Here is a 124,702-nt window from a genome sequence, read left to right as displayed (position 1 = left end):
TACCATTTTAAATCTTACGTTACAGTTTTGCACCAGTCCAAAATGGCACCAACTCAAAAACTGGGTATCTAACAACAGTTTAAAGTTTAAACAGGCACCTGTGCCTACTTGTGAAGTTAAACAACCAAAATATAAAATATGATTTAACTTCTGGACACCCTTTATAATACTAATGGTGGGGTAAAACTAACATTCAGGCGAAAGGGTTCTGATGTTTTTCAAGACTTAGAATAGAACTAAGGAGGCAGAAGAAACAAACGGAAACGCAGGGCCTCCAAAGTTGATACTTAACCAAGGTCACACATGAGCAGAAGCAAGCCTAGATCTCTAGTTCTCCTTATACCTTAGTTGGGGTTCTTTTCATTACCATGCTGTGTCAGGTGTGTGTGTGTGTGTGTGTGTGTGTGTGTGTGTGTGCTGAAGAAAAGGGAAAATGTGATCTAACTGAATCCACAAAATTCTAAAATTGGCCATATAATTTTGAGGTTATGGAAGAGTGGTTTGTGGTACAATATTAAAATGAACAATAACTACAAAGATCTGAGTTCTTATGCAAGGTTGCCAAATTTCTGTATAACCTTAGCCAGATATCTTTATCCATATAGATATATCTATATAAAATAACTGACCTATTTTCTTACACATCATTATGGAGAATGTGGATAGTGACACCGAAATAGTAAAAATGTTTGCTCCAGGCAAAACATTTTGACTAAGTGTCTTAGAAGTCAGGTATACTTGAATCAGATATCATTGATATTATTTCATTTCAATTATTCAATTTAAATTAGACCTATTTAAATTTAAAATTTAAAACTAACGGATGATGTAGCTAATTACTAAGTATTTTTAATAAACATGATAAAAAGGAAATGAAAAACTATCTAATCATATGATACCCTTTCCCTGAGAAATGCTTCTCATCTTGAACTATATTAACACTTCACATACAGTAATGTGATGTTCATTAAATGGTAAGCTGAAGCCAAAATGATTTTGTAAACAGAATGCTTTTAAATGTGGCCTTTATGTACATAATAGTAGCAAACAAGATTTCTTGGAGAGTTTACACTAGATTTCCAAAAGCCTCAAAATACTCCATGATTGTTTCCAGGAGCGACCAAAGCAGCCTTTATTACCGTTAAGAGGACTTTCCCAATCTATTAATCCAACTTTATAGTATTCAAAAACTGAATCTATGGATTAATAAAATCCTTTTAAGAGTACTTTTGATTCTATATTGCCTTTGGTTCAATCAAGTGCAAAGCCTCGCAGACTTGAAAGAGTGCACTATATTTGAATAATTTCCTTAGGTCTGACCGAGTGACAAGGATGTGAAAGACTAAAGACCCATTTCATAAGCTGATTCATTTGTTCCCCAGTAACTGCCTGCAAAGATTTAGTTGGAAATGCAAAGGAAGCATGTAATCTTTAAGAAAAAAAAAAGAAGAAAGACTATAAAGGCTTTAAAGTTAGGTCCTTGTGTTTTAAAACAGAGTATGTTCCCAACAAGATGCTTAACTCTTGGAAATTTCACAGCTGGTAAAAAGTTGTCTCTGCTTCCGAATCCAGATCTTTCTAAATCCCCGTGTCTTCACTAAACCTTCCTGAGCGACCAATCTTCACCTGATACCAAAATAACTAGCAAACCATTCTCCCGAATTTGGGTGAACGACTACATGACTTGGTGTTTCTATAATCCTAGAATGACGGTAGACACACGAGTGCTGAACTGTAACAATCTGTGTCAATCATTACAGACTCTGGTTCGCTTATTACACATAATCATGTTGGAGAGTAAATGAAGAGAAAAGAAACAATTTTAAGATTATTTTCAAAGTTAATGTTCCTTATTGTTATCTCTCTGGGAAAATTTTTTTTGTCTTTTTTTTAAATGGTGCCTAAAACATTGTCTCGTTGATGTGAACTTTGGTGACTAGCAATCAATGGTTATTATGTTGAATTAATCCTATTGAATGTGGATCTCATATACGTGGTTTTAATTTACACATTCCACGGAGAAACTTGTTTTGCTATCATCATCTCTTGCCATTTTTTTTTCTTAGAATGAAAACCAATGGGAGAAAGATATGGTTTACATTTTTTGAAGTATGTTATGAGTGTTACTTGATTTTAAATAATGAATAAAAAGAATGAGAACTATGGTTGTCACAAGGTTGTTACATTATCCGTCTTTGGGGAACCATCTTTCGTGGTGCTTTCAAAACAGAAACAACCACTTAACTCCAATGACATGCATCTGTGTGTGTGTGTGTGTGTGTGTGTGTTTACAAATGAAGTGCAAAGAAGAACCAAGGGATCTGAAATCCTATTTATATTACGTAATCCTGGTGAAGTGTGAGGCAGAACTCCATGATCAAACAAGTATATATGTGCAGCAAAATGTGTAAATATTTACACTAAAAGAATGTCTGTAGATAACCTGTCACCAATTAAGGTCAGATTGTTTGCTGCCAAGTGAGTTATCAAAAGAATTGTAGACTCCCAGATGGGGCGCCTGGGTGGCTGAGTTGGTTGGGCGTCCGACTTCAGCTCGGGTCATGATCAGTCTGAGGGTTCGAGCCCCGCGTTGGGCTCTGTGCTGACAGCTCGGAGCCTGGAGCCTGCTTCGAGTTCTGTTTCTCCCTCTCTCTCTGCCCCTCCCTCTCTCACACTCTGTTTCTCTCTCTCTGTCAGAAATAAAATAAAGCATTAAAAAAATTAAAAAAAAAAAAGAATTGTAGACTCTCAGTGCTTTTTGGGTTTCCAAATTACTTAAAAGGATGATAGTCTTTTTTTAAAAAAAAATTTTTTTTAACGTTTATTTATTTTTGAGACAGAGAGAGACAGAGCATGAACGGGGGAGGGGCAGAGAGAGAGGGAGACACAGAATCTGAAGCAGGCTCCAGGCTCTGAGCTGTCAGCACAGAGCCCGACGCGGGGCTCAAACTCACGGACCACGAGATCGTGACCTGAGCCGAAGTCGGCCGCCTAACCGACTGAGCCACCCAGGCGCCCCTGGATGGTAGTCTTTTATTATGCCTTGAGAGATAACTCAGAATTTGTGACTTTTTTCTAGTAAGATCATCTTTGTCATACTTCAGCCTTGCACACAGCAAGAGCTTATTAAATTTTAAATTGAGCTGTTCATCTCACAAAAAAATTTTAGAACTTCTGCATATATAACCAGTTATACATGTAAAATATTTAAAACAGTGCTTTGCACATAGTAAGCACTTGAGAAATGTCATCTTTCTGTTGTTGTTGTTGTTGTTTTAAAGAGAGAGAGCAAGAGCAGGGTAGAGGGGCAGAGAATCCTAAGCAGACTCCATGCTCAGCCCAGAGCCTGATGCGAGGCTTGATCCCACAACCCTGGGATCATGACCTGAGCTGAAGTCCAGAGTCAGAGGCTCAACCGACTGAGCCACCCAGGTGCCCCTTTAGTATTACTCTTATAACCACCGAAACGCCAAGAAGCCAGTTTTAATCCCCGGTGTGCCACAAACTAATTGTTGATAAAGGCAGTCTTACAGATCATCGTGAATGGTCGCTACTCTTTGAAATGATCTGATTCTTAGAGTCAGGGGAGAATGCTTTAGCAGGACAAAGAGAAGATGGTACAGTTCCTGGGGAAGACTGGCGACCACCGACAACACCGGAGCAAATGGACAGGTACTCAAATGGGTGTGGCCGTCACGTCTCAGCTGCTGCACTAGAAACAGTCATCACCAGAACAGTGAGTGTGTGTGTGCCGTGTGGTAAGGAACATGGGCCAAAGGATTGGGCCCCTTATTATATAGAAAATGATTATCAGTAGCATGGGTTTTTAAGAGATTGTTTGGAAATAACTTTATTGACATATAACTTACATTACAATGTACCTGTTTAAGATGTATTATTAGATGATTTTTCTTTTTCTTTTTTAAATTTGTTAATGTTTTATTTATTTTTGAGAGGCAGAGAGAGAGAGAGACAGAGCACGAGTTGGGCAGGGGCAGGGAGAGAGGGAGGCACAGAATCTGAAGCAGGCTCCAAGCTCTGAGCTGTCAGCACAGAGCCCGACTTGGGGCTCAAACTCACGATCCTGAGATCAAGAGTTTCACGCTCTACCAGGTAAGCCAGCCAGATGCCCCAGTACCATTATTTTTTAATGTTTATTTATTTTTGAGACAGAGACAGAGCATGAACAGGGGAGGGTCAGAGAGAGAGGGAGACACAGAATCTGAAACAGGCTCCAGGCTCTGAGCTGTCAGCACAGAGCCCGATGCGGGGCTCGAACTCACGGACCGCGAGATCATGACCTGAGCCGAAGTCGGACGCTCAACCGACTGAGCCACCCAGGCGTCCCCCCCAGTATCATTATTTTAATAAAGGAATCCCCACTGTGCAAATACTAGCTCACTGTACAAAATTTGGAAAATCTAGAACAATAGAAAGAAGAGGGAAAAATCACCATTAGACCCGTCCCCTGAAAATAACGATTTCAATATTTAAGGTATTTCCCCCCTTTGTAATAATACAGCCATGTTGCAAAAAGAAAAATGTCTAATAATAGAGATATAAAGTGGAAGGTGAAAACTTCTTTTTGCCCTCCCTGGGTCCATTCCCCTTTAAGAGAAAAATCATCGTTCGCAATTCTATGTTTATCCTTCACGTCTTTTTCCTATGTGTTTATACAGATGATACACACAAATATAATGGACACGGAGCACACAAATAAGATCAGTTATAACATTATTCTGTAACTTGCTTTTTGCACATAACAGAGTCTTGGCAATATCTTTCATTTTAATATACACTCATTTCGACAACTTCACAAAACGCAATATATACAGGGAAATATCATTTCTTTAGCCACTATCATTAATAGACGTTTAGATTGTTTCCAATTTTTTCTACTATAAATAACGTTACAGTGAACGTATTGGTGGATATAGGTGTTGGGAAAACGTGTAATTTTGTCTGACGTCCTAGATGCATGCGTGGTCAAATGTCATTGTGCAAATTTTAGTCGATATTGCATAATTCCCCCTCCCCCACCCCCCTTTTTTTTTTGAGAGAGAAGTGGGGCTCACCCAAAGCAGGACTTATTTTCACCTGATGTAGACGCTAACTCACAAACCGTGAGATCATGAGCTGAGCCAAAGTCAGATGCTTAACCCACTGAGCCACCCAGGCACCCTGCCAAATTTCCGTTAAAAAGAGTAGGCCAGGAGTGCTTGGGTGGCTCAGTGGGTTGAGCGCCTGACTTCAGCTCAGGTCATGATCTCTCAGTTCGTGAGTTTCAAGCCCTGCACTGGGCTCTGTGTTGACAGCTCGGAGCCTGGAGCCTGCTTCGGATTCTGTGTCTCCCTCTCACTCTTCCCCTCCCCCGCTCATGCTCATCCTCTGTCTCTCTCTCTCTCTCAAAAATAAATAAACATTAAAAAAAAGAAAGAGTAGGCCAGTGATATTTTCAAAAAGATTTTATAAGAGGGATGCCTGGGTGGCTTAGTCAGTCATCCGACTCTTGATTTCAGCTCAAGTCGTGATCTCATATTTCGTGAGTTCAAGCTCCGCTTCGGGCTATGCACTGACAGTGTGAAGCCTGCTTGGAATATTCTCTCTCTCCCTCTCTCTGCCCCTGACCTACTTGTTCACTCTCTCTCAGCACAGAGCCCAACACGGGGCTCAAACCCACAAACCATGACATCATGACCTGAGCCAAAGTCAGATCCTCAACCGACTGAGCCACCCAGGCACCCCAGGAACATTTTCTATAGTATGGACAGAGATGCTTTGTTTTGTGTTGAGATTTTTCTCTTACAGCCAGTTATAGCTTGTATGTTATCTTTTGTTGTAAAGTTTTCATTTTTCTTCATATCTTCTAGGATTTATGTCTTGATTAGGAATGTCTTCCCTAGCCAAAAATTATAAACACTGTCCTACGTTTTGTGTTTTATGTTTGCACTTTTGTGTGTCAGGATGTATTTGTACATGGTGTCATGTAGGTGTTTTTTTTCTGAATAGTCCACTGTTCCAATGTCACGTCTTCCTTTCTCTAAACATTTGAATTTTCCTCTTTATCCCAGAAGATTTAAACATCTATATTTTAGCTCTCTCTGTACCTATACAGAATCTGTTTCCAGACTTCCGTTCCACTGATTATTGTCTATTGTTGAACTAATACCACACTTTCACTTATTAAAGATTTTAAAAAATATTTTATTTTTAAGTAATCTCTATACCCAACACAGGGCTCGAACTCACAACCCCAAGATCAAAAGTCGCATGCTGCACCGACTGAACCAGCCAGGCGCTCCAAACCATTTACCGAAGTTTTAAAATACGGTGTCAGAACGACAAACTCAACTGCTATAAGCCCTTCCCATGTCCATCAGCACCCAGACTGTGGTCTCAAAATACTATTTCCCTTTTAAAATAAAAGGCACCATTTCTTTTGTGAAATGGCTGCTTCTTGGTCTGGGGCAAGAAGTGAACAAAATGAGCCTGGACATCTTGTCACACCGGAAGGTAAGGAAGAGATCCAAGAATACTATGGACATACCAAAAGAACATAGAAACAAACCTGAAAAGGCCAAAGCTGGGACAATACGAGCATCAGAATGAAAAATATGGGCATAAAATGGCATTAAATATTTTTAAATCTGTGAGCTCACATGATAGTAGGAAAAACTCCTATTTCTAGTCCATGATTCCCAGATCCTGTATTCAAACTATAATGGAAACTACGGTGTATAAGTGTCTCTGATTCAAAGCATATACTGCAGTGTGTAAGACACAACCGTGTCCTTTTGGGTTTCGTCTCCTAGATCTGGCTCTGAAGCAGAGTCTTCAGGAAGCCATTTTACCTTCCAGTTAGGCCAGCTGCTTCTGGGGATAAAGTATGTGGGAAGACCAATAATCCCACAAGTGTGGGACTGCTTCTGCATTTCCTTTGCTGTGAAATTAGTTTCTTGATCGTGCACAATGCTATGGGGGGGCCACCACCCGGATAAGGCATCCCATGAGTTCAAGGATGATAGTGCAACCAAAAGCATTTCAGACACTGGAGGCATAACCATATCCGGAATATGTATCTGTACCAGTAAGGACAAATCTCTGCCCCTTCCAAGATGGAAAAGGTTCAATGTAATCATCCCGTAGTGAGTGGCTGGTTGGTCTGGGTCTAGGGAATCCCCAAAACCACACCCAGTGGTGGATCCCGGATCTGCCATTTTTATCTTACAAGTGGGTGTTGTTGTGCTTGGCGGCTCTAAAGGAAACCGACTCGTGAAGGGGAGTCATGGCCACGGAGTCACTTGGTACTTCATGGTCAGACACTTCACCTCTACCAGTGCCCAGTTTCATGCCAGAATTGGTTTTTTAAAGGCATATAATTCCCTGCTTAGATGGAATGACTTTGATCGGGAACCCTAGGGACTGCTTGTGATTCTTCCATTGGGTCTCACCGTAAACGCTACAATGTCTTTCCCACCACTAACGATATAGGGTCTTCTGATTTCGTGTCCAAGCAGCAGGGCCACTTGGACCACAATTTGGATCTGCTATAGAGCTCTGTCCTTTTCTGGAAGCCTGGTATATGGGGCAGAGCAGTATTATCTGGTGTGGACTAGACTGTCTTCAGAAACTAAGGAGGCCTCCAAGGATTTGTTCTTTCTTCATGGCAAGATGCAATAATTTGTTCTTTAATTTAGGTGGAATGTCAGCACACAGCTGATCGCCTGACCCTTCAAAATTCTCGTCTTGCCGCAGGTTCCTGAATCCTCATAGGGTTTATTTCACACATCTAAAGTACATGCAACTTACATCAAATGATGTCTTTTATCGGTGTATCATGCGGGATGCTGAGACAGTCCAGACGTCTCTAGACTGTAGTATGACAAAGGACAGGAGAGTAAGCATCACCCTAGAGGAAAACTGTACATTTTTTCACTCTTGTCCATTCCACGTGAATGTGACCTGTTTCTGACCCTCTTTTCTGACGAAGATAGGAAAGAACGTATTGGCAAAATGTCACATCAGGTGCCATAGTTGGTTGAGTTTGGTAGTCTGCTGTCATTCTCCAAAATGAGTGGTGATACTGGTGGATCGCATGGAGGATTACCACCCCTGAATTCTAAAATCTTTAAGAAGGGCCTTATTTGCACCATTTCCCTCAGGATATAATATTTCTCCTCCTGGCCAGGGCAGAGCCTACTCTTTGGCCTTTTCCATCGTGTTAGCTTTTAGTCCCCAGTCCAGTTACCAAATATGTGTGCCAACTACCCGGTGTGGCTATTTTGGTTCTACACTGGAGGATGGAGGGAAAGGACCCCTGGGTGAATCTGTAGGTGGGGTGGACCCACCATGAGCTGGAACTAGTCACGTGTGTCATTTACTACCTGGTCCCCGTATGTCCCCCTTCTAGCAGTGGGGACACGATGACACTTCAGGTCTCTGAATGTCCATGTCAGCTGGCACTCTGTCAAATGGTCCTTGAAATACTTGGGCATTCCCCTTTCCCGCTCGCATCGTTACCAAAGAAAATGGCCGTAGGCCTTTTGGGGAAAGGGCAAGGGCACGAGTAAACATTACAATGTACACTTGCTGAGATGTTGTGGGGTTCTTCCTCCCGATGACCTAGTTTCTTCGAAAGTCAATGGATTCTGGTTCTGAAAACTGGGCAAGGGAATATAACTTTTTTTTTTTTTTTTTTTGAGTGACTGCCCTGAGCCTCCTGATCGTATGCCCTTGATTTTCTTTTGAGGGTATAGAATGAGTCTGCCTCTTTGGCCGCCCATCTGTTTTGCAGCACAGTCACCGTATTAGTTAAGACTCCCCAGAGGAATCATTCCAGAGGACCGATAGGAAATATATTGTAAAGATATTCATTATAAGGAATTAGCTCACAAGATTCTGGGGTCTGGTAAGTCCAGAATCTGCAGGGTGGGCTGACAGGTTAGAGACCCAGGAGGGCCAAAATTCCGGCTCGAGTCCAAAGGCCATCTGCTGTAGAATCAAGAAGAGTCAATGCTGCAGACGGAATCTGCAGTTAGTCGGCTGGAGGCTTCTCTTGCTCGGGAGAGGCCGGTCTTTTTGTTCAATTCAGGCCTTCAGCTGATTGGATGAGTCCCACTCATGTCGTGGAGTACAATCTGCTTTACTCAAAGTCTACTGATTTAAATAATAATCTCATCCAGCAAAATACCCTCACAGAAACACCCAGAAAAATGTTAGACCAAATAGCTGGGCAACTGGTGGCTCAGCCAAGCTGACACATAAACCATCAAGCACACCATGTCTTTTAACCGTCTTAATAACACTGAGGATCCAGCACCCCTGATCTGACCTTAACATACATTACGATAATTGTGTCCATATGATTTCTTTTTTTTTTCAATATATGAAATTTATTGTCAAATTTGTTTCCCTACAACACCCAGTGCTCATCCCAAAAGGTGCCCTCCTCAATACCTATCACCCACCCTCCCCTCCCTCCCACCCCCCTCTTTTTTTTTTTTAATGTTTATTTATTTTTGAGACAGAGACAGAGCGCAGGTGGGGGAGGGGCAGAGAGAGGGAGACACAGGATCCGAAGCAGGCTCCAGGCTCTGAACTGTCAGCACAGAGCCCGATGTGGGGCTTGAACTCACAAGCTGTGAGATCATGACCTGAGCTGAAGTCAGAAGCTTAACTACCCGAGCCACCCGGGCGCCCGTCCGTGTGATTTCTGATGGTTAAGGGTTGCCACCCCGTGTCTGCTGTTTTGGGGTCCTATCATCCCTGTTCCTCTCCGGAAGCCTAGTTCTGTATGACCTCTCCTACTGCCAGCCCTGGCCTACACAGGAAAGCCACTCTTAACTTCTTAGTGAGTGACACAGGTGAGCCTCTGACCAGGACATTCCTTCTTGCCTCGGTATATGATGTGTCCTCCAGGCCTTTCTGTGAGGCACTATCACCGGGAGAATTTTCCACTTTACAGAGTACATCCTCTTTAGCACCCTTGCTTCTCTGAGCCTTTTACTTCTACTGTCCACCACGGCCGTTCTAGAATTCCAACTTCGTTGAGCCCGACATTACTTTCCCCATGCTTCTGGAGGACTTCCCGGGAGAAAGTCGGCACCATTTCCCCGGGTTCTTGCCAAAGCATTAAATTCAATGTCCTGTGAAAATGCTCCCAAATCAATCAAATGTCCCTTATCCGACCCTCTATTCTGGCCTGCTGATCTCGCACCTTCAGAAGCCAATAGCGTGCACATTCCCCTGGCCCCCGCAGGCACGTACAGGCAGGCAGTCTTGCAGTTTCCTTTGTGATATAATCTCTGTTATCCCTTCTTGGGCCCAGCACACTCTTGACTAGGCAATACTGTGACTTAACCCGCGCTAAGGTCTGGAGGAGAAGCACGTGTTGCCTTGTGTCAGAAAAAAAAATGTCTGCGTCATCAAGTCAGAGGAGAATTGCTAGCTTTTTGGTTTTTTTGTTTGTTTTTTAAAGAGAGAACACAGAAGCAGGGGAGAGGGTCAGAGAGAGAGAGAGAGAGAATATTAATCAGGCTTCACGCTCTGTGCAGAGCCTGATGCAGGGCTCGATCCCACGACCCTGGGATCATGACCTGAGCCGAAAGCAAGAGTCAGATGTTCCACTGATTGAGCCACCCAGGTTCCCCAAGAAGTGCTAGTTTTTGATAGGGAGAGGTGAGCTCTAAGAGTCAGAGGTTTCAGAGAAATCCGATGATTCAAGATCCTGTAGGTCATCAAACTAGACGTCCTCAGTCCATGTGTCAGGTTCTCCTTCCTTCTCGGTCAGGGCCCTGACCTTGGCATAGAAGACGGGGCTTGTAGGGAGTTGAACTCTCTGTGGAGCTTGGCTACTCTGACGAGTAAGTCCGGGGCCCGGTCTTTGGCTTTCTCTCTCCTCCCACTGTCAGAGACGACAGCCTCTGTGTAAGCTATCACATGAATGTCACATGTAGTTTCCAACTGGAAATGAACTCTGTCAGGTTTTCATCATCTTTTGCTTGTACTTGGCAATGGCCACTAATACAGACACCTTACATGGTGTAGCAGCTAATGCATTTCCTTCCAGCATATATCAGATCATTCACCACTGGAGAAAGTTCTAACAACCTGTGATGGTGACCTTATCATCATAGTAAGAAGTGATTCCGTTCCAAAACCCAATTTTAGCTGCTTCTCTATTGAAAGCGTCCTGGTAACAACTGTCACAGCGTGGATTTTCCAGGAAGCTGACTCTGAGACAGGGTTGGTTTGAGATGGTCAGGACTTTTTTTCTTTTTGTTGACAAGTTGTTGGAGATGGGCCTCCCAGAAGAGGTGTGGCCTTGGGTGTTGTGGCTCTCTATAGTTGAGGCAATGCCTGAGGGAACTAACAACTGAATGTTGCCAGCAGACAACAGAGCCGGGACAACACATCTTTTTTTTTAAATTTATTTATTTATTTTAAAAGAGAGAGAGCACCAGCAGGGGAGGGGCAGAGAGATGCAGAGGGAGAGAAAATCCCAAAGCGGGCTCCGTGCTGTGGGCATAGAGCCTGACGTGGGGCTCTAACTTATAACCCTGAAATCATGACTTGAGCTGAGGTCAAGAGTTGTGGATGCTTAACCAGCTGAGCCACCCAGGTGCCCCAATATGTTTTTCATAGAAGGAAGATCAGGGTGGGGTATTTCAGAAGCTCCCAAGTTAAAACATCAACCATGTGGGTTGTGTTGATCATGATTCTGATTCAACTGTAAAAAAGGAGTAACCATCAGGGAAAATGGAAGATTCATTAACGATATCAAGACATCCTGTTGATGTTTTGGGTGCGATGTTAGTTTATATTGTGTTTTTAGAATAAACATACTAAAATGGAAGTGAGTTGGAATATGCATGGGGACAAGAGTGACTATGAATTGTCGGTACGGATGGAAGACAAAATCACGGACCACCTGCCAAAGATGCCCTGTCCTCATGGCCAGAATGAAAAAGATTTTTGCAGGTGCGATTAAGGATCTTGATTAGTGAGAAGATGACCTTGGATTCTCCAGGTGAGCCCCATATAATCAGAAGAGACTTTATAAAAGGGAGACAAGAGGGTCAAAGCCAAAAAAGAAGAAGACCATGTGACAGTGGAACCAGGGGAAACAGAGTCAAAGAGAGAAGATGCTATGCTTCTGGATGGCTACATAGAGGAAGGAGCCACCAGTCAAAGAATGCAGGGAGCCACTAGAGGGCAGAAAAGACAAGGAACAGATTCTTTCCTGAAACTGTCAGAAGAAACACGGCCCTGCCGACACCTCGATTTTGGACTTTCATTCTCCAGAACCGTAAGGGACTAAATTTGTATTGTTTTAAGCCACAAATGTATGATAATTTGTTACAGCAGGAATATGAATCTAATACAGTAAGCATATGGAGTTCCATTGTGATATTTTTCTACATTTGTGAAATTTTCTATTTATTTATTTATAAATAGGCTCCATGCCCATCATGAAGCCCCACACAGGACTTGAACTCACCACCCTGAGATCAAGACCCAAGCTGAGATCAAATTTGGCACCCCAGGCGCCCCCAATTTTTTTTTTTTTTAAAAAGTGTTCTGAAAAATAAAAGAGACCCAGCACTGAAAAAGAAAATGTAATATGGGTTGATATATAGTTTGGCAAGTCCTCCTTTGTTTTTTTTAAAAAATCTATATTTTGGGGGCACCTGGATGGCTCAGTCGGTGAAGCATCTGACTTCCGCTCAGGTCGTGATCGCATAGTTTGTGGGTTTGAGCCCCATGTTGGGTTCTGTGCAGACAGCTCAGAGCCCGGAGTCTACTTCAGATTCTGTGTCTCCCTCCCTCTCTCTCTGCTCTCCTCGCTTACGTTCTGTCTCTCTCAAAAATAAACAGGCGTTAAAAACATTTTTTTAATATATATTCTTGCTGATCTTTCACATGTTTCTCCCAAATACATTTTTTAAAGATTATTTATTTGATAGAGTAAGAGCATGAGCAGAGAAGGGGCAAAGAGAGAGAAAGAAAGAGAATCCCAAGGAGGGCTCCTTGCCATCAGTGCAGAGCCCCACATGGGACTCAAACCCACGCACTGTGAGATCATGACCTGAGCAGAAATCAAGAGTCAGACTTTCAACCAACTGAGCCACCCAGGTGCCCCCAATACATTTTCAATTAGCTTGTCAAGTTTCTGGTAAAAAAAAAAAATCAGGTAAGTATTTTATCAAAATTTAATACAAATTGATTTTGGGGAAATTATGTCAAAGGTAAGTGTCACAGGATGTCCCTGCTAGTCTGAGCTGAGTAAAGAGAATAAGTGGAGGTTGGTTGATGAAGTGGCAAAGTTAGGCTTTAATATTGATGTGACTTCATTGCCTAGTCTTGCGAAGCCTGGGGGTATTTTAATTTCTTAAGTCATAAGTAATTTGTTAAGCAAAAATACAGCAGACATACCCTTTGTGCTACAATGACTGGGTTGCTTTGGCACAGAAAAATACTCTGACAATTTACTTCGGGTTTAATTCAATTAGGAAATTGAGTTTCATGTAGAAAGTCTGTAAATTCTATTACTAAGATATTATTTTCATGATTCATCCTTATCTTATAAATTGTCTCAACAGAGATTTAAAAATAAATTGGCTAAGGCTTTTGAATGATAGTAGCCTGAGTAAAAATATTATTACAGAATTGAAAATAAAATTCTAAATAGATAAAGTCTCCAAGTGATAGCATGAATAAAAAAGTTATAATTGGCCAACAGCTGCTAATTTCCATTTCTTATACTTACCGCTAATTAGGCAAGATAAAATGGTTTGTTTTTTTTTTTTTCTGGTACTGGAAAAGTGAATAATTGTGTAATTATAGGTAATGAAACGAGTATTAGAGGTAGGTGTGTGTGTGTGTGTGTGTGTGTGTGTGCGCGCGCGCGCCCCGTCTTTGAAATCCCCCTTAAGCCAAAAGTCAACATCAACTCATATGGCAGCTCCCACCACTGTGGTTAACTGTTGTACCACTAGGGGAAGCTCGTGAGACGGAGTTTTGAACACTCCTTCGCAGCGGCTGCAAATCCAACGGTGGTCGCTGGAGGGTACCAGAAGGCGGAGTTGAGAAGCCGGGAGTTCAAACCTCTGACTGGTCTTTTTCCAAGGAGGAAAGTTTCAACCTGCTGGCGAACTATTTAGTGGGAGAGGAAGGGGCAAAGGGGGAGGATGACTGGGGCACTGGAACAAACGAGTCCAGCAGAAACGTCAGAAAACTTGGAACCATCTGTGGATTAAACCACTGCTTTCCTATGTGCAGAAGAGTTAGGGTATATGGTGAGAGTAAGGCAGGGGAGATCCACAGATGTGGCGTACTAGTGTCCTAGTCTTTGGTGAGGCAGCCTCAGGGGAGATCAGAATCAGGTCCAGAAGTGAAGGTTCAACCTCACAGTTCGACCAAAACATCCTTGAGCACGTTTCCTTTGATGTTTTCCTGTGAAACCATCCTTCGGCCAAGAGGAGCATTATTAAGTCACAAATCTGAATGGGCGCCTGGGTGGCTCAGCTGGCTGAGCATCCGACTTTGGCTCAGGTCATGATCTCAGTGTGTGGGTTTGAGCCTTGCGTCGGGTTCAGAGCCTGGAGCCTGCTTCGGATTCTGTGTCTCCTTCTCTCTCTGCCCCTCTCCCACTCGTGCTCTGGCTGTCTCTTTACATACATAAATGTAAAAATTTTTTTTAAAAATCACAAATCTGAAGACTTGGGTCTAGTCCCAGTGCTAGTGCCAACACAGCTGATAAGATGGGAGATAATTTGACTCCAAACAAGTTCATAGGAAACAAGTTGATCAACCCAGCAAGTTGGTTATGATATCTGTTCTAGAATTCAGATGCACCTAATTGCTGGTTTTTCAAAAAATGACATTTCTGTCAATTCTGCCTCATAATGTTGTTTTGCCATATTTTAAATCTTCAGACACTTTTTCTGTTTTTCAGAATTTGGGGGTTATTTTCCATTATACAAATAGAATATCGTTAAGTCCTGAATTATTTAATTCATCCTTGTCTAGAAAATATTGAAGCATAAGCTCCAGGCATTGGTTAACAACTGTTTTTTAAAGCTTATTTATTTTGAGAGAGAGTAAGAGAGTGTTCACGCTAGAGGAGGAGGGCCAGAGAGAGAGGGAGAGACAGAATCCCAAGCAGGCTCTATGCTATCAGCTCAGACCCCAACCCTGGGCTCAAACTCATGAGCTGTGAGAAATTGACCTGCGCCAAAATCAACAGTCAGTCTCACTTAACCAACTGGGCCACCCTGGTGCTCGTGGTTAACAATCGTTCATGAAGAACCTGGAAAGAATATGTGACTATTCACCAGTTGCTTTGAGAACACTGGCCTGAAACTAGTTTTTAAAACGTGTTCCCTAGAATTCTCAGTACCCCAGATTAGTCCACGTTTCTCCCTGGGTTCCCTGCTCCTTCTAATAAGGATCAAGAGAGTTCCTGAGGCCCCTGACTGGCTCAGTTGGTGAAGTGTGTGACTCTTGAGCTCAGGGTTGTGAGTTCCAAGCCCCACAATGGGTGTAGAGATTACTTAAAAATCTTACAAAGAGAGAGAGGGTGAGAATTCGAAAGAATCCTATGGGTTTGAATGGAGTAGGACTGCCCTTCCCCAACTTCCACACTTTCAACTGTAACAGAGAACAGAGGATGCTAGAACTCTGTGTGTTTCTGGCAAGATCCCCACCCATCCCTACTGCCTGACACACCCCCACTATCTGCTCTTATACTATTAAAACCAATCTCTGGTGCCTGGGTGGCTCAGTTGGTTAAGCGTCTGACTCTTGATCTCAGCTCAGGGCAGGATCTCAAGGTTTGTGGATGGAGCCCCGAGTCAGGCTCTCTGCTGTCAGCACAGAGCCCACTTGGGATCCTCTGTCTCCCTCGCTCTCTGACCCTCCCCCACTCTCACTTTCTCCCTCTTTATCTACCAAAAATAAATAAATATTCTCTTAAAAATCTCATTATGCCTTTAGCCGTGTTATATCCATATCCACGAGAAGACCCAATGCCTAGGTTTCCCCTCTGCACTTTACCCCTCCCGATTCCATCTCCGATTTCCTCAACCTCCAAGCCTCTGGACCCGTAGTAAAACCGAAAACCTCTGTTTCCTCTGCTCTTTAGTCTCTTCTAGGTGACGCTCAATTCACCCCTGAAATCACTGCGTCCCCTGCATCTTTCTCACAAGATGGCTGATGTACCACTGGGCTGTACCGCTGGGTGGACGCTGGCCTGAGGTACCCCTGGGCTGATGTTTGTGTGCTACTGGTCTTCTTTACTTCCTATTGCCACTTCCAAATCCTCCTCCTCCCCTTCTCCCTAGAAGCGCTCAGATTTGCGCCTGGGGTCAATGGACTGTCCATCCATCCATTAACCCTCCTTGTTGCAAATCATGTATCGACCCCTTAGGTCATACTCCCTCATCCCTTAATTGGTTTAGGTCCTGACTCACTATCATTCTCTCCAACATGACTCCTGTCATAATTCTTAGTGGTTTCAATAGTAATGTAGAAGATTATTAATACCCTGGTGTGGTAGTAAGGTGTCTCCTGAAACAAGAAAGTGAGACAACAGTGGTTTATTGGGGAGCTAACCCAGGAATCACGAACCAGGGAGCAAGGAGAGTAAAACAAGGAAGAAGGAAATGCCTCTGTAAAGGTGTGGCATCAAGTTCACTGCCATGAACAAAGGGGATCTCGGGTCTGCCGAGGCCTCTGGGAAGCATCCTGAGAGCCCCACAACGTTGTCTCCCAGAAGGCTGGAGGCTGGTGCCCTTACTCACTGGCTTCTGCCCATATTGGTGGAGGGTTGTTCCCTGAAGCATTATCTTCCCCATTCCTGCTGCATTTGCCTATGAGCCTAGCGGACTCCTGGGGGCTTGGAGAAGACTCTGAAGTGAAAGCAGAGAGGAAAGGTGCTTCCTCTCAGGTAGGAGGCTGTCAGGGGGAGTCTGAAATGTCCTCCATCACAGCTCCTGATAAAATCACAAGTAGGTTAAGGGATGTGACTACGACACCAAAAGCATCTGGAATGCCTGGCTTCTCAGTTCCCTAACTTCCTGTTTCCCAGGGATCCTGTCCTCCACCCTACCTCAACGCCTCTCTCCCTCGATCACAGTTTAGCCTTTGTCATTACCAGTCTCTGCAACCGCCCACAGCCTGAGCTCCCCTTCATCCTCCAAACACCTCGTCCTATCTTCCCTAGCAGCTCAGTCCCTTATTGTGTCTTGACTCCAACAATCCTTAGATTCAGTACTTGGATCCTTCTATCTTTTCACTGTCCTTCACCCTCCTGACTCAGCTTTAATCCCATGGCCAATCAGCACCCTCACTCCTTTACATGGATGCTCAACTTCCATCACCATCACCCTCCCTCAGCAAAACCCCAACCTTGGTTACATCTGGTTCCATACCTATTCAGTGCCTGAGTCTGCACAGCTGAACGTGGCTTTAGAACTAAGCAGGTCCAGGGGCTCCTGGGTGGCTCAGTCGGTTGAGCGTCTGACTTCAGCTCAGGTCATGATCACACAGTTCATGAGTTTGAGCCCCGCGTTGGGCTCTATGCTGAAAGCTCGGAGCCTGGAGCCTGCTTCAGGTTCTGTGTCTCCCTCTCTCTCTGCCCCTTCCCTTGGTCTACTCACTCTCTCTCTCTCTCAAAAATAAATGAACATTAAAAAAATAAAAAAAATAAAAAAAGAACAAGCAGGTCCTGCCACTCACAGGCTGTGGGACCTTGGGCACATCACTTAACCCCACCGAGTCCTAGTTTCCTTAGCTATGCCAGGCGGTCTCAACTACATTCAGGACCAGCAGTGTCCGATGCCTCTTTGAGGCTGCCTAAGGATCAACATGCATTTCCCCAGTGCCTTCAACCCCTCCATCCCTCATAAATAAGAATTTCCTTTCTTCTTTTCTCACAACGTCCTGTCAAGCTTCCAACTTGAGCAGCAGAGAAATTAGAAGAGGACTTTCACTTCCAACAGCCCATCGACCACATCATGTCCCTCCTGCTGCTATGTGCGACTGTCCAGTCTCCTGGCCAAGGCCAACCCTCTCCATTTGTGCACTAGGTCCATCCCCTGTCCTCATCAGGAAAATGGTTCTGGCAGTTTCCCCGCTTCTGTCTTCTTTTTTATTTTTATTTATTTATTTTGAGAGAGACACAGAGAGAGAGAGAGAGAGAGAGTGCAAGTGGGAGAGGAGCAGAGAGAGAGGGGGACAGAAGATCCAAAGCAGGCTCTGTGCTGAGAGCAGACAGCCTGATGCAGGGCTCAAACTCTCAAATTGTGAGATCATGACCCGAGCCGAACGCAGATGCTCAATCGACTGAGCCACCCAGGCGACACTGCTTCTTCTTTTTTTTTTTTAATTTTTTTAACGTTTTATTTATTTTTGAGACAGGGAGAGACAGAGCATGAACAGGGGAGGGTCAGAGAGAGGGAGACACAGAATCTGAAACAGGCTCCAGGCTCTGAGCTGTCAGCACAGGACTTGAACTCACGGACCGTGAGATCATGACCTGAGCCGAAGTCGGCCACCCAACTGACTGAGCCACCCAGGCGCCCCCTTCTTTTTTTTAAGTTTACCTATTTATTTTGGGAGAGAAAGAGAGAGCACACATGCACGGGCACACACACACACACACACACACACACACACACACACACACTTGAGTGGGGGTGGGGCAGAGAAAGAGGGAGAGAGAGAATCACAAGCAGGCTCCATGCTGTCAGCACAGTCCTACGTGGGGCTTGATCCCATGAACTGTGAGATCATGACCTGAGCCAAAATCCAGAGTCAGATGCTCAACCGACTGAGCCACCCAGGTGCCCCTCCCCCATCCTGCATCATCGTCTTTTCCCTTCTACTGGATCATGGATATCAGCCAGATGTGAAGTTTAATGATATTTAAGTTCTCCACAAGGAGGGATTGATTCCAGTATTAAAAGTATTAACCTAGGGGTGCCTGGGTGGCTCATCCGGTTAAGTGTCTGACTTCGGCTCAGGTCACGTTCTTATGGTTGGTGAGTTTGAGCCCCATGTCTGGCTCTGTGCCGACAGTTCAGAGCCTGGATCCTGCTTCAGATTCTGTGCCTCCCTCTCTCTGACCCTCCCCCATTCATGCTCTGTCTGTCTCTGTCTCAAAAATAAATAAACCTTAAATTTTTTTTTAAAAAGTACTCATCTATATAAAGTGCACAGAACAGTGCCCGACACACGGTGTTATATGTCTTAGCTCTTGTTGTTACAGGTACTGAGTGCTTGAATGTGTAATACATCATGCTACATTATGCTTTGCCTGCATTATCATCTTTAATCTTTGCAATGACTCTGATACAGATGCTATTTTTATCCTAATTTTTCAGATAAGTAAACCAAGACTCATCCAGGTTAAATAGCACACACAGGATGTCACTGTTCATAGATGGCAGGACCCAAGCACATGCTCTCAAGCACTATCCAGCTTCTCAATGATCTGTACGTGTAAAAGTCACCTAAGATGCGAGGTGCCTGGGTGGCTCAGTCGGTGGAGCGTCTGACTCTTGATTTCAGCTCAGGTCATGATGATCACAGTTCATGGGATCGAGCCCCATGTTGGGCTGTGCTGACGGCGTGGAACCTGCTTGGGATCCTCCACCTCCCTCTCTCTCTGTACCCACCCCCCTCAAAAATAAATAAGTAAACATTTAAAAAATCACACGGGATGCTTGGGGGGAAAGGCAGAATAGGGGCTCCTGTGTGGAATCAGAATCTCCACAGGGTGGAGCCTAGCCGTCTAGCTTTTTAATATGTGCTCCGAGGATACATGCACCACATTGGAGAAGCTCCTTTATACATCCTTTAACGTGTACACAGAAAACAAATGAGGAGACCAAAGCAAGCTGCTGATGGTCGATTTCTTAGGTGGTGGAAGAGGGGAGATTATAGAGAACTTTGACTTTCTAACATATGTTTTAATGTGGTGTTTAAACCTTCTTAAAATTTTTTTCTTTTAATGTTTTTATTTATTTTTGAGAGAGACAGAGCACCAGCGGGGGAGGGGCAGAGAGAGAGGGAGACACAGAATCTGAAGCGGGCTCCAGGCTCCGAGCTGTCAGCACAGAGCCCGACGCAGGGCTCAAACTCACAAACGCCAGGATCATGACCAGAGCCAAAGTCGGACGCTTAACTGACTGAGCCACCCAGGTGCCCCAAAATTTTCTTAAATGAGCAGGTGATTTAAAGAATATTTTAAGGGGTAAGTGGGTGGCTCAGTTGGTGAAGCATGTGATTTAGGCTCAGGTCACAATCTCGTGGTCTGTGTGGTCTGTGAGTTCAAGTCCTGTGTTGCACTCAGAGCCTGGAACGAACTTTGGATGCTGTGTCTCCCTCTCGATCTGTGCCCCTCTCCCTCTTGTGCTATGTCTTTCTCTCTCAAAAATAAATAAACATTAAAAAAATAAAGAATATGTTAAATGAATAAAAAGTAAAAATTATCCCATTTCCCATCATCCACAGGCAAGCATTGGTAACAGTTTTTTTGGATATTTTTTTTCCAGGTCTCCCCCTCTCTAATTCAGAATAGGAAATAGAATAGAACCCTGGGATCCGGACCTGAGCTGAAATTAAGAGTCTGGACCATCAACTAACTGAGCCATCCAGGCGCCCCTACCTACTATCTTTTTATATACAAAAACTTTTTGTTTTTTGCTTCTTACAAATCAAAAGCTTTGACTTTATAGCTATTGTGTTTAAAATGGACTGTAAGAGGGGCACCTGGCTGGCTCAGTGGGTGGAGCGTGCAACTCTTTATCTTGGGGCCCTCGGTCTTAACTCCACATTAGGTGTAGAGATTACTTAAAAACAAATCTAAATAAATAAATAAATAAATAAATAAATAAATAAATAAATAAGTAAAATGGGACTGTAAGGGCCTTTTTGTTTTTTTGTGTGTTTTTGGATTCTTTAAAAAAATTTTTTTATGTTTATTTTTGAGAGAGAGAGAGAGAGAGACAGTGTGAGCAGGGGAGGGACAGAGACGGGAGGAGACAGAGAATCCAAAGCAGGCTCCAGGCTCTGAGCTGTCAGCACGGAGCCCAAAGCAGGGCTCGAACCCATGAACTGTGAGATCATGCCCTGAGCTGAAGTCAGACGCTCAACTGACTGAGCCACCCAGGCGCCCCTGGATTTTTTTTTTTTTTTTTTTTTTGAGAGGGAGAGAGAGAGAGCCAGAGAGGGTGCACACATGGGGGAGGGGCAGAGGGAGAGAGAGAGAATCTTATGCAGGCTCCACACTCAGCATGGAGCCTGACATGGGGTTCGATCTCACGACCCTGGGATCATGAGCTGAGCAGAAATCAAGAGTTGAATGGACGCCCAACGGACTGAGCCACCCAGGTGCCCCGCAAAAGCTTATTTTTGAAGGAGCGATTCCAAACATCCTGTATGCAATGGATGCATTAGGGTCTGCCAATAATTATCTGAATTTCTATAAAGAAGTGTGAAAAAAAATAAGCACAGACATATTTTTCAGTAATTTATATCATACAGCTGAGGGGGAAAAAAAAGATGTAAAAGCGTATAAGTAGTAGGCCATCATTTGTGGGAGAGACGGAAGAATACACACGTGCCTGCTTACACAGGCACAGAGTGCCCTTTTTGAGAGAGAGACAGACAGAGCACGAGTAGGGGAGGGGCAGAGAGAGAGAGAGAGAGAGAGAGAGAGAGACAGACACAGAATCGGAAGCAGGCTCCAGGCTCCGAACCGTCAGCACAGAGTCCGATGTGGGGCTCAAACTCACGAACTGTGAGATCATGACCTGAGCTGAAGTTGGACCCTTCATCAACTGAGCCACTCAGGCGCCCAAAGCTTTTTCTTTTTCTTTCTAAGCAGGCTCCAGCCCAGGGTGGAGCCCAATGTGGTACTTGAACTCATGACCCTGAAATCAGGACCTGAACTGAGATCAAGAGTTGAATGCTTAACCAACTGAGCCACCCAGGTGCCCCAAGGGAGGCCTGTTAAAAAAAAAATTTTTTTCCCCCAACATTTAATTATGAAAAATTCCAAACATAGAGATAAGCTGAAATATTTTACATAGAGAACACCAGTATACCTCCCACCTAGATTCTGTCATTAACATTTCACTCCATTTGCTTGGTCTACCTTTCTGTGCAGCCATCAACCCTTTTTATTCTTGACACATTTCTTTTTTTAAATTAAATGTTTTTATTTATTGATTTATTTATTTATTGATTGATTGATTTTTTCACTATATGAAATTTATTGTCAAATTGGTTTCCATACAACACCCAGTGCTCATCCCAAAAGGTGCCCTCCTCAATACCCATCACCCACCCTTCCCTCCCTGCCACCCCCCATCAACCCTCAGTTTGTTCTCAGTTTTTAAGAGTCTCTTATGCTTTTGCTCTCTTCCACTCTAACCTTTTTTTTTTCCTTCCCCTCCCCCATGGGATTCTGTTAAGTTTCTCAGGATCCACATAAGAGTGAAAACATATGGTATCTGTCTTTCTCTGTATGGCTTATTTCGCTTAGCATCACACTCTCCAGTTCCATCCACGTTGCTACAAAGGGCCATATTTCGTTCTTTCCAATTGCCATGTAGTACTCCATTGTGTATATAAACCACAATTTCTTTATCCATTCATCAGTTGATGGACATTTAGGCTCTTTCCATAATTTGGCTATTGTTGAGAGTGCTGCTATAAACATTGGGGTACAAGTGCCCCTATGTATCAGGACTCCTGCATCCCTTGGGTAAATTCCTAGCAGTGCTATTGCTGGGTCATAGGGTAGGTCTATTTTTAATGTTGTGAGGAACCTCCACACTGTTTTCCAGAGTGGCTGCACCAATTTGCATTCCCACCAACAGTGCAAGAGGGTTCCCATTTCTCCACATCCTCTCCAGCATCTATAGTCTCCTGATTTGTTCATTTTGGTCACTCTGACTGGCGTGAGGTGATATCTGAGTGTGGTCTTTTTTTTTTTTTTAATTTATTTTTTTAATTTACATACAAGTTAGTTAGCATATAGTGCAACAATGATGTCAGGGGTAGATTCCTTAATGCCTCTTACCCATTTAGCCTATCCCCCCCCACACACACACAATCCCTCCAGCAACCCTCTGTTTGTTCTCCATATTTAAGAGTCTCTTATGTTTTGTTCCCCTTCCCTGTTTTTATATTGTTTTTGCTTCCCTTCCCTTGTGTTCATCTGTTCTGTGTCTTACAGTCTTCATATGAGTGAAGTCATGCAATATTTGTCTTTGTCTGACTAATTTCACTTAGCAAGCATAATACTCTCTAGTTCCATCCACGTGGTTGCAAATGACAAGATTTCATTCTTTTTTATTGTCGAGGAATACCTCATTGTATATATATATATACCACATCTTCTTTATCCATTCATCCTTCGATGGACATTTGGGCTCTTTCCATACTTTGGCTATTGTCGATAGTGCTGCTATAAACATGGGGGTGCATGTGTCCCTTCGAAACAACACACCTGTTTCCCATGGATAAATGCCTAGTAGTGCAATTGCTGGGTCGTAGGGTAGTTCTATTTTTAGTTTTTTGAGGAACCTCCATACTATTTTCCAGAGTGGCTGCACCAGCTTGCATTGCCACCAACAATGCAAAAGAGATCCTCTTTCTCCGCATCCTCGCCAACATCTGTTGTTGCCTGAGTTGTTCATGTTAGCCATTCTGATAGGTGTAAGGTGGTATCTCATTGTGGTTTTGATTTGTATTTCCCTGATGATGAGTGATGTGGAGCATGTTTTCATGTGTTGGTTGGCCATCTAGATGTCTTCTTTGGAGTAGAGTCTAATCATGTCTTTTGCCCATTTCTTCACTGAATTATTTGGTTTTGGGGTGTTGAGTTGGTAAGTTCTTTATAGATTTTGGATACTAACCCTTTATCTGGCATGTCATTTGCAAATATCTTCTCCCATTCCGTCAGTTGCCTTTTAGTTTTGCTGATTGTTTTCATCGCTGTGCAGAAGACTTTTATTTTGATGAGGTCCCAATAGTTCATTTTTGCTTTTGTTTCCCTTGCCTCTGGAGACGTGTTGAGTAAAAATTTGCTGCGGCTAAGACGAAAGAGGTTTTTGCCTGCTTTCTCCTCGAGGATTTTGATGGCTTCCCGTCTTACATTGAGGTCTTTCATCCATTTTGAGTTTATTTTTGTGTATGTTGTAAGAAAGTGGTCCAGGTTCATTCTTCTGCATGTCGCTGTGCAGTGTTCCCAGCACCACTTGCTGAAGAGACTGTCTTTATTCCATTGGATATTCTTTCCTGCTTTGTCAAAGATTAGTTGGTCATACGTGTACGGGTCCATTTGTGGGTTCTCTATTCTGTTCCATTGATCTGAGTGTCTGTTCTTGTGCCAGTACCATACTGTCTTGATGATTACAGCTTTGTAATACAGCTTGAAGTCCAGATTGTGATGCCTCCTGCTTTGGTTTTATTTTTCAAGATCGCTTTGGCTATTTGGGGTCTTTTCTGGTTCCACACAAATCTTAGGACAGTTTGTTCTAGCTCTGTGAAAAATGCTTCTGTTATTTTGACAGGTATTGCATTGAATAGGTAGAGTGGTTTGGGTAGGACCGACATTTTAACAATATTTGTTCTTCCCATCCAGGAGCATGGAATCTTTTTCCATTTTTCTGTGTCTTCTCAAATTTCTTTCATAAGCTTTCTATAGTTTTCAGTGTATAGATTTTTCACCACTTTGGTTAGATTTATTCCTAGGTATTGTATTTTTTTTGTGCAACTTTAAATGGGATTGATTCCTTGATTTCTCTTTCTATTGTTTCATTGTTGGTGTATAGGAATGCAACTGACTTCTGTGCATTGATTTTATATCCTGCCACTTTGCTGAATTCATGGATCAGTTCTAGCAGTTTTTTGGTGGAATCTTTTCGGTTTTCCATATAGAGTATCATGTCATCTGCGAAGAGTGAAAGTTTGTCCTCCTCCTGGCCGATCTGGATGCCTTTTATTTCTTTGTGTTGTCTGATTGCTGAGGCTATTCCTGATACATTTCAGAGTAAATTGTAAGCATAACTTCACTTGCTTCTAAAGTCTTCAGCATGAATATCATTAACTAGATTTCAAATTTTGTTTACCACTTTTTTAAGTTTGAAGGAGATGCAAAAACCTTAACAGCACTTGGCTGAATTTTGACAAATGCATACATCTGAATACCCCAAATCCCAGCCACAATATAGCACATTACCCCAGAAAGGGGAGGGAGGCTTGCGTTTAACTGCATTCTGCTTAGCACATTCTGAATTTTGTACCATGTGCTTGTGCTAATTTTAAAATAAATGAAATATTTAAGCTTTTAAAATATTTAAGCATTTTTGTAATGTTAGGCCATAGACTGAAATGGGAAGAGGAAGAAGGTAAAAACAGGAGGGGATGGTGGGTGACAAGGAATCGGTGGAGTCAGTGGAATAGAGTACTCATTGTAAACTGGGGACATCTTATAGAAGTTCTGTTGCCAGAACGAGTGAGTTAGGAGAAGGAAATATCCTGGCATGTTTGCAACTGGGTTTCAGAAAGTACTCTCAAGGTTTGTAGTGTGAAATGGGAATGATGGCAGTTAGGGTATTGGTCCCCCCTCCATACTATATGCTCTGTAGTGCACGTTGGATTTTTCCTTTGGAGTATTTATCACAACGCCAAATGAGTCATTTTTTCAAGATTTTGTGGTGGTGGTTGTTTTTAAGTAATCTCTGCACCCAATGTGGGGCTTGAACTCACAACCCTGAGATCAAGAGTCCCATGCTCCACCGACTGAGCCAGCCAGGCACCCCAGTTAAGTAATATGTTATTTGTGTAAGCTTCAAGATGGCATGGGTCTCCTCTGTCTCATTTAATCCTGTATTTCTGGTGCCAAGTACATACATAATAGGCAGTCAAACAAGTATTAAATACTTACTTGGATTATTAAAAAACTTTTTTTGTTTTATTTATTTTGAGAGAGAGAGAAAAAGAGCATGAACAGGGGAGGGGCAGAGAGAGTGAGCGAGAGAATTCTAAGCAGGCTCTGTGAGGTCAGCGCAGAGCCCTATGTGAGGCTCGAACTCACAACCCCTGAAATTATGACCTGGGCCTAAATCAAGAGTAGAAGTCTTTTTTTTTTTTTTTTAATTTTTTTTTTTTAATGTTTATTTATTTTTGAGACAGAGAGAGACAGAGCATGAACAGGGGAAGGTCAGAGAGAGAGGGAGACACAGAATCCGAAACAGGCTCCGGGCTCTGAGCTGTCAGCACAGAGCCCGATGCGGGGCTCGAACCCATGGGCTGCGAGATCATGACCTGGGCTGAAGTTGGACGCTCAACCGACTGAGCCACCCAGGTGCCCCAAGAGTAGAACTCTTAACTGACTAAGCCACTCTAGTGCCCCCTTAGTTGGATTCTTAAGTGTCATTCATTCATTCATTCATTCATTCATTCACTTGCTTTATCATTGTCATCTTATTTTAAGATACATAAAATTGATTATAATCAATTTACACTTTAAATCGAGCAGGAGAGTTGGCCTAGGGTTGAAGATAAAACCCAGTTTCCCTGGAAAAGAACCATAATTATATAAAGTTTATGCTGGACTAGGCTTTTTCTCTGACCTGAGTGACCTTGGCCAGATCACCACTCTGAGCCTCAGTTTTTCCCATCTGTCAAACAAAGATAACCCCTGAAGGGTCATCCCTGTGTTGACATTCTGCCTGGACATTACAGACCTGCTGGCTGAGTCCTTGCTCTACCTCTCGATCATCGGTTAATCATGCCTAGATTACTCTAAGAAACTATTTGAAAATTGGGACACCTGACTGTCCTGTCAATTTAAGGAGATATTAAGAAGCTCCTTAAATGACCCTTCTGTTTACTATTTACACAGTAGAGTGAGCATGTGAAAACAGAGATTTAAAAAAAATTTTTTTTAATCTTTATTTATTTTTGAAAGAGAGACAGCGTGTGAGCAGGGGAGGAGCAGAGAGAGAGGGAGACACAGAATCTGAAGCAGGCTCCGGGCCCTGAGCTGTCAGCAGAGTCCGATGTGGGGCTCAAACTCACAAACCATGAGATTATCACCGGAGCCAAAGTCGGATGCTCAACCTACTGAGCCACCCAAGCGCCCTCAAAACAGGGGTTTCATCATGCCACCCCTCTGCTCAAAAGCCCGCGTGATTGATGGCCCATGTCACTCAGGATACAAGCAAGTCTTTATTACAGCAGCCCACGAGGTCCTAAATGATCTCATGCTCTCCTCACTCTGGCAGCTCTGAACACACCACCTTCTCACGGCTCTTCCCACAGTCTGGGCAACCTGCCGCCGGGTTCCCCCTATCTGCAGTGTTCTTCCACACATGGCCTGGTCTTGTCCCTCACCTCCTTCAGGCCTTTGCTCCAAAGGCATCTTCTCAGCAAGACCTGCTTGGATCATTCTATGCAAAGTTGCAAACTTCAGGCCCGTTCCTGGCTGCATTTTACTCCATAGATCTAATTTTCCTCCCTCCTAATATATTATGCATGTAGGAATGAATACTGTTTATAAACATGCATCACATAATTCCAGGTACACTGTCGGTTTTCTGTGAGTTATATTCTCTTATCTGGGCCAGTGGTTTGTGGTCTGAAGGGCTAAAGCTTGGGGGGACGTTATGGTTAGTACCTTCTGGAATCATGTGCCCACGGGAAATCCAAGATGAATGTTCATTATTTCAGTGCCAGGCACTCTGGACTGGAAATATTAATAGTTCACGCTTTTGCGCACTTATTCAAGCAGTCATTGCACAAACATTTACTGGACGCCTTCGAGGCGCCAGTTCTTACCGAATGAGCTGCCCGGACCTAAGCCCAGCTGTCAGAAGCATTTCCTTGAGGATCGCGCCCCTCCAGGTACATACACCCCATCCCCGGCTTTGGGGGACGAGAGGAAATACCTGGTCCCGCCAGCAGAGGGCGTGCTGCCGCCCTCTCCACAGCCTCCCGACCCTCCGAGGCATCCCGGCTCCCACGCTCGCTCCCGAGCGCGCCCCCGGCCGCCGCGTCACGTGACGCGGCCGCGGAACCTGAGCTGCCCGGCCTAAGCCGTGCTAAATTCGTTGCCCGTGGCCGCTGCGGGTGCAACCACAGAGGCTAATCCGAAGGAGTGGGGAGGCTCGTGGAGTCGATGCTTCCTCTTCCAATTCAGGTCGGCTCCCGCTACCTCGTCACCATTCGCCGCTGCCGTCTCCCCGAGCGTTTGCATGAGCTCTTTCGCGTGGGGGAGCTCCGGTGACCATGTAGGGGGGACGAGTGAGGAAGCTCCAGGTGCCCGGGACGAGGTCAGCGCTGTCGGCAGGCCCCCGCAGTGCCGAGCACACCCCCGGTGCGGGCCGGCGGGCGGGTCGGCCCCGGTGGGCACCCCGGCCTCCGCCTGGGGCCTGGCCCGGAGCGCCACGAAATCTCGCGCCGTCTCGCGAGACGCTAAGTTGAAGGAACATGGCGACGTCTAATCTGTTAAAGGTAAGACCCTCAGCGCAGCCCGGCTCGGACCCCGCGTCCCCGTTGGGCTCGGCTCGCCGGGAGAGGCCCGGTTCGGGCTCAGCGGCGGAGAGGGGGGAGCGTTCGGGGGCCGTCCGCCGCCGCGGGCCGGAACGCGGGGGTCTGTGGCCTTGGGGTCGGGAGGCGCCGGCCGTCCGCCCCGCCGGTCGGCCGCGGTGTGCGAGGCCCGGCGCGGGGGACCAGCTCCGGCCCCGGGGCGGCGGGTGCGCGGTGCTGCCGCGCCCGGACCCGCCGGGCCGTGCGCGCTCTCGGGGTCTCGGCTCTCTCCGAGGCGGGCGCCCGGGACGCGTGAGAGGGCGATCCGAGAAAATGCTGCCCAGTAGGTTTCAATGACTCGACTGACCCCCTCCCCCTCCCCACTCCCACCTTCTGAATTTCTGCTCGCCGCGTCTAGTCTGCCAGAAATTCCCGGCCGCACGGCGAGCGGGGCCGGGCTCTCCTGTCGGCCCTCTGCGCCTTCCCTCCTGCTCTCCGGTTCTGGAGTTCGGGTTTTTCCTTGGGAGACTACCTCGCGACCCCGGTGCGGTGCAGCCGGAGGACCGAGCGAGGAAGTGCTCCCAGCCGTGTGGAGCTTGGGAAAGTTACGGGATCCGAGGAAACGGCTCGAGTGAGTTAGCGTGTGGGAAGGCCGGGAAGGGCTAGGCCCGCAGGAGCGTATTCTCTCCCCATCAGTTAAAAAGTTGGGAGGAGGAGAAGACACGGCACACGGATAATAGGAAGTACATGAAAATAGGCTGGCACCTCACTTAGGTCTCCTTTAGGCAACTGATGATAATTGTCCAACAGGTGAGACTGTCTTAGGAAATGTAGACCTAATTTTATTAGTGTAAGAGGCGGTATGGCTTCCGCTCAGCCTGCCACTCAGGAGCCGTGTGACTTTTGGCAAGTTTCTTAACTTCTCTGTGCCTAGGTTTCCTTACCCATCCCACGGCGTTATCAATAGCACCTATTTCATAGGAGCATCGTTAAGATTGAGTTAATGTATGCAAAAGGCTTAAAATAGTGACTGGCGGGGAATTAGTACACAATACACACGAATAACTTGAGTTACTACGACCTCTGTTTCTCTCAGAATACGAATTCATGGGCATCGAGTAACCCATTCTACCCTCCTTTTGTAACAGTATAGCAGAGTTCTGATAGAGTCAGAAAGAAAAGTTCTGAAGGCGCCTGTTGGTGCCTCTGCCTGTTTACATAAGCGGTAGTTAATGTTATTCATTGAAGTGTGCTTAAGTATTTGGGTTCGTGATTCTTTGTGATTTTTTATTTTTTGACTTGATGATTACTTGGATGTAAACCAAGGCCCTTTCCCCCCCAAGAATTATCTCTCAGAAAAGAGAAAGTCGCTTTATTCTATTCCGTACAAAACCTTGCCAAGCTAAGCGACTTCATAAATACTAGAAGAGTGCTTACCTTGTCGGGATTATGATTCTTCGTATCCAACGCCCACCTATAGAACGAAAAGACTGCTGGAAGGTATAGAAAATGGGCATTTAGGACTCAGGTTAAAAAGTTCACAGGGATTCAAGAAGTTCTGAAATATTGCGTATAATATTTCATACTGTATATACGTCATATTACATATAATACTTCATATTAACTCAGACAACATTTATAAATTAAAGGAAGGTGGTAATGCTTTGAAAAAAAACAGGTGAATGAATCATTCACTTCAGTGAACATGAAGACACATGCCAAAGTCACACTGGAAATTTTTCAGTGAAATTGTTTCGTGAAGCGTTGAAAAGGGGGAGAGGGAATTTCTGAATATTGTTTAACAAAGTCTGCGATTTAAAATACGTATAACTAACGTAGTGAACGTTGTAAATAGACATTTGATTCTTCTGTCTGTGTCACCAAAAGTTTCCATGTTCAAGTTGGCCAGAAAACTGTTGTATTGGTTTTTTGGTTGTTTTTTGTTGTATTGGTTTTTTGTTTGCTTTTTTGTTTGGTTTTTGCCTTTTTTCTTTCTTTTTGGGGGTGGGGAGAGAGGTTGTCTCATTTTTATACTTAACGGAAGTAACTAATTAGGAGTGCCTGGGTGGCCCCGTGGGTTGAGCATAGGACTCTTGATTTCGGCTCAGGTCGTGCTCTCAGGGTCCTGGGATAAGAGCCCCGTGTTGGGCTCTGCACTGAGTGTGGAGCCTGCTTCAGATTCTCTCTCTCTCTCTCTCTCTCTCTCTCTCTCTCTCTCCCTCTCCCTCTCCCTCTCTCTCTCTCTCTCTCTCTCTCTCTCTCTCTCCCTCTCCCTCTCCCTCCCTCTCCCTCCCTCTCTCTCCCTCTCTCTCCCTCTCTCTGTCTTCTCCTCTCCAGCATGTGCACATGTCTCTCTTTTTCTCTCTCTTAAAATCAAAAAGTAACTAATTAAAAAGTGAACAGTCTGTCTTCCTGGAGAAATGTAGTGAGACCCTGCCAGGGTAGACCCATAACATAATTCATAGGCTCATTTAAATTCAAGTCTGGGGGGCGCCTGGGTGGCTCAGTCGGTTAAGCGGCCGACTTCGGCTCAGGTCATGATTTCACGGTCCGTGAGTTCGAGCCCCACGTCGGGCTCTGTGCTGACAGCTCAGAGCCTGGACCCTGTTTCAGATTCTGTGACTCCCTCTCTCTGACCTTCCCCTGTTCATGCTGTGTCTTCCCCTGTCTCAAAAATAAATAAAATGTTAAAAAAAATTTTTTTTAAATAAATTCAAGTCTGGGAGTACCCTTGAATAGAGATAGAGCTGGTTGGGTGTGGCCACGTTAGCCTTATTTGCTTTTTTGATAGGGCGAATAGAGTGATTCACAAGAGAAATATGCCTTAGACGTTGTGCAGTTAGATTTCACCAGATCATATTTGCCGAAATTGTCATGTCCTGGGGTCACAATGGAGAAACGTGGGCTAGATGAGAATACAGTTAGAATTTGCTTCATTATCAGTTAAACAGCTGTACCTGAAGAAATGATAAGTGATAAATCATCAACCCTGAAGGGAGGCTTTCAGTGTTCTTCTGAAAAAATAAGTTCTTTTCCTGTTTGCCAGTAACTTGGGTGAAGTTAAGATTTTGGACTTTGTGGACGACAGTTTGGAGGGATAGCTAATATGTTTTGAGAGATAACAAGATCGAAACTTTGATGTGAAACTTGCAAGTCAGTAGGCAAAGCAATACAAACCACCTACTTTTTTAATATTGAAATTTGATATAATACTTTGTTTAAAGCAAGTGGACTATGGCTGGATTTTGGAAGTCTTTTGAATATACAGAGATTGGTGGTGTATGTTTTGTCATAAACAATTATCAGTTGTTTGGGGGGTTTATTTTGCCTAAAACCTTTCAATATTACTAGTCTTTTTTTAACATATAATTCTTGTTCCTTTGCTTTTGCAGTATCTAGGCCCTAAGTGCTCTTTGCTGTTTTCTTCATTTCTAGTTGAGAATCCTACCCCAAATAGCAGTTGTTTAAATCTTATTTTTCAAGTCTCCACCCCATTTAATTCTTAGCCTATTACTTTATTCAGTTATTTGGAGTGCCCTTAACCTTGATCAGTATCACCAATTTTTCCAGTTTCCCTTAGAGTCTCCTCTTTTTCAAGGCACCCACTGTATTGCTTCCTTCCATTTGTTCTTCAGCCTTCATTCCCCTCCCCCCCCCCCCCCCCCCCCAGGACTTGTCAGTACATTCCCTGTTATTTTGTTTCAGTCTCCTCACTTCTATAGGGATAAGAAAGTTCCCCTGTCTCCTGGTATAAACTTCACCTGTACTCTGCTTTGGCCACAAACTTTGGCCCTTTTTTCTCTTTCCATTCATTCTCACTGTTGTTTGAAAGGTGGCCCCCACTCACTGCCTTTATAATTCTACACCGTTTTCTTTAACTGTCACCCGACTCTCCCCTGACTTCCACCTGCTTACAGTGAAGCTGTCGGTCTCAAGAGCAATAGCAACTTCGTGATTGCGAAATGTTACGTCCATCCTCTCTTCTGATATTGTTGATGACTATCTCTGCTTCCCTTTTAATTTTTATGAGGTTCTCTTTTGGTGTCCCGTCTCTCAGATCACTTGTGTTTTTCTCTGACCTCCCTCCTATCCTCCCCAATGTAGTTATTTCTTGGGATTTAATCTTCAGCCCTTTTCTATCTTTGTACTTCTGTTTCTGGGGCAGTCTTAACTCCCATGATTTCACTATTTTTATCTCTTAACTCTGATCTGAGCTCTGGACCAAAACACAGTTCTGACCATATCACTTTCCTGCTCACATACCTTTGATGGTTCAAATTCTTTGATATCTTTCCAGTTGGGTCTTCTCCCTAATATCTGTCTCCCTCCCATGTCCTCTCCTTCTCTCTCCCCTCTCTCTCTCTCCCTCTCACCCTCTTTCTCTCACACACCCCTACCTCTACCTGGCTGGTTCCTTGTTGGTTCAGTAGTATACCACTATCCCTCAATATTTGCCTGTTAAATTCATTTTTAGTCATTAAGACCCAGCCCAGATTCCTCCTTTCTTCTTAGAGCTCTCTTTTCAAATTGTTGCCTGCCCTGCATAACCAGAGCACTACATCAGGTTTTTTCCAGCACTTATATGTTTGTGTATTTATATACTTGCATACTTATATATTATATACTTGTATACTTACATATTACATATTTGTGTACTTATATGTTATTTTCATAATAGTTACATACTTATACATATACACATGTGTATACGTGTATATAAGTATATACATATAAGTATACTTACAAGCATATACTTATACATAATGCATATATATTTATATATTATTTGGATAATCTATTTACATATCTAGCTCCCTTCCAAGATTGTAAGCCCCATTATTGCAGGACTTTATGTTATTAATCTTGATGCCTTAACCATCAACTGCAGTGATCGTTTATGGTAGGTGCTCCATAAACGAGTGATAATTGCTTAAAAAGAGGAGTCGAGTGAAGTATCAGCATTGTAGACGCTCTGTGAGTGAGTGTTGATTGGTTAAAAGAAGAAATTTCTGGTTCTGTTCCCTTCTAATTAGATCCACAGAGGTGGTGGGGGGGGGGGGCTTGGGTGTCTCAGTCACTTAAGCATCCAACTTCGGCTCAGGTCATAGTCTCACAGTTCATAGACTGGAGCCTATTTCCGATTCTCTGTCTCCTTCTCTCTCTCTGACACTCCACCACTCGAGCTCTGTCTCTCTCTCACCCTCTCTCAAAAATAAATAAACATTAAAAAGTTTTTTTTTTAATTTAATTTATATTTTTTATGGAGAGAGAGGCAAAAAGCATATAAACAAATACATTCTATAGGTCAGGTATATGCTATGAAGAAAAACAATTAGGGAAAAGATAGAGAGGAATCTGGTGGGTTTTTTTTTTTCTTTTCCATATTTTTACTTAAATTCTAGATAGTTGACATATAGTGTAATATTGGCTTCAGGAGTAGAATTTAGTGGTTTATCACTTACATACAATACCAAGTGGTCAAGACAACAAGTGCCCTCCTTAATGCCCATCACCTACCCACCTCCCTCCATCAACCCTTTTTGTTCTCTATAGTTAAGAATCTCTTATCTTTTGTTTGTTTGTTTTTAAGTTTGTTTTGAGCGGGAGGAAGGGAGACAGAAGGGGAAGGGCAGAGAGGCAAGGAGAGAGAGAATGACTGACAGCTCTGAGCTTGATGTGGGGCTTGAACTCACCAACCATGAGATCATGACCTGAGCTGAAATTAAGAGTCAGAAGCTTAACCGACTGAGCCACCCAGGTGCCCCCAAGAGTCTCTTATGATTTGCCTCCCCATCTCTTTCCCCCACCCTCTTCCCCTGTGTTCATTTGTTTTGTTTGTTAAATTCCACGTATCAGTGAATTAATGGTATTTGTCTTTCTCTGACCGACTCGTTTTGCTTAGTATAATACACTCTGGTTCCATCCACGTTGTTGGAAATGGCGAGATTTCATTCTTTTTGATGGCTAATATTCCATCAAAAAGAATGAAATCTTGCCATACATTTATAGCACATCTTCTTTATCCATTGATCAGTCGATGGACATTTGGGCTCTTTCCATAATCTGGTTATTGTTGACAATGCTGCTGTAAACATCGGGGTTCATGTGTCCCTTCGAATCAGTATTTTTGAACCTTTGGGTAAATATCTAGTAGTGCAATTGCTGTGCTAATGAGGGAAGGCCTCTGAGGAGAGGACATTGGACTGGAGACCTGAATGAAGCAAGGGAAGAAGCCTGTACATGTTTGGAGAAGAGTTTCATGTAGAGGGAATGGGAACAGCCCGTGTAAAAGCACCGAGTCAGGAACATGCTTGGCAAGGAATTATGGACGTGATTATCAAGATTTGAATGTTGTCAGTGAATGGTTAAGATACCCAAGTGCATGATTCCTTTTAATTTGTATTTGAACATAAATGAGAGCCTTATTTAAGAACCTAACTTGTCAGTTTTCATTGAGTTGTGGGAAATTGCCCTTCTGAATGGGTAAGAGGCACATGATCCTTAGGGGGCCTGCCCTCCCTCCAGTGTCCTGTCCTAGAGACATGCTTACATTTGACACAGCTTAGGGAAAAAGGGAATTCAGGGTTATGATTGTTGGCCCTGGGTAGAGGTGGAAGTAGGAATAGTAGACTGAATTAGTTACTATAAAACTGTGATGGGGCACCTGAGTGGCTTAGTCAGTTAAACATCCAACTTCAGCTCAGGTCATGGTCTCGTGGTTCATGGGTTTGAGCCAGGTGTGGGGTCCTGTGCTGACAGCTTAGAGCCTAGAGCCTGCTTTGGATCCTCTGTCTTCCTTTCTCTGTACCCCTCTACCACTCGTGCTCGTGCTCGCTCTCTCTCAAAAATAACTATTTAAAAAATTTAAAAAAGCAATGATAAATGTAAATGTGAGAATTGTTCATATTCTTTGAAGAGAAATGAGTGAACAAAATTACCATTATCTGGAGGTGATGTATATTAATTATTGCTACTAACAGAATGTGACAGTTTAGGATGAACTTTGAGAGATCAGTTGTTTATCAATGGATTAGAAGAGGGGAATTTTAGACTGCAGGAGGTTATCGGGAGGACGCTAGACATCCGTCTGGTGGACAGAGGAGAAGGCTGGAGAAGAGAGATAGACAAAGACAGGTGTTTCTTAATAGATGTTTTGCTAGGTGTCCTGGTGAACCCAGTTGTGTCACAGAAAGCCATCTGACTCTTGCTTTGGTATAGTAGGTAGAATAAATTGGCACCTGATGGACTGTGTAAACACCCAAACAAGTTACAGCTCAGGTTAAAACATTGGTCATAATAGATGTAGTACTTACAAGTAACTTCAGGGATATTTGATCTCTGTAACAGGATTTGTTCATTCTACAAATATGTAGGCGTGTATTCTGTGCTGGATACTATTCTGTGATACAGTAGGGAATATGACAGATAGGGTCCTTAGTCTTTGGAACTTCTATTCAAATGTGTAAATACTGACACCAAAGAAGTAACACAAGGGGTAGTTTTGTAGTAATGAGAGCTGAGATGAAAACAGTATAATCAAGAGTGTTTAGAAGACGGGGGCACTGTCTTACAACAAAATAAATTTGTTCCCCTAAATATTGCTTTCAACTATGTTCTGTTGAATTTTCCTTCTCTGCCACTTGATGACATTTCAGCCCCATCTCCTAACTTTCTGGTCTTTAAAAAAAGTTCTGTTACCCAGGGTGCCTGGGTAGCTCAGTTGGTTAAGCATCTGACTCTTAGTCTCAGTTCAGGTCTTGATCTCTCAGGGTCGTGAGTTCAAGCCCTCTGTTGAACTCTCCGCTGGGTGTGGAACCTACTTTAAAAAATGAAAATAGGGGCGCCGGGGTGGCGCAGTCGGTTAAGCGTCCGACTTCAGCCAGGTCATGATCTCGCGGTCCATGAGTTCGAGCCCCACGTCAGGCTCTGGGCTGATGGCTCGGAGCCTGGAGCCTGTTTCCGATTCTGTGTCTCCCTCTCTCTCTGCCCCTCCCCCGTTCATGCTCTGTCTCTCTCTGTCCCAAAAATAAATAAAAAAACGTTGAAAAAAAAATTAAAAAAAAAAATAAAATAAAAAATGAAAATAAAAAATTCTATTACTCTACATTAAAAATTTCAATCTCTGGGCATCTGGGTGGCTCAGTCAGTTTTGAGTGTCTGATTATAGCTTGGGTCGTGATCTCATGGTTCATGAGTTTAAGCCTCACATCAGGCTTGTTGCTGTCAGCACAGAGGCTGCTGTAGATCCTCTGTCCCCCTCTCTCTCTGCCCTCCCCCCCACTCACACTGTCTCTCTCTCAAAAGTGAATAAACATATATAAAAAAAAAAAACATAAAATTTTCAGTCTCAAAGCCAAATTAAATCTCTTGTATGCTTAAGATCTAGGTTCTGGATCTGCAGAGAGGAAAGGGGGAAAGGCAGTTTTCTTAGGACCTCTGTGGGGCAATACTGATGCTAGACTTGAATGGTCTGCATTCTGCCCAGGGCAAAGGTCCTGAGGTGCACTGGTGAGCTTGGCATATTTAAGGAGCACCTTTAAAAGGTTGGTGTGGCTGGAACATAGTGAGAATTGCCAGGATTCAAATATATACTGGAGTTTTGTGGTTCTTTTGGTTAATGGGGGTTGCAAATGTGGTTTTAAAATCACATAACTGGGAGTACCAGTGGCTCATAGACCATATAGGAACCCAACATTCAAATAGCTAGCCTCATTGTTTACAGGAAAGACCCAAGATAAATACACAAATTGGATTCCTTTTGTAAAGTAATTAGGGTGCCGTCATTGAATATAATTCATAATCAGTAGGATCAGAACTTCACAGAAGGAACAAATACAGATCTTAAATCAACTAAATTCCCTGTGTCGTCAAAATGTTCTGGGAGTGAAAGAGTGCCGATGAGTAAAAAATAACTCTAATTGTGTGCATGATATTATTTCTTGTCTTGACTCATCTTCTCCTTTAACTTTTCTTGTACCTTTGTTATCATGAAGAAGATGTATAGAAATGATAACTAATACAACTATTAAAAACCTTATTTTCTTCCAAATGCAACTTTTTAAAAAAATGTATTTAAATATTTTAGTAATTTCTACACCCATTATGGGGCTCTAACTCACAGCCCTGAGATCAGGAGTCACAGGTTCTCTCCATGCGGTGCTTGGGTGGCTCAGTTGGTTAAAGGTCCGACTTCAGCTCAAGTCATGATCTCTTGGCTTGTGAGTTCACGCCCTGCGTCCAGCTGTGTGCTGACAGCTCAGAGCCTGGAGCCTGCTTCTGATTCTGTGTCTCTCACTCTGCCCCTCCCCACTTGTGTCCTGTCTCTGTCTCTCTCTCAAGAATAAAAAATATTAAAAAAAAATTTTTTTAAAGATAGTTACAAAGGGCACAAGTGGCTCAGTCAGTTGAGCAACCAACTCTTGATGTGGGCTCAGGTCATAATCTCACCGTTTTTGAGATCCAGCCCCGTGTTGGGCTCCTCATTGAGCATGGAGACTGCCTGAGATTCTCTTCTCTCCCTCTACCCCTCTCCCCTGCTTGAGTACTTTCTTTCTCTGAAATGAAATGAAATGAAATGAAATGAAATAAAAAAATAAAATAGTTACAAATTAAATACAGTACTAAAAAATAATTTTTAAATGAACAATACTAGCATGCCCATTTTTAAAGTAAGCTTTGTTGAAATATGACCTGTATACAGAAATGCACACAAATCATAAACCTATGGTTGGATGCATTTTTATAAAGTAAACATACCTGTATAATCAACACCCAGATCTAGAAATAGAATATTTAACAGTATCCCTGAAAGCCCCCTCTCTCTTGTCTTGTGCTAGTCTCTAACTTGTAACCCCTTCCACAAGGTAATCACTATGCTGACTTCTAATAACTGTAGATGTGTTTTGTCTGTTCAGGAACCAGTGTGTACTCTTGTGTGTGACTTTTTTGCTCAACATGATTTCTTTTAGATTCCTCTTATTACATGTTAAATTTTTGTTGCTATATAGTGTTCCACTGTTATGAATATTTCACAATTTATCCATCCTCTTGCTGATGGACTTTTAGGGGGTTTATGGTTTTTTTTACTATTGTGAATTGAGATACGATGTCTTTTGGTTGACATATGTGTGCAGCTCATTGGGAAGCATACCTAGACATGAAATTGGGGGTTCACATAGTATGCATATGTTTAGCTTCCATAGATACTGCTAAAGAGTTTCCTAAAGTAGTTGTAGCAATTTACACTCTCACCAGCACATTGAGAGTTTTGGTTGCTCTGAATTTTGTCTAATACTTGGTATTGTCATTCTGTCCTATCCTATCCTTTTTGGTGGTTTATAGTGATTTTTTCTCATGACTTTAATATATGTTTCCCTGATGATTAATGATGGTGGGTGTTTTTTCATATGGTTATTGGCCATGTAGATACTGTCTTTATGCAGGGTCTCTACCAGTGTTTGCCAAGTTTTACATTGGATTGTTTTTCATTTCTTACTGATTTTTAGGCATCTTCACATGTTTTGCTTTGTTTGGAATCTTTACATTATATTGGATAAGAGCCTATCTTGGATATATGTATTAGAAATAATACTTCCACTATGTGGGTAACTTTTTCAGTTCCTGAATGGTGTCTTTTAAGACTAAAGTTTTTATTTTTTTATATTGTATGGTTTATCAGTTCCTTTCTTTGTGGTTAGTGCTTGGTTAAAAAGTCATACAAATGATCCAGACTCTACTTGTATTAATACCTTATTTTAAAAAAAAAAAACATAAAATTAATTTATTTTTATAGTTTTGAGCCTCAAAAGTATATCCTGGGACCCTTCTAGGAATCCATAAACCACAATTTAAGGAACACTATATTAGAGTGTGAGTTCCTGGAAGACCTTTCATTTATTTATTTAAAAAAATTTTTTTAATGTTTATTTATTTCTTAATAGAAACAGACAGCAGGGAATGGGGAGAGAGAGAAGGGTACAGAGGATCCAAAGCAGGCCCTGCACTGACAGCAGAGAGCCCAGTGCCGGGCTCGAACTCATGAACTATGAAATCATGACCTGAGCCAAAGGCAGACGCTTAACCGACTGAGCCACCCAGGTGCCCCAGAAGACCTTTCATTTATAAGTCCCAGTGACTAGCATAATTCTTCATGTGTAGTGGGCACTCAAGACATTTGTTGAATGAGTAAATGTAATAAATAAATGATGAAGAAACCCCTCAAATAAGTTCAAACTCTTCTGTCAGTACTGTTATTTTTTCTTTTTTTTTTTTCCATAAAATTAGTTGTTTTGGTTTCTAAAAATTCAAGGACTATCAAAATTTCTTTAAAAAGGATTTTTTCTTTATAAAGGAAACATAAAGGTTTTTTTCTTTCAAGATTTTATTTTATTTTAAAATGTTTATTTATTTATTTTGAGAGAGAGAGGGAGAGAGAAAGGATGGAGGAGGGTCAGAGAGAAAAGGAGAGGGAATCCAAGCAGGCTCCATGACATAGGGCTTGATCTTACCACCGTGAGATCATGACCTGAGCCAAAATCAAGAGTTGGATGCTTAACCAACTGAACCACCTAGGGTCCCCTTAAGACTTTATTTAGTAATCTCTCCACCCAATGTGAGTCTTGAACTTCAAATCCTGAGATCAAGAGTCACATGCTCTACCACCTGCCAGCCAGGTGCCCCTGCAAACTAAAGGTTTTAAAGGGAAGCATACTGTGAAATGTCTCATTTCAATGGAGAAAGGTTTTTAGCTTTTTGGAAAATAGTAGTATTTCCCTTCTGTACCACGTTTGAAGATAACTAAGTCTCTTTTTATAGTGATGGTTCTATCTTGTGGTTTTTAGATGGTCACTAAATTTTTATAATCATAGTTTTTTGGGGGTTTTTTCCTGCATTTTTTTTTTTTAAATGAAATCAAGTCAAGGGTTGGCTCTGACCCATACATTGCAAGTCCCTCTACTGCTCATTCAAGAAAGATCCAGGAAGTAGTTAAGAATGTGGCAGAACTAACAGAACTAAACTGCTTGGATTTGAATCCCTGCTCTACCACTCATTATCTATAACCTTAGGGAAATAACCTAACCTAATCTCAGGTACAGTGTACAATTTTTTCATCTATAAAGTGAGAATAATAATATACCAAACACCTAGGATATTTATAAAGATTAACTGAATTAATACTTGTAAATTTTATTTAAAGTTTACTTATTTATTTTGAGACAGAGAGAGAGAGAGAATGAATGAGCAGGGGAGAGGCAGAGAGAGAGGGAGACAGAGAATCACAAGCAGGCTTCACACTGCCAGTGCAGAGCCCAACATGGGGCCCAGACTCAAAAACCATAAAATCAGGCCCTGAGCTGAAATCAGAGTCAGACGCTTAGCTGTTTGAACCACCTATGCACCCCAGTGCTTGTCAGTATTTAAAATAGTACCTGACACATAATTAATAGATTTTATAAAGTAAAATGATCAAAGTGGTTGATCTACATTGAAGATCATAATGAAGTTAAATAATATGAGAAATAAATAACTCATATTTACAGTTACCGGATATTCAGACTACCCAAGGAAATGTGAAAGAAGCTTTGTGGAGATTAACAAAAGGAGATCCTCTTTTGTATCACAGATAGCACATATAAAAAATTTGTTGGGGGCGCCTGGGTGGCTCAGTTTGTTGAGTGTCTGACTCTTGATTTCAGCTCAGGTCATGATCTCATGGTTCGTGAGTTCATGCCACACATTGGGCTATGTGCTGACAACATGGAGCCTGCTTGGGATTCTCACTCTCTCCCTCTCTCTCTGCCCCTTCCCTGCTCGCTCACTCGCTCTCTCTCTCTCAAAATGGATAAACATTAACAAAATTTTTTAAAAAATTGTTGGCTATAACCCCAAATTAGCAAAATGCCATATATTTGCAATGAAAGAAAAGTGGAAAATATTATAAAGGAATGATTAAAGAAAAACATTAAGAATATAATGAAAACATTTTTTAAAATGTCATCCTTTGAGCACCTGAGTGGCTCAGTTGGTTAAGCTTCCGACGTCGGCTCAGGTTATGATCTCATGGTTTATGAGTTTGAGCCCCGCCTTGGGATCTCTCCTGTCAGTGTAGAGCCTGCTTTAGATCCTCTATCCCCACCTCTCTGTGCCCCTCCACCACTTGTGCTCTCTATCTTTCTCTCTCAAAAAAATAAATAAACTTTAAAATTTCACCCTTCTATAATGTCAGTGTCAAGTATCCTACTCTGTCAAGACTCCTCCTGTCTTTCTAACTCATTCAAGTATTATTCCAGTAATCTGGCTCCAAAAGGGCCTCCAGTTCATTGATTCTATCACCTTACTGTTTAAGTTTATAATTTTTAGTTTATAGTTTTTATCAAATTAGGAAACATTTTGGCTTTTAATTCTTTAAATACCCTCCCATCCCCCAAGACTCTGGTTATATGTAAGTCAGGTTGTATGATGCTGTTCCCTGATAATCATTTTTAAAAATCTTTCTGTGATGTTCATGCTTTCCTCTATTTTCTTGAACGTGCAAAGTATATTTATAATAGCTGGATAAATGTCATGCTCTGTTAAAACTATAATTCATGTCATTTCTGGGTCAGTTTCTGTTGATGGGTTTTTCTCTTGATGGTGGGTTATATTTTCCTTCTTCTTTGCCTGCTTGGTATTTTGGATTGGATGCTAGACATTGTTTTATATGTTGGGATCTGATGCTTTAAATATTTCAGGGTCTGGCTTTCACACAGTTAAATTACTTGGAATCAGGTTGATCTTTCTGAAGCTTGCTTTCGAGTTTTGTAATAGTGGGTTGGGAACAACAGGGTAGGACTACTTAGGCTCCACTACAGATGCAGTGCCTTTCTGAGGACTCTACCAAATGTCTTGCATGTTGAGGAGCATTTCTATTCTGGCTAGTAGCAACACAAACTTTTCGTAGCCCTTTATGATCCCTGCTGATTGTTGTGTCTACTTTCTCATGGGCCTTTCCCCAGTCTCTGACAGTGTTCTCACACACATGTGCAAGTCAGTATTCGGTCAGAGGCTCGATACACCTCTCTGTTTATCTCCGGAACTCCCTCTCTTGCACAGCTCCCTTTTTTTCTAGTACTCTGTGCCACAAATTTTTGTCACCTTGTCCTGTCTAAACTCTGAACTCTGGCTCCTAAGTGAAACTTCCAGGCTGTTTGCATTCCCCTGCTTGTGCTGAGGTCTGGAAACCAGGCATGTTTGGGCATTTGTAGGGCTGCCCTTTGATAGTTTTCTCAGGAAGTACTGTCCTATACTGCCCTTTGGTTCTCTGGCCATTGCGGCAGGAGGGGAGATCTGGCTGTTGTTATTCCATCATGGGTGGAAGAAGAAGGCTCTGTCTCTCTTCCTGATGTCCTTCGTCTCGCTCTTATCAGCATAAATTCTCTGTTCATTGTTACCAGTGCCTTGAACACACCTCGATTCCCCTGCTCCTGTCTCCTTTCACCTGGGAAAACTCTACCCCGGTTAGATATATCTCCATCTTCCAGTGCTGGCACCTGTGAATGTGCCAGGAAAGCCTCCTTAGTGCCCCCTTTAGAACATAAACTCTGACTGCTGCTTGCTACCTCCATTGCCACTCTACTGATCCAGTGCTTTTTTCACTTGAAATCCGTGACCACACTCTGTAAATGAGCCCCGTCACATTACCCTGGTCATTTATTCTACTTGCCTCAATATCTGTTTCACGTCTTTTCTCTCAAACTTCTAGAATGTCCTTACCTGTCTTCCAAGGCATTTTCCTTTTTTCTACATCACTGAAAAACTGAAGTAATCAAAAATGAACTTCAGAGAGTGGTACTTACTTCATCTACCCTTCTACTAACATCTGCATGTATGTACTTTGCCTTACCTTCTGAGGGTAGAGTTATTTCCCCCACCTGTGCGCACTGTGCCCCTTTCCTTCTTGCTTACCCTGGGCAAATTAAATTTCAATTCACATTCTCTAGCACTTTCCTCCCTTTTCTCTCACATCATCAGTGTTATACCCTGGGATATACCCATCAGTATAAAAATATACTGTGTCCATCCCATCTTAAAAGAAATTTTGTCTCCCTCTCTGCATCAGCTACCATGCCACTTCTGTGCTCTTTTACAGCAAGACTGCCAAGACTTGTCTGTACTTTTCCAGTTTTCTTTCTTTCTCTTTTCTCTCTCAGTTCCATTCCCCGGCTTTTGTCCTTACCGCTCTATGAGAACTGCTCTTACATTATTAACACGAAGGTCTCCATGACTTCCGTATTGGTTTTTCAGTAGTCCTCTTACATAATCTTCCAGGAGCATGTGCTGCGCTCGATCACTCCCCCTTCCTTGATACACTTTATTCCCGTGGTTTCCAGAATCCTATGCTCTTGATTTTCTTGCCACCTCTGCGATTGTTCCATCTCCTTTCTTATTTCTTATTCTTCTCACCCCTTCATGTTGGGTGCCTAAGGCTTCGAGCCTGGCCCTCTTCTCTCTCATATTCACTCTCTTGGTAGTGACAGTAACAAGTTGTAAAACCCATCTGTACTCCAGTGACTTGCATATTTTAATTTCCTGCCTAGACCTTTCTATAAATTCTAGAGTTTCTTATGAAACAGCTAATTCAGCATCTTCAAAGGGCTGTTTAATATATGTGTCAGGTGTAATGTGTCTGAAATCAAACTCCAGGGCTTTCCTTCTTAGCCTGTTCCATCTACAGTTTTTTCCATTTCAGTTGACGGCAGTGCCATACTTCTTGGACGTGTCAAACGACAAAACTAAAACAGTTTAGTAACAACTTTGATGCCCTTGATGCCAAGGAAGATGATCTATGGATTGAGGGAGTACAGTGCCTAACAACCCGTGGAACACTCTTCCTAAAGGGTTTGTGGCAAGGGAAAGCTTTATAGAATCTTAGAAGAGGCAGGACAAAAACAGGGCCTGATTGGTTAGGATGTTGGAGATTTCCTTATAAAGCAAGTAGGTCCTCTGCTGTAGGGTAGAATAAGCTAACTAAAGCTGAGTAGGAGGATTGTGATTGGTGTTAGGTTTCCTTGGCAGTAAGGTTTTTCCCCAACTGCAGGCTGACTTAGTTTAGATTTGGACATGGGCTGGGCCCCTGCAGTGGACCCCATTTTGTGGGTCTTAACATATCAGACAAAAGCCTTAGAGTCATGCTTTACTCTTTTCTCTCATCCCAGATGCATACTGTCAGGAAATCCTGCTTAGTGCCTCCTTTAAAATTTGTTTTTAATATTTATTTATTTTTGAGAGAGAGAGAGCACAAGTGGGGTAGAGGAAGAGAGAGACGGAGTCATAGACTCCGAAGCAGGATCCAGGCTCTGAGCTGTCACCACAGAGCCCCGTGCGGGGCTCAAACTCACGAGCTTCGAGATCATGACCTGAGCCAGAGTTGGCCACTTAACCGACTGAGCCGCCCAGGTGCCCCTACTCTGGTCTTTACAAGGGCTGCTTCCTCTGCCTGAAATACTCTTTCCTGAGGTATCCTTCAGGACCTGCCCCTCCCTGGCTTCCCCATAACCTTTCTGTGTGTTTGAGAAGAATACCTGTGAGGGAGGGATTTAGGCTGAAAGGAAGAAAGGATAGAGGGCAGGGATGTGGCAGATGCTGAAATCTTCTTGGTGAAAGAGCCAGGGGGTGAGATTTTCCCAGATAGTGGCAGTTGGTGAGTTCAGCCTACTTGCTGTTCTGAGTAATAGTGGAAGAAAGCAGAAGAGACTTTGCAGCAAATTAATAGAGATAAGGCAGCCTTCAGTTAGCCAATGGAAGCATTCATAAATCAGGGTTCATAATTGGAAAGTCCCTTCACATATTAATAAAGCATTCTCTTTTGTAGATAGATTTGGTGTCCTGCTGCTTAGTTATGATTTAATGAAGTGCTCTTCAGTTTAACAGAGAATAGACCAAAGAATTGCTTGAGCACCATTTTTTGGATCAAAGAATAATAGAAAACATTCAGTTATTGCATTCTGTTTTTAATTTAGTATTGGGGAAAATGTTTCAACAAACAGAAGACCCAAAATGTATTTCCTGTTATTTTGCCATAGCTAATAGATTTCAGAGTCTAACAAGTATTTATCTCAAAGACCTGTTTACGCCAGTTCTCTGTACCTTTTTGATTTTTAATTATAAGATTTATACCATGTTTAATTTTACGAATTGCCACAATTGCTTATGGAAATGGACTTAGTTGACATTATAATATATCCTCTAATTAAGGGCATATATAATGATTCTGCATGTCTTAGTCAAGAAAACTTTCAGTGGTTCTTTCAAACTTGTTTGTTTGCATGCTCCTCCCTCAGAGGGAACAGTAGAAAAAGTGAAGCCGGCCGTAAGGTTAGTACACAGAATTTATGCCGTAGAATTACAAATCTAACTCTGAATTTCTCCATAGTCAACACTGAGAGGAAAGTTACCTACATGATTCACTGAAGTCCATAAGGTAAAAACAAACTAGTTGTTCAGGGGAGAAGCACAACTAATCCTCGCACAAAATTTTGAGTGAATACATTCGTGGGTGCTTATAATAAGAATACTGTGATTAAAATAGATAGGTACCTGGGGCAAGACAGTTCAGTAACTTTTAGGATCATCATTGTTCATGGATAATAGGATGCGAGCATGATCTGGCTGTGACCTCTGTCATCTCATCGATTACCAGGGTTGATTTGGTTGATCTGGCTGGTGAGGTGGGTGTGCCCTTCCTCCCTCACCACTCCCACGTGCGTCCCTCTTCATGTGCACGCTTGGTTGAAGGGGATGACCTTCGCCAAAAGAGGAGCACCATTCTTTGGTCAAGGGCTTATGAGCCGTACTCCTCTGCTAGAGCCTCCAAACAAGCTCTCAGGGTCCATTTGTAGTGTAGGGTGGTCAGGCTTCCAGGACTCCAGACATGTCGAATGCAGCACTGCATGTGACAGTCTACCTTTGTCAAAAAGATTAAAAGGAAAAAAGAAACATTGTCTATGGATGCAAGAAGCATCATTTGCTTTCACAAGAGTTTAGTGTTAGTCAGTAGTTCTTAGCCTGTGTTTGGTCATAAACCCTCCAACATTTTTATGTAGTTTTATCATGGATTTGCTAAATATGCTGATTCTGAGCTTAAGAGATTCTGATCCAGTAGGTCTGAGGTAAGTTTTAGAAATGTATATGTGAAACTACGACAGCAGGTGATTCTGGTGTAGGTTCTGGTTAGACCACATGCTTAGAAACCTCTCCTGGGTTATAGTTTCAGGGAATTTTCGGGTCCCATGCCATCAGTCTGGAACCTTATCTGCTATAAGTGAGTGTCATCTTCAGCAACGTTATATATAGTGAAAACAATCATGAGTTTCATAGGTGTGTTTGTAAATGTTTCACAGGCATGTTCGAAAATTGGTGACTTTTGTGGAAATTTATTGGTGAAAGCAAGTCCCGTGGCCCCAGTTACCTTGAAAAGGAATAGTAGTAATTGACTAAACACATACAGTCTCTCTGTCTTGTTAGTAATGTAATGAATTGATGACCGTTTTTAATATTCAGCTACTTCCACATTCGTGGGATAAACCACGCGTGATTATGAAGTGCCATTCTTTTGACATGCCACTTCCTTAACTTGCTAATGTTTAAGATTTTGGCATCTACGTTCTCATTACATCTGTATACAGTTTCTATTTCTTGTGCTCTTCTCAGCAGTTCGCAGTCAAGTATTTTGTTAGCATTAAAAAAGGAGTGGGGTATTTTTCTCTTCTTTTGTTGTTTTTTTTTTTTCTTTCAGTTTTCACGGTTTATGTAGATTTTCATTACACTTTTTGTGGGCAGTTTAGGGCAACTATGAAATCAGAAGGCTCAGTCTCCACACACAAGACCACCCTCACTTCTGATACCAGCCGCAAGTTTGGAGGGTTCCCAAAACCATCCTGAGGTTCAGTAATTAATTCGACTCATAGACCTGGTATGGTTTATTATGAGAAAGGATACAGATAAGATCTGCCAAAGAAAGAGACACATAGGGCAGAGTCTAGGAGAGTTCCAGACACGGAGCTTTCCTCCTCCTCTCCACTGTAGTCAGATCACCTCTCTATCTTGGCCTTGATGTGTGACAGTGTGTGTGGAGTCCTGCTAGCTGTGGTGGCCCTCTCGATCAGATGGGGGCCCCCAAGTGGGGGGTGACAATCAGGTGGAAGCCAGTGGTGTGGGCGATGAAAGGATTCACCCAAGGCAGCAGCAAGGAGATAGAAGTTCATTGAATGAATTGCGAGGGAGAGGCAGGCAGGACAGCCGAGGGGAGACTGTCTGCTACGAGGCAGGGGATGAAGGCTGTACGTAAAGAAGAAAGGTGAGGATGTATGGGGACACAACGAATTTCCCCTTTGTTGGTAACTGTGCCTGGTTGTAAGTAGCCCTTTGGTCAGTTAGGGTTTATGGATAGTTTGAGGTGGGTCACCTCGTGGGTCTGTCGGTATTCAGTCAGGGGATTGCTGTGGGTCCTTTACGTAAAAGAGGCCTCCACACTAGCCAGGGAAGCTCATCCAACCTTTAGTCTCCAGAGTTTTTTGTTTCGTTTTTTAATTTTTATTTTTAAGTACTCTCTTCACCAAACTTGGGGGTCAAACTCACAACCCTGAGGTCAAGAATCGCATGTTGCACCCACCGAGCTAGTCAGCACCCCTAGTGTCCACAGTTTTTATTGGGGCGTCGTTATGTAGGCACGACTGACTGATTACTTGTGAGTCATCTCCGTCTCCATTTTGGTTAACCAAAAACCACCTCCCATAGTTACGCTGGTGTTTCTGGATTGGTCAGCCCCCACCCTAAGGACTCCATAGGTGTGGCCAGCTCCCTCCCTGAATCACATTTGTTAGATTGTCCAGTTTGTACCAAGGTTACCAGGTGAACAAAAACTCTCTTATCAGATGTACATTCTAACAGCCCAGAGATTAACTACCAGAAGTCAAGGACAAAGGTCAGAAGTTGTCCTTGGGCAAGGTGAAATTCTTTCCACGTTTGTACGATTAGTTTTCTTTTTTGTGGTGTCTTCCTGCGATTCTCTGAAACCAGATTAAGTTTCTAGGGATTCCATTATAGAAAACGATTCTTTTACATGTCCAGCCTTGTGTTTCTCTAGCTAACTCTAAAAGACAAAAATAATGGACACTTCTGATTTAACTGCATTTAAATTAAACTACTGTTTATCTTTTTTTTTTTTTTTTTTTTTTAAAGAATAAAGGTTCACTTCAGTTTGAAGACAAATGGGATTTCATGCGTCCAATTGTTTTGAAGCTTTTACGCCAGGAATCTGTTACAAAACAGCAGTGGTTTGATCTGTTTTCGTAAGTAATCCATTCACTCTAACTTTTTGCTAAAGTAAAGGAAATTTTGGTGATGCATTTGTATATTCAAATGGAATGCTGACTCTAGACTGGACTGTTTGCTCGTTTACAATTATTACTCGTCCAAGCCCTCATCTCCATTCAGTGATTTGCCGGGAGGATTCAGTCATACTCACAGCTGTGGTTTATTACAGCAAAAGGATACAAAGCAAAATCAGTACAAAGAAAGGCACAGAGAGTAAAGCCTGGGGAACGATGGGCACAGGCTTCCAAGAGTACTTGTGAAATCACACAGGACACACTTCGCTTCTCCAGCGACAGGATTGACACCATGTGTGATATGTTGTTTAATTGAGACGCTCTTGGAGACCCCGTACTGAGAGTGTTCATTAGGGGCTGGTCACAAAGGTAGCCTCTGCTTGATATGTACCCAGATTCCAGATGCTCAGAGAGAGCGGGTGTTCAGTGTAAACCATAGAGTTTGTATGTATTTTGTACGTTTAAGGCACCGGGGTCCATTCCTATCATTAGGAGAGTTTTATATCAGTGTAGGAAATTGTTGACCATTTAAATTGATTCTTGGCTTTTGACCGAAAATGTCTTAACAGCAAAACTGTTATCAGTGGGATACCACAGGGCAGGGCAAGACCAGACTCTAGTACTGATTTCAGTTATGCGTTTTAGAGGTCCTAGATTTAATGAGTGACAATAAATCCCATCAACCATGAAGTTTATTTTAGGAAACTAGGTGGTTTTCTCCTTCAGTTTCAATAATCAACCTTTTTTTTTTTTTTTAATGTGGCCTGAGCCATCAATTCAGGCCCAGCACACCTCTGGCCTATACGTGGAAGCACACCTGAGAACTGTCCAGAGTCTTAGCAGCGTCATGATCGTTACAGTACATCCCCAAAGAAGTGCAGTCTCAGAGGACATGTGCGACAACCCAGATACAAGGAGTTTGCAATTGTTAGGGGACTCCAGGCAAGACATACATTAGTCAGGTCGGATGTGATCACCAGCCCCCAATTTCCCTCGTCCCGGAGGACCTTTGGCTGTAGAGTTCTCAATCCATTTCTGTTAATTCAGTTCAGGCCTTGTCTTCAGATGAGGTGCCTAAAGGACATTAGTTCCAGATAGTTTTGTTTATTCGTGACACCAATTGATTTGCCTCACTAGTGGATGATGTTTAGATGTGCTCTTTGTGGAGCGTGTAGGAGTTGGGCTGCTCTCTCCTGTCTCTGAGTGTGGTGAAGTTTGACCTCAGGGTACTCACAGCAGTGTGGAAGGCTAATGTCAGGAATTTTAGAATACTTAGGAAAATAAAAAATCAGTAATGTCTTCCTCCTCCCGTGAGCCTTCTCAGGTGCTGGGTTTGGTTTTTTCTCTCTTGTAAAATCACTGTGTCTCACTCAGTAATGAAAACTGCCCCTCCCCCCCCTTCCCCCCCATTAGGTGGATTTGCAAGAGGAGCAAAAGCATTTTTACAGAAAAACAATTTTTACACACCTTAACTAGAAAGATGTATCATGTTTAGGTGTTGTTCTGGATGAAATTCCAAATTTTCAGAAATTTTTAAAGTTATGTCACCTCCCATGCCTTTTGTCCCAATCATTTATCTAGTGAGCAGCCTAGAAAAGATCACTTCCTTTCTGGAGACAGCGGCCTTTAGCAACCAAGGTGCCTTACTAAGGTGAGGTGAGTGAAATAGAATCAGGTTATTATTCATCAGTTGTTGAAAACTGCAACAAATCCAGAAAACTGAACACAAGTCCCTCACAGTGAGATTGACTCTTGCAGCTCTTGGTGGTGACCACAAGTCAGGAGTGCAGTTAGTCTCGGTATCACATGTAGAGCGTCAGCCAGAAGCTTGACTTCAGACGGCTCCATCAGAGAATAAGCCCTTTTCTTTAGGCATCTGCAAGTGATTCAGGTGGTCCAGCCAGAATCCATGATGCTTTCAGTCTATGGTTCTGCGAAGGGGGTCTGATATCTGCAGCGGTCCTCATGGCAGACCCCTGCTCGCTGAGTGTACGTTGGCTCTTTAGTTCAGTACAGCTTATGCTGAGGTTGAAACAGTCAGAAACAGGCAGTATCCAGTTTCAGCTCGGAGGCCAGGCGGTTAAGATCTGTGAATTCAGGACTCTAAAAAAGAGAGCAAGTTTTCTTCTGCAGCAGGAAGCCAAGATGCTGCAGACACACAGTCATGTTCCAAGTCCAAGTGACAAGCAAGACTTTTCTAAGCCTTTTTTATCTTACCAGTCTTGGAGTCCAAATTGACCCACACAGAAATATGCACGTCAGGCTGGAAAATCATTAGCCTCTGAGGGTCAGACATCTGATTTTGCCAGAGCTCAGTGGCCACTAAAAACTGCTTTTTAAAACTGCAAAAGTATTTCTGTCTGAAGATTTCCTTTGTTTTCACGTTGTCTTCTCAACATACTAATAGGTAAAAATAATAGTAAATATCACCTGTTACAGAGACTTTTATTCTGTTGCCAATATTCAAACACTTTAATTTTTTTTTTCAACGTTTTTTATTTATTTTTGGGACAGAGAGAGACAGAGCATGAACGGGGGAGGGGCAGAGAGAGAGGGAGACACAGAATCGGAAACAGGCTCCAGGCTCTGAGCCATCAGCCCAGAGCCCGACGCGGGGCTCGAACCCACGGACCGCGAGATCGTGACCTGGCTGAAGTCGGCCGCTTAACCGACTGCGCCACCCAGACGCCCCAATATTCAAACACTTTAAACGCCAGTCACCTCCCCAACAACTGAAGGCAAGAAAATTGTGTCCGCTCATTTTTAGGGCCAAACTTTCCTGATAGATACAACCCCTCCAGCAGTTACAAAAGTACAAGCATATCGCATTTTACATCTTTTTTGGCCGTACATCCAGATATAATAGCTACAACATACAAAGCCATTTTTTAAGCCTCCCCTGACCTCCTGTCCAAACCCCTAGCAGTAACTTTAGCATTTACAGTTGCTGGGAGTTCCTGACTGGAGTGTAAAGGACCTGGAAGGATTGCTTCAGCAATAGCTGTTGGGCTGAAGAAGCAGCTGGAGTAGTTTCTTCTCCCTGCAAGCACCCCACCCCCAACGTTTTCTCCCATGGTTGATATAAAGCTTTTTCCAACCCTGGCATCTCATTTAACTCTTTCCTCATGGCTGCGGGGGAAACCAAAATCAACATTTGACATTTTTGTTCACCCAAAACTCTGGGCCTTTTCTCTTTCCAATTGGAGGCAGGAACAGAAATCACAGGTGTCACCCGGACTGTGCCGTTTCTCCTCCTACTTTATCAGCATGGCCAAAAGCAGCCAGGGGATTGAGCTAGCCACCTCTGCTGGGGTTAGACCTTTCATTTTCAAATTTCCGAGGTGACTCTTTTCTCTTCAAACAGATAGCAACTCAGCTGCTGTTTCATACCATGGATGATTTCATAGCCCCCCAAGCGACAGAACTTCATCATCCCATCGCTTCTTCCTTTTACCAGACAGTGCTGTCACCGTGTTTCAGTGAGTCACAGCGGTGCTAGTGAATTCCACTTTTGACACCAGTTGTATCCGTTTCAAGACCACCTCGAGGTTCATTGATTGCTTGGAGTACTCCTAGGACTCAGCATATAGTCATCTTCATGGCTCTGATTTATTACGGTAAAGGATACAAAGCAAAATGCAACAAAGGTGGGGTGGCAAGTCCAGGGGAAACCAGGTACAAGTTTCCAAGCATCCTCTCCCATTGCAGTTACACAGGAGACACTTCTCCAACAACTGATTGTGACAGCACATGTGAAATTATGTCTACTAGGAAAGCTCATTAAAGACTCAGTGCCCAGGGTTTTTACTGGTCACAATAGCCTCTGCCTGACATGACCTAAAATTCCGGACTCCTAGTTGAAAAGCAAGTGTTCATCATAAATCAGATTGTTCACTGAAACATTAAGGCACCGTGAGCCATTCTTATAGGGAAATGGTGAGAACCTTTGCAAAATTCAAGTTCCCAGATAGTAGCCAAGCACCAGCCTTGCAAGCATATCTTCCTAAGGATAACTGTCTCAGACTTGCTATAATCTTTTTGTGCATGGTCTAGTGAAATACTCTACTAGTGAGTTGTAGGTGTGTGACTGAGTAACCCAAACACATTAAGCTGTTGTGCTCTTTTTCTCTTTATCACATAAGAAAAATTTAATTTCCCTAAATAATGTAGGACTTGTTGCATAATATTAATTGACTTACATGCATGATTCTGCCTTTTGAAAAATTAGAGCTCAGTAAGAAATAGCTAAGCCCTTTAAAAAATTCGTAGCATTCATGTATATTATATATTTTTCTTAAATTATTTGATTAAACTGTTTTATGAATAATATGTTGAATGTGGTGGGGTTTTTTTGGTTTTGTTTTGTTTTTGCCAATTTGTGTTGATAATATCATTTATCATGTAGAATAATGCTTGTTTCCTGTGCACTCCTGACCAGGAGAGGGAGCGTAGTGTGATGGTGTCCCTGCTTCAAGTCTGTTTCTAAGCAGAAATCGTCAACACCTTTGTACGTGCCCTAGTTAGTGGTCTCATCACGTCATTTCTGTAAAATTCCTTGATCTCCTTGAGGTATCTAAGGCAGCTCGATATGTAGTCCTTTTAGGTTAAAGAATTCTTGTATATCTTACATGCCATCACCAAAATTGCAAAACCTACATTAATTAAAACCTTTCAGATTTTAGCCTGTTTGATCACATGAGTTAATAATTAGATTGCTTATATCTTTCTAAATTTGAGGCACTAAAATATTGTATTATTTTTAAAGTACATTGGCTATTTGTTCCATTTTTTTCTCATATATCCTTGTTTCTCAGAGCACTGTTGGCATTTTAAGTGGTTAAACAAGATTGTGCTGCATATTGCAGGATGTTTATCACCTGTGGCCTTCACCTTCATCACCTCTAGTAGTGGACACTCCCCGTGTACTCTCCTCCCTACTTCTCATTAATGAAACCAAAGAAAAGCTCTCAGATTTTTCCCCATGAGCCTCTGTTGGGACGGTACCTCCCTTGGTTAATAACTGCTGCTGTTCTATATACATACTTGGTTTGACTCTGGTTTGTGAAGTCGATGCCAGAATTAAATAATAAATTATTTTGAACTTGGGATGCTTCATTTTAAAGAAAATTTATCTTTAAGTTATTTTTAAATGTATTTTTATTGTTCCTAAGTTGGTTTCTGTTTTTGTTTTTAAAGTTTATTTTGATTTGAATCTGAGAGGGGGGCCACACACAAGCAGGGGAGGGGCAGAGAGAGAGGGAGGAGAATCCCAAGTAGTTTCCACACTGTCAGCGTAGAGCCTGACGTGGGGCTTGAACCCATGAACCATGAGATCATGAGCTGAGCCGAAACCAAGAGTCAGATGCTCACCTGGCTGAGCCACCCAGGCGCCCCCCCCCCCCCAAGTTGGTTTTTGACACCACTTTCTCCTCTCTTGTCTGCCTCATCTCTGTCATGTAAGCTGACTTTTTGTTGTGCACCTCTTAAATTTTGGTTTCCTCCAGAGTTTCATTTCTTTTTATTCCTTTAACTGAGTTCTCGTATCTGCAAAAGCAATCTAGATTATTCTCGTGACATGAACTTCCAGACTCAAATGGTCTGTTTTTTCCTCTATGTGTCTGGTCTCTTAAGTTCTGTAAATACTCCAAATTTAGAGTGATAAAAATGTGTTATTCATAGTTTCAAACCGAACATCTAGAAGCTACCATCAGCTTTCTGTTTTTTAATTCCCTCATATTCAGTTGATTACTAGGTTTCATAGATTTTTATTAAATATCTCTTGAATGAAACTTCTTTCCATCCCAGCTTCTAACCCCATCCTCATCTGAATGATTACAATAGTTCTCTGCCTCTCTTTGTTGTATCTCTGTTTATCATTTGTCTCTTGCTGCATAAAACTTCCTCTAAACTTTAGCATCTGGAAGTAAAAAACACTCTGTCACAGTTTCTGAGGGTCAGGAAGCTGGTAGCAGCTTAATTGGGTGGCGTAACTCAGAGTCTCTCTCGAGGTTGCAGTGGAGCTCAGCAGAAGATGTAGGCCTAGACTCAGCTAGGGCTGAGTGATCTTTCTGGTTACCTACACAGTTGTTGGCAGGTGTTCAGTTCCTCACCATGTGGGCCCCTCCGTAGGGCAGTTTACAGTGTGGCAGCGTAGTTTCCCCAGAGTGAAAGAGGGTCCTCCCAAGGTGGAATTCGTGGTGTTTATAACATAATTTGGGAAGTGACAAACCGTTACATATGTGCTGTTAATCATGCAAATGCTTGTACATTGTAGGAGGGAACTTACACGGCCATGAATACCAGGAGATGGGGATCATCAAGGGCCATCTAGAGGAAATAGATGATGCAAGGTTCGGAAAAGAACTCTTAAAAAAAACTCCAGTTTATATCAAAGAGGAAGAAAATGAAAGAGATGCCACTGAAAATGAAAGTCAAGATAAAGAAGAGACCTTTGAAAAAAAAAATAAAGAGCTAAAAAATAAAAGACCAAATCAGTGATTTGAAAAATAAAAGCAGAGTTCTCCCTGAATGTAGAGCAAAAACAAAGTATGGAAAATAAAATGGAAATTAAGAAATATGGGGCACCTGGGTGGCTCAGTCAGTTAAGTGTCTGACTTCAGTCATGATATTGCAGTCTGTGAGTTAGAGCCCCACCTCAGGCTCTGTGCTGACAGTGCAGAGCCTGCATGAGATTATTTCTCTTTCTCTCTCACTCTGTCCTTCCTGCATTTGCATTTGCGCCCTCTCTAAATAAATAAACATTAAAAAGAAAGAAAGGAAGAAGGTCGATCTAGAATTGGGTAAAGTCATGCCAGGAGAGAACAGAAATAGTAGAGGAGAGGGTATAGTCCAAAAATATAAGAAGAAAATTGACTGAATACTCTTGTCCCTTCCCACCCATCCCCACGAGTTTTTTTTTTTTAATAAAGATGTAACTTTTTTTTTTTTAATGTTTATTTTAGAGACAGAGCCTGAGCAGGGGAGGGGCAGAGAAAGGGAGACGCAGATTCTGAGACAGGCTCCAGGCTCTGAGCTGTCATCACAGAGCCCAACACGGGGCTCCAGCCCATGAGCTGAGAGATCGTGACCTGAGCTGAAGTCAGACGCTCAACTGACTGAGCCACCCAGGTGCCCCCTGCCCCCGCCACAAGTTTTAATATTGAAAGTGCTAAAAAAAACATGCCAAGACACATCCTTAAGGAATTTCAGAATTCCAAGGATGAACAAAATAGTCCTACTTTTCTTGGAGTGATGAAGTACAGTTAAGTCTCAAAGCAGGCTATCCCCAGTACCTTTCATTGGTCAAATTGGGTGTAGGAGTCTGATGAAACATTTTCTTTAAATATTTGAAGGGTATTATTCTAAACCTGGTATTCTCTACCTAGTCAAGTGTGTAATCAAGATTAAGGCAAGATAAAAATATTTCCAGACGGGTAAGTAATTAGAGGATTTAAGGATCCAGCAGATACGAAATACGTACCCTTTCTTCTGTTCCCAGCGTCGGCCATTAAGAAATTGAGCTTTCGTAAACTAAAGAGGAGGTGCTCCTAAACTAGGAATCCTGACCAAAAGATGAATATAAATAGAAAATGACAGATACCATCCATCCAAAACCACAAGAGAGTGGAAACCAAAACATTTTAGCTGATAAAAATTGTTCCACAGAAACTGACTGTGAAGCCGAAGAACACAAACAGCATTCCGAACTGAGTTGGGTATCCGCACACAACCATTTAGGGTCATTTAAAATATCTTGATTCAGAAACTTACAAGATAAGGAGAGAAATCAATAAAAGGAGGGAAATAAAATGACAGTTGAACTTAAAACCAAATAGAAAAAGTTAAAATCACATGAGAAGTTGATCATCTCCATAGATGAGGGCATAAAGAAAGAAATGTTCCCAAAAAAGGGGAAAAATAAATTAGTCAAGTATTCCAGCAGCAGGCATCATCCCAATAGTGATATGTTAGAAACATTCTACTTAAAATTGGGAATAAAGGGTGCCTGGATGGCTCAATCGGTTAAGCATTTGACTCGATACTGGCTCAGGTTGCAAGCTTGTGGTCGTGAGATTGAGCCGAGTCGGGCTCTGCACTGAGCGTGGGCCTGCTTGAGCTTCTCTCTTTCCCTCTGTCTCTTTCTCTGCCTCTCCTCATGCTCTGTCAAAATAAATAAACATTTTTTTTTTAATTGGGAATAAGACAAAGAGTCTATTCTCATATTTCATTTTTGTTTCCTCTAGGTTTTGAAATTTGAAATGGCATTAATAGCGTATTTATATTGTATGTGTGGATATACCATGTATTTCATCCCTAATCCTATGCATTTTTCTTTAATCTGGTCTTTTTTAAAAAATATTTTATTTATTTTTGAGAGAGAGGCAGAGTGCGAGCAGGGGAGAGGCAGGGATAGAGGGAGACAGAATCTGAAGCAGGCTCCAGGCTGTCAGTCCAGAGCCCAATGTGGGGCTCAAACCCATGAACCTTGAGATCATGACCTGAGCCAAAGTCCGATGCTTAACCAACTAAGCCACCCAGGTGCCCCACTTTTATCTGGTCTTGAGGAGTTGATCCATTTTGTCTTTTCACATAACCACATTTTAAAAATTGTTTTGATACGATGTATCATATCAAAACAACTTCTATGTTAAGGAGTTTATAGCCTTCATGCATGTGTTAGAAAAAAAAGAGGTTGGGAGTCAGTGATCTAAGTGCTCATTTCAAGAAATGAGGAAAAGTGGTGCTTGGGTGGCTCGGTTGAGCATCCAACTCTCTGTTTTGACTCAGGTCATAATCTCACAGTTTTGTGGGTTCAAGCCCCACATTGGTCTCTGTGCTGGCAGTGCAGAGCCTGCTTGGAATTCTCTCTCTGCCCCTCCCCGGATCACACTGTCTCTGTCTCTCTCAGAATAAATAAACTAAAAAAAAAATTTTTTTTTAATGAGGAAAAAACCCTAGCATGTTAAAACTAATGGAAGTATAAGGAAGGGAAGACAAAAGCCAAAATTAATGAAATACAAAATAATTGTGTGGTAGAGAAAAGGAAAAGGCAAAAATCAGTTCTTTGGGAAGAAGAATATTCAATTTATTCTCCTTATCACATCCATAATTTGTATCATGGTTAGTATCTTCTTTCTGGTTACTTTGAATTATTTTGGTTTTTTTTCTAGTTTCTTTTCAGATAAATTCTTAGTTCTTTTATCTTTTTATATTTAAAATGAAAGCATCCAGGGTTATACATTTTTTTAATGCTGCTTTTATTATTACCACAGGCTTTGCAGTATGAAATGTTTGCCTTTTTATTGCTCTCTTAGTAAGTTAGTAGATTCTTTAGTTAGTAAGGTTTTTTTGTTCTTTAATCCACATATTATATAAGGACTTACCTTCTGATAATGGAGTTTTTTGTTGTTTTTTTTTTATCATTTACTTATTTATATATTATGATCAGGGAAATAGCCTGTAAAAATATCTTTATGGGGCACCTGGGTGGCTCAGTTGGTTAGCCTCCAACTTCAGCTCGGGTCTTGATTTCACGCGGTTCTTGGGTTCAAGCCCCACGTCGGGCTCTGTGCTGACAGCTCAGAGCCAGGAGCCTGCTTCGGATTCTGTCTCTCCCTCTAGCCCTGCCCCTCCCCCACTCATGGTCTGTCTGTCTCTCTCTCAAAAATAAATAGTTAAAAAATTTTTTGAAATAAGTATAAATATATTTACAAATTTTATATGCATGTATACGCTCATAGAAAATAGTATTTTTTTAAGACCTTATTTTTAAGTAATCTGTATAGCCAGTGTAGGGCTTAAACTCACGACCGCAAATTAAGAGTCACCTGCTCCGCTGACTAAGCCAGCCAGGTGCCCCGAAGAAATTATCATTTTGATAGTTGTAATAAGAATCTCTAATAAGTCATATTTATTGATTGTATTTTTACATTCCTCTATGTCCTTAATTTTCTTTTGTCTAGATTTTCAGATGTTAAGAGATTTTGTGATAGACACTGCTGATTAGCTAAGGCACCCCCATTCTGTGCCATGTACTTTCCACTTGGCTGCATATTGTAATAGTCTTCAACTTCCCTTGCTGTTTGGGTCACCATGTGACACAGTTCCAGCAAATAGGTCTACAGGAGGGCTTCTGACAAAGTTTTTGCTTTTCAGATGAATTAAACTAACGTGCCTGGCACAGTCCTCCTTTTCACAGAAGTAAGAGGCTGCCATGCTAATGTGTCTGAGTGGAAAGAGAAGGAGCCTCTTCTCAGTCTCTGAGTGAACCCCAGTAGCTGCCCGTCTCTAGACTTCTAGTTATTTAAGAAAAATAACATAATAGTCTGAGCCACTCATAATTGAATTTAATGGTTCAGCTGAATGCCTCCTAACTGGTAGAAGTAAGGATGCTTTAACGTATTGCATTGTGTTTGTATCAAGTTCTTATATTTGTAACTATTTTTGTGTTTAAAGAAAAATTTTTTTTAGTGTCTATTCTTGAGAGACCGAGCCTTAGTGGGGCGGGGGGGGGGGGGGGGGGGGGGCGCAGAGACAGACGGAAACACAGAATCGGAAGCAGGCTCCAGGCTCCGAGCTGTCAGCACAGAGCCCGACGTGGGGCTCAAACCCATAAACTCTGAGATGATGACCTGAGCTGAAGTCGGACACCCAACCGACTGAGCCACCCAGGTGCCCCTCTATTTTTGTTTTATATTTAGGTAAATTTGTTTTGTTTTGTTTTTTGGTCCAAAGAATTGGGTAAATCTTGATAAATAATGCTTTTTATCATTATTATATAATGTGTCCTCTCTAGTTATTTTAACCTTAAATTCCTCTGTGGATGATACTAGTGTTGCCACCCTGCTTTATTTTATTTGTGTTCCCTAGTACCTTTTTTTTTTTTTTTTGGAAATTACATTACATAAACATTATATAAAACCGTACCACTTTAACCAGTTGAGTGGCATTGAGCACGTTCACTGTTGTACAAACATCAACATTATTATCCATTTTTAAAACTTCATGTTCTTTGTCTCTACGGAGCCCGTGTTTCTCCTAGTTTGCCTATGCTAGGTACCTCATATAAGTGGAACCACACAATATTTGTCTTTTTGAAGGGCCTACTGTCTTCCAGTGGGATAATTTATTGAGTTCATGTGTAATGTTATAGCTGATATTCTTGTTTATTGCTTCTCTAACTTTATCACTAATTATTAGATACTCTTACTGCTTCATTCTTTTTGTTCCTTCTTTTTGTTAATCTGAAAATTCATTTCCATTAGTGGTTATATTTCTGTTTCTGACTCTCAATCAGAAGCATAGGGTGTTACTATTAATTAAAAGCAAAATACAGGTGGGGGAGAGGGACAGAGAGAATCTCAACAGGTTCCATGGTCAGTGGGGAGCCCAACGCAGGACCCTACCCCACGACCCTGGGATTGTGATGTGAGCCAAAAGCTAGAGGCCGATGTTCAACCAGCACCCAAACATTTTTTTTTAATTTCATTTTTTTTTAATTTACATCCAAATTAGCCATCCAGTTTGAGCCACCCAGGCACCCAAACATTTTTTTTTTAATTTAATTTTTTTTCAGTCTACATCCAAATTAGTTAGCATATAGTGCAACAATGATTTCAGGAGTAGATTCCTTAATGCCCCTTACCCATTTAATCCATACCCCCGCCAGTAACCCTCTGTTTGTTCTCCATATTTATGAGTCTTATGTTTTGTCCCCCTCCCTGTTTTTATATTATTTTTGTTTCCCTTCCTTTATGTTCATCTGTTTTCTCTTAAAGTCCTCATATGAGTGAAGTCCTATGATATTTGTCTTTGACTAATTTTACTTAGCATAATACCCTCCAGTTCCATCCACGTAGTTGAAAATGGCAAGATTTCCTTCTTTTTGATTGCCAAGTACTACTCCATTGTGCATATATACCACATTTTCTTTATCTATTCATCCATCGATGGACATTTGGGCTCTTTCCATACTTTGGCTATTGTCGATAGTGCTGCTATAAACATGGGGGTGCATGTGTCCGTTCGAAACAGGACACCCGTATCCCTTGTATAAATGCCTAGTAGTGCAATTGCTGGGTCGTAGGGTAGTTCTATTTTTAGTTTTTTGAGGAACCTCCATACTGTTTTCCAGAGTGGCTATACCAGCTTGCATTCCCATCAACATTGCAAAAGAGATCCTCTTTCTCCACATCCTCGCCAACATCTGTTATTGCCTGAGTTGTTCATGTTAGCCATTCTGACAGGTGTAAGGTGGTATCTCATTGTGGTTTTGATTTGTATTTCCCTGATGATGAGTGATGTGGAGCATGTTTTCCTGTGTCGGTTGGCCATCTGTATGTCTTCCTTGGAGAAGTGTCTATTCACGTCTTTTGCCCATTTCTTCACTGGATTATTTGGTTTTTGGGTTTTGAGTTTGATAAGTTCTTCATAGATTTTGGATACTAACCCTTTATCTGGTACGTTGTTTGCAAATATCTTCTCCCATTCTGTTGGTTGCCTGTTAGTTTTGCTGATTGTTTCCTTCGCTGTGCAGAAGCTTTTTATTTTGATGAGGTCTCAGTAGTTCATTTTTGCTTTTGTTTCCCTTGCCTCCGGAAATGTGTTGAGTAACAAGGTGCTGCAGCCAAGATAAGAGAGGTTTTTTCCTTCTTTCTCCTTGAGGATTTTGATGGCATCCTGTCTTACATTGAGGTCTTTCATCCATTTTGAGTTTATTTTTGTGTATGTTGTAAGAAAGTGGTCCAGGTTCATTCTTCTGCATGTCACTGTCCAGTGTTCCCAGCACCACTTGCTGAAGAGACTGTCTTTATTCCATTGGATATTCTTTCCTGCTTTGTCAGAGATTAGTTGGCCATACAGTTGTGGGTCCATTTGTGGGTTCTCTATTCTGTTCCATTGATCTGAGTGTTCTTGTGCCAGTACCATACTGTCTTGATGATTACAGCTTTGTAGTATAGCTTGAAGTCCGGGATTGTGATGCCTCCTGCTTTGGTTTTCTTTTTCAAGATTGCTTTGGCTGTTTGGGGTCTTTTCTGATTCCATACAAATTTTAAGATTGTTCTAGTTCTGTGAAGAATACTGGTGTTATTTTGATAGGGATTACATTGAATTTGTAGATTGCTTTGGGTAGTATCGACATTTTAACAATATTTGTTCTTCCCATCCAGGAGCATGGAATCTTTTTCCATTTTTTGGTGTCTTCTTCAATTTCTTTCATAAGCTTTCTATAGTTTTCAGTGTATAAATTTTTCACCTCTTTGGTTAGATTTATTCCTAGGTATTTTGTGGTTTTTGAGCTCCCAAACATTTTTAAGAGCACTTTGGTTTTATATTCCAAGAGAATGTATTCTTAACCATTCGGATTTAATTTCATACATTTATTGCTGGCCATTACTCCTTCCCTTATACTGATGTGCCATTTGATACAACAGATAAACTGCACGAACTAAAACTGCATATTGTCTGTACGGGTAAATAGCAGAAGCAATGTTGAGTACAAAATGATTCCAAAAGATTATTGATACAATTTCCATGAAGGTCAGGAATACTCATAGTCTGTCATAAAACTTAAAAAATAGTAAATTCAGGCTTGGTTACTTCTGGGGAGGATAGAAGAGAGTAGGATCTGGGCGAGGAACATAGAGAGCTTTAAGGGTATTATCATAATCCATTCCTCAGGTACATTACATGTTTTTCAAACTGTGTGTTAAAATTGACCTGGAGAGTTGACAGGGTCTTCTGGGTGATGAAGAGTAGTGTTGTGTTTGAATAAGAATGAGCGTATTGTTGACATACTTGGGAGCACCCGGAGGTTGAGAAAAGAGGGCTGATGTGACAAAAGTTAGGAATACCTGGAGGTTGAGAAAAGGGAGCTGGGGAAGATGTGTTAAATCAGTCACAAGTTTAGCTCTTTCTTGGGTAAGATTACTTGGGAGTGACCCAACCCTGCATTCTTAACCACACCATTCCCTCTTGCCTTATGAGACTCACGCCACATTTTAGCTCTTCTAAAATGTACCTAGCACTACTTTGAGTACAGGGATACTAGGGTAGTCCTACATCAGGGTGGCACAGACTCCTCTGATGGGTGACTTCTGCCTCAGAACTCCCAAACTTTCTTAGAACTGCAAGACAGTCTAAGGCTCTTCCTACCCAACCTTCCTTTCCACCCTTCCTACAGGGATCAGACTGGCATTGTGGGCTTATCACTCGCCCAGCTTCCTGTAGCACACTTCGCATTTTCCCTTGCATATAGTTCCTTCCATAAATCTCTTGCATGTCTAATCCCCTCTGCTTCTGGGAAGACCTAAACTAACACGAGTCAGTATGTGTACAGTGCCTGGCACATGGTAAGCAGTCCATGCATGTGAGTTTTGTTACAGTGAATAAAGTAAGAGATGATGGTGGTTTTGACTTTGGTGGTGGTAATAGATGCACATGTCCAAATTGGAGAGACGTTTAGGTGATGGATACAGTAGGACCATGATTGAATGTAGTATGTAGCTGCAAAAGGCTTCATTTGCCCAATTTCTTGCTTACCACTCCCTGCTTGCCATGAGAACCACAGTGATTTGGTTAAATTCACTGCAAGCACCACAGTAATCCACAGTTTTGTACTCCTACTGGTACTTGTGTGTACCATGTCCTTCTTGCACCCCCTTGTACCTTTGCCTGGCAAACTCCTGCTTGTTCTTGGAGATTAAGCTCAGGAAACCAACTCTTCCTGGGAGCCTTCCCTTTCCCTTACTACCCCTCTGCCTCTCACTTCTACTCTCCCCCTCTCCTGGGTTCCTGAACTATCTTGGGTTTATATGCACAGTAGTTGCACGTATACTGAATTAGAATCAACCTTTTTTTTTTTTTTTTTAAGCTTATTTATTTATTTATTTAGAGAGCGTAGGTGTGCACATGCGAGCTCGGGGAGGGGCAGGGGGCAGAGAGGTAGGGAGAGAGAGAATCCCAAGCAGGCCCCAAGCTGTCAGAGCAGAGCCGTATATGGGGGTCTATATCACGATCTGTGAGATCTTGACCTGAGCTGAAACCAAGAGTGGACGCTTGACTGACTGAGCCACCCGGGTGCCCCAGAATCAACCTATTTTTGTATCAGTTGATTTTAGCCGGTTGATTTTAGTCATGAGGTGAGATTGTAGAGGGATCAGTTAATCATTTTATAGTTTATTCAAACAGTAGTAGGAAACCATTGGAAGATTTTAAGGGTACAGCTCATATGATGTGATTTGTTTTATGGAGATCACTTTGGCTGCTGTTGGCTGAATGTTTGGTTTGGAGAGGTGCAAGAGTGGATTTGGGGAATGGTTTAGTGTGTGTTTTGGAGCCCAGCTGCCTGTTTCCACTATATACTAGCTGTGTAATTTTGGGAATGTTATGTAACCTTTCTTTGCCACAGTTTCTCCACCTGTGAAATGGTGATAAAAAGAGTATTTCTTTCAGAGTTGCTGTGAAGATTTAAATGAGTAAAAACAGCCTAGAAAAGTAACTGGCACATAGTAAGCAATCAGATTTGCCTATTTTGTTGTTATTTAACAAAGATTTGTATGTTTGCTGCATCCTGGGCAGTGAGCTAGATACCACAATTAAGGTAAAAGCTAAATTTAACAGGTGACACAGTTCAAATGAATATGCAGACAGAACATTGTTATATTGATGTTCCTAAGATTCTGTATATAAAGCAAACTATTTGGTCATTGTTACAATATTACAATTCTGGAGATATCTTACTTTGATTTCTCTGACATTTTTTATAACAGGGGCTCCATTAAGTACTAAATGAATCACTGGGGAACATTTTTTGATAAAAGAATCCTCGATATAAGATTCTGTCCTTTTGTTATAAGTTTCCCTACTCTACAGCTTGGCAATTAAGAAATTAACTTATTGAACATATTGTGTTAACATTAAATATATTTCTATAATACCAGCTTTATAAATTCAGAGTTTTAGTATGCCAACTTATGAGAGCTTTCGTTTTGTTTTTTTAAATAACAGAGATACAGTGGTAATTAGTGTGTAAATATAGTGACTATGTGGGGGAAGCTAAGAGATTTGCTAGTATTTAAATGACTAATTTTTTTTTAAAGAATAGTTTGTATATATTCTGGTAAAGAATTAGAATTTACACTTGTCGTTACATGAGAAAGAAATTAATAGTAGTGAACCTTGGGATGTGGGATTGGAAGATGGGAGCTTGCTTTTGTAATTCAAGATATCCAGTGAGGGGATGCCTATGTGGCTCAGTCAGTTGAATGTCCTACTCTTGACCTCAGGTCAGGTCTTGTTCTCAGGGTCATGAGTTCAAGAGTTTAAGCCCTGTGCTCGGCGTGAAGCCTACTTAAAAAAAAAAAAAAATCCAATAAATAGAGATTAAGGAGGAAAACAGATAGAGAAAGTAAAATAAAAAAAGAAACAAGTGTATGTGTGACAACAGCTTACAAAAAATTCTTGGTTCTTATGGATGGATTCAGCCACCCTCATCTTGGTGTAGCTTGATCCATGGAAACTATTCATGCAGAACTCGACGTGAGTTTTGTCTTTGTTCTTGTTCTGGTATTCATGTTCGTTTACTTTTATTTTTACAGGGATGTGCATGCAGTCTGTCTCTGGGATGATAAAGGTCCAGCAAAAATTCATCAGGCTTTAAAAGAAGATATTCTTGAGTTTATCAAGCAAGCACAGGCAGTAAGTGCTGCATCTTTGTATTAAGTTTAAGACTTTTCTCAGAGAATTTCCTGTTTTCTGATTTTGAATGTAGGGCTTCCAGAAGTAATTTTAAAATATCACATTGACTTTGGACATCTGTTAATTATTTTTTTTAAGTTTATTTATTTAAGCAGTCTCTACCCCCAACGTGGGGCTCGAACTCATAACCCCAAGATCAAGAGCCGCATGTTCTACCAACTGAGCCAGCCAGGTGCCCCATTTTGATTAAAATTTTTAATGAGATGATTTGGATTTGGTTGTTTTTTCGCCCCTTAGCGTCTTTTCTGTTAAGAGAGTATATCATCCTCCATTGAAAGATGCTGTAAAGAGGCTCCTGGGTGGCTCAGTCAGTTAATCGTCCAACTCTTAGGTCGGGTTCTGTGCTGAGCATGGAGCCTGCTTAAAGTTCTCTCTCTCTCTCTTTCTCCCTCTGCCCCTCTCCCGCTTGCACATGCACATGCTCGCTCTCTGTCAAAAAAAAAAGATGTAAAGAGTTCAGTTTTTTATATGTTCTTTAGAAGTCCCCACCCCCACTGTTTTTTTGTCAAGTGTCAGTACACATGAATCAGTTTTTTTCTCACAGCCTGTATCTTCTCAAGCTGATAGTAGTTTTCTTCAATTCCAGATATTTCTTCAACTGTAAAAGCCTTGCATTGTCCTTTACATTGCTGCTGCTGAGCTGAAATTCACTCTTGTTTATAATATATAGAAATGTTTCATAATATTGAAATGAAAAAAAGGTCATTCAAAGCTCTTTAGGTTGGGGCGCCCGGGTGGCTCAGTTGGTTAAGCATCTGACTTTGGCCCAGGTCATGGTCTTAAAGTTCATTGTCTGAGCCCTGTGTCAGGCTCTGTGCTGACAGCTTGGAGCCTGGAGCCTGCTTCAGTTTTATTAAAAAATATTCTTTTTAATATTTGTTTTTGAGAAGGAGGGAGGGAGAGAGAGAGAGAGAGAGAGAGAGAGAGACAGTGTGATGAACGGGGGAGGAACAGAGAGAGGGGGAGACACAGAATCCAAAGTAGACTCCAGGTTCCCAGTTGTCAGCACAGAGCCCGACACAGGGCTTGAACTCACTAACTGTGAGATCATGACCTGAGCTGAAGTCGGATGCTTAATTGACTGAGCCACCCAGGTGCCCCATACTCTTAACACTTTGAAGAAGGAAGGGCCTGAAGACCTGAGATTATTTTCCTTTCTATAAAATGAAGTTTTGAAAACTACAGAGCTAGAATTTTTTTATTCTTTAGGTGAATTTTTATGTCAGTGTCTTATACAACATTAGCCAAAGTTGTCTGCTAGAAATTTTGTTAAATACTGATAGCAGCCTAACATTTTTATCCTAACCTAAAAAATGGTCTTTTTCTATATAAGATACTGAAGTTACATGTATGATTGTTATATATTTAATTCTACTAATAGCCACTACCATGATGAAAAAAGAATCCTGTCACATGGGGTGTTACTTACAAAATGAAATGTTTTATTGATAACATCATTAATTCTGTCATTTTGATAAATGATTTTTTAAAAACTATAGTTTTATAGGAAATTATCTTTTAATGAACATAAGTAATATTTTTATGCTTTGCTTAGAAAAATAAATGTTTTGGTATCAAAATTTAATGAAAAGTATACTTTTCTAGAACTCATTTAGAAATATAGTTTCTCCTTGCCTTGGAAGCATATCACCTTATCTGTTTATGACTTTTGGTGAATATAAATTATATTTATTTCAAACTTATAGACCTTTATCCTTCATTTTCTGGAAATGGGCTCATAAACAATCACCTTACGTATTGTTAATAAATGTTAAAAAAATACACTTTACACTGGAAAACAAAGTAAGTTAAGTGTTTCACTGTAATATGATCCAGTGAAATCTGGAATGTAGACCTCAGAAAAACCCTGAGGATGATGATTAGTGTCACTGATTCTGAGCATTTAAATTGTAGGAGTAGTAATGCTAGGCATAGATGTATGACTTCTAAACCTTTAAGAGAATTTAGCTTTTTGAGTTATTTTACTAGTCAGTAGTTAGACTGAACTTATCTTGTTAGGGAGGATCAGATCTCTTAAACAGGAGAGATTGTTTCCATCTGCATTAAAATGTTTATAGCATTATATAAAATGACAAAATGGAAAGTGAAAAATAAATGTACAAGGCTTGGGAAGTTATTTGGGTATTTAATTTTTTTGTTATTTTCTTATATTGATGTAAGTATTTTTTTCTCTTAATTGTATAATTTAGCAATTGGGGATAGGGTCACCTGATTTGGCCTAAGTTTAGCTACCCTCCCCCTGCTTCTTTTTTCTCTTAAAGTGGGCTTCATGCCCCATGTGGGGCTTGAACTCACAGACCTGAGGTCAAGAGTTGCATACTCTACCTACTGAGCCAGCCAGGGGCCCCAGGCCTTGGTGTCTTCATGTGCCAGCAGGTGGCTGTTGGCTCTGTAAGGACTGGATGATCCAGGAGAGCCTCTCTCTGGTGTTCGGTGCTAGCTTCCATCTGGGCCTTTCTCTCTCAGGTGGTTTCCCATTCTTGAGGAAACCAGCCTCAGAGGTGATACTGAAATCTGCAAGAGCTCCTCAGGTCAGTTTGGAAGTCTCACGGTGTCGCATCTGCATTCTCTTGGTCAAAGCCTGTCACAGGATCAACCCAGACCAGTAGTGGGGAAATAGACCCCACCCTTTTAAAAAAAATTGTGATGTAATTTACACCCCAGAAAATTCACCCTCTTAAAGCATATTTTATATATTCATAAAGTTGTGCAACCATCATCCACAAATTCTAGAACATTCTCGTCACCCTAAAAAAAAACTGTACCCCTGATCAGTTAACCCGCCCCCTCATTACCCACTCTCCACAAACTCTAGCAACCACTAATCTACTTTTTTTTTAAGTTGACTTATTTATTTTGAGAAAGAGAGAGAGATGTGAGCATGACCGGAACAGGGACAGAGATGGGGAAAGAGAATCCCAAGCAGGTAGCATTGAGCCTGTTGTGGGGCTCGATCTCACAACTGTGAGATCATGACCTGAGCCGAAACCAAGAATCGGATGCTTAACTGACTGAGCCACCCACGTGCCCCTAATCTACTTATTCCTTCTGTACTTTTGTTTGTTTTGTGCATTTCCTACAAATGGACTCATGCAATATGAAGCCTTTTATGACTGGCTTTGATTGACGATAATGTTTTCAAGATTAAACTACATTGTAATAATTATCTTTTTTGCATTTCTTTTTATGGCTGAATAATATTCCACTGTATGACTATACACCAGTTTTTTTCATCTGTTCGTCATTGGTGGACACTTGGGTTGTTACTACTTTTTGTCTGTTTTGAATAATGCTTCTGTGAACATTTCTGTGTAAGTTGGATTTTTTAAATTAAGGTATAATTGACATTAGCTTTAGGTGTACAGTGTAATGATTTGATGTTTGTATATTTTGCGAATTGATTACAGTAAGTTAGTTAACATCCATAACCACACATAGTTACAGAATTTTTTTTTCTTGTGATGAGAACTTTTAAGAGCTCCTCTTACCAACTTTCTAAGATCAAACACAGTATTGTTAACTGTTGTCGCCTTGAAGGTCTATGTTCTTGCCAATGGCAAGACTTCTTTTTGTTTTGTTTTGTTTTGTTTTTGATGGCTGGGAAATGGTCCAGTGTGTATATATACCACATTTTCTTTTTCTTGGTTTAAAATGTTTATTTATTTATTTTGAGAGAGCTCAAGCAGGGAAGAGGCAGAGAGGGAATCTCAAGGGGGCTCTGCCCTGTCAGTGTGGAGCCTAGTGTGAGGCTCATTCTCATGAGCCGTGAGATCATGACCTGAACTGAAATCAAGAGTTGGGTGCTTAACTGACTGAGCCACCCAGGTGCCCCTATATAACATTTTCTTTGTCTTTGATATACTTTGGTTGTTTCCATATCTTGGCTGTTGTAAATGATGCTGTAGTATTCATCAGAGTGCATATGTCTTCTCGAGTTTGTGTTTTCATTTTCTTTGGATGAACACCCAGAAGTGGAATTGCTGGATCATATGGTAGTTCTGTTCTTAATTTTTCGAGCAACCTCCGTAGCGTTTTCCATTGTGGCTGCACAGTTTACTTCCCACCCACAGTGCACACGGGCTCCCTTTTCACCACAGCCTCGCCAGCACTTGTTATTTCTTGTCTTCTTGATACTGGCCATTCTGACAGGTGTGAGGTGATAGCCCATTGTGGTTCCGATTTACATTTTCGTGACGATGAGCATCTTTTGCATGACCTGTTGGCCATCTTATGTCGTCATTGGACACATGGGAAGGTCTGCCCATTTTTCACTCTAATTGTTTACTATTTGCTGTTGCGTCGTAGGAGTTCTTTGTGCGTTTTGGATACTAGCTCCTCGTCAGATAGGTGATGTGCAATGACTTTCTCCCATTGGTAGGTTGTCTTTTCATTGTGTTCAGGGTTTCCTTTTGCCGTGCAACAGTTTTTTAGTTTGGCGTAGTCCTACGTGTTTATTTTTGCTTTTGTTGCTTTTGGTGTCCTATTCAAAATAGTCATCGCCAAGGGCCGTGTTAAGGAGCTTATCACCCGTGCTTTCTTCTAGGAGCTTTCTGGTTTGTGGTCTTACATTTGAGTCTTGAATCCATTTTGAGCTCATTTTTGTGTGTGGTGCAAGAGAGTGGTGCAGTTTCTTTCATTTGTGTGTGGCTGTCCAGTTTTCTCAGCACCATTTGTTGATACTTGGTTGTCCTTTCCTCATGTATACTTCTGTCCTTTCCCCATTGTATATTCTTGACTCCTTTGTTGTAAATTAATTGACCGCATAAGTGTGGGCCTATTTCTGGGCTCTCTTTTCTGTTCCGTTGATCTGCGTGTCTGTTTCTGTGCTAATACCGCACGATTTTGATTACTGTAGAGCTTTGTCATATAGTTTGAAGTCAGGGGGTGATGCCTCCAGCTTTGTTCTTCTTTCTCAAGGTTGCTTTGACTATTCTGGGTCTTTTGTGGTTCCCTACAAATTGTAAGATTGTTTGTTCTTTTTCTGTGAAAAATACCACTGGACTTTTGATTGGGATTGCATTGATTCTGTATATTGTTTTTGGTAGTATGAACATTTTAATGCTATTATTTTTCTATTTCATGAGGACTGGATGTCTTCCCATTTATTTGTGTCTTCAGTTTGTTTCATCAATGTCTTACAATTTGGGGTGTACAGTTCTTTCACCTCCTTGGTTAAATTTATTTTCAGGTATTCTTTTTGATGCAATTGTAAATGGTATTGTTCTTTTTTTTTTTAATTTCTTTTTCTGATAGTTTAAGTATATAGAAACGCAACATTTTTGTATATTGATTTTGTATCTTGTGTTACTAAAACTAAACTGGTTTTGACAGATTTTTAGTGGAGTCTTCATCATTTTTAATGTATTATATTACCTACAAATAGTGACAGTTTTACTTCTTTTTACTTGGATGCCTTTTATTTCTTTTTCTTGTCGTCTGGCTTGTATGGGTGTTCTAAGACTTCCAGTATATGTTACATCAAAGTGACAACAGTTAGCATTCTTGTCTCGTTCTTGATCTTAGAGGAAAAGCTTTTAGCTTTTCACTGCTGAGTATGATTTTAGTTATTTGTTTGTCATATATTGCCTTTATTATACCGAGGTAAATTCCCTCAATACCTGCTTTGTTAAGTTTTTATCATAAATGGATATTGGATTTTGTCAAATGCTTTTTCTGCATCTATTTGAGATGATCATATGATTTGTTAAAAATGTTTATTTATTGGGGAGGCTGGGTGGCTCAGTCAGTTAAACATCCAACTTCGGCTCAGGTCATGATCTCATGGTTTGTGGGCTCAAGCCCCACGTGGGGCCTGTGATGACAGTGTGGAGCCTGGAGTCAGTTTCGGAATCTGTGGCTCCCTCTCTCTCTCTGTCCCTCCCCCGTGTGCGCGCACGCGCGCTCTCGCTCTCTCTCTCTCTCTCTCTCTCTCTCTCTCTCATGTTTATTTTGAGAGACCAAGAGAGAATGCACACTTGTGAATGTGAGTGAGGACGAGGCAGAGAGGGAGAGAGCCTGGAGCGCAGAGCCCAGTGCAGGGCTTGATTCCACTAACTGAACTGTGAGATCATGATCTGAGCCAAAATCAAGAGTTGGACGCTTAACCAACCTCACAACCCAGGCACTCCAGTTATATGAGATTTATACTTCGTTTTGTTAATGTGGTGTTTCCCATTGATCGATTTGTGAGTGCTGAACTAACCAGCATTGTATCCGTGGAATAAATCCCGCTTGATCATGGTGTATGGTCCTTTCAATGTATTGTTGAATTTGGTTTTCTAATATTTTGCTGAGCAGTTTTGCACCCATGTTCTTAAGGGATATTGGCCTATAATTTTCTTCTTTTGGGCCATCCTTACCGGTTTTTGGTATCAGGGTAATACCAACCTCATTAACTGAGTTTGGAAGTGTTTATTCCTCTTCTGTTTTTTGGAAGAGTTTGAAAAGGATTGATATTCTCATTCAGTGTTTAGTAGAATTCACCATTGTTGCCATTTGGTCCCAGACTTTAGTTTGTTGGAGATTTTTCATTAATGATTCAGTCTACTTGCTAGTGATTGGGTCTGTTCAGATTTTCTATTTCTTTTGTCTTCATAGATTTTATGTCTTATGGAATTTATCCATTTCTTCTCTGTTGTTGAATATGTTGGCGTATAATTGTTCACAGTGTCTCTTATGGTCCTTTGTAATTTTTTTTTAAGTAGGCTATGGTGTGGGGCTTAAACTCACAACCCTGGGATCAAGAGTCACGTGCTCTACTGACTGAGCCAGCCAGGAGCCCCACTCCTTTGTACTTGTGTGTTATCAGTTGTAATGTCTCCTGTTTCATTTCTGATGTTGTTTATTTCAGTCCTCTCTTTCTTGGTGAGTGTACACAGGTTTTTTATGAACTTTTTGGGGATATGGATATTTATAGCAGCATTATTCATGATAGCCAATAGGTGGAGACAACCCTGATGTCCATCAATGGACCGATAGATAAAATGTGGTATATCTATAAAATGGGATAAAATTCAGCCATAAAAGGAATAAAGTAATGATAGGTCCTAGGACTCGGGTGAACCTCAGAACTGTTATATGAAAGAAGTCAGTCATAAATGTCTACATATTGTATGTTTCCATTCATGTGGAAGTCTGGAACAGGCAAATATATAGACACCAAAAGCAAATGAATGGTTGCTTAGGGCCAGGAAAGGGATGGATGGGAATGGTAGTGGGGAGGATAAAAAGGTGATAGCTTAAGGATAGAGGGTTTGGGATTTTTTTTTAAATGAAATATAGTTGACATATAACATTTGATCAGTTTCATGTATACATCATGATTTTATGTATATATCAAAATGATTGCCGTAGTAAGTCTTTGTGAACGTGTTTTTTTTCTTGGATATATACATGTTTTAATTTCTTGAGTATAATATAGTTTGTACAGTAAATAAAATACTCTATAGCATGGCTATGTTCTGTTATTCTTTCAAGCACCTACCTGTATTTCAAATTCATATAATTTTTTTTTTTTCCAGCGAGTACTGAGCCATCAAGATGATACAGCTTTGCTAAAAGCATACATTGTTGAATGGCGAAAATTCTTTACACAGTGTGATATTTTACCGAAGCCTTTTTGTCAACTGGAGATTACTTTAATGGGTAAACAGGGCAGCAATAAAAAATCAACCGTAGAAGACAGTATTGTTCGAAAAGTAAGTTTATTTTTGCTTTTTGTCCCCCTTACTAGTCTTCAGAAAGAGGGTTATTTTACAACTTTAGGAAGTAATTTAGACTTTAAGTGGGCTTTCCTACTTCACATATAAATTCCTTTTAAGTTCTTGCTGGGTTTTACTGAATAATACTGTCTTTCTTCCAACCGCGTTGAGCTACACTTCTGTTTCGTTATCCCACGTGGTGTTAAGTTGGGGATCTGTGCCTTCAGACATCACTGCCTTTTCCTAGTTTTATCTTCTGTATTCTGTTTCCTTCTTCTTTCTTTGTACTTTTACCTTCCTATAGATTACATTACTTTTTTCCTGTTTCAAAAATCTCTCATTAGATTACCTTCTCGTATCTTGGTGTTTCATTGTGACTAAGCTGCTATTATGTTTTTCTTTTTACTTGATTCTAGTTATTGTGAACTCATGTACTGTTTATTTTCATATTTTGCATAGTTTCTAGTTAAAAGTTCTGTGTCCAGAACTCCTTGTGATTTAATTGAAAGAACTCAGCTCTGAAAGGGGAATCTCAGGTGTTCTTTTCAACTCTTCAATCCTTAATGACTTAAGCTCCCTGTCCTCATTTCTCATATGTATTCTTGCTTCTGAGAATCAAATAGAAACATAGATTTGAAAAGTGAAAGAAAAGTACGAAATGCCTCTTGGACTTTAAACGACTTGCTACTTGCTCAATGCAAACTCAGGCCCTCAAATAGTTGCCTCGGCATTCCTGCCCCTTCCAAGCTCTAAAATTTGTGCTGATGTCGACAGGGATGCTGTAAATTTAGACACCCAGTGGTTCTCGGGTGGTAGAAATAACTGCAATGTGAGAAATTATCCCCCTCCCCCCCAAAAAAGAAAAATACTTCTACGTGCTTTTTAATTTTCAGTTCCATAATCTTGTCCTTTCTTGTTTTTCCGTTATTCTTTTAATTTTTGCCATCCCCTACTGATTACAGGAATCAGCATCACTTAATGATTAAGACCGTAGATTCTGAGACCATAGTTGTTGGATTCAAATCCCAGTGTTGCCATTAATGAGCTGTATGCATGTGGGGAGTTAGCTTTCCTCTCAGTGCCTCTGAGTCTGCATTTCTAAAAAGGAGATAATAACACCTATATATCGGTATTGAGGATTAAATGAGTTACGTGTGGAAAGTACTTAGAGCAGTGCTAGGTACGTAGTGAATGTTACATACCTGTTATTTTTGTCGTTATTGATGCTACTGTTGTTAATATATTTTCTGTATCTGACCCAGTTACTTGGAATGATAATACATATGGATATGTGTGTAATATTTCCATCATTTAAATGGAACATCTTTCAGGTGGATTTGTGTGTGTTTTTTAAGATCTGGTATCAGGCAGGTTTTCATTCAGCGCTTTTTGCATTTATTGCGTGTTCGTACAAACCTGCACATGAGCATTCCAAACACTGACCAGTATTTCTGAAATGTAACCTTGTAACTGTAGGGGAGGTAACCTTTTCCAGGTATTACTGTATTTAATTTTTACAACAACCACTTAAGATTTGTATTCTTACTTTTACTATTTTACAGATGGGAAAGCCAGTGAATAAGTAACAGAGCTGGAATTCAAATCCATTTACGTTAGATTTTGAAATGTGTTCTTTAACATTTACCATGTGTTTTTTACCAAATTTAAATATACTAGTTCCCTGAAGTATTCAAATGAATATAGGCCTAAGAATGTGGTTTCCTTTTTTTAGTATTTATAGCTAAAGGTTTTGTGTGTCTGTATGGTACTTAGTATATTAATAATTGCAATGATTTCATACTTCTTTTTATCCTAGCTCATGCTTGATACATGGAATGAGTCCATCTTTTCAAATATAAAAAACAGACTCCAGGATAGTGCAATGAAGCTGGTACATGCTGAAAGATTAGGAGAAGCTTTTGATTCTCAGCTGGTCATTGGAGTAAGAGAATCCTATGGTATGTTCTGAACTTTCCTGATCATAATTTTTTCTGGAAATGCTGAGACAGTTACAGAATAGTACTGCCAGAGTTATGTGTACTAGCATAGAGTCACGTCTATGTTCAGTGCCAGATGCTGTTAAGAGTACACAGAAGGCATGAAATCTCTTCAAGGCCACATAGAAAAACCCATATTTGTGTGGTTAATACTTGTTTTCTCCATGTCACTCATTTCTTGGCTGGCAAATCCTTTTAGTGGCCTGAATTAGAGAAATGTAGATTTGATTCTTTAGCTCCTAAAGGTGGTAACTAATTTTGTGCTTATATTTTCAGACAGTATGTTTATTTCATGTACATACTCCTCTCTGAACTTTTCAGTTTCTGGCAGTGCTCTTCTCATTTATTATTTAAGTCAGAAACAGTGTTTTCTCTGAGAATACTCCTCCTCCTCCTCCCTCTGTCTTCTAGCTCATCTGCATCCTCTGTTTCCTCTTGGAGGCCTTCCCTAATTCCCAGGCTAGCTTAGGTCCCTCTCACATTGATTCATAGGACCCGTGCCTCCCTGTCATCATAATTTAGTTCAGTTAACTTTGTTGTTGACACTGTATCTTTACTGGATGTAGGACGTGGGCACAAAGTACTCCTCAGTAAGAATTTTTTGTATTTTTTTTTTTATTTTTTTTTTTAACGTTTATTTATTTTTGAGACAGAGACACAGCATGAACAGGGGAGGGGCAGAGAAAGAGGGAGACACAGAATCTGAAACAGGCTCCAGGCTCTGAGCTGTCAGCACAGAGCCCGACGCGGGGCTCGCACTCACAGACCGTGAGATCATGACCTGGGCCGAAGTTGGATGCTTAACCGACCGAGCCACCCAGGCGCCCCAAGAATTTTTTGTATTAATGAACCTGCAGTTATCTTTGATTGGCTTTCTCTATTATCCTCATACTTCTTGAGATATCATAGTGTTTAGGCTTTCATTAGCCATGTCCTTGAAATTTATTCCTCTTATATCAGCTACCACCAGTTTATACTGTGTAAACTCTGCTTCTGGACTTTTGAAACAGTTGTCTTATAGTGACCTTATTACTATCATTTAACCCATGTACTGTTCATGAGATTAATTTTAAAGTAGTATTTTATTTGATTTTACCCATTTAGTGGTTACACCATGCTGAATTCAGGTTACTTAACCTGAGATTCGAGACTTTTCATAACCACTCCTATTTTTTTTCTTTTTGAGAGAGAGAGGGAGAGAGGGAGAGAGAGAATTCCAAGCAGTTTTCATGATGTCGGTGTAGAGCCCAACATGGGGCTCAAACTCACAAACCCAGAGTTCATGACCTTAGCCAAAATCCAGAGTCTGATGCTCAACTGACTCAGCCACCCATGTACCCCTCCACAGCCACTCCTAACTTCCCATTCTACCTGGTCATTATACCTTGACTTGGCCTTGGGATTTTTGTACTTCAGATTATTTGCTTATTTTACTAGCTTCTGTGTAAATTCTAGTTTTCCCTTAAGACTCATCACAAATCTCATCTCATCTGTGAATGGTTTCTTGACCATCTAGTTAGAAGTCATGCCCTTTCCTATGCAGAAATACAATAGCCCGTGTTATCTGTACTGTTTGTCACTTTAGTGCTTTATGCTGTTACCATTTTAAGTCTGTTATGGAGAAGGGTCTTGTATTATATATGTTCTCTTGAGCGTTGTCACAGTCTCTTGCACATAATGACCCCTCACTATTTGTTATTTCAATTATTGTACTCAAAATACTGATTTGAAACATAATTAGAGTAAAATTTTATTTTCTGTTTTTCAGTTAACCTTTGTTCTAATCCTGAGGATAAGCTTCAAATTTATAGGGATAATTTTGAGAAGGCATACTTGGACTCCACAGAGAGATTTTATAGAACACAGGCACCCTCGTATTTACAACAAAATGGTGTACAGAATTATATGAAATATGTAAGTCGGAACTTAGTATATGTGATAATTTCAGATGTTCTCTTGATATTCTTAAAAATGATTGCTATTTTGCTTCTGGGCAGGCAGATGCTAAATTGAAAGAAGAAGAAAAACGAGCACTACGTTATTTAGAAACAAGGCGGGAATGCAACTCTGTTGAAGCAGTAAGTAATTTTGTGATTATGTATTCTTTGAGATTCTTTGAAGTACGGTAGCCAAGGGATGGCAAATGTGTGGTGCAGGTCTTCTGACTCCTTTCTCTCATCTCTGGCCAACATTACTAATCGAGGACAGTCTCTCCCCTGGTATCCCGGCTTCAGAGGACACCTTATTCAGAACTCATTGTTCTTTTGAACTGACGTGCAAGACGAAATCTATTTGCCATCCCTGCTCCAGGCTTCACTACATTTAATGTACTTAATTTTTAAACAGTGTCCTTGTATTGTTTTATGCGTATCCGAAGTTAACCATGTTTGTGTTGCAAGTAAAATATGTTCCCTAGAGATATAGTGGATCCGTATAATTCACGATAATTATGTTCTGTAAAGTAGCTGTGATCCCTGAAATAGTGACCATGGAGGGTATTTTTTCTTGTTCTGAGAGGATGTTTTCAAACCTTATCTTGTGAGATAAAATACTACTTGATCAGAGAACATCAGTCTTTATATTGTTATTTTGGTGTTTTTATACTGTAATTTCCTCAAAAAAAAAAAAGTGAAACTGATGAGAGATCATAGCCATGCTCTATTATCTGTCCTCGCTGTTTTCTTCTACATGGAGAATGACCTTAACGTGCTGTCCTAAGGAAGTAAGAATCAAGCTTGCATAGAGTCTCGGAAATTGCTCACATAGAGCAGTAGTGTTTCCTGTAGTTCTTTTCAGTCTTTGGGGATGAGGAACTAGATTTAGATTTGCATTCTGGGTGGCGACATTCATGTTTCCCTGTAACCAAACATTTTCAGCTATGGATGGATTTATTTATTTATTTGCTTCTGACTTTTCTTTGGCTCTTCGGTCTTGAATGATAGTCATGTTCATTCTTGGTTCAGAAATCAGGCTGAGTTAGATTTTTTTCCTTTGGTTTTTATGTTTGTCTTTTCATAATATACAGTATGTGTCCTCTTTTAGTGGTTAAAATAACTCTCGTATTGGTCAGGAAAGTGGGCTAATTTCATGGTTATTTGTAGGAATTCTGTGTAGACCTTGAAAGCCAGGCTTGGGCTTCATTCAAAGTGCAGGGAAGGCCAATGAATGTTTCTAAGCAAGGTGCCTCGCTCAGCGCTGTCCTTCAGAGAGAGGACATGACTGGACGAAAGGTTCATTGGAATGGGGAAGAGAGAAGAGTAGGAGGTAGGTGGTTTTTATGATCATTCATGCTAGGGTTTGGGAGCACCAGATAGGACTGTAGCAGTGGGGGCATAGCCCAGAAGAGTGGAGAGAAAGGCTTCCCAGAAATGGAACCTGGTGTCTGTGGGTGGGGCTAGATATTAAAGGGAACTGAGTCCGTCCGGGTGTTTCTGGGGCTTTGGCCTGGGGGAAGAGTAAGTCTGGATGGTGCAGAAGAAATAATGAGTGAGCGTGAGGAGTTTGAGTTGATCATTGTGCCTGGAGCGTCTGGGTGGGGATGTTGCAGTTTTGTAAGGTAGCATTGTTTTTCTGCTCTGGTTTATACAGCTTAATTTGTATTATATGCATATGAGACTTCAGGAAATTCAGCTATAGATGGTCTAAGAATAAGAGAAAGCAAGAAAAGGAGAATGAGAAAGGCAGAGATACTCAAATACACATGACAGTTTGTATAGAACAAGTGAGCCTCCCTTTCTACTTTGAAACACATACACACACACACACACACACACACACACACACACAGAAAAAGTTAAAATAGAAGATGTGAATAATTTGCTCTTCCACAGTTAACACAGAGTGTGAGGATCTCATCAAGCTGAATGATTCTAGAGTTTAAAGATAAGTTTTTTTGTTACTGTTTTCAACAGAGACCCTAAGTGCAATATAGCATGCTTCCAGAGAAATTGCACTTTATTGGAGATGTTGGAGGTCTTTTTGTGTGGTTTGTTTTTATTTTGTTTCAGTTTTCTGCTTATTTTTAAAAATTAAAATATACTTGATTCAAGTATAATGTATATACATAAAAGCGCACAGAAATCTCAAGTATGAATTATCACAAAGTGAACATACCTGTAAGATCACCATAACAAGAATTTCCAGCAATTCAGAAATCTTTCAGGAATCTGTCATGCCCTCTCCAAATTACTGTTGCCATCTTTTTCTTCAAAGGTTATCATTCTGTTAACAATAGATTAGTATTCATCAGCAACCAATGTGTTGTTTGTACAACAAAATTTGGTACAGAGGACACACCACGTACAAAACTGTAGGATTGATTATAACATTGGGAATTTCAGGCTTAATGCAGATGCATTACTATTTATATACCTCACTGAGCTGAGGCCCTGATACTGTGTGTATAATATTTGTTACATTGCTAATTTACAGTTTCTGTTTTCAGAGAGAAATGATGTGTTAAATTGAAGTATGTTGTGATGGAAGGAACAGTAAACAAAAACTCACCAAGTCCTGATACAAATAAAGTATGAACAGTATTACTATTATTTATTTTTTTGAAGTAGGCTTCATGCCCAGCATAGAGTCCAAGATGGGGCTTGAACTCAAAACCCTGAGATCAAGACCTAAGCTGGGATCAAGAGTCAGATGCTTAACCGACTGGGCCACCCAGGTGCCCATGAACAGTATTATTTGAATAGTTAGTAAGAAACAAGTCACTTTCCATACTACAAATAATTCAAAGCAGACTTACTGTCCTAAATTCTCTGAGAAGAATTTCTACAAGTCAGAACATGCAGTGCTATGTTCTTATATATCAAACTATTCTTTTTAATGGAGGACAGTCATAATATAGGGAGAATATATTTTACTGTTACGGTCACTTCATATGGGGTACACAGTAGTGCACTCCAGAATTTAAGATTAAAGTAAGTATGTTTTTGGCACTTTTTTCTCTCTGTAAATTAGCAATTTATTATGGTTAATCAACTTTAGTTAGTATGAATCATCCTCAGTTTTTTACACCTGATTAGTTTTTAACATATGCAGGAAAACACGTTTTTGGACCTGTTATGTTTTCTATAATAGAGGAACTCTCACCCAGGTAGTACCCAGTTGTGAGGCCAACCCTAATAAAGATCAAATGTACATTCAAGTAATGTTAATATAGTACTAAACAGCTTACTGGATTCTTTCACTGTTTATAAGAGTTTTATTTTGTTACCCTGCATATTCCAAGCAGCTGATGATATCATTTGCAAATGGTGATGCTTACTTCTTCCTTTCTAATGTTAATATCTCCTATTTCCTTCAATGGACTAAATCTATTAATAGTTAGTTTTAGAAAAATGTTAAATATTGGGGATCTTTGTCTTCTTTCAGTCTTTCATGGGAATACGTCCACATTTTCATCACTAAGCATGGTGTTGGAGTTTGGCATGATGTTTGCATTTTGTTAGGTTAAGAAGTATTCACTTATTCATCTTTTATTATGAATATTATCAGAAATTTGTATACCATAGTCCTAAAGCCAGTATCTTATTTCATGGAGAAACACCAGTGTCCTTTCCACTAAAATCATGAACAAGGCAAGGGTGCCCACTATTTCTATTTCTGTTTAACATTGTATTGTATGCAAAGGTATCAGCCTTTGCACTTAGACTAGAGAAATCAGTTGCAGTAATAAGAATGGGCAAGCAGAAGTAAAACTCTAAGTTTAGAGATGATTTGATAGTGTATTTGGAAAACTCCAGACCATCAGTGATAAAATTAACTCAAAAAATAAAGCAGTTCAGTAAAGTAGTAGGATGTAAAAATAATGTACCAAACTAATAGTCTTCCTATGCATAAATAATAAATAGAATATAATATTAAGAAAAATCTCACTATGGTAATAACAAAGAAAATTAAATGCTTTGGAATATAACAAGAAATGTGTGAAACCTGTAGGAGGAAACTTTTTACACACTCAAAGACACAGAAGTAGACTTGAAATATTGGAAAGACTATTCTTTTTTCTTTTTTTAATTTTTTATGTTTATCTTTTGAGACTGAGCTCAAGTGGGGGAGGGGCAGAGAGAGAGAGGGAGAGAGAGAAATCCCAAGCAGGCTTTGCGCTGAATGCGGGGCTTAAACTCACGAACCCGTGAGATCATGACCTGAGCCAAAACCAAGAGTCAGTTAACCTAAGACTGAGCCACCCAGACTTCCCAAGACATCTATTGTTATTAAATTCTGTGACTCAGAATTATAAAGATGTCATTTCTTCCCTAAATGAATGTACAAATTCACCATAATTCTAACAAAAATACAACTTTAATAAAGTTAGGACAAGTTGATATGAAAGTTTGTGTGGAAAAATAAACATGTAAGAACAGCTAGGAAAATACTGGTAAAGAAAAACTGTGCACAGCAAGCTCCATCAGACATTAAAACATCTTCTGTAAAATAATGTGATATTGGCACATAAATGCATAGTGGACCAGTGGGATCGGGTAGAAAGTCCAGAGTTTTATGTGAAAAAGGTTGGATCTCCAATCATTGGGAGTGAAGATAAACTTTTTAAAAGATGGTGATGGGAGGGGCGTCTGGGTGGCTCAATCCATTAGGCCTCTGACTTTTGGTTTTGGCTCAGGTCATGACCTCATGGTCGGTGAGTTCGAGCCCCACGTCTGCACTGGTGGTGCAGTGCCTGCTTGGGATTCTCTCTCTCATTCCCTCTCTCAAAATAAATAAACTTAAAAAAAAAAAAAAAAGATAGTGATGGAACAACTCGGTAGCCATTTGGAAAAAGCTGACTCTGTGTATTACAGCATTCAGTCATACAGGTCCTAGAAGAGTTCCTTTTTAACTAACTTGGTGTCTTTTTAACATGACTCAAAATTCAGAGTCAGTAAAAGAAAAGATTGATAAATTTGACTAGATTTTAAAAATTATGAAAAGAACCATAAAGTCAAAAGGAAACTGACAATCTGGGAAAACATATTTGTGACATATATCACAAAGAGGCGTCTTAGCCCTGCTATATAAAGATCTTTGAAAAATTGAGGAACAAAAAATGAGTAAGAACCTGAAAGAAAAATATTGGAAAAAGATACAGAGAAATCACAGAAATATATACCTAATAATGGCCATTAAACACAGAAAATACTCAAACTAGGGGTGCCTGGGTGGCTCAGTCGGTTGACCATCCGGCTTTGCTCAGGTCATGATCTCACAGTTTGTGGGTTCGAACCCTGCATCGGGCTTTGTGCTGACAGCTTCGAGCCTGGAGCCTGCTTCGAATTCTGTGCCTCCTTCTCTCTCTGTTCCTCCCCCACTCATGCTCTGTCTTTCTCTCTCTCCTTCAAAAATAAATAAAAATACTAAAAAAAAAAAAAAGAAAATGCTCAAACTCATTCTTTTTTTTTTTTAATTTTTTTTTTTTAACATTTATTTGTATTGAGAGACAGAGAGACAGAGCATGAGTGTGGGAGGGGCAGAGAGAGGAGGAGACACAGAATCTGAAGCAACCTCCAGGTTCTGAGCTGTCAGCCCAGAAACCCTATGCGGGGCTCAAACTCACAAACCGCGAGATCATGACCTGAGCTGAAGTCGGATGTTCAACCAACTGAGCCACCCAGGCGCCGCTCAAACTCATTCTCACAGGAGATTTCCACCTTATAAATATGGAGGGAAATTGATAATCACTATTAGACAAATATCACAGTAGTAATTGTAGAAAAGTTTCACTAATGGATATTAAAGTTAATGGCCAAAGTTTGAGGTGAAATGGACTACTTTAGTAGTTTCAAAGTATATTCCCCCAGACAGTTACTAAGGGAAGAATAGTAACTTTACAATGGAGAAACCAGGAGACCTTGTCTTTGTCAGGTGATTAAGGTTTACATTACCAGTAATAGGACATATTGACATGATGTACCTTGAGAGGATGCACTGAGAAGAGTACCTCATTTCTGTGGTATTCTCATCAAAACTTGAAAAGTGCCAAGATCAAGGGTGCCTGGGTGGCTCAGTTGGTTGAGCGTCTGACTTCAGCTTAGGTCATGATCTCACAGTCTGTGAGTTCAAGCTCTGCGTTGGGCTCTGTGCTGGCAGCTCAGAGCCTGGAGCCGCCTTTGCCTTCTGTGTCTCCCTCTCTCTCTGCCCCTCCCCTGCTCATGCTCTGTCTCTCTCTGTCTGTCAAAAAATGAAAAAAATGTTTAAAAAAAAATTTTTTTTAAGTGCCAAGATCAAAAAAAAGAGACCGAGGAACTGCCCCAGCCCAGGGGGCACTGGTGAGCGTGTAGATAAGATGTAGGAATGGGGAAGAGACCTTAGTGGGAACACAGTGAGTTTAGAGTAAGGTCTGTGGTTAGGTGATGTAGTGTGCTGTTTTCGTGGTTGTGATGGTTGTGCTGTAGTTATGTGTGGGACGACTGTTAGGGGAAATCGGGTAAGGAATGTGTAGGCGCTCTATGCTCTTTTTGCAACTTTTTTGTAATGCTACAATCAAAATAAAATGTAAAAAAAAAAACAGATTATGAAGAATGCCTTTTTAATTTGGAAAGCATCAGTGGAGTTGATCACATGGCATTTTCCTTCATTGAACTAATTCAGTAAACCACATTTAACAGAGTTCCTAACGTTACACCATTCTTCCATTTTAGGAATGAACACAAAGTTCCATTTTTGTAATGGATAAACATTTGTACCCCAAAGGGATTTGGACATATCCTATGTAGCCAATAAAGTTACTGCCAGGATCTTCCTCTCAGTTTCTTATGTGTAGAATGTTTAAATGTTAAGTTTATTGTATAACAAGAATAATATCTTTAGGATCCTTTGGTAGATTTATCCTAATTTAACTTTTACTTGAAATTGCTTGTCGTTAGTAAAGCAGATTATGACATAGACGAATCAGTGGAAAGTTAGTAATGCTGTGAGTTATTTAGTTATCACAACATACAGATGCCCATACACAAAAGGTGGAAAAAAAGTGGAGAACAGTTGAATTCTAGATTAATATTTTTGAACTAGGATAACTCATTTTGAGCTGAAATCTCTAGGCCAGAGGTTTTCGATGGAGGTAACATCTACCTCTAAGAAGTGTTATCCAAATTTGTGGAGGGTTTTTTTGGTTGTCACAGTGATTTTTAGTGAATGGGGTCAGGAATGCTACATGTCCCAGTGCTCTGGTGGTCCCACATAAAGATTGGATCACATCCCAAAAGGAACGGTCAGTGTCCCACTGGCCACTCATGTAAGGGAGCATCTTGTTTATGCTTGGGTCTAAAACTGAATTTTATTTTACGTATAAACCAAAATATTTTTGCATGATATTAATAATACACTTTGTTTTCCAGGGATAATATTATTGTATAAATTGGGGAAAGATAATATTTTTATTGCTGTTTGGCATTTAAAAATTTTTTTACTGTCAGAAACTTCCATCACTTGTAGTGGTACTGCTCATGGTGTCTGAGTCACCAGCATACCTGTGTGGGACTGCCTTTCTAGTTGTCGCATTCCCAGCAATGCCACATACAGATGAAAGTATCTGACTGCTCTGTTGTATCTTCTCATTTGGTTGTGCCCAAGAATTTACAGGTTGAAATACATACTGACTTATTATAAAGAACTTTCCTTTGATGTCTGCTGTATATTATGATTAGAGAGTTATATCAATGTTTTTGAAACAATATAGGTAAATTTCATGTCAGGATTTGCTGTATAAAGGGCTGTTTGGTCTGAAAGCTTTGGGAACCAGTGCTCTGGTATTGGAGAGCCGTGAAAGTTGATGACTAGGGGATCAAAGCTGCACTTGGGGAAGATTCATCTGCCATGGTGTGTATGACCTTTAAAGAGGCAACTTGCAACTTTTGCTGCAAAAAGCAACTTGCTTTTAGTTGTTAACACTGCAGTAAAAGGTTTTCAACTAGGTACGTGATGATAAATGAATGGAAAGGAAGGCATGTAAGAGACATTTTGAAGGAATAATTGAAAGAAATTTTATTTTATTCGTTTATTTTCAAGTAAGCCCTATGCCCAGTGTGGGGCTTGAACTCATGACCCCGCGATCAATAGTTGCATGTTTTACCAACTGAGCCAGACAGGCATTCCCTAAAAGACATTTTAATAACCTGTAGGATGACTAAAAGATGTTGAGCCTGAGTTATTAGAATAATCTGACAGTAGAGTCAGAGGGGAGCTAGTTGTGAGAGCCCTCTCCAGTTTTTAAAAGATTGTATACTTAGAAGACTCCAGGGTGTTTTAAGTTAGAATTTTGGGGAAGGCAGTGTGTATACATAATAGAACCCTACTTACGAAGCACTTGGTGAAAAGCAGTGAAAAATCATTGTCTTCAGTGTCCAGTATGTAATGATGAGTTACAGCTTTTGTTGCCTGGCTCCGAACTAGAGCTTTTTCCACTGGACTGCTTTTCTTTCAGTGGGATGGCCCGTGGGATAAGGGTAGACATTCTACAATCTGAGGACTTGTTCGTTTGTTTGTTGGTGAATATGCCCTGGGTTTATTGAGGAATGGGATCCTGTAGCTAGAGATCACAATCCTCTAGATTTTGTTTTGTTTTGTTTTTTTCATTAGACCATTTGAATGTGTGTTTACTGAGCACTCAGTTATTCAGTAAATATGTAGTTAGTCTCTGTTACGGATGAGGGAGGAGAGGGAGTACCTCATGGACGAAACAAAGTCCTGCTTCCTACAGAGTTAACATTCAGATAGAGAAGGATGTATAAAGACAAGTAAACCAGTAAGTAAAAATGACTTCTAAAGAAGTTTTATTCAATTTATTTTAAACTAAAAACAAAATACACTTTTCCTACCCTTAATCCACTGCCTCTTGCAACCATCAATCTGTTCTCTGTATCTATGAGTTTGGGGTTTTTTTCTCTTTCCCTTTTCTAAGATTCAATGTATGAGGTTAAGCATTAGTTCCTTAAGCATCTGACTCAACCTCAGCTCAGGTCTTGATCTTGGGGTTGTGAGTTCAAGCCCCACGTTTTTGTTTGTTTTTAAAGATCCTACATATGAGAGAATTCATATGGTGTTTATCGTTCTCTGCCTTATTTCACTCAGCATAATGCTCTCAATGTCCATCCAAGTTATTACAAATGACAAGACCTTATTCTTTTTATTGGCTGAATAATATTCCATTGTGTATATCTGTGTGTGTGTGCGCGCATGTGTGTGCGCACACATATACCTATATGCACATACACACACACACCAGTTTCTTTACCTTATTCATCCATTGATGGATACTTAGGCTATTTCCATATCATGGCTATTGTAAATGATGCATTGAATAGGAGGTGCATATGTCTTCTCGAGTTTGTGTTTTCATTTTCTTTGGATAAACACCCAGAAGTGGAATTGCTGGATCATATGGTAGTTCTGTTCTTAATTTTTCGAGCAACCTCCATAGCGTTTTCCATTGTGGCTGCACAGTTTACTTCCCACCCACAGTGCACACAGGCTCCCTTTTTACCACAGCCTCGCCAGCACTTGTTATTTCTTGTCTTCTTGATACTGGCCATTCTGACAGGTGTGAGGTGATAGCCCATTGTGGTTCCGATTTACATTTTCGTGACGATGAGCATCTTTTGCATGACCTGTTGGCCATCTTATGTCGTCATTGGACACATGGGAAGGTCTGCCCATTTTTCACTCTAATTGTTTACTATTTGCTGTTGCGTCGTAGGAGTTCTTTGTGCGTTTTGGATACTAGCTCCTCGTCAGATAGGTGATGTGCAATGACTTTCTCCCATTGGTAGGTTGTCTTTTCATTGTGTTCATGGCTTCCTTTGCCGTGCAGCAGTTTTTTAGTTTGGCGTAGTCCTGCGTGTTTATTTTTGCTTTTGTTGCTTTTGGTGTCCTATTCAAAACAGTCATCGCCAAGGGCCATGTTAAGGAGCTTATCACCCGTGCTTTCTTCTAGGAGCTTTCTGGTTTGTGGTCTTACATTTGAGTCTTGAATCCATTTTGAGCTCATTTTTGTGTGTGGTGCAAGAGAGTGGTGCAGTTTCCTTCATTTGCGTGTGGCTGTCCAGTTTTCTCAGCACCATTTGTTGGTACTTGGTTGTCCTTTCCTCATGTATACTTCTGTCCTTTCCCCATTGTATATTCTTGACTCCTTTGTTGTAAATTAATTGACCGCATAAGTGTGGGCCTATTTCTGGGCTCTCTTTTCTGTTCCGTTGATCTGCGTGTCTGTTTCTGTGCTAATACCGCACGATTTTGATTACTGTAGAGCTTTGTCATATAGTTTGAAGTCAGGGGGTGATGCCTCCAGCTTTGTTCTTCTTTCTCAAGGTTGCTTTGACTATTCTGGGTCTTTTGTGGTTCCCTACAAATTGTAAGATTGTTTGTTCTTTTTCTGTGAAAAATACCACTGGACTTTTGATTGGGATTGCATTGATTCTGTATATTACTTGTAGTCTCATGACATGTTAACACTATTCTTCCAACCTATGAGCACTGAATATCTTCCCATTTCTTTGTGTGTTTTTCATTTTGTTTCATCAGTGTCTTTCAGTTTTGAGTGTATAGTTCTTTTACCTCCTTGGTTAAATTTATTTCTGGGTATTCTTTTTGGTGCAGTTGTAAATGAGCTTGTTTTCTTGATTTCTCTTTGTGATAGTTCGTTATTAGTGTAAAGAAACATAATAGATTTTCGCATATTAACTTTATATTCTGAAACTTCACTGAATTCGTTTATTAGTTCTGACAGTTCTTTGGTGTTGTGTTCTTGGTTTTCTATATTAATGTCCTGTCATCTGTAAATAGTGGTAGTTTTACTTCTTCCTTTTGTTCAGCCCTGTCTCGGCTGTTGTTTGTCTCTCAAATCTGTGTGCTTGTCTGAGCTGCTGTTTATGTATATTCCCAGTAAAGGATGTGTCAAGACCTTACAGTGTCCCAGGATAAGCGCGTCTTTGTAACTAGAATAATGCTGTAGAAAGTGAATTAGCGCCAGTAATGCTTCTGCTGTCGCTTTTGCTTTATGGAATGTGGTCAAGGAAGGTCTTTTTCAGGGAGTCACATTGGAACTAAGACCTAAGACCTTGTGAAGATCTGGGACAAAGCTTTCTAGGTGGAGGGAAAAGCCAGTGCGAAGGCTCTGAAGCAGGAACAGACTTAGCCTGTGTGAGGAACAGAGGAAGAAGGTTAGTGTGGCGGGTGAGGGGCGGTGAGTGACCCAGATGGAGGAGAGAGGGGGCAGGAGCTTAATGTGGTGGGAGGCCATTCTGGGGGTTGAAGCAGAGAACTATATCCTCTAATTTTTATATTACGAAAGGGCATTTGGTTTGCAGTGGGGTATTTGGATCACACATTATATCAGGGGGAGAGGTGTCATTGGCAGTGGAGCTGGATATATAAGTGGAGGGATTCAGGATGTATTTTGGACGTAGAACTAGCAGGTAGGTGCTGTTACTCTTTTATAAGTGAAGAAAATGAAACTCAGAGACAGTAGATGTTAGCCTCTGATAGCTAGGAAATGGTGAAGCTAGGCTTCTTATAAAGTCCATTTCTAGATCCTGAGTTCCTAAAGATAATGCTAAGCCCTTTGGGGGTGTATAAAGAAGAGACACAAAGTTTGATACATAATTTTGAATGTACGTATCGCATATAACACATGTGTAGTTAACTCTCTTGGTTGCAAGGAGCAAGAACCCATCTCAAACAAAAAAGGCAAATGTGTCAGTTCATGTCAAATCCAGTGTGGAAAGTACAAGGAGAAAACTAAAATGAAAGGATATCTGGATTTACAGACTTGGAACTTTGTGAGAACTTTCTAGATACATATTGTTCTCCTGGTCTGCTCTGTTATCTTCTGCAGCTGGCAGTCTTTGTTGTTGTTGTTGTTGTGCTGTTGAAGCGGGGACCCTGAGAGCTGCCAGCCTGGCCTTCCAGATTGTGACTGAAAGAAGATAAGAGGCCGGCTCCTAGGTTTTAATTCATCCAGCTTGAGTTGCGGTCACCAGCTTGGATCACATGCTTTGTGTGTGTGTCGTTGCACACGTGTGTGAGCGTGGCTCAGTGGCAGCGTGTGTGTGTCATGGAGGAGACTGCCTTCGCCAGAGAACAGCCCTTAGAGCAGCTTCCGCTGCGTGCAGTTCAAGGGGCACCTGGGATGTCATCCGTCCCGGAGGTGCCGGCAGCTGACGGCCGTGCTAGTTGTGCTTAGAGGAGCGCTGCCCAGTCCCTCTCACTCCCGTGATGCGCACGGCTCTCACCAGCTCCCTCTCCCTCGGGTGGTCCTGGGACACATGAGCCGCAGCCCGTTTGTAAAACCAGGAGAGAGCCTTCAGAGCTGCACCGCCGGAGAGATGCACTTGACAGCAAAGAGTGAAGCGTGAGGGGCACCTGGTGACTCAGTCAGTTAAGTGTCCGACTCCTGATCTTGGCTCAGGTCACGATCTCATTGTTTGTGGGATCGAGCCCTGAGTCGGGCTCTATGCTGACAACACGGAGCCTGGAGCCTGCTTGGAATTCTCTCTCTCCCTCTCGCGCTGCCCCTCCCTTCCTTGCATGTGTGCTCGCTCGCTCGCTCTCTCTCTCTCTCTCTCAAAATAAATAAACGTTTAAGAAAAAGAAGTGAAACATGGTAGAAAGGAAGGAGAAAAAGCTTAAACTAGGATAAGTTTAACATTTTTCCTATGGCTGTTAATATTTTGGGTGATTATCCGACATACCTTGGCATTCCCTGAGGGCACTCAGTTAGTACTTATTATGCACTTAAAATATGTTAGGTCTTGTGCCAGTTGTGGGTAATAGCAGACATCTGCTTCCCGTCTTCAGATGGACACTAAAATAAAGTGGATTGTTTGTACAGCAGTGTAATGGAGTAGAGAGGGGACTGGTGGTGGCAAGTCTTCGAGGCAAAGATGGTGGGGGGTGGCGTTAACAGCGGTTAGGGGTGTACGTGTGGCCACCACGTGAGGATTTCGATTCCATTGTTGTCATTTTACGAGCTGTGTGCTCTTTGGCAAGTCATTCAACCTTTGTAATCTCTGTTTGCTTAACTGTAAAATGGGATAATACTCACTTGTGTGGTCAAAGTTTAATAAAACACTGTGCCTGGCAGGTAGTTTTTACTGCTGGGGCTCAGATTTGGAGAAAGTTGCTGATTCGAAGACAGGAACTATTTTACTGTCCATACAAAACACTGATTTAAAAAGTTAGCAACCAGGGGCGCCTGGGTGGCGCAGTCAGTTAAGCGTCCGACTTCAGCCAGGTCACGATCTCGCGGTCCGTGAGTTCGAGCCCCACGTCAGGCTCTGGGCTGATGGCTCGGAGCCTGGAGCCTGTTTCCGATTCTGTGTCTCCCTCTCTCTCTGCCCCTCCCCCGTTCATGCTCTGTCTCTGTCCCAAAAATAAATAAAAAACGTTGAAAAAAAATAAAAAAAAAAAAATTAGCAACCAGGCCACAAGTCATAAATTAATAACATTAAAGTATTTGTTAACTTTCACTATTTTAGTGTATTAAGGGTGATTGCGAAAAAGTGAAGGTAAGTCTGACTCTTCGTCGCTCTGTGTAGTCATGTAAATAGTTGATAAATGAAGCAAGTACTAGTTATAATGGTAAAATAAAGAAATCTTAACCAAGCTAGAAAGGCCAAGGGAAATTAATTTTGAGAATAACCTTCCACGCATAGAATGAATGAATTCTTGAATATGTTACCTTGTATGGTTAAAGACCTTATAATGATAAAGTAAAATCTTAAAGTGGAGAAACCTAGGATAATTTTTAGTTCATCCCCTACTTTATAGTTGGGCTGAAGCAAATTATTACTTGTACAGATTTACGTAATGAACAAAAGAGCCATTCTTGTTGCTTTGTACTAAATTTCAGTGAAGTGGAATTAAAGTTGCAAATTGAATACCGCTAAAGGAAGACTCTCCATGCCACTTGGCCGACCTGTCCCGCCCTCCATCCTCGTTCAGCAGGTCCTGAGTGCCTGCTGTGTTGCATGGCAGGTGCCATCTTTGCAGAGTTTTGCTGTAGAGGAAGGCAGAACACGGAGCACATTCATAGTGAAAGTGTCGCACCTTGCAGACCTCTGGGGAGAGATCTGTATGGATTTAGAGCTTGTGTTCATCTCAGGCAAAATACGCGAGGTGATGGCACCTGGCAAAAAGTTGTGTTCCTCACTGAAGCTGGCAAAAGGAGACGGAAAGGGGGTACAAGGTGAGAGGGATGGCTTCCCACTCTCCATTCAAGGCAGATTTTTCAAATAACAAGTAATATATGTAGGGTTGACTCTGTATGTAGTATTTTGGTAAATGATGGGAAAGAAATACAAAAGAGGAAGAACATGATCTATGCCCTCAAGGAACTGATGCTCTTGTTAAGACTCTTTTACAAGAAGGGGAAAACTGTCAAGCAATCTCCCTTTCTTCTGTTTGCCCATGTAAAATAGTGTTCTGAAGGATTTTTCATCACATAGGGATTTATACTATAATTAATCTCTTTTATTTAAAAAAAAAGCCTTGTTATGAAAGTTTTTAAATATTTACAAAAGTGGAGAAAAGAGTAATGAACCCCACCCCCGTACCCAGCCCCTAGCTTCAACCGTGATCATCATTTTGTTATATTTACTTGGTCATTGCCTTTTTTGTTTTCTTTCCTTTTTTCTTTTCCCATCCCTTTCTTTCCTTCCTTTCTTTTATCATGTCAAAGAAATTTATGATGTCCCATATATTTTACTCTGTATGATACAGAAGTTCATTATAACGTTTTCATGCCTGTATGTACTTAATGATACATACCTAGTCAGTATACCTAACCAATTCTCTAATGATGGGCATTTTCATTATTGTCATTACTATAGCTTATTTCTTATGAATAGTACTTCCTAGGACATCCTTATATGCCTTTGTCGTTTTAACACTTTTATGCACACACATGTGGCATTCTCTTGGAATGAAATTTACTAGAAATTGCTGAAGCAAAGGGTATGCACTTTTACAAATCGCTACATGATACCAAACTGATCTTTGGAAATGTGGTGATTCTTACTCCCATCAACAGCGTGCCTGTTGATCTTTGCTTATCTCGCTTTTGTCAATCTGTGGATTTTGACAGTTTTCCTGGTATTATGGACTTGAAAAAATGTTTATGTGTATTTAAGAATTATTAATGATGGGGGGGGCCCGGGTGGCTCAGTCAGTTGAGCATCTGACTTCGGCTCAGGTCATGATCTTGCGGTTCATGAGTTTGAAGCCCCGCATCGAGCTCTGTGCTGACATCTCAGAGCCTGGAGCCTGCGTCAGATTCTGTGTTTCCCCCTCTCTCTCTCTCTCTCTGCCCCTCCCCCACTCATGCTTTGTCTCTCTCTCTCTCTCTCTCTCTCTCTCTCTGTCAAAAATAAGTAAACATTTAAAAAAATATTAAAAAAAATTTTTTTAATGTTTATTTTTTTTTTGAGAGACACAGAGACAGAATGTGAATGGGTTAGGGGCAGAGAGAGAGGGAGACACAGAAACAGAAGCAGGCTCCAGGCTCTGAGCTGTCAGCACAGATCCTGATATGGGGCTCACACCCACGAACTGTGAGATCATGACCTGAGCCGAAGTCAGGCACTCAACCGACTGAGCCACCCAGGAGCCCTGAAAAAAAAGTAAAAATTATTAATGAGGCTAGATGTCTTTATTCTTATTATGGACCGTTTTTATTCTTTTGTGAGTTCAGGCTAATTTTTTATAAACTTTCACCACTTTTATTATTTTACTTCTTTATTCAGGAGCTATAGTATCATTATTTCCTATATCTGATGTTCAAGCCTCTTCATAATTTTGCCCTAACCTATTTTTCTCACTTAATACTGTCCAACACGAGTCATGCTACTCCAATAAAGAATATTTCTTCATTATTTTTAAAAAAAATTTTTTTAACATTTATTATTGAGAGAGAGAGGCAAAGCATGAGCATGGGAGGGGCAGAGAGAGGGGGAGACACTGAATCTGAGGCAAGCTCCAGGCTCTGAGCTGTCAGCACAGAGCTTCACATGGGGCTCGAACCCACAAACTTAGAGATCATGACCTGAGCCTAAGTTGGACGCTTAACCAACTGAACCATCCATGTGCCCCAAGAATGTTTCCTCATTCTTACATTTTTTTCTATTCATTTTTTTTCTTGGATTCATTTTCAAGCATTTTTTACTTGTTTTCTTAATGTTTTACTTTATACTTTTTCTCTGCCTGTTTAAATCCTCCAGAATCCTATGGTCCATCTTGTGATAAAGTCCCCACAAATTCTCTAGCCTTCATCAGCTTCCTCTTACTTGAAATCCCACTGTACCTATTTTTCCCACCACTAGATTTAGTAGCAAATTATAGGCTACTTTGTTGTGTTACTTATCAGGCACCAGCTGTGTGTGAAGCCACGAATACATATCTGTGGACAAAACATAGTCTTTGTCCTTGTGAAGTTTATAGTGTAACAATGATGCCTTTATTTCTACATCTTTGGTTTATTAATGAGTTGAACTTCTTTTAATGTACCTCTATTATATATGAATTATACACAAATTTTTAGATATACACATACATGTCCCCAGATGGGTTATAAGATTATTGAAGATACAAACCATGTTCTATACTTCTCTTCCTTAAAGCACTTAGTTCTCAGCATGTAGCCATTAAGTATATACTTGCTCTGTTAATGTAACAGAAGTTCTAGATAGTGGAGTCATATACAGCCTCATATTACAAGACCTCATGAACTAACTGTGCAACATTTGCAAGTTACTCAGCCTCCGTAAGCTTGTTTCCTTATGTGTTAAGTATCTGTTTGATAAGGTTGTCATGTGGGTTAAATGAGGTAGTGTATGTGAAGCATTTAGCGCAATGCTTGACACAGAGTAGGTGCTCTTGGAAAGATACCTCTTACTATATATATAGTTAAACCTCTCAAAGTAGAAACTGCTTCAGCAGACCTTTATTTTCGTAACTGTCTTTCATCTAAGCAGTTACCAGATCCTGTTCAGTTTTCTTCAACCATCTTGTCCTCTCCTTTTAATTCTCATTATAACCCACAATAAGAAATACATTATGTATTGTGGCTTAGTATATACTATGCTTACTTGCACATATCTGAAACCAAAGTTCTATGAAATAATAATACTCGCTGTTATTATGTACGATGCACTCTGCTTTTTTTGTTGTTGTTCTGTGTTATTAAAAAAAAAAAAAAAGCTGGTTACAGTCATTGAAACCTTTCGCAACAAGGGGCGCCTGGGCAGCTCAGTTGGTTAAGTATCCATCTCTTGATTTCGACTCAGGTCATGATCTCATGGTTTGTGAGTTCGAGCCCCGCATCAGATTCCTGGCCCAATGCAGAGCTTGCTTAGAATTCTCTCTCTCTCCCTCTCTCTCTGCCCCTCCTGCACAAATAAGTAAATAAATTTAAAAAAAAAAAAAAGAAATTTCTTTCACAACGATTTGAAACACAGGCTGGACTTTGGGAATTTGCAGGAGTTGGACTAACTTCACTTATATTCAAGTATAAATTTTCAGTGAAATAGAAGATGGAGGGGGAAGCCTGGGTGGCTCGGTCATTTGAGTGTCCAACTCTTGACTTTAACTCAGGCTATGATGTCACAGTTTGTGAGATCAAGCCCTGCATCGTGTTTGTCAACGCAGAGCCTGCTTGGGATTCTCTCCTCTCTCTCTGCCCCTCCTCCGCTCACATGTGCTCACTCTCTGTCTCTCAAAATAAATAAACTTTTATAAAAAGCAAAATGAAAATGGAGATGAAGTGACAGAGGCTTGGAGCTTATTACGATTGCACTTTTTCTCTTCTATGTAGTTAGACTTACCTCCTCACAGTCTGCCTTGTTGCAGAGGGTGGGCGTGGTCAGCTGTGTGCATCACAGAGCTGGTGTAGTGTGAGACTACTCAGGAGTTGGGGCAGAGCTTCCCCGCCTGGGCAAGGCAGAAATTTCCCCACCACCTTTGTGTGTATTGTTTTCTTAGGAAATTGGCATACATGGATTTTAAAGTTGTTAGCGTAATTCTCAAAAAGGGACCTGAAAAAAACTTTGTATTCAAATTTTTTTAAGATTTAAAAAGTAGTATAATGAATCCCTATTACCTAAATTCAGCGTCCGTAATTATGAACATTATGTCAATTCCAAGGAGAATTTTTAACAAAGAGCTTTTAAGACACGCATAATTCCCTTCCTCAGTACGGATGCATGATCTTCATTTGAGAAGATTTGTACCAGTCATCCATAGGGCACCTTGCTTTACACGACCTATTCATTTTAACTGAGGCCTGCACGAATAATAAGTAATTCTGTGACATGAAGGAGCAGTGGTGGGGGTGGGGTGGCTTATGTTGAAGACCGTCTGGAACACTGGACCCTGGCCATGTTCCTTGGAATATTACAACAGTCTCCTTGACCAGTCCACTCTTGGGGGAGTAGAAGTTCATTGCATTTATCCTCTGTTTAAAACCTTTGATTCGTTGTTCCCTGCCCCACCTATAGAATAAAATCCCAAACTGTAGATTTTCCTTCATAATCTGCCTCCAACTACCTTTCTAGTTTTCTCTTCCACTGTTTATTCCTTACCGTATCCAGCTTCTTATTCCTAGAACACTCATTCCATTTTGAACTTGTAGTTATTTTTCAAGATTCAGTTTAGATTTCATCTTGTACACGAGACCATTTTAACTACCCCAGAAAGAAGTGCATAGTTCCTCTGCTTGTTTTTATTTGTTGGGTGTGTGTGTGTGTGTGTGTGTGTGTGTGTGTTGCCAGTTAACTGAGTTGTTCTTAGTTTATGTTTGCTTTCTTCCTCGCCCTTAAGTAGACAGTGACCTCCTCCATAGCAGGGGTTATACCTTAATCTTCGTCTCTGAACCACTTCTTTGATGCCTGCACACAGTAGGCATCTCGTGGTGGTTGGTTGGATGGATGTATTCATACTTTCAGAATTATAAAATCTAATTTTGACACATGTTCTCTCCAGATAAGAAGAATTCATCAGTTTATTTAATTTTTTTTTCATTTTGTTTTGTATATTTCCCAGTTTTTTTCCTTCCCTCCTTGGGGGGCTTCATTCAAATTTCTAAAGAGAACATAAGTTCTGTAGCCTTTTTCTTAGGTGTAAATATACTTTGGTGAACTAGAATAGAGTATCCACATTCAGCGTTCCTGTAGTAAAGGTAAGTAAAATCTGCTTTCAGTATACTCAGTTTTTTGCTCTTGTTGTTGAACAGTATGATCTTACGGGGCTTAGAAAGCAGAGTGGAGTAGATTTGTGCTTATAATCGCCTTGACCAGTTTTTGCTGTATTTCAGCTCATGGAATGCTGTGTAAATGCCCTGGTGACATCTTTTAAAGAGACGATCTTAGCCGAGTGCCAAGGCATGATCAAACGAAATGAAACTGAAAGTAGGTAAAACATCACATAAAGTTCTCATAATCTTTTAAGAGGTATCTTTGAAGCGAATCACTTTTAATAAGTTTGCTATTAGATTATTCTTTTATATAGAGGTATATTTGTTACGGTAAACTGTGCTTAAAGAAAATGATAAGATGTTTAACATATAGAAGGTTGCAAATTTGCATTTTAAACATTCTCCCCTTCGGTATCAATGTGCAGGGGAGGGGGTTGGATTTCAGCGTGTCCTCAAACCGTAGGACTCCTGCTTTTAAAGGCTAATTTAAATGGTAAACACAGGGATAGGAAAGAACTAGGCATTTGACTTCTGTGTGGGACTTGGTGACAAATATTTTTAGAAAGTAAAATAACATTCCATGTTAATGCTCTTCATCCCTCTCCCCTAAAATATGTTACAATTTAAGATTTCTGCAAGTACTTTTTTTTTATTATTTACATGTTTTCTTAATAAAGGTATATTTGGGGAGGTTGCAAGTACATTACAACCAAAAGGAATATGGTAAAAAAAATTTACCTATATTTCTACTATGTAGAGATAACACCTTTTAACACTTTGATGTATTGCTCTCTGGATTTCATTGTGTATAAAAATCTCCAGCTGCATTTAAAGTACGTATTTGAGCTCACCTAGGTTCATACACTTGTTAATAGTTTTGTAGTAGAAAGCTCATTGGCATAAATGAAATATTTGAATCTTTGTATGCCAAGCTAAGTAGAGTTCTATCTTAACCGATCCCTGTTGGACTCCCTTCAAAAGGATTATTTAGTCGCAGTTTTGTGCAGCAAGATTTTTGCGAAGTTCAGTTAAACAGTATAACATGAAATAGTGCTTTCATAAACTGAAAAATTCCCTATCAATGAGTGCACTTTTATGTTATCCCTAATACACTTTTTTCTTTTATAATCATTACTCTGATGATGTGAGTTTTTTTGCCCCTTAATGATATGGTGCTATGAATTTAATATTGTGTCTACTTTATGAAATAGGCTATTACATAAATTTTTGTGCTTCTTAGAATAAAAACTGTTCTGTGGAATTGAAGGTCAAATGATTCACCTTGTAAGAGGAGTTAGGTTTTGTGCTGTGTGATCACTTTTAATTTGAGTTTCCTTTAAAAACAATTTTTGTCAGAATGTAGATCAAGAAGTTCTAGTACTTATTGTAACAACTCCTAAACTAATTGTACCTACAGAGTACTATTAAGGTTCTCAATTTCCAGCTAATATTTCTCCATACTTTTCCTATCATAGGCATTCTAGACCAATGAGAAACTTTATTTTGATGGATGAGGTGATTTCATGAGTGTGTTGTGTCCTTTCAGAACTACATTTAATGTTTTCATTGATGGACAAGGTTCCCAATGGGATAGAGCCAATGCTGAAAGACTTGGAGGAACATATCATTAGTGCTGGCCTGGCAGATATGGTAGCAGCTGCTGAAACTATTACTACTGTAAGTTTCCTCAATGGCGAGGATGAATGTGTGTCAAGGTTGTTTTTTAAATGTAAGATCGGGTATTTAAAATAGTGATTGATGGCAAAACAGTAATATTGGAACATCTTTTAATATCGAGAAAAATTTTTTTTCGGAGAAGTCCCAAATTTTATCTCTATAATGATTTATTAAAATTACATTTATATTATTTTTTTGTATTGTTTTCTTTTTAAAATCTCATTTGAGTATGAAACATTTTATTTTTAGGACTCTGAGAAATACGTTGAGCAGTTACTTACATTATTTAATAGATTTAGTAAACTCGTCAAAGAAGCTTTTCAAGATGATCCACGATTTCTTACTGCAAGAGATAAGGTATGTATTCCTGTATGTTAACACTACTGTCATAATATTTTTATTTTTATTTATTTTTTTTATTTTCTTTTAAATATAATTTATTGTCAAATTGGTTTCCATACCACACCCAGTGTTCATCCCAACAAGTGTCCTCCTCCCTGCCCATCACCCACTTTCCCTTCTCCCCCACCCCCCCCAACTACCCTTAGTTTGTTCTCAGTCCTTAAGATGTTATGTTTTTAAATTTAAAAAAATTTTTTGAAAGAGACAGACCACACGCGCAGGGGAGGGGCAGAGGGAGAGGGAGAGAGAGAACCTTAAGCAATCTCCATGTGCAGCGCGGAGCCCAACGCGGGGCTCAATCTCACAACGGTGAGATCATGACCTGAGCTGAAATACAGAGCCAGACACTTAACCAGTGAACCACCCAGGTGCCCCATCATAATTTACGTTTAAAAAGAAACTTGCACCATTATGCTACTAAGTTACAAACTGAAAACCTAGCAACTCTTTTTTTTTTTAAATCAGTGGAGGGCAACCATTTTTATTATATTTGGTTGGTACATGTTTTTGTAAGCGTTGGGTATGCTTATGGACTAGAATTTAGTAGAAAGTTGCTCCTTCATTTTTCCAAGAATATTTTCCCGTTGTTTACTCTTACTGATTATTGAATTCCTATTCTTCCCTTCTTCACCCTTCAAGACCCACCTCAAAGTACATTCCTCCTGGAACTTCCTTGATAGCCTGCCTCCCCCGACATCCTGTCCCAAGCAGAGTTGATTCCTCCACCCTCTGCCCTTTTCACAGGACTCCTGGGTATTATGTCACTTACCGTTTCCCTTACCCTTTCTTCTGTCCTTGCTAGCATGGGATAATAACAAAACATAGAATTATCCTTAGAGTTGTATCTTTTAAAGTGTCGTAAACCTATCACTATAGAAATTACCATCAGTGTTTTTGCTTTGAACTACCTTTCATTATTTCCCAAGTTAGATTTTTTTGTTGTTGTTCTTGTGTCTCTAAAAAGACAATCAACTTTCTCCAGTAGCGTTGAGGGTTTTTTGTTTTGTTTTCTTCCCCTCTTTCTGTTTGTAGGTGGGTAGGAAGAGAGAGAGAGAGGGAGGGAGAGAGAGGAGGAAAGATGTTAAGGGAGGATGGAGGTAGTGAGTTGGTTTGAAATGTTAAATTGAGCGGCTGGCAGAGGCTTCATTGAGGGGACATTAGAATCAAGATTGAAGGTGATTAAGACATGAAGTCATGTGGTATATGAGGGAAGTGTGTTCAGCCAAAGGGGACGGCGGATACAAATGCTGTAGGCAGGAATATCCCTGTCCTATTCCAGGAACAGGGGAGAAAAAGGTCATTGTGGCCTGAGTGGATCAAGTGAGGGGAGAAGAGTAGGAAATGAAGTCAAAGAGATAATAGAGGCCAGATCACGTCAGGCTATGAGCCATGGTAAGGAGTTTGGTTTTTACCCTGAGTTGGACAGAAAGTCCCTGAAAGGTTCTGAACAGAATGAATATGACTTACGTTTTAATTTTTTTAATTCCATATTTGAGAGCGAGAGAGAGAGAGAGAGCAGGAGAGGGGCAGAGAGATGGGGGAAGAATCTGAGGTAGGCTTCAGGCTCTGAGCTGTCAGCACAGTACCCAATGTGGGGCTCGAACTCACAAGCAGTGAGGTCACGACCTGAGCCAAAGTCGGATGCTCAAGCAACTAGGCCACCCAGGCAGCCCATATGACTTACATTTTAAAGGATCCCTTGGTTGGGGCACCAGGTTGGCTCAGTTGGTTAAGTGTCTGACTCTTGGTCATGACCTGTGGGCTCAGGTCATTATCTCACCATTTGTGGGTTTGAGTGCCACATTGGGCTCTGCGCCGATGGCATAGAGCCTGCTTGGGATTCTCTCTCCCTCTGTCTCTGCCCCCCCGCCTCTGTCTCTCAAAAATAAATAAACAAACATTTGAAAAAAATTTTTTTAAAAAGGATCCCTTGGTTGCTGCAAAAAGAATATACTAAGAGGAGCAAGGGAAGAAACAAGAAGAGCAGTTAGGAACCTACTTGGGCAATTCTGTGAAGTAAGGATGGAGGCTCGGCCCGGAACGGTAGCGGGTAGAGGTAGTCATGGTTGGTTGGATACTGATGATGACAGCAAACTACCCAAGATTTGCTAATGAATCAGATGTAGAATGTACTAGAGACCAAAGATGACAGTCAGATTTTTGTTCCGATCGATTAGCAGCATGTGCTTGCTGAGATGGGGAAGGTGATGGGAGAGGCAGTTTGTGGGGGATGGTTGTAGGGAGATTAGGAACTCAGTTTTGGACAAGTTAACTTTGAAAGATTTGTTCAACGTCCATGTGGCAGCGTCACGGCGGCCATGTAAGGGAGAGAATAGACCTGGAATCGTAAATGGGGAGCTTTAGCGTCTGGATGGTATTTAGAGCACGGACGCTGGCTGTGATCACCAGTGTGATGAGTGATGATAGCAAAGAGATTCAGGGACCAGCCTGGGATAGTCAGTTTGGTTACGAGAAGGATGAAGAAGCAACTTTCCTGAGGTGAGAGAGGGATGAGTGGAATGACCAGGAGAGTGCACTGTGGGAGGAGACAAGTGGGAGGAGCACTTTGAGGAGGAGGCTGTGATCTGCTGTTTTAAAATGCTGCTGAGAGGTCAGATGGGATGGGCATCGGCCATTGTCTTCAGCAACATGGAGGTGGTCAGTGACTTGGCGAGAACAGTTAGCGGAGCTGTGGCGTGAAAGCCTGGTCCTGGAAGGTTTTCCCAGGAGGAACGGCAGTAGAGAAATTGGAGACCATGGGCTGCGCACTTCATCCATGAGTCGAGCTTAAAGAGAGAGAGGTAAATGAGGCTGTGGCTGAAGGTGAACAAAGGCAAGAGAGAATTTTCAAGATTTAAATAACGGTACGTGTGTATGGCGAGGCTGCAGAAATGGTGGGTGGGGGGAAAAAGTGAAGATAGAGAAGAAATGGGAGGGAATTCTGATCACTTCAGTTTTATTAGGAAAATAGGACGCCACATCATCAGCAGGAAGTCTCCCTGGGAGAGGAAATATTGGAGGCTGAAGAGAAAGGAGATGGTACGAGATGTGTTCTGGGAGAGTGTATTGACAAGAGAAGGTGGTGTGGCGGTCAGGCAGCACTAAGACCCCGCTTGAGAATAACGACAATCATAGCATCAGGAGGGGCATGAAGTCATTGACTTGAAAAATTGTGTCAGGCCAGGTACACCATTAAAATATCTAGCTGTACATTAAAAAACACAAGGGTAGGGGGCGCCTGGGTGGCTCAGTCCAGTAAGCATCCAACTTCGGCTCAGGTCACGATCTCACCATTCATGAGTTCGAGCCCCACATCGGGCGCTGTGCTGACAGCTGGAAGCCTGGAGCCCGCTTCAGATTCTGTGTCTCCCTTTCTCTCTGCCCCTCCCCTGCTCACACTCTGTCTCTCTCTCTCTGTCTCTCTCAAACATTTCAGATAAATAAATAAAATATCTAGCTGTATTTTCAAAACAAAAAATAATGCTCATTACATTTTAAATTCTTTACAGGCATATAAAGCAGTTGTTAATGATGCTACCATATTTAAACTTGAATTACCTTTGAAGCAGAAAGGGTAAGTGTTTAAAAGTCATGTTTAAAATTCTTTTGTTTTTTGGAGTGTCTTATGCATTATTGAATGTGCAAACTGTTAGGTTTGATTTTTGTTGTTGTTGTTTTGTTTTTACTTTAATGATTTTTGTTGCCGTTGAATATTAACAGTTGTCTCACATTTTTGAGGGAAAAAACTGTCTTGAATTTTAATTTCATATTAAATTATCTCTTTTTGTGACCAAAAAACGTTGATCTTATTTTTTTTAAGTGGAAAAATGTTCTGCTGACTTGACAAAACTTAAGAGGGCACCTGTCCTGTTTTCTTTATACATGGTGAAATATATAAAACACATAAACACTACATTTTCAGAATCTCTTCATATGGATACATAAAGGTCTTCCTCATTCATCCCTGCCCCCCGCGTTTTTTAACAAAAATTTTCAAATTTCTGTCACCTGTTGCTTTGTCAAATATTTATCTCTGTATACATCATCAGTCAGCTTTTTAAGTGGATTTCAAAAGAAATTTCAGGCACAAGTAACTTTCGCTCCCTGAACACTTCAGCAGACGGTCATTAATTGAGTATGGTGTCGGTATGTGTGTTCAGGTAAAATTTACATGCGGACAGATACACAAATCCCAAGTGTCCGGGTCTGTGAGACCTGACAAATGCCTGCACCCCTGGTACGATGGACCGGATGTTCATCGTCCTCAAGAATCCCCCCACACCCGTTCCCTGCCAGTCCTACCCCGTCCTCTTCCAGAGACAGCCATTCTGATGATTTCGGCCGAGATTAGTTTTGCCTCATCTGGGACTTTATGTAAACGGAATCACACAATATGCGCTTCTTTTTGTAAAGCTTCTTTGAGTGCAGCATAGTGGCGTTGAGATTCAGGTGTGTACCGGCATATCACAGCGGCTCGTTTCCCACGTGTGCGTGAGACTTTACACTCCCACCAGCGACGTGAGGGCGTGCTAGTCGATCCGTGTTCTTACCAGCAGTTAGAGTTGTCATTTTCATTTCAGTCGTTGTAGAGTTTGTAGTGATTGTCTCGTTATGGTGTTAGTTCCATTTCCTGTGACTATTGTTGTTGAGCACATTTTCGTGTATCATTTCACCTTCTTATACTAAAATTTTTTTTAATGTTTATTTTTGAGAAAGTGAGAGAGCATGAGCACAGGGGAGGGGCAGAGAGAGAGGGAGACAGAGGATCCATGCAGGCTCCAGGCTCTGAGCTGTCAGCACAGAGCCCGCCTGGTGTGGGGCTTGATCTCATGAACTGTGAGACCATGACTTGAGTTGTTCAGATGCTTAACTGACTGAACCACCCAGGCGCCCCTAGCCTTCTTACATTTTCCTTTATAAAGTATCTTTTTTGTCTGTTTTTTTTTGTTGTTGTTGTTTTTTGCCCACTGCATTGTTCCTTTTTCTTAGTGAGCTATAACAGTTCTTACATATTCTTTGAAATATAGATCATTTGAGAGATATGTGCTTTTCTTTTATGGTTTTTTGCTTTTTATGTCTCATCTAGAAAACTTCGTTTACCTCTACCCCTGAGACATGAAGATAATCTCTTTTATTTCTTCTAGAAGCTTTATCATTTTAGCTTTCACATTTAGTTCTAGGATCCATCTTAAATTAATGATTATGTATAGTGTGAGTCAGGGGTTAAATCTGACTTTTTTTCTTTTCCACGTGGGTAACAAGTGGTTCTATCACCATTTATTGGAATTACTTTCCCTCCCCACTGCATTGCTTTGGGACCTTTTGTCAAGATCCAATCACTCAAAACTATGTACGTTGGGGCACTCAGGTGGCCCAGTTGGTTAAGCGTCTCACTCTTGGTTTCGACTCAGGTCATGATCCCGTAGTTCGTGACATGGAGTCCCACATCAGGCTCTGTGCTGACAATGCAGAGCCTGCTTGGGATTCTCTCTCTCCCTCTCTCCCTGACCCTTCCCACTCTCACTCTATTTCTCTTCTGTCTCTCTCTCAAAATAAGTAAACTTTGTAACTTTTTTTTTTTTTTTTTTTGAGAGAGAGAGAAAGAGAGCGAGCATGAGCAGGGGAAGGGCAGAGAGAGTGGGAGATACAGAATCTGAAGCAGGTTCCAGGCTCTGAGCTGTCAGCACAGAGCCTGACGCGGGGCTCAAACTCGTGAACCATGAGTTCATGACCTGAGCCGAAGTCGGATGCCCAACTGACTGAACCACCCAGGCCCCCTCAAAATAAATAAACTTTAAAACGAAATATGTATGTATTTCTGGGCTCTCTTTTCTATTCCATTGATTTGCTTAGGTATTCTTAGGCCATTATTGTATAGTCATAATTCATATAGTTCTGTAGTAAGTTTTAAAGTCAGGTAGTATAATTTATCCGTAGGTAAACAGTTGATTTTAGTGTATTGATCTTATATCCTGTTACCTTGTGGAAGTTATTAGTTCTTATAGTTGTTTTGCAGATTTCTTAAGGTTTTCCTGTGTAAATAATCATGTAATCTGTAAATATACAAGTTTTATATCTTCCTTTCTGATTTTTATACCACTTACTTTTCTTGCCTTGATAAACTGGTTAGGATTATAAGTACATTTTTAGGGGCGCCTGGGTGGCTCAGTCGGTTAAGCGTCCGACTTCAGCTCAGGTCACAATCTCGCGGTCCGTGGGTTCGAGCCCCGCGTTGGGCTCTGGGCTGATGGCTCAGAGCCTGGAGCCTGTTTCCGATTCTGTGTCTCCCTCTCTCTCTGCCCCTCCCCTGTTCATGCTCTGTCTCCCTCTGTCTCAAAAATAAATAAACGTTAAAAAAAATTTTAAAAAAAAAGGATTATAAGTACATTTTTAGATAAATGTAGTTAAAGTGGGCATCCCTGTCATATTGGCAAGCTGGAGCAGAAAGCCTTTAATATTTCATCACTAATTACAAAGTTAGCTGAGGGTTTTTCATAGATGCCCTTAATTAGATTGCTTTTTATTCCTAGCTTGCTAAAAGTTTTGATAATAAATCAACGGGTATTGACTTTTATTAAATACTTTTTTTCTGTGTTGAAATGCTTAAGGTTTTTTTTTTTTTTTCCTGTATTCTTCTGATGTGGTGAATGCATTGGTTATTTAAAAAAAAATAAAAACCATTTATGGGGCGCCTGGGTGGCTCAGTTGGTTAAGCGGCCGACTTTGGCTCAGGTCGTGATCTCACCATTCATGAGTTCGAGCCCCGCGTCAGGCTCTGTGCTGATAGCTCAGAGCCTGGAGCCTGCTTCTGTTTCTGTGTCTCCCTCTCTCTCTGCCCCTCTTCTGCACTCTCTATTTCAAAAATAAACATTTAAAAAAATTGTTTTTATTTGTACACAAATGTTTGTAGCAGCATTATTCTTAATAGCCTTCCGCAAAAGGACAACCCAAATGCCCATTGTCTGGTGAAGGGGTAAGCAAAATATGGTACAGCCATGCAGTGGACTGTCCTTGAGCCATAAAATGGAATGAGAATCTGATACATGCTACAACATGAATGAAGCCCTGAGAAGTGCTAAGTGGAATAGGCCACACACAGAAGGACAAATATTGTGTGATTCCACTTATATAAGGTATCTAGAATAGGCAGGTCCATTAATAGAGTAGAGTAGATATCTGCTGGGACTTGGTGGGGGTGGGGAGAGGGAACTGGGAAGTTACCGTTTAATGGATGTAGGGTTTCTGTGTAGGGCAGTGAACAAGTTTTGGGTACGGATAGTGGCGATATTTGCAGAACATTTTGAATGTACTTACTGCCACTGGATTGTAAACTTACAAATGATTAAAACAGTAAATGTGTTTTACCACAATAAAGTAAATATTTTTTAAAAGGAATGAACCAGCAATATGTGCTACGATATGGACGAATCTTAAAAACATTATCCTAATTTTAAAAGGTCAGTCACCAGAGAGCACACATTGTATGATTCCCTTTATATGAGGTGTTCAGAAAAAGGAGATCCATAAAGATAAAAGGTAGAATACTTGTAACCAGCGCTGGGAGGGAGGGGTGGCTGGCGAATGGCATTTGGCTAATGAGTGTGGGGTTTCTTTTGTAGGTAATGAAAATGTTTTAAAATTTTATTATGGTGGTTGCACAAGTTTATAGATATACTTAAAAACTTCGACTTGCATACTTTAAATGGATGAACTGCATGGTATGTGAATTATATCTTAGTAATAACAAGCTTAAATAGATAATAAGTGATAGGGAACAAATAATACACATTAATGAACAAATAGGTGGAAATTGTTACCGAGAAAAGGTAACATGTCTATAGCAATATGTAATTGGAATTAGAGCAGAAAAGGGGACATAAGCAGTATTTGAAGAGTTATTGGCCGTAAATTTCCAGAATTGATGAAAGCTGCCAACTCTTACATTCTCTTTGAATCCCAAGCAAGATAAATACAAATTAAATCAGTACGTCATAGTGAAACAGCTGGAAAACTGAAAAGAAACAAAAAAGCCCTAAAACAGCCCCAGGAGAGGAAATGACATGCTGCCTTCCCAGAGTCAAGGATGAAGGACTGACCTCTGTCTTCCCAGCAGGGTGAATTGGAGGAAGGGAGATGATGGATCGCTGCAGACTTGGCAGGAGTTCGTGCGGGAGCTAGGCATTGGCAGTGAGGGTAGATGAAGGTAGAGGGATGGGAAGTAAGTTAGTGGCCTTCCCACTGGCCCATGTCTACGTCAGGGATGCAGAAAACCTTTCTAGCGAGTGCCAGTTAGAAACCTTAAAGGAAATGCGTTCTTCAGTCCTCTGCTTCCGCATCTGCTCTTTTCTAACCTGGCGCCCTCTGGTGGAAGTATCGTTACAATTTGCCCTTTCCACTTCTCCCCACAATTAGTCTTTCCTGCTGTGCAAAGAAAGGTGCACCTCTCCTTATTCTTAGTATGGTGTGTTGCCTTGAAACATAAAAAGCCGCCTTGGTCGGTTAGATGATCGGCTCTTGATTCCAGCTCAGGTCATGATCTCACAGTTCGTGGGATTGAGCCCCACATCACACTCCGTGCTCAGTGCAGAGACTGCTTGGAATTCTCGCGCTCTCTCTCAAAATAAATAAATATTTTAAAAAGCCTTCGAGTTGCGTAAGAAAGGAATATTTTGAAATATTGGTATTGATGTACAGAAAATGGATTCCTTTTTTTTTTTTTTTTAAGTTTAGTTATTTGTTTTGAGCGAGAGAAAGAGCACAAGTGGGGTAGGAGCAGAGAGAGATGGAGAGAGAATTCCAAGCAGGCTCTGTGCTGTCAGAGCCCTGTGTAGGGGCTCAAACACAAATCGTGAGATCATGACCTGAGCTGAGATCAAGAGTCCAATGCTTAACCAGCTGAGCCATCCAGGCACCCCCAAGAAATGAATTTCTTATAACTAAGTATCAGATCGTTTTGCAAGTCATAGGGTTTCCAGTTCTTTGCTTTCCACACAATTGATGGCTAGTTTGATGCATTATTAAAAATAACCTTTTGTGTTAGATCTGTATGTATTTTTTAAGCCAGTAACTCGGAAGGTTCTCAACAAGTTGAGTGACATCAGAAAAACTTCCTGTCTCATGTACTTACTTATGAGAATAAGATCCTTCAGGACAGATATATATTTATAAAGATAAAAAAGTCGAAATAAAAGTAATTTCTGGGTTCATAAGTTGGAGGAAAAAAGTTTGATCTCCCTCAGTAAGAGTTGACACAAACAGTAACGTACTGCCTATGTTTTATACATACAAGCATTACAAGTTTGTTATTTTGGAAAGTTGTGTACTTAAAATAATTTGGTTAATTCAATTCTGGGAAAATAACATGTAAGTTTTATATACACGAATTTTGAAATGTTGAATTTAAATTTATTTCATACATAGTTTAGAGAAGTGAGATAAAGAACTTTAAAGCAAAAAATATAGTACACTGGCTTTTAAGTTTTGTTGGCAAAGTAAAATAGAGGTAAAAGTTCTTCATTGTTTAAGAAAAGTTTGTTTACAGTTTTTGAAAATGGATGATGGTAGATATCACGTAACGAATTTAGGTTACATTGGATACGTTTCAGAGAATGAAGTAACTTTTTTCTTGACATATTAATAATGAAAAGTTTTTAATGTTAACTTAAAAATATGCAAGGACTTACATACTTTTTCAGAAGTATTTAGCAAGTAAGTACCTGAAGAAAAGTTTTTAAAGATTATTGGCAAGGCTACCAGTAGACAGGCCCTCACCCAGGATACAGATTACTTCGAGGTCTCCCTCTCAGGGCCCTGCTGGCCCTGGGAACGTGAGATGAGGGCCTCCTTAAGTTATGCCCCCTCATTGTCTTGCTCATGAAAAATTGGCTCTAGAAAAAATATTTGCAGGGAGCACCTGGGTGTCCCAGTCGGTTGGACTTCGGACTCTTGATCTGGGATCAGGACATGATCTCATGGTTCATGGGTTTGAGCCCTATGTCAGTCTCTGCACTGACAGTGTGGAGCCTGCTTGGGATTCTCTTTCTCCCTCTTTGTCTCTCTGCCCCTCCCCTGCTCTTGTTCGTTCTCTCTCTCTCTCTCAAAAATAAACAGTGAAAAAAAAAATATTTGTAGATACCAGTCACTTTTCATCAACTGCTTTTATTTTGTTTTTTAGGGTGGGATTAAAAACTCAGCCTGAATCAAAATGCCCTGAGCTGCTTGCCAATTACTGTGACATGTTGTTAAGAAAAACACCATTAAGCAAAAAACTAACCTCTGAAGAGATTGAAGCAAAGCTTAAAGAAGTGGTACATATCTTTTTTTTTATTTCAGAAATTTTAATTATCTTACTTTGAATTTGTGTTTTGCTTGTAAGACTTTCTGTGATAGCATCACATTTTTTAAAATGTTTATCTATGAGCAGCTAATATGAAATTTTACAATGTAAGATCTCTATAGGGCAGTTTTTCTTCCTGGAAGTTTTTACTTTGTAGCTTCTAGAAAGGAAAATAGGTTTAATTCTTCCCCCTTCTTGATTGTTTTGAAGGAATTCAGTACCAGTTTCTATTAAAGGACAAAGAAGGGGGAAATGGGGCTGATGGTGTTTGGAATGGCAGTGGAGAGACTAGGAGTTTTTCACCTCTTTCTTTTTGTGAGAGCCCAGGATAGGTGTTTCAACACCAGTGAGTGACGGGAAGAGTTAGTTGCTTTCATTTTTGTATCCTGGCTGTGAGTGTAATATGCCGTAAGTCCAGGAATACAGAGAGGAAGAAAAACAAGAAGTAAAGATGGAGAATATAGACAATAGAAGATGAGTGTCAGAAAAAGATTTTACAGAAGAGAAAATTGGGGGAGAACCCTTAATTTTCATGTAAAGTTTTATTACGTTGCATATGAAATCTGGAAATTTGATGTTTATAGAAACTAAAAGGTTATTTGATTACAGTCTCAAATTTGCTAATTGTTTAGTAAAATAGTGTGTCAGGACTGGTTATTTTTCAGACACAGGCAGTTCAGTAGACCTCTCTCTGTATATACTCATGTAAATTTCTGGACTTTGACATTGGGGGATATGGAAAGGGCTCAGTGAGAGAGGTGGCGAAGAGTGCACATGAATTGAAAGTAACTCTGTTTTCTGTACAGCTGTTGGTACTTAAATACGTACAAAATAAAGACGTTTTTATGAGATATCACAAAGCTCATTTGACGCGACGTCTTATATTAGACATCTCTGCTGATAGTGAAATTGAAGAGAATATGGTAGAGTGGCTAAGAGTAAGTAAATTTTTTAATATTTGTTTTCCTTACTATAGCACATGGTTCTTATGTGTGCTCAAGTGATGTTGTTAGTGTTGAAGAAGTAGGGGACATTTTATAAGAACATGGCATCAATTATGTAAAATAGGTATCTAATAAAGTATATTTTCTTAATAAAGACTTTTAGTGAAACACCTTTGCTCTTGTTGTGCTTTTGATGTTTTGCTCTTTTCTATTTCCACTTCCATTTGAACTGACCTTATTAAATGGGTTATAAGACAGATCATTACATTGTTAAGGTATTTTCAGTAGTAAATGTGTAACTGTAAGTAAAGGCTTTTGTGTAGGCAAAAGAACCAATACGTAAAAGACGATGGTTTATTTAGGATAATCACTGCTAATTTAATCATAACTAAATTCTCATATCAAAATATTTTAAGTCTGTTCCTGTCAGTTCACTGTAATGAATGTCTTTTACTTATATATATGGTGTTAATGATTTATAATATGATTTTATTAATACATAGCAAGATTGTGTATAGTGTGTGTAGTTATATATATATTTTATATATATGTCTTTCATTTATATATGTATTTCAAAATACACATTTACACATTGCCCTGCTTTGCATGATACTTACAGGATAGTAAAAATTACCCTGCAAACCGACAGTGTGCAAAATGATCTTAATATTAACAGTCAGTGGGAAAAATTATTTTGTGACTGAGAAATTTCTGTCAAAACATTAGAAACTCTCTGTTATAAATATATAGGAAGAAGGGGCACCTGGATGGGTCAGTCACTTAAGCATCTGACTTCAGCTCAGGGCATGATCTCTCGGTTCATGAGTTCAACCCTTGCATCAGGCCCTATGCTGACAGCTCAAAGCCTGAGTCTGCTTTAGATTCTGTGTCTCCACCGCTCTCTACCCCTCCCCCACTCACACTCTGTCTCTCTTTCAGAAAGATACATTTAAAAAATTAAAAATAAATATATATATAGGAAAAAATTTGTAAATGAATATGTATTTAGTATACTGTAATTTATAACATAAACTTTCATAAGCATAAAGTACTACTATTTCTTTGTAGAAACTTAATACTGCTTAGGAAATTATTTGCAATTCATATGTCCAGTGTCATATCTAGAATATATAAAGAACTCTTACAATTCACCAGTGAAAAGTTAAAAATGGGCAAAGGATTAAAATAGACATTTCTTCACAGAAGATATTCAGATGGCCAATAAGTGTATTAAAGATGTTCGACATCATTAGTCATTAGGGAAATGCAAATCAAAGCCACAATGAGATACTTTCCTCCTCCTTTCCTCCCTAGGGAAGCTAAAATTAAAAAGACAGTAACAAGTGTTGGCGAGGAAGAGGAGAAATTGGAATCTCATGCTTTGCTGATGAGAATATAAATTGGTGCAGTCACTTTGGAAAACTCTGGCAGTTGCTCAAAAAGTTAAACAGAGTTGACCCAGCAGTTCTGTTCCTAAGTAACTCCGCTCAAGCGTATAACCACACAAAGCCGTGTCTATGAATGTTCGTTGCGGCATTATTAATAAGAGCCACAAAGTGGAAACGGCTCAAAGTGCTGTTCAGCTGATGAAAGGATAAGCGAAATGTGGATTAATCATACAATGGAATATTTCTTAGTAGTTAGGAGAAAGGTAGTACTGCCACATGCTACAACGTGAATGATTGTTGACATCGTCATGCTCAGCGAACGAATTCCGTTACAAAGACCACCTAGTATATGATTCCCCTAATTCCCAATGTCCACTGTAGCCAAATCCATAGAGACTCTGTAAATACACTAAATCTATAGAGACTCTGTAAATACATTAGAACCTACTTAATTGTACACTGGAAAAGAGTGAGTTTTGTGACAGATGCATTATATCTCAGGAGAGCCGTCGTGTAAATGAAGGATCGTTTGACTAGCACGTGCTTTCTTGTCATGTGGCTTAGAACACAGAATGAGCATCATCCATGCGCCTGGGAGAGTTGTCATTGTCTCTGTAGGTTTGGGTCAGCTTCCAGCCTGTTGTTTTTGGGCGCTCAAGGTCGTGAAAGTTTTTGCTGGTGCCACTTCAGCATCTTATCATTATTATTGTTATTATTGTCACTGCTCCTTTTGTTTGTGCTGATAATTTGCCTTCACTAAGTTCCCCTGCCTGTGTATTTAGTCTTCATCATTGGCAAGTATCAACATTACAACTTAAGATCGCTCTTCTAGAATTTCATTTAGGTTCTGTTTATTTTCATTTCCAGCTTTATTTTTATTTCTTTGGTGTGCTTTTATCATCTTCATTGGCCATTGAGCTCACTTGATTATCCATTTTTATAAAATGTCAAGTGGATCTGTCACTGTGCTTTGCTTTCTGTGGGTGAACTGAATAAACAGATGACTAACAGATTTCGAAAGGCGGATGGTGATTGGTCACTGATGAGAAGTAAATTTGTGCATTACTCATATTTAATATACGGTGATAGCCGAAAGTTGAGCTGTGTTGTTGGGGGACTGGTGTAATTTAACTATACTGTGGTGACTGATTCATGCACATTGAACTCATGCAGAGAAAGCCTGGGTTACCTGTATTCTCTTGTTTAGTTTTTAAGAATCAAATTTAATAGATATTAGACTGTGAATATTCTAATAAATACATTTAATTTTATATTAAAGCTTCTATGTATTATTGTTCATTACCTCTTTTGTCTTTGCTTTTCATAGGAAGTTGGTATGCCCGCAGATTATGTAAATAAGCTTGCTAGAATGTTTCAGGACATAAAAGTGTCTGAAGATTTGAACCAAGCTTTTAAGGAAATGCACAAAAATAACAAATTGGCTTTACCAGGTATTATTTTATAATTACATATATTATGTATATAGGCTTTCTTAAAGAGAATATCTTTGTTTTCCAGTAAATTAGAATTGAACCTTAGTAGTAATAGGTACAAAGATGTTACAAAGTCCACATTCCTTGAAGACATCTGGCAAAACAGAATTTAACAGAATTTAGATTCGTAATCTTTATTTTTATGTATGTATCTATATGTATGTATGTATTATTTTTAATAGCCACTACTCCCTTGCCTGAGTTTTACAGGTTTCAGATCCAGTCACATGAAGAGAATAACTTCTTTTTTTTTTTTAAGTTTTATTTTTATTTAAATAATCTCCGCACTCAACATGGGGCTCATACTCACGACCCTGAGGTCGAGTCCCATGCCCCCCTGACTGACTGCGTCAGGCAGGCGCCCCTCTAATCCTTTTTTTTTTTTTTTAAAGGCACCTTTAAATCTTAAGGGTTTTATTTTTCACCAAAGCTTATCCAGTATGTACATATTTAATTTCTTTTGAATTTTATCCATTTTCAAGATTATTTACTTCATATTTCCTGATATTCCTACTTATAGCTGATTCGGTTAATATAAAAATTCTGAATGCTGGTGCATGGTCAAGAAGCTCTGAGAAAGTCTTTGTCTCCCTTCCTACTGAACTGGAGGATTTGATACCTGAAGTAGAAGAATTCTACAAAAAAAATCATAGTGGTAGAAAATTACATTGGCATCATCTCATGTCAAATGGAATTGTAAGTAGATGGTGTGTTAGTTCAGATACTGGTTTGACTGAAAGTACCAGGACTCCAAGTAAGAGTTGATTAAACAAGATAGATCTTTGTTTCTCTCCCGTGTAAAAGTTTGAACACGTGCAGTGGATCTAGCCCAGGAAGTTGTTAGGGACTTAGCTTCTGGTTGTATCACCATGCTTAAGGTATCGCTCTTGTCTGTAGAATCCAGTGTGATGCCCAGTGTGGCTGTCTTCCAGCCCAACAGGAAGGGAAAGATGAAAGTATTCCTTACTTTAGAAGCAACTTCTAGAAGTTTCCCCCATCGTTTCCACTCACCTCTCATTGGGCAGAACTAGTCACAAGACCACATTTCACTCCTTGAAAGCTGGAAGATGAGCCTTTATTCTGGGCGATCATTAAGGTCTGCTGAAATTGTTACTACTGTGTAGGAAAGGAAAAATATATATTGGAAGACAATTGCCAGTCTTTTCCGTGGATAATCTCACGTAAGGAGAATATTCTAGCAGGGAGGTGGTAATCATCCTGAAGAGATTCTTACCTTTATATTACTTCCTCTCTTGCAGATAACATTTAAGAATGAAGTAGGGCAATATGATTTGGAGGTAACAACATTTCAGCTGGCTGTGTTGTTTGCATGGAACCAAAGACCCAGAGAGAAAATCAGCTTTGAAAATCTAAAACTTGCAACTGAACTGCCTGACGCTGAGCTTAGAAGGACTTTATGGGTTTGTTCCATGTTTTTTTTGTTTTTAAAGTGTATGCAGTTACACAGCAGGAAATATTTGATGGCTTATCATAAATTTATGAATTCATAACACTCTGCAAATGACCTTTAACCAAGAAAAAAAAAACGCTAATGAGGTGTTAATACATAAATGAGGTATTCATGGTAAAAAAAAGAAATTGAAAATAAGCAAGTTACCAAGATAATGAAACAGGGGGAAAAAATGGAGAGTTGAGGTGCATGGGTGGTTCAGTCTGTTGAGCACCTGACTCTTGATCTCGGCTCAGGTCATGATTTCATGGTTCATGAGTTTGAGCCCCACGTCGGGCTGCGCTGGCACCATGGAGCCCGCTTGGGATTCCTTCTCTGCCCCTCCCTTACTCATGCTTGCTCGCTCGCTCTCAAAAATAAATAAACTTAAAAAGCAGGGGGGCAGGGTGGAGAGAAAGATTGAGTTGGTGTTTAAATCTTACCTGTGAGGAATGTGACCAGAAATTTCATACTAAGAATGTGTTCAAAGATTTTATGACCAAAAATGCAAGAATTAGGAAACTTTGGTCTTTTCAAGGGCTTGTAAAATGTACTCATTAGTCTCCTGCTCATAGCTGCATGTTACCCCTACTCCATAGACCTCTTAGAAGTTCCAGAATAAATAATTGTCTAGAGAGAAATAGCTGGTGTGTCAGTGGCAAGTTGGTTTTGTTGAGCTCGTGTATGACCGATCCCTGCAGTCTCTGTCTTCCTGTGAAGGGATCATTTAGTGCTTCCCTCCTCGTGAGCTGCCCCCCTCCTTGTCCTTTCCTCGCCATACATTCACAGTGTTGGACTGGTCGAGGCACCAGGCAGAAGTTGGTTGTGATTTTGTTAGCCATGTTGGAGAACTGATCTTGGTATTTCATACCATTTATAGATGGTAATTGTTTTCTCTTTCTTCTTCGTAGTCTTTAGTAGCTTTCCCAAAGCTCAAGCGGCAAGTTTTATTGTATGAACCTCAAGTCAACTCACCCAAAGACTTTACAGAAGGCACCCTCTTCTCGGTGAACCAGGAGTTCAGTTTAATGTAAGGCTGATGTTGGTTGATGTAAAATAAAAGTGCCTTGTTTGACTTTGGTGTTTTATTGTTAGCAAAATGGTTGTTTTCCTTACGTTACTTTTAAGACATATGTACACTGACATCGCTCCAGGTTTCTGCCATTTAGTTGTTCATTAAACATACTGAGGACTGGAGATGTTCACTTGTGTACGTGTTTTTCATGGGTACATTTTGGTATCTGATGATACTGCTTTTCATCTTTAAGCATCCTTTTGCACTCTAAAGAAGCTCTATTCACACAAATCACTTTTTCTCCTTAAGATCCATTTAGATGATAATGCTGAATAACAGCCCATATATTTCCAACTATCTCAGCTCTCTCGTGGCAATGTAAATTACATTAGCTTTGTTATTACAGGGCCTGTTGTCACCCATATTTTATTAACTGAACCTTTGTTGTCTTTGGGGGAAATCCTATGGTTCATTTTAAAGCTATCTGTTGATTATTGGTAACTTTTCCTTTGAACAGTTCTAGTATAGTAGTCTTCAGAAAATTTCTGTATCTTTTTTCTCAGACATTGTTGCTGTAATATGTTTAAAAGGCTTTCCACTGTAAAATATTTGATTCAATGTTTTTTATAGAAAAAATGCAAAAGTTCAGAAAAGAGGTAAAATCAACTTGATTGGACGCTTGCAGCTCACTACAGAAAGGATGCGAGAAGAGGAGAATGAAGGGATAGTTCAGCTACGAATACTAAGAACCCAGGTTTGTGACGTTAAGACAGAATGTCTACGTTTTGAAAAAAATTGCATTTTTTGGGTATCTATTTGTTATTTAAATTTTAATGACTACACAGTGCAGTATTGGTTTCAGAAATTTTTCTCTTTTTTTATCTTCAGATGTTTAAAAAAATTTTTAAAGCATGTAGTAGGTATTCCACCTGTAATGAAGAACTAATTTTCACTTTACTGGAACTTAAAAATTGTATTGCTGACCTTATCTTAGCTGCTGCAAGAGATGTCTGTATGTCTTGGTGGCCTCTGGTAGATTTTTTTTGTTTTTTTTAATGTTTATTATTTTGAGAGAGAGAGAGTGCAAGTACGGGAGGAGCAGAGAGAGATTCCCAAGCAGGCTCCATGCTTACAGTGCAGAGCCCTACGCAGGGCTCGATCCCACGACTGCAAGGTCACGATCTGAGCCAAAATGACGATCCGGACCCTTAACCAACTGAGCCACCCAGGTGCCACCTCCCCTCCTCCCCTCCCCACCGGTAGATTCTATCTGTTGGGCAAAACCTTGGTTTTAGGTTGTGTCTGCCTTTGACCATGACTGATTAACTGTGTGTCAGCAGTAAGTTACAATTCTAGGATTGAAGTATTCAAATTCTTATGTAAGTCTTATAATTTCATTGTAGTGTGAAATGAGGGAATACTTTAAAAAAGTTTTCTTTTAAGTTTTATTTATTTATTTTTAGAACTCTCCACGCGAACGTGGGGCTTAGCTCATATCCCCAAGATCTAGAATAGCCTGCAGACTGAGCCAGCAAACATTTTAAAGCTAAGATTGTGATCCTTCTGAACATATGAAGAGTGCCTGTTGCAGACTGATATGTGTCCATTCTAACTTTAGGAGTATTCTTATTACAACCAAGTGATCCCACTTTCACTATTTTTATTGAATATTATTTGAAACTGCTGGCCAATTCAGTAAAAAATGAAAAGAGGAAAGATGAACATTTTTCATTACTTACACAGCATACAATATGATAAAGTAGTGGAGCGAAAGGAATAAAAGTCGGTTGCTTTTCTGTTTAGCAATAAACATGTAAATTTCAAAAGCTTAAGAGAAAAATGAAACCATAGACCCCATAGGCACTTTTTTAATGAGTCATGTTGACAGCCTGTGTGAAGAGGGTGGCCATCCCTAGGGGGTTCAGAAGGAGATTTGAATAAATAGAAGATGTTGCTCTTTTTTTTTTTTTTTTTTTTTTTTTTTACTAAAACTTTATATTGAGGTGTAATTTACATATACTACAATGTACATTTCACAGTTTAGTTGTTGAGTTTGGATAAGTGTACGTACCTGGGGACCATCACCTAAGATACACAGCGTTTGTGTCACTGCAGCCAGCCCCCCCTCCAACCGGACTCCTGTCCCATTGCCTGGTTTTGCCTTTTTTGGCTTACCATGGAATACCACATTTTTCAGTGACAAGGCTCAGTTACTTAAGGAGTCAATTTTGTCCATGATAAAAGTTCAGCTAGGGGGTTGTCTGGGTGGCTCAGTCGGTTAAGTATCGGACTTTAGCTCAGGTCGTGATCTCGCGGTTCGTGAGCGTGAGCCCCACTTTGGGCTCTCTGTTGTCAGTATGGAGCCTGGAGCCTGCTTTGGATCCTCTTTCCCCCTCTCTGTCCCTCCATGGCTCACACTCTTCTCTCTCAAAAATGAATGGACGTGAGGGGCGCCTGGGTGGCTCAGTTGGTTAAGCGTCTGACTTTGGCTCAGGTTCATGGGTTTAAACCCCACGTCAGATTCTGCTGACAGCTCAGAACGTGGAGCCTGCTTCAGATTCTGTGTCTCCCTCTCTCTGCCCCTCCCCTACTTGCACTCTGTCTCTCTCTCCCTCAAAAATAAATAAACATTAAAAAAAATGAATGGACAAATTGACTCTCAGTTTTATGACAAAGAATATAAATGAGTGTTTGTGATCCTTAAAAAAAGGTAAGAATAAGGTGTTAGTGGAACTTGCCAAGTGTTACAACTTAGTAAAATATCTGCAAAAATAAAACAGTATGACAGGCAGATTAGTTGAGGAAACTAACTCAGAAGTGAACCTACTATGTAAGTTTAGATGAACTTTACCATAAAGGAAATAATTTCCATGGGCTGTGAAAGGGAACGGATTATTCAGTAAGAGATTTTAGAGAGTTTTACGTTTGGGGTGAAAAATCTGGGTATAGTCCTGGTGTATGGCTAGACCAGGATAAATTCCAGATGGATTTCAGCTGAGCTGTGTGACGGGTTGTCAAGTATAGTCCTTCCATAAGATGTGCAGAGGGGCGCCTGAGTGGCTCGGTCGGTTGAGCGTCCGACCTCAGGTCATGTTCTTGCAGTTCGTGAGTTCGAGTCCCACATCGGGCTCTGTGCTAACAGCTCAGAGCCTGGATCCTGCTTCCGATTCTGTGTCTCCCACTCTCTCTCTGCCACTCCCCTGTTCACGCTCTGTCTCTGTCTCAAAAATAAACATTTAAAAAAAAATTTTTTTTTAATTCAGTTTTTCAGTTTTGTCCGAAACAGATGGGTAATTATGTGCAGTCCCGTAATCCAGGCTGTCCCTGACGTAATGCTCAGCCTTTCTCATTTCTCCCTGACCCTGCTCTACCCATCCTCGCTCTTTGTTGTTTCCCACATGGCATCGGGATGGACGGAGGGTGAAAGGAGTCCACGTGACCTTGTAGTGACAGTGAAGGGATCGTCACATCATTGTGACAGTGTCCTGGGTTCTTGCTCTTGACATCTGTGGGGTGCTTTACCTGTCACCTGTGGGAGTTTGACTTTCTGTGGCTCTCTGCTGCTGCTGGCTGTGGCACAGGAGCTGGGGCTTCTTTTCCCGGTTGGTAAGGGCCTCCTGGCCCCTTCCCTGCTCCGACTGCCCGCCCTCTGTTCTTAACTGAGCTCTTAAACGCTCTGAGACTCTGCCGCATCTTCGGGGTGGCCCCTTGGCCTGCCCGGCACACTGTCATGATCAGCTGCTGCTGCGAGATTCCTCTCCCCTGGCCCTGACGGCCCTGCCCCTGCGGGTCTGTTGGCCTCGACCCTGTCCGCATCGTGTGGGGACTGAGAGGGGTTCCGCAGTGAGCTCTTTGTAGCACGTCATGCCGTCTTCGGCAGACAGTAAGTGCAGCCCGGGGCTGGAGCGCCTGTGCGGTTCCCCTTTCCACTTCTCTCACACAGCCTGCCTTCCTCTCCTCCACCGGAGCTGGGCGCAGGGCGGACTGGAGACATTTACATTCGTTCCTCCTCCCTGGCTCCTGTGATCTTCACGTGCCTGAAGACTTCCCCTTCTCCCCCTTTCCCTCGGGACCCTTGATGCAAGCCCTGCAGTCCAGACTCTGGCATCCTGTCGCACTGATAATGGGAGGAGTTCACTCCCTCTCCTAATGACAGGGGAGGGATCCTTAAGTCTCCCTCCATAGGGGACAGCTCCTGGCCACCAAGCCTATTACTGCTTTGCAGCAAAACACCTCTTTGAATGTTAAAAGCAGATATTACCGGGGCTCCTCGGGGGCTCTGTTGGTTACGCATCTGGCTCTTAATTTCAGTTCAGGTCATGATCTCGCGGTTTGCGGGTTCAAACCCCGCATTGGGCTCCACGCTGACAGCACAGAGCCTGCTTGGGATTCTGTGTCTCCCTTTCTCTCTGCCCCTTCCATGCACATCCTCTCTCTCAAGATAAATAAACAAACTTAAAACATATATGTATATATGTGTGTATATACACATATACATATATATGTATATATATATGTATATATGTGCATGTATATATATATGTGTGTGTGTATATATACACACACACACACACACACACACCTAATTTTCTGTTTTCACATTTCCTTTTTTAGCAAACTCTAATCTCCACCAAGGTAGATAGATGCCTTTGGTTTGCTAAGGACAGAGATTATCCTGGAAAAGCAAAAGAGAAAAGGACACTTAATCATTTTCTGATTATCTCTGTTATAAGCTTAATAGTAATTAAATCGTCAAGGAAATACTTACAAAATTGACTTAGATGAACAGTGCTTACTCCTGTAAGAAGTCAAAGTAATTGAATCAATAAACTATCTATAGCAAATATAATTTATTAATCTGATAAATATATAAAGAGTAGTAATGTTTGATTTTTAAAAATAGACACCAGCTGGCATTTGCTACTGTACAAAGAATTAACTCTGAATATGATGGAAAAGGAGTAAGGGATTTGCTCTTTCTTAGGTGATGGTTAACACCATGCCAGATTACGTACATACTGTGTTCACAAACAAGATAAATTGTTAACATGTGCATGATGTGGAAAAAAGTATTGGGGGTACTCCAGAACATTCGGTGTGGTTTTCCGCAGAGGAGTTCTAGGTTATTTTGCTTTTCCTCATTTGTCAAAATCTTTACCATCAGATTTACTTTTACAGTGAGTGGAAAGTATTTTTGTTAAGTAAAAGCCGCTGGTCTCAAGACTTATCTGCTAGTGATTGATCATTGGGGTGGATGTTGGAAAGAGGATGAAATGCATAAAAAAGTCATTTTTTGTTGTTTTACCTAAAATGTAATATATTAATGATTTTTCATTTTTCTTTTTCTTTTAGGAAGCTATCATACAAATAATGAAGATGAGAAAGAAAATTAGCAATGCTCAGCTGCAGACTGAACTAGTAGAAATTTTGAAAAACATGTTTTTGCCACAAAAGAAAATGATAAAAGAGCAAATAGAATGGCTAATAGAGCACAAATACATCAGAAGAGATGAATCCGATATCAACACTTTCATATATATGGCATAATTTTGAATATCATGGACAACATTAGAACCCAAATTGCAGAGTGCTTGGGCAGAAAGTTGTAACAGTTTGTGCTGGAGGAAGGTTTATTTGGACTTTGATTACATAACTATTAAAATCTCTGCCTTACCTGACAAAACAACTATATTTTGCCAGTCACGTTAGTTAGCATGATGGCATCCCTTCATGTTGCACACTCGGTAACAGCATGCTGTTTTGTGGAGAAACTTGCATTCATGAAGAGCCCATTATGAACTTTTCACAGTAAATTTGATTTATACCCATCGGAAGAAATAGTTGGGAAGGGTGAGGGCGGGGTTCTTAATTGCTTTTTTCCTCTTTTTTTTTTTCCTCTCTGACAAAAATGTACTTGCACAAGGAAGGATCTTCAGATATTCGTGCACTGAATAATGCTGTTATGTTTTGTTTTTTTAAATGCAATTAAAACTAGAAATAGCACTCTTGGTTTCTTTCGATCAAAAGAGGGAGCTGGTGTACACGACGCTGCGGGGTGGGGGGGGACAGATGTAGGTGAGGAGATAAGTATTTAATAGCATCACATTATTTGTTCACGCCCTGCTTCAGTATAATAACTGGATTTAATGGTGACCTGAAAATGACACGAGATTTTTCCAACTTACAAATGTTGGCTTTCTTTTTAAGCAGGAGACTGCTAGTTTAGTTGTTTGTTGTTAAATAAGGAGTTTGAAAATCTGCTATGGCTGGAGAGCTTGTTTTGAAAAAGTAAAGCTTATATTACTTTGTTGTTTCAACCGTTTAAGAAAATGTATGCAGACAGATCATTTAAATTGCAGAGAAAAAAAATCGCAAAACAAACATATTAAGTGTGTTCAATAACACACTTAATATTTATCTAATATTTATTATGCCTAATTGATTATATCTAAATTTACTAAAAACAAGGCAGAAATCTCCTCCTGTCCTATTAGTACGGTTACATAACTGATCACTTGATCTGCAGCATAGAAATGTTTTGGAATTTTAAACTCTGATGATAAGGGATTTATAGCCTCAGGTTTCTGGAAAGGAAGACGTTCTGTTTTAAAGAGTAGTGAGTGTCCGTTACCTAGGAGGAATAGCAAAACCACAGCCTAAGGCCTGAAAAGCATAAGCAGATTGTTGCGGTCTTAATATGAGCAGTAAACTTGCCAAATATATGTACATATATATTTATATATTTTAAAAATAAATGTTTTTAAAATGTTCCGAAAGCAACACTTACCTTGTTCCTTTCAGTCAATCCAAAGTAGCAACTGACTGGTTTGCTGGGAACTGAATATCCAGAGTAATGCGGAGCTCGGGATGTGAGGACGCGGGCAACCGAGATGGGACAGACGATTCCCCGTTGGGAAAGAGTGGCTCCCACATGGATTTTTATTCGTTATGCTGCACGTTCCAAGTTTTCTCGCAAATTCGTTTGTATCTTGTTTGATATTAAGTATTATTTTAAACCTATGACTTTGGAAGTAGTAGGAAGCAGAGAGCCGAGCTCCGAGAGGTAGACAGCGGACAGTACTACGCAGAGTGCTCTCAGGAGCGTCACAGCGAGTCTGTCCCCCCCCTCCCCCCCCCCCCAGAAAGCATCGTGAGCTGTCTGCTGCCGGGACGGAGAGCAAATTTACAACACCTAAGGTGTCGCTGGTGATGTTCAAATGCCTGTTCCGAAACTCCTAGAAAATTAGGATTTGTTTCTAATTTAAAATCTTATGCCCAGCTCTAGGGCAGCACATGTCAGGTATTACACGAAGTGTGTTGGGGAGAATAAACTGAATGAGAGGATGGTGAACAATGGGTACATTTGAAATTTAGAAAATAATAATTTTGTAATAATTGTGGCCCTTACATTTAATATAACACTCTGAGGAGCATATGTGCTTATCCAGTAGGAGAACGCCCACCGGGGGGAACAGTTGAAGGGGAAATTACAGGCCATTTTTTAAAGTTTAAGATTTGTTGCTTCAAACCATAATTGTTCTTAGAACAATTTTGGAATTTCTCATCTTTTGGTCATTTGAGAGTCATGATGTTTTGATTTATAACGGAAAATTTAGTGCAAAAGTGGGTAACTAAATCCATAGCAAAGTTTTCTATTCAATTTTATAAATTTTTTAATAGCGAATTATGTCCTAATTGTATTTTGGTAAATTGAACAGCAGCAAATACTGTAGATTTACAGTTACCATTTTTTTCTGTTATGTATACAAAATTTAACTACTTTTTGGTGTTTATGAAAACAATTTAGTTGACGAGGTGCCTATACCATTGTTAAGTTTTCTTTAAATATGTCTGGACGGTAGGTTTGCTAATTGACAAAAAAGAATCTGACAAAAAGATTGTGAGGCACTTGCTAGAGGTACAGAATCACAGTCAGCATTCTTTATCCAGCCCCTGTTCTCCGATTGCACTTAAAAGCCGTGCTGCCCGAGCAGGGGCGAAACCTGACAGAGTCCAGGGAGAGGAGTCCAGGCCGCCACTGGGGCCTGGGGTGGGGCAGTGGAGGCGAGCCAGAGGTTAACTAAGGCAGAACACTCCGTTTCTCGTGCGAAGATGGAGCCTTCTGGCCAGTGTGAACCTTTGTCGTCTCCCGTTGCCGGAGTCCGGGACACGAAGCAAAAGTTACAAAGTAAAAGATAATGCTCATTTTAATGCTTTATCTTTTAATGCTAATATCTCATTTTAATGCTTACAATGAGATAAATATTAGAACATTAGTGTTCCAATGATTTAATGAGGATCTTGAAATAAATTATGAAGTCTTCCAATTTTTACACTTATTGGAGGGGTCCCTGCATTGTCAACCTGTTCATTTAAGTCTCTTACTCTTATTTTGTGCATAAATGTTGAAATTTCCAAAAATGAAATGTTAGCTTCCTTGTTTTTACTTTGTATTGAATTTAATACAAAATATGACCAGAGTAATTAAAAAGTATTTTGCATTCTTTGCAGTAGGATGTCATTAGCCCTGCTCACAGGGCAAATTTTCGAAATTCAATTTGGGTGAAAGATTTGCTAGTTTTCCAGAAAGATTTGCTATCTTAAACTCAAGCTGGTTTTTCTATTTTCATGTAAATGACTGGGATGCTATCTTATAAACTCTTCCAAGGTCATGTTTGTGAAGTAAACATTACACGAGAGCTTTCCTGTCATCTACACTATATATGTCGTCTGGAGTGTTGAACAAATTTGCGTTCCTCAGTTGTAATCTATCTTCGTATGGTATATACGATTTTGAATGTGTGCCACTACATACTGAGATGATAATGCTGTACAATTTTAAATGGTAGCAGTTTCTGTATGCAGTAGGCTGAAATATTTTGATGAACTGCTTAATTTTTGGATTTTATTTTTTAAGTTGTATAATTTATTTTCTTGCAAAATAAAAATGTAATATAAAAGCTTTCACCTATCCAGAAAATGTTGATGTTCTACTATTACATAGTTTTTAAGAGTTAAATTTAAATTTGTGTAATAGGTACATTTATGCATTTCTTGGTGAAATAGTAAATCTTAGCCTTACAAATCAGAAACACGAAGAGTAACCCACTTCTTGTAGATTTTAAATTTTAGTCCAAAGTGAAAGCTCTCATGAATGTACCTGTTTCCACTGATGATAGCGTATGGTTATCAGGCCTGGAAAAGGGAAAAAAAATGAGACCTGAAAGTGATTGACGCATTCCTTCATCAGGTTAGATAGGTCGTATCAGAACCACAAATTGAATTTTTGTATCAGATAAAAATGAAAACATATAAAGTGAATTATCTCATGTTTTGCGTTTATTTGAAAATCTATGAGGTATTTAAATTCCAAAGCTAGAGATTAGTAATAAGGTTATGAGGATGGACAGTGTGTTCACA

At 40.6% G+C, this 124,702-nt stretch overlaps 1 protein-coding gene across 1 annotated transcript; it reads left to right on the top strand.

The window, feature by feature from the left end:
* Positions 1–28,059: 28,059 nt before the first annotated feature.
* Positions 28,060–124,253, top strand: CUL5 (cullin 5). Its single transcript, XM_027036431.2, has 19 exons — positions 28,060–28,533; positions 48,766–48,875; positions 65,513–65,612; positions 73,214–73,390; positions 75,210–75,351; positions 77,159–77,304; positions 77,388–77,468; positions 96,698–96,791; positions 98,124–98,254; positions 98,504–98,611; positions 102,166–102,230; positions 108,831–108,963; positions 109,799–109,930; positions 112,652–112,775; positions 113,338–113,513; positions 114,077–114,238; positions 115,179–115,297; positions 115,913–116,036; positions 120,635–124,253. The coding sequence occupies exons 1-19, from the start codon at positions 28,510–28,512 to the stop codon at positions 120,827–120,829; spliced, it is 2,343 nt and encodes a 780-aa protein (XP_026892232.1). The 5' UTR covers positions 28,060–28,509; the 3' UTR covers positions 120,830–124,253.
* Positions 124,254–124,702: the final 449 nt, after the last annotated feature.

This window comes from Acinonyx jubatus, chromosome D1 (assembly GCF_027475565.1).
Source record: "Acinonyx jubatus isolate Ajub_Pintada_27869175 chromosome D1, VMU_Ajub_asm_v1.0, whole genome shotgun sequence".
In the NCBI taxonomy this organism is placed as follows: domain Eukaryota; kingdom Metazoa; phylum Chordata; class Mammalia; order Carnivora; family Felidae; genus Acinonyx; species Acinonyx jubatus.
Note: the sequence above shows the minus strand (reverse complement) of the source record. Positions and strands in the feature narration are given on the sequence as shown.

Bases quoted from the DNA above. Each gene is read 5' to 3' on its own strand.
- CUL5 (XM_027036431.2), top strand. From the start codon at position 28,510: ATGGCGACGTCTAATCTGTTAAAG. The intron at 98,255-98,503 runs GTAAGTTTCCTC...TTTTATTTTTAG, and splicing joins CTGCTGAAACTATTACTACT to GACTCTGAGAAATACGTTGA. The intron at 108,964-109,798 runs GTACATATCTTT...TTTTCTGTACAG, and splicing joins AAGCAAAGCTTAAAGAAGTG to CTGTTGGTACTTAAATACGT.